General features: G+C 38.4%; 9 protein-coding genes, 2 long non-coding RNA genes and 1 other non-coding gene across 14 annotated transcripts; 6 read left to right on the top strand and 6 right to left on the bottom strand.

The window, feature by feature from the left end:
- Positions 1-26,002: 26,002 nt before the first annotated feature.
- LOC132128311 (Fc receptor-like protein 5) lies at positions 26,003-37,061 on the bottom strand. Its single transcript, XM_059540169.1, has 9 exons — positions 36,904-37,061; positions 36,339-36,653; positions 32,553-32,825; positions 31,241-31,522; positions 27,418-27,690; positions 27,038-27,310; positions 26,683-26,961; positions 26,238-26,501; positions 26,003-26,055 (listed from the first exon to the last, which is right to left on the bottom strand). The coding sequence occupies exons 1-9, from the start codon at positions 37,007-37,009 to the stop codon at positions 26,003-26,005; spliced, it is 2,118 nt and encodes a 705-aa protein (XP_059396152.1). The 5' UTR covers positions 37,010-37,061.
- Positions 37,062-38,919: 1,858 nt separating this feature from the next.
- On the bottom strand, positions 38,920-49,140 carry LOC132115750 (vang-like protein 2). Of its 3 annotated transcripts, none has more exons than XM_059524178.1 (8): positions 48,969-49,140; positions 44,422-44,676; positions 44,209-44,332; positions 42,996-43,603; positions 42,340-42,476; positions 42,107-42,242; positions 41,123-41,366; positions 38,920-40,224 (listed from the first exon to the last, which is right to left on the bottom strand). In XM_059524178.1, the coding sequence occupies exons 2-8, from the start codon at positions 44,490-44,492 to the stop codon at positions 39,961-39,963; spliced, it is 1,584 nt and encodes a 527-aa protein (XP_059380161.1). In that variant the 5' UTR covers positions 44,493-44,676; positions 48,969-49,140; the 3' UTR covers positions 38,920-39,960. The 3 variants fall into 3 exon arrangements, with proteins under 3 accessions (XP_059380161.1, XP_059380147.1, XP_059380154.1); XM_059524164.1 differs by lacking the exon at positions 48,969-49,140 and adding an exon at positions 48,726-48,858; XM_059524171.1 differs by lacking the exon at positions 48,969-49,140 and adding an exon at positions 48,508-48,671.
- A 6,367-nt stretch (positions 49,141-55,507) lies between these two features.
- On the bottom strand, positions 55,508-55,579 carry trnae-cuc (transfer RNA glutamic acid (anticodon CUC)). Its single transcript has one exon. It is a non-coding gene; the product is annotated as a tRNA-Glu (tRNA).
- Positions 55,580-56,223: 644 nt separating this feature from the next.
- myadma (myeloid associated differentiation marker a) lies at positions 56,224-60,241 on the top strand. The gene is made up of 2 exons (XM_059524120.1): positions 56,224-56,352; positions 58,797-60,241. Exon 2 carries the CDS (start codon positions 58,843-58,845, stop codon positions 59,725-59,727), a length of 885 nt encoding a protein of 294 aa, XP_059380103.1. The 5' UTR covers positions 56,224-56,352; positions 58,797-58,842; the 3' UTR covers positions 59,728-60,241.
- Positions 60,242-62,859: 2,618 nt separating this feature from the next.
- LOC132113542 (GTPase IMAP family member 7-like) lies at positions 62,860-65,031 on the top strand. Its single transcript, XM_059521355.1, has 2 exons — positions 62,860-62,908; positions 63,754-65,031. The coding sequence occupies exons 1-2, from the start codon at positions 62,902-62,904 to the stop codon at positions 64,947-64,949; spliced, it is 1,203 nt and encodes a 400-aa protein (XP_059377338.1). The 5' UTR covers positions 62,860-62,901; the 3' UTR covers positions 64,950-65,031.
- A 9,133-nt stretch (positions 65,032-74,164) lies between these two features.
- On the top strand, positions 74,165-78,691 carry LOC132113536 (GTPase IMAP family member 7-like). Its single transcript, XM_059521341.1, has 2 exons — positions 74,165-74,308; positions 77,309-78,691. The coding sequence occupies exons 1-2, from the start codon at positions 74,230-74,232 to the stop codon at positions 78,502-78,504; spliced, it is 1,275 nt and encodes a 424-aa protein (XP_059377324.1). The 5' UTR covers positions 74,165-74,229; the 3' UTR covers positions 78,505-78,691.
- Positions 78,692-79,305: 614 nt separating this feature from the next.
- Positions 79,306-79,941, top strand: LOC132113529 (uncharacterized). Its single transcript, XR_009425177.1, has 2 exons — positions 79,306-79,523; positions 79,669-79,941. It is a non-coding gene; the product is annotated as an uncharacterized LOC132113529 (long non-coding RNA).
- Positions 79,942-81,819: 1,878 nt separating this feature from the next.
- LOC132115827 (leukotriene B4 receptor 1-like) lies at positions 81,820-91,934 on the top strand. Its single transcript, XM_059524211.1, has 5 exons — positions 81,820-81,997; positions 87,010-87,567; positions 89,966-90,166; positions 90,238-90,281; positions 90,823-91,934. Exons 2-5 carry the CDS (start codon positions 87,019-87,021, stop codon positions 91,139-91,141), a joined length of 1,113 nt encoding a protein of 370 aa, XP_059380194.1. The 5' UTR covers positions 81,820-81,997; positions 87,010-87,018; the 3' UTR covers positions 91,142-91,934.
- Positions 91,935-95,358: 3,424 nt separating this feature from the next.
- LOC132115773 (leukotriene B4 receptor 1-like) lies at positions 95,359-107,790 on the top strand. The gene is made up of 4 exons (XM_059524185.1): positions 95,359-95,643; positions 96,674-97,227; positions 100,710-100,977; positions 106,819-107,790. Exons 2-4 carry the CDS (start codon positions 96,710-96,712, stop codon positions 107,188-107,190), a joined length of 1,158 nt encoding a protein of 385 aa, XP_059380168.1. The 5' UTR covers positions 95,359-95,643; positions 96,674-96,709; the 3' UTR covers positions 107,191-107,790.
- LOC132115836 (uncharacterized) lies at positions 101,337-106,545 on the bottom strand. The gene is made up of 3 exons (XR_009425571.1): positions 106,370-106,545; positions 105,311-105,458; positions 101,337-101,453 (listed from the first exon to the last, which is right to left on the bottom strand). It is a non-coding gene; the product is annotated as an uncharacterized LOC132115836 (long non-coding RNA).
- An 895-nt stretch (positions 107,791-108,685) lies between the features above and the next one.
- On the bottom strand, positions 108,686-110,550 carry LOC132113521 (C-type lectin lectoxin-Thr1-like). Its single transcript, XM_059521321.1, has 2 exons — positions 110,066-110,550; positions 108,686-109,083 (listed from the first exon to the last, which is right to left on the bottom strand). Exons 1-2 carry the CDS (start codon positions 110,310-110,312, stop codon positions 108,734-108,736), a joined length of 597 nt encoding a protein of 198 aa, XP_059377304.1. The 5' UTR covers positions 110,313-110,550; the 3' UTR covers positions 108,686-108,733.
- Positions 110,551-125,462: 14,912 nt separating this feature from the next.
- Positions 125,463-134,203, bottom strand: LOC132115683 (macrophage mannose receptor 1-like). The gene is made up of 5 exons (XM_059524099.1): positions 134,150-134,203; positions 133,958-133,996; positions 133,497-133,865; positions 126,698-127,045; positions 125,463-125,839 (listed from the first exon to the last, which is right to left on the bottom strand). The coding sequence occupies exons 2-5, from the start codon at positions 133,992-133,994 to the stop codon at positions 125,469-125,471; spliced, it is 1,125 nt and encodes a 374-aa protein (XP_059380082.1). The 5' UTR covers positions 133,995-133,996; positions 134,150-134,203; the 3' UTR covers positions 125,463-125,468.
- Between the last annotated feature and the right edge of the window lie 4,992 nt (positions 134,204-139,195).

The following is a 139,195-nucleotide window of genomic DNA, read 5'->3' as shown; positions in this document are numbered from 1 at the left end:
TTACTGCTGTGGTGTTGGGAAATGTCAACACTTGTTGAGGCTTTATTTTTCGTTAATTTAGCCACTGTATTGAATAAATACCTGGGGTTATGTTTGTTTTCTTCTAAAAGAGAAGAAAAGTAATCGGATCTAGCAGTTTTTAATGCTTTTCTGTAGGATATGTTACTTTCCCGCCAAGCAATACGAAATACCTCTAGTTTTGTTTTCCTCCAGCTGCGCTCCATTTTTCGGGCTGCTCTCTTTAGGGTGCGAGTATGCTCATTATACCATGGTGTCAAACTGTTTTCCTTAACCTTCCTTAAGCGTAAAGGAGCAACTTTATTTAAAGTGCTAGAAAAGAGAGAGTCCATAGTTTCTGTTACATCATCAAGTTGTTCTGAGGTTTTGGATATGCTAAGGAATTTGGATACATCAGGAAGATAACTTAAAAAGCAGTCTTTTGTGTTAGAAGTGATGGTTCTTCCATACTTGTAACAAGAAGTAGAATTTACAATTTTGGCTATATGAATTTTGCAAAGAACTAAATAATGATCTGAGATATCATCACTTGGCTGAATAATTTCAACACCATCAACATCAATTCCATGTGACAGTATTAAATCTAGAGTATGATTTCGACAATGAGTAGGTCCTGAAACGTGTTGTCTAACACCAATAGAGTTCAGAATGTCTATAAATGCTGATCCCAATGCATCGTTTTCATTATCAACATGGATATTAAAATCACCAACTATTAAAACTTTATCTGCAGCCAGAACTAACTCGGATGTAAAATCACCAAACTCTCTAATAAAGTCTGTATGGTGCCCTGGTGGCCTGTATACAGTAGCCAGTACAAACATAACAGGGGATTTATCATTAACATTTGTTTCTTTGGATAATGTTATATGAAGTACCATTACTTCAAACGGGTTATACTTGTAGCCTGCCCTCTGAGAAATCCTGAAAACGTTGTTATAAATTGAAGCAACACCTCCACCTTTGCCTTTTAGACGTGGCTCATGTTTATAACAGTAATCTTGGGGGGTGGACTCATTTAAAATAATGTAATCATCAGGTTTTAGCCAGGTTTCTGTCAAACAGAGTACATCTATATTATGATCAGTGATCATATTATTTACAAAAAGTGTTTTCGTAGAAAGGGATCTGATATTCAATAAGCCAAGCTTTATCATTTGTTTATCCATATTGCTTCTGTTTTTTATTTGTTGAACCTCAATTAAATTGTTAATCTTAACTTGGTTTGGACGTTTTTTGTATTTTCTAGTTCGGGGAACAGACACAGTCTCTATAGTGTGATATCTAGGTGAAAGAGTCTCTATGTGCTGAGAATTAACTGACCTCTGTGACGGGAGGCAGCTAGCAGACGGTCGGTTTAGCCAGTCTGTCTGCTTCCTGACCTGGGCCCCAGTTAGTCAAGTATAAACACTAAGACTATTTGCCATATTTCTAGAGAGAAGAGTGGCGCCACCCCAGGAGGGATGAAGACCATCTCTTTTAAACAGGTCAGGTCTGCCCCAAAAGCTTGTCCAATTGTCTATGAAACCTATGTTATTCTGTGGGCACCACTTAGACATCCAGCCATTGAGTGATGACAATCTGCTATGCATCTCGTCACCACGGTAAGCAGGGAGGGGACCAGAGCATATTACAGTGTCTGACACCGTGTTTGCAATATCACACACCTCTTTAATGTTATTTTTAGTGATCTCCGACTGGCGAAGTCGAACATCATTAGCGCCGGCATGAATAACAATCTTACTGTATTTACGTTTAGCATTAGCCAGCACTTTTAAATTTGCCAAGATGTCAGGCGCTCTGGCTCCTGGTAAACATTTGACTATGGTGGCTGTTGTCTCTATATTCACGTTCCGTACAATAGAATCACCAATAACTAGAGCACTTTCATCAGGTTTCTCAGTGGGTGCATCACTGAGTGGGGAGAACCTGTTTAATGTTTTGATCGGAACAGAAGAGCGGTGTTTTGACCCACGACTACGCTGCCTCACCGTCACCCAGTTGCCCTGCTGCTGGGGCTCTGTTTCCGGAACCGAACAATGTACAGGAATCCCTGAGCTAGACGCATCCAAAGCCGTATCTAGAGCCCTAACATTCTTACTGTCCTCATTTAAAGTTTGGATGCGTGTCTCTAATTCTGAAATCTTCTCTGTCAGCCTAACTATTTCCCTACATTTATCACATGTGAATCCCTCATCAGCGACAGAGATAGATAAACTGTACATGTGGCAAGAGGTGCAAGAAACAATGATAGGAGAAGCCATTACTCACCGTGCTTGATGAAAATTCTTACTGCGGTTGTTTGATGAACTTGTGAAAAACTGGAGCGAGGGAGAGGAGAAAAGAATACAGCGATAGGTTCGAATGAAAACGCTAATGACAAGCTAACGAGTGCTAACGCTTTGCAGGTGTACTGCACTCACGGAAATAAAATAAAAGTGAACGAACAAAGTTAATCTGATAAGATTGATCGATAATATCAGAAATATGGTGTGAATTAAGTTATATTTTACCACTTTAAAAAACAGAGAGTGATAGTAAGATGGTTAAAATAATTTATATTTATATATTCTATAAAGTTTGTTTTTGTTTTAATGAAAAGGAGGATTGTATGGAGATATTAAGGATCGTATTAATATTAAATAATAAATCTAAATATTAACGTAGGAACATTTAAAAAATATTACTTTAACAATTTAACTTTTGTTATTTTTTAAATCTTTTTTTTTTCTTCTTTTTAAATAAAAAAAACAAAATCTTTGTCAAAAACAAATTCTCCAGGTGGTGTCTAGTTATTTTAATCCAATTTTGTGCAAAAATTGCAGCAGTTCAGTCAAGAAAAAGAGGCTGATATTTTTTTTTTTTTTTTTGGACCACTATATGGATAATTCATTTTCAACAAAAGGGGCAGAAAGAATGAAAAGTGATCGAGAAACTTGTGTGTTTCACCGCTCTTCTCGAATGGGCGGACAATCAAGCAATACTTTAATAGTAAAATAAACACAAAACAGCGCGGCAGCCCCTCACGGACGACTGCGCACAAACTAAAACCAAACACAAAATAAATCCAGGCCTGGTCCTCTCTCGTCCTTCACTGTTGTCGCTCCTGTTTTATATCCTTCCAATCTCCTCCATGAGGCATGGGACCGGTGGGTCGAGCAGGTGTCGCTCATTTCCCAATCACTCCACTGGCCTCGCCCCATTCCCACGGATCTTGGCCCCGCCCCATTCATCACACTTACTAAGACAGAACTGCTGGTGGTTCCAGCTAACCCATCGTTTCATCACAACTTCTCTATACAGCTGGGTTTATTAGGAGTTGTGATGGAGCATCAGTTAAGCTTCACAGACGATATTGCTGCAACAACCCGGTCCTGCAGATTTGCCTTATACAACATTAGGAAGATTAGACCCTTCAGAGCAAGATCAGAGCAAGCCACCCAACTTCTTGTCCAAGCTCTTGTTCTCTCCAGACTGGACTATTGTAATGCTCTCCTGGCAGGCCTCCCTGCATCTACTATCAAGCCTCTGCAATTGAACCAGAATGCAGCAAGGGTTGTCTTCAATGAGCCAAAAAAAGCTTACATTACTCCTCTCCTCCTCAGGTTACACTGGCTACCAGTAGAAACTCGCATCAAATTCAAGGTACTGATGCTTGCCTACAAGACAACCACTGGCACGGCAATAACATACTTAAACTCACTAGTTCAATCTTCTGCACTCCAGAAGTTTGCGCACTGCAAGTGAACGACGCCTTGTGGTGCCATCCCAAAGAGTTTCAAAATCACTCTCACGGACCTTTTCCTGGACTTTTCCCAGCTGGTGGAATGACCATCATTTTCATTTTCAAAAAAACATCTAAAGACTCATCTTTTTCGCCAGCACTAAACCAACTAATACTAGCACTTAACTTATATTTTGTTTTCTATTATATTCTTAGACTAACTGAGACTTGTCATGGCACTTGTATACTGTTGTTGTTCTCTTGTTGGTCTGATTGCTTCTATTTTTCCCATTTGTAAGTTGCTTTGGATAAAGTGTCTGCTAAATTATTAAGTATAAATGTAATGTAAATCCACATATAACATATCATCACATTAATCTAAACAATAAAGAATACGATAAACAGTAAGATTCATATAGCCTCCTACACACAATCATTAATTTATCTTCATCTGAATACTGTTAATAACAGAAAAACTAGAGTAGAATTTACTGAAATACTCACAGATCATGAGAGGCAGTGCATTGGAGCCCATACTGACACATTAACAGACTGTTTTAACAGTGATGCGTCGCTAAATCTGCATTTCACAGTTCAAGAAGAGATGAGGGAGGAGACACAACTCTACACAGAGACACAAAACAGGAAGAAAAAGAGATCCATTCTAAGATAATTAGCTGCTCTTTTAGTGCATGTGTAACCCCTCTCTCGGGTCCTCACCACCACACCTTGCACATTCTCCGAGTGGGCCTCGAACCCCGGTCTCTAGTGCATCTCTTGAGATCATAGGAGTGAGGTTTGCCTGCACAGCACCTACTCGCAGGCCTCTAAAACACAAGCAAGTTGTTAAATCTGTTTTTGTACTTGAAAAGACTGTTTCACAGAGAATGTCTCCAGTAAATTGTTCTCACACTGCATTATTTTGTTGTTTGTTGCTGCACACATTACAGACAGACCGGTGAATAAAGTAAAACCATGAGGTGAATATTGTAGGTCTGTTAAGGTAAGTCCTGCTCTTATTTGAGTTATCCTCACGTCAACAATAGCAGCGGCCCGGTTAATGACAACTAATCTACTTTTAACACAATAATTGAGATAATGAACAAGTAATCTAATGTATCTGGTATTAAATTATGGCAATATCTACATATTTTGCTTCTATTTTTTAGTTTATTAAAACATGGTTCTTGCAATACTATCAGACAACCTGATCTGCAACCACTTTTCTGTCATTTTATTTACTTTTTACTCACATTCTGTAAGTATTATTACGTACATTATTGCACAGCACCATATTTCATATACAAAAACTTTGCAGCAACAATAGCCCAGAATCATAACCCAGTCTCATTGTTGCCATAAAAATATATGATGAAAGTAAACAAAGAGACTAAGTTGAAAGGGGTGGTTGATTAGGATTTCACTTTTTTAACTTTAGTTAGTGTGTAATGTTGCTAGTAGGGACTACAACGAGCTTCGTCCCGGGTTGGTGACATCACAAACCCTGAAATTTACATAAACCCCCCAGGAACACGCAACACAGGGTGCGAGGCCATGGTGCACTGCTTTAGAGAAGAGGAAGAGTTCTTGCTATGCCATCAAAACTAGGGGTACATAAAAAATGTATGTTAAGCCGCAATTTCGATATTAAAAATATTTTTATTATATTTTTAATAATTGATATTAAAAATAAATTGTATTTATATTTATAAAATAATTTTTTAATTGATGGGAGAATTTACCTTTTTGAAGTTTCGAATCAAGTGAACCAATTGACTCACAAAATGATTCACTGTTTCGAAGTGCTCGAAACATCACACGCTGGTGACGCCTGCTGGACCAAAGTGTGTAAATGCAACAAAAAAACTCAGGCTAAAACATGCATAAAAACTGATTTTAAAACCCCAATGCAAATGTTTCATTAAAAATATAAAACATTAAATGCCATAAAAAAGATAAAATAGCATTAAATATGAAGTATCTGTATAATATATGGCTTTTAAAATATTTTATTTTAATTTGCAGGGCTTGTTTTGTTTTATGTAGAGCTTGTATATATAGACCCAAAAGATATATTAACTACTTCTCATCCTTTTATTCTTGTTAAAAATGTCTACAAATTGATGAAACTGATCCAAGATCAGGTAAAATCCATAGACACTGGTTCAATGTTTCGCCGCTGGGAGGCGATCTCGATGAACTCAAGATTCACCGATTCACAGAGATCGTCCTCTATGGATAACCGAATGGCATCAATGTAAGAGAGGATCCAGGGCACCTTGTCTCCAAAAATTTGATTGATGAGGGTCATAAAAGCCATCTGTTCTGGACACCTGTTTGTACACCCCCCTCCCCTCCCTGTACACCCTCCAGTGACCTTAATATGAACTTATGAACCAAGGAGGAATTTCGGAGAGGGGAGAAGTTGTGGGAAGCTATGTGCTTTTTTTTTTTTTAAACTTTGAAAAGGGGGCGAAATCATGAAAATGGTGTAAGGGAAGATTTTATTAAGGTTTTAAATAAACAGTGTATTTCAAGAAACAGATTATAAACACATAGCAGCAATGGAAACAATGTAATGTTTGTTTTCGTAGTTGGAAAAGTGTAAAAAACGTTGTTAAAGTTGTTACAAATGAAATAAAACTAGGTTACCGGTTATTTATCTGATACAACCAAACGAGTCAAAACTATCAGATATGTTTTCGTTAAGCAATACGTGAAAAAATGTGAGAGCTTGTAGCATTACAATTTAAAAATGGTGTTTTGTTACCAGTTAGAAAATAATGAAAACTAGGTAATAGAGTTTTAGCATTTGTTTAGCATTAGCATTAACCTCCGACAGAGTTGTGAAGCGTCCGTAAAACAACCTCCCACCACCGCAGACACAGTTAGAATGAGGGTCGGGAATGCTCCGGAAAAAAAACCACGCCTCCAGCGCTAGAGAGGGCCGGGCAGGAGGCGTGATAGTAGCATTAAATAGATTTAAACGTTACATTAATTAAACTAAGTAGTTTTTAATAAATACACATCAGTCCTTAATTAGTGAAAACTTTATATCCGTTTAAACATATGGTCAATTTTTACTTTTTAAATGATGTAGGCCTATACGATTTTATTTACTTTTAGTCTTAAAAAAAATAAATAAATAAAAATAAAAAATAAAAAAAAACATCGTTGAAAAAGTGTTATTTGTTTTTAATGTATTAAGTTAATTACTCTAATCTACGACTAGTCTATATCTAGACTATTCCCGTCGATAGATCTTTTATTTTTGTCAAGCTTAATTTCTCAAGCTATGTCAATTAACACACACACACACAAACACACTTTCCTTCTGTCAAGCTTGTGTCGTGTTATCTAGTAAATAAACCAGACGTCATCTCAAGCATCGATACGTGACCGTGTCCGGCGTCTGTGTGATTCCTGGCGCGTGCATATCAGTTAGACATCAAGCGGTTGTAAAGACATCTAACAGGATATGAAATGCTTGTAACTGGCTTGTGAAACTAACTAATTTCAAAGGGTCTTTTATATATATATATATATATATATATAGGATTTTTATTTTAATTACATTTACTATTTTTATTCACAAGGTGATTTTTTTAAACACCGATGCAAACATTAATGTACACAGGTCATACGGACAAGCGCAGTCTACCGTGCTTTTTTCAAGCCTTAATACACATACACACACACACACAGATACAAATTTAAACATACAGAAAACATGAACATGTAATCAAACAAATACAAATGTACACTCAAACAGGAACACATACACAAAAAAAAACAAAGCGTAGTCTACCTTGCTTTTTTCAAGTCTCAATACACACACACACACACACACCCACACCCACACACACACACACACACACACACAACCACACACACACACACACACACACACACACATATACTTTCCTTCTCCCGCTCTTATGTCATGTTATCTAGTAAATAAACCAGACATATGTGGTTAAAAGTACCCCCATTTAACAATATAACAGGAAAGAAATATATCGTCTCAAGTTGTGCATCGAAACGTGACTGTGTCCGGCGTCTGGTGTTGTCATTTAACCGCCAAAACCATCCAGTCAACCATCCCAATGTTAGGATTAACAAGACAGAGGGTGTTTTATATATATAAACACCGATGCAAACATTAATGTACACAGGTCATACGGACAAGCGCAGTCTACCGTGGTTTTTTCAAGCCTTAATACACACACACACACAAACACACACAGATACAAATTTAAACATACAGAAAACATGAACATGTAATCAAACAAATACAAATGTACACTCAAACAGGTACACATACACAAAAAAAAAAAAAACACAAGCGTAGTCTACCTTGCTTTTTTCAACCCTCAACACACACACACACACACACACACACTTATGAGGTTTTTAACTTATTAAGACTTTGACTTATTGACTTTTGACTTATTAAGATCTTTGATTTCCAATGTGAGACGGAATAACTTTTAAACGCAAACGATACAAAATACTTTGTGGGGAGAAACGCTAAACAGATATCATCGCATTGATTTTGGAATTGTTAAAACCAATGCATTTCAAACAATCGAAGTTAATGCCGTATCTACTCCGTCGAGATGAAAGACCGTCTTTACGCAGCAGGATATAAGATAAAGGTCAGACGGTGTCTGACGTAGATCATGCCGGTAACAGATACATTCAGCCAAGTTGTAAAAATAATATACATAAATCAACGTGTATGGGTAGCCTATTAAAGATTTATGTTATTAGGGTCTGCTCTACTGAAGTTTATTATATTTTAGAGGTGTTCAAGAGACGCCCACAGGGTTATCCAACCTTTAAAAACTAAAAGTTGTGTCATGCTCATTACCTGCAAATTATCTTCAAGCCGTGCTACGTTACAAAACCAACAATAAACGAAAACAATGGCAGACAACTACCAGGGTGAGTTTTTATATATATAAATGATTTAAATATATTTTAAAGTGAATATTTGTTTAATGTCTCGCGGATGATCTCTAGGTTTTGAGAATCAGGTTTTCGATGAAGGTTTGGAACAGATCCTTGAAGAGTTATGTGAGTATTTTCCAATTTTATTTTATTAACTCAATGTCTAATAATCACATCAATAACTTTTGCTATCATTCTTACAGTTGATGAGGCCGTGTTGTTTGCCTGTGATGAACCCGAAGCTGTTAATAACGGTAAGCCTTTTTCTCAATAAGTTAAAATTAATGTTCACATAACATGATTAGACTACCAGATAAATAATAATAATGAGATATGTTTTTTTTTGTTTATTTTTTTTTGACAGACGAGCAAGCTGTTGGCGACAATCAAGCTGTGATAATTCCGCCAGAAAATGTTGCACAAAAGGTTGTGATAATTCCGCCAGAAAATGTTGTACAAGAGGTTGTGATTAGTACCGAATCACCGCGTGATCTAGGCCACGTCACGAATCCCGCCCCCGCCGATGCTCTGGCTTACGAAGGAGCTTCTCACAATCCCCCAGATTTCTCAAGCGTTCGCACTGAAGTTAGCATTACGTGTAGACTGCGCCACTCGGGGGGTCAGGGGGTAAAACGTTTGAGGGTACCGGAGCGGGAAACGGACGATATTCCAACCACCAGTCGTTTAAGAACTTCGGAGAATAACGGTATGTATTAAGGCAGAAAATTTGTTACTACGTTTTATGTTTTGCGTTTTATTCAACGAAATAATAATACAAGTTTTATCAACATTTACAGAGCAAGGATATGACGAAAGTGGACTAACAGCCTGGACCGATTCGATGGTGAACGCATGGGATCGGGCGTCTTTTAACGAATCGGCAAGCGAGGAGGAGACGGAAGACTTACCTCACGAAAATCCTCAAGAGCTGTTCCGTGAACGTGATTTAAATAGAAGGCTTGATTATGATATGCTTCGCCGTGTTAATCGATGGTTTGAGACACTTTTCGATTTGAGCGGTCAAGCATTGTCCTATCGGGGTGCAGAAGAGATCGTTGGTAATGCACAAAGTGATGTGGTGGCAATTTTAAGGAATATCATAGAGTGTCAACAACAGCTCAACGAATCATTACGTCATGCGGCTGAATTTTGGAGAAGTTGCCACGAACTGCTATATGGAGAATTTCAACAGTTTCAACAGCGTATGAGTGGGGTACCGGGAGAAATCCATCAGGTACAAGTGGAACAAAATCTATCTGTTAATGCTCTTACTCTGATCACAGAACGTTTAAATCTAATGCAAAGAATGTTATCAGATTTGTACCGGCGTGATCACCCTTGATATGTATTATATTGTTGTTTTTTATTATTATTTTTATTTTTTATTTTTTTTTGGCTTCGATTCGTTATTACCGCCACATATTTCTTGCATTATTGTTTGTTATTTCTTACATGTAGTATTGTTTTGTTCTTGGTAGTGAATTATCATTAGTTTCTTTCATTTATTAATATTGTTTGTTGTTGGCATTGATTTATACCTTAGCTATTGCATGTTATTGTCTCCATATTAGGTGTTGTTTTACTTACGGGGAAAAGGTGTTTTGAATTTATACCTGCTGTATGTTTCTGTTTTTCATCTGATTATATCGCATTGTGAATCGGTGTTGGTGTTTTCAGGAGTGTGCACGCTTGTCTTTAAATTTAAAAAAAGGTGTGTTTTTCGATTTAAAATAAATAAAAAATAATAATTCAAAATGAGTAGTAAAAGGTGTCACGATGATTTACATACCCGCACTTCAGAAGATGATCAGAGACCATTAAGACCCAGATATGATTTTCAAAACAATATACAACAGTTACATGAAATTATTAACAATCATTTACTGATGTTACCGCCTAATCCTCTTAACATGATAGATAGATTACACGAGATTATAGACGAACAACACGAATGGTTGGTTGCCGCTATAGACAACGATGATCAGGTCGGTGCAGGTCCTTCTAATAACGGTCCCTCAGGATATGATCCGACAGCTCCAGATATGGGTCTCAGTCGGTCTTACATAGACAGACTGGTGAGAGAAGGAGGTAGTGTGGGTGATTTTACGATTGTCCCAAGACCTCGATTTAATGGATTAGAAATTCGCAGAACTTTAAATTTTCGTGAAATAGCAACAGATGATTTTGCCGCTTATAATATATTTTTACATGATATTTTGAACGAAATTGTTACACTTTCCAGATTATTAGCTGGTGAGGGCGGGTTTTTTAACATCTCTCTGCAAGGTGCAAGTCTCCCCACAGATATTAATGCCGTTCTAACGCCTGATAACAATCACGACGTTAATGTATTTGTAGATCAAATCGAACGAACCGTTCAAAGCAATACGGATGTGGGTTTTGACACCGCTTTAGAGTTATGTGTCTCTGTAGCGCGAAACAAACAAGGTGGGGGTCATAGGAAGTTGGCAGACCTGCCACATAATCAGGTCATACAGAAAAATAGAATGCATTTGTTTGCCCCAAAAAATTTCACAGACAATATGTGTTTTAGCATGTGCATAGCTCACTTTCTAAATCCACAGTGTACCGACGCAGAATTGTTGACATTAGCCAGAAATATACATACCTATCTGGGTTACGATCCACAAGATAAAATTGCGTTGCATGATGTTTCTAAATTTGAAGCCTTTCTAGACCTGAAAATAGTTATCTTTCACAGATCTGATTCAGGTAAATTGGAAGTGTATAAAAATACGGATGAGCCGCATCACAAGACGTTGCATTTGTACCTGCATGAAGATCATTTTTATGGGATAAAAAATCTGAAAGGTTTCTTAGGTTACTCGTATGTTTGTGAGTTCTGCTATCAAGGGTTTAGGGATCGTGGTGTACATTATTGCAAATTTACATGTAACGTGTGCACGAACATGTCTTGCTACACGCATCCCAAGAAGCCGTTCCAGTGCGATGATTGTTTGAGATACTGTAGATCTGATTTCTGTTATGAAATGCATAAACAAGCACAAAGTGATGGTTCAAAGTCTCAGTGTGATAGCATAAAATACTGTGATAAATGTTACAGACAGTACAGAACAAAATGGGCCGGTGATAAGCTATTAACGCACAAATGTGCACCATCCAGATGTGCGCATTGCGCCGAAGTTCTCATGGGTGAAGACCGGCACTGTTGCTATATTCAACCAACCAAGCCTAGAGAACATAGCCAAGACTATATTTATTTTGACTTTGAGACGATGTATGAAGACGGGCGGCATAAGGCAAATTATGTTTGTGCATCAACGCAAGCTGGGGATGAATTTTCGGCGGAAGGGTTAGATTGTGTAGATCGCATGATCAAGCATTTCAGACGACCGAAATTTGAGGGTTACACATTTATCGCACACAATTCTTCGGGTTTCGACTCTTTTATACTGCTCGAGTATTTTACTAGTCAGGGACTAACTCCAAAAATCATACTCCAAGGTTGCAGACTTGTTTACATGTACGACCAAGCCTTTAAACAGAGATACATCGACAGCTGTAGCTTCTTGCCCATGAAATTGTCAAAAATGACCTCTGCTTTAAACCTAAACACCAGCGAAAAAGGATTCTTTCCACATCATTTTAATCGCTTGCAGAATGCAAACTATATCGGTCCGTATCCGTCAAAAGATTATTATGGATACCAGACAATGTCTGACGCTGAAAGTGTGAAATTTGATTCGTGGTACGAGGGCGTAGCAGGAGAGGTGTTTGACTTCAAAAAGCAATTAGCCTTGTACTGCAAGAATGATGTTGTATTGCTACGTGAAGGATGTATGAAATACCGAAAAGAGTTTATAGAATGTACAAACGTTGATCCTTTCGGATGTATAACATTAGCCGGATGTGCTATGAAAGTGTTCAAAACGCTTTTTTTAACCAAAGACACAATTGCCTTAACGCACAAAAATGCCTACATCAATCAGTACAAATCTTATTCAAATCCTTCCATACAATGGTTGGAATACATTAAAGCACACAGAAATGTCGATGTTCATCATGCTTTAAATTATGGCGAAGTCAAATTTGGACCGTATCATGTGGACGGCTATTATGAGGCTGATAATGGCGATAAAATAGCTTTGGAGTTTCTGGGATGTTTCTGGCACGGACATTGTTGTCGTTTTAATCCTAACGATTTGAATCCGGTGTCAAAAACACCTTTTGGCCTGCTCAGAAGACAATCTGACAATAAGCTGAAAGTTTTGCGTGATACCTATAATCTCAAAGTGCCCAAGATTTGGGAATGTCAGTGGGAGTCTGCTAAACAAAACGATCCCAGTGTCGTTGCATTTATGAGTAATCATAATGCACCAGCGAGACTGAATCCTAGAGAAGCACTCTACGGAGGTCGCACGAATGCACTCCGTTTGTACCACGAGACCGGTGAGGGCGAGCGCGTGTCATATCTGGATTTCACATCTCTATATCCATATGTACAGTCGTGTAAAACCTACCCTATTGGGCATCCTGAGATCATTTTAAAAGATTTTGAACCGGTCAAATCTTATTTCGGTCTCATTAAATGCAGTGTACTGCCCCCACGTAAACTACTGCATCCAATATTGCCTGTCAAATCCTCTCAGGGGAAACTACTATTTGCGCTGTGTCGCACCTGTGCTGAGGCACAGTATCAGGGTCAGTGTCACCACAGTGATGACGAAATGGTCATTTCAGGAGTTTGGACCTCTGTCGAGCTCTCCAGAGCTATTGATAAAGGTTATTCGGTAGTCAGAATTGAGGAAGTCTGGCATTTTCCACAGACATCAGACACTTTATTCAGCGGTTATGTTAAGACGTTTCTCAAATTCAAACAAGAGGCTTCAGGTTTTCCATCACACGTAGTGACAGATGCTGAAAAGGAGTCTTACGTCAGAGATTATTTTGAGAAGGAGGGAGTTCAGCTCGACCTTGACAAAATAGCACTCAACCCCGCACGTAGATCTATAAATAAATATTTATTGAATTCGCTTTGGGGTAGATTTGGACTTGGGTGTAATCAAGCTACAGCGGAGCTTTTAACAGACCCTGAAGATTTCGCCCGCTATATCTTTGGAAACGGACGGGTCATTAAACACTTCTCATTCGTGTCGGACACTGTGGCTTTAGTTCAATGGTGCTATGCCGATGAAGACCCCGCCCCCGCGAGTGATGTTAATGTGTTCATCGCAGCATTTACCACGGCTTACGGGCGTTTGGAGTTATATGATCTCATGGATCAGTTAGGGCCCCGTGTTTTTTACGTAGATACAGACAGCGTTATCTTTGTATCGAAAGATGGAGATTGGGTACCTAAAACAGGTGCATATCTTGGTGAATTGACGGATGAGCTTGATGATGGAGATTTCATAAGTACTTTTGCGTCAATGGGACCGAAAACATACGCGTTTAAAACCACAAAAAATCAAGTAACTCTTAAAGCTAAAGGGATCACGCTGCATTCTGCTAATGCGAAAATTGTAACTCTAGAAAGCATGATATGCCTGATACAGGGATATGTAACATCACGTGACACTAGCCATCTGCTCACGCGCACAGAGACCATTGGGCGGAATAAAAAGAAGTTCACTCTGCATAATAGAGCAGTCTTGAAAAGATTCAAAGTGTATATGACAAACGCGTGCTACTTCCTGATTACACCACACTTCCTTATGGGTACTAATGGTATTTCTAGCATACAAAATGTGTATGTTGAAGAGGATTTTGACTTTCGTTTCCAATATCCTTTCTCAGCCTTAGTCTCCGGGCCATCCGGAAGCGGAAAGACTGTTTTTGTAAAGAATTTATTGTGTAACGCACTCAAGTTGATCAATGTAAAAATTGACAGTATTGTATTTTTATACAGTTGTTGGCAGCCTTTGTACGATGAACTGTTGTCATTGTATGATATAAAATTTATTGAAGGTATTCCAAACTCTTTAACCGATGAAACTTTAATAAAGCCTAATGTCAATGTGTTGATTATCTGTGATGACCTGTGATGAGCTTTCACACAATATGTTCATCATATACCATTTTCTATCATACTGATAACACAGAATCTGTTTTTTCACGGTAAAACCAGTAGGACTATCGCTCTCAATACTCATCTTATTTTGTACAAGAGTCCGAGAGATTCGATGCAAATAATGACTTTAGGACGTCAGATTTACCCAGGAAATACAAAGTTCTTTATGGAGTGTTATAAGGATGCTACCAATCAACCTTACGGATTCCTTTTGATTGACTTTAAAGCTAAAACCCCAGAGCGTTTTCGTCTCAGATCAGAATTGTTTTCAGATCAACAGGTGGTGTATGTACAGAAAAGACTACGGTAAATACTGTTGTTGAAAATGAGTGATAGGCTCTGTAAAAACCTACCTCTTTTAAAACTATTATATAAGGCTTCACCGAGACAACGCCGTGTTATTTTACAGTCAGCGTCAGATCAGCTGATTCTATCCCTGTGTGAGATAGCTCTTAATGTACTTCACGGTAACATACCTCTAAACACCGACCAGTTCCGGAGGTTAAAAAAGAAAAAACAGGAGATCAAATACGCCGCTAGTAAAAAGGTTAACATCCAAAGAAAAAAGCGGTTGATTAATCAACGAGGCGGTTTTCTTGTACCTCTGTTAAGTGTGGCAATACCATTTATCACTAGTTTAATAACCTCCAGACAGCATTAGGAATGGAATATGCCGAAAAACTTTACCTAATCCCTCAGAATCAGATGAATAAATTAAGAACTGCCGGTGTTCGTGAGACAATTCAACAAACTGTGGAGAACGATTTAGATACAGCTATAAGAAACGTATTGCAGAGGAGTGATTTAGATTCGCATGGGAAGGCTAAACTTTATTCCAGCTTAAACGCATGGTTGAAACCCTTAAAAGGAAATCGCCTATCCCCATGAAAAAAGGGATTCGTAAAAAGCACGCCGCAAAGACTAAACCACGATCTACTGCCACTGATGGACAGTTGTTTAATTCACCCTCACTCGATACTACTGCCTGGTTATCTTTTTAATTTTTTTTGTGTAAATATGTTTTTGAAATAATTGTGTTGTGTTATGTATTAAGTTTTTGATGTTAATAAAAAAGATGGAGAAAGAGATTTGTCTATACATTGTCTTTATTTATACAGTACAACCATATTGTTAATACAATCAAGATTACATAGCATTTTATTTATTATTAAACATAAAATGATAACACAGTTCTAGGCTACTACAGACACCTTTTACAATTTTGTACACACTTAATACAATTAAATGTATCACAGAGAGAAGGTTTCAGTCTCTTTACAAATCGTGCAACCATATTATCATTTTTAATCAGATCATCATGATACATTTTAACAACATTTTCATAATCATAACCCTTTGACATGTGATACAGAAAAAACACACAATGTTGTCCGCAAGTGTCTGATGTGAAGTCTTGAACCTGTTTGTTAGAGTATTGTACACAGATAGAATTGTTTTTTAAAAAGGTTTGTACGGTCTTTGGAAAACGGGGGTCTTTTGGAGATCCTCCAAAGGTATCAAAAAAGCAGCTCACACCATCCTTGGTTATGTAAATTGCTAACCAATGCAACCCCGGTATTGTGGAGGGGTCCGAGTTAAAAATAAGCATAGACGGGGTATTCTTTACGGTCACTTTGGGTAGATAATCGCTGGGAAGCACTCCTAAAAAACTTGTATTGTGATCAATTTTATCCATAACAGACGTTAGTTGAACCGTATTCATTTTCCCTCCTCCTCAGTAATAATCCACTAACATCTGTCTTCGATTGGATATTTCAACAATTGAATCAAAAATCGCATATACGATAATGGTTATGGATTGTCTGAGAGGTTGTCTGAATCGTGCTTCTAGTCTAATATTTCCCGATTCAATGAGTGAAACATGATTCGAACAATCTTCATCAGGGGACAAATTAAAGGCATAGAGCGTGTAGCCGTTTAGAAAATCCTGACGATCTATTACAAGAGGTTGATTTTTAAGATGTCTTCCGGTAGCCGTCACGAGTTGATAAAAGTCCCTAACGGCTTATCCGCTTTCATATTCCGGTTGAAACGGTTTGGATGGAATTTGGACGCCGTCTTGATATAAAGCCAAAAACTCCAGGTTAAAATGTTTAAAAGCAAAGGGGTTTTTATCATACGCTCCTGAAAAGGCTGAATTTTCGGTCATTGCTAAAATTATTGATTTTGGTAGTGTACCGAGAAAAAGATTTTCTTGATTAGATACGCGAGAACCAGCTGGGATAGAAAAATTCTTCACACACACACGGTCTATGGGGTATTTAGCAGTAGTGCTTAGAAGCGCCTGAGCATGCCCCAAACGGACTCCTGGTGAAACAGTAACTTTTTTGACAAAAAGAGATGCTGACACAATATTGAGTTTATAACCAACAGCGTCATCTCGCATTAGGCAGAACTCATCTTTAGCTCTTGTCATCCTTATTTTTATATCTACACCATTCAACATTAATTTTTCTTGAAAGAAAATGTCGCTGTGAATGGGGGCTAGTAATTCTATCACATTACTAGCATTGGTAAATGCAGCTCTCTTCATTAACCCTGTATTTTCTCCAGTATTTTCAGTAGCATCCATGTGACCCGGTGTATCTTTGTAGAACAAACCGGCTGAAAAGACACTTTCGAGTGTATCTTTTCCAAAATTAATCAGAGCTTCAATCAAACATCTGTAGGGGTAGGTACTGGAACTCTGGGTATAGTTCTCACAGACATCCACCTGTGAGAATATACATGCTCCCGGATAGTTTATTAAACCAACAGGCAATCAGTCTGGTATATTAGAACCGTCGGGTCCGGTTATTTTGAGTCTAGTGTATAAAAGAGTGTTATTAAGATCCAAATAATCCTCTCCCGTGCCAGCGATAAAAAATTCTAATGGTGATGAATCGGTTATTGCGGATAGAGGCGGTATTTCGACGTAAGTATTTTTTTCAATGGACGTCTGTGTCATGGGTATCGTGAATAAATCTAACTCTGATTTAATACACTCCTCGGACATGCGATGGAATAGAGCCATGTTTAGAAAATAGTGTTCAGAAATCTTTTGGTACGGACGGTTTTCTTTACACGTTTAGTGCGGGGACGCCGGTTACGTTTTGGGGCCGCGCACTTGTTACTGCGACGTTTAGCTTTCTTCACACGGCCACTCCCCATACGTAGACGCTCACCCGGTGGTTTAAAAGAACCTCGTGACATCACCATTAACCCGTTGCCATTTTGTCCATTATTATTATTATTGTCGTTATACGATCTTGATAGAGCGCTGGTCACAACATCGCTAGCTATATTTCTAGCAGCAGTTTTTAGATGTGGTTTTACTATACTAAAACCTCTTTTCAACAGCGGTAGCGCCGTCCTAAAAAGAGATTTGAAGATGCCACCTATGCCTGCTCCGTACATAACAGGACCGCCCGCGTAACCTGGTAACCCGTTACCCGCCTGGTTCCGGTAGTATGTAACATATCGCTCGGGATCCATAGTTGCGTAATAGTTTGCTAAAACTAAAACTTATTTCACCGGTCTGAAGTGAAGTTTAGCCACAACTTTACCATACGTGAAACGCACGTGTTTGTTCTGATCGTCTTTAACCTCAATGCAGATATCTGTAATATTAGATTTATTCACAGGTACGTAATGCGGCTTGTCGAATCTAACACTGACGCTGTCATTAGATGTACCGTCTATATGTACAGTTCTCAGTAGCGGTACGTACGAATCACCTACTGCTTGATATTCGATCATATCACTGTATATGTACATGCTATAAAATGCACCTCTTATGTCAGCTTGATGCGGTGCGTATGTGACGAAAGGTGCGCCGTCAGAACTATTTTTGGTGTGTTGTTTTGCAGTTCCTAGAGACACACCAGACTTTAATCCTAGAATAATAGCCAACTTCCCATAAAATATCAAAGATGTGTTTGTCGGTGCTTTTAGAAATATCCTGTTTTTGATGTGATCGTAACCAAGTGAGACTTTCGGGGGAAGGTTGGCGTTGATTTCTCTAACCAGAAATAGTACATCTTCATAATAACCCGGTTTTAACGTATTGCACACTTTAGATACATTTTGTAGATTTTTTTCTTTAATGTAGATAATCACATCACTGTCCTCTTCGTAATGCGTCTCATCATATCCCAGTATATTAGGGTCGGTGTTAATAATAAAGGCGGCATCCTCCTCATTAAACGTATACCAGGAAATAGGATAATAAAACTCGATTAAACCGACTTCCCATTGACCTTTGAGGTTCATACTTCTTGCTAGTCTCGTTTTGTAATTTGAGATACGATTGTCAGGGTAAACATCCATAGATGCATTACAAGGCAGCGTGATATAAAAGCCGCCCTCACTCATGGTGTAGTTTTTCACAAATGCTACTTATGACACCTCCGGTTGTTACTTTAATGGATTCTGTATGTCCACTATCTCCTTTTCTGGTAACCATGAGGAAAACTTAGTAGGCCAGCCCAGCCACTTGACAAGACAAAGCATTTGGCGGCCGCTTTTTTTTCGATCTAAAATCTTTTCTATTTTAAACGATTTGTCTTGGTTCACAATGATTTTTTGTAATTCTTTTTCATAAAAGCAACCGTCGATAACATCACCGTCATAATCTTGTAGTCTGTACACTGGAGGGTTTCGTGGTATACGAGCGGCTATAGTGAAATATTCCTCGGTGTAATTCTGTTCACAACCCTTCGAAAATACACCTCTAACTTTTGAAACTCTAACTACATCCCCTATTTTATACTTGAAGACAGGTGTTCCTTTACGTAACTTTCCATACAGATTATTGAACACATCTGTCTCATTTTCTTTATTGACGTCCAACGGTCGCATTTGAATACTTTTGTGATAACTGGCGTTATATCCTTCTATAAGATCTTGTAAGATATTGTAGTAACGCTTTGAATTGATAGCCGTTAAAAACCGAGCCATTTTCGATTTAAAAGTGCGATTAAATCGCTCAACACAAGACGATTTTACATCACTTGCTGTAGTAAAATGATGTATGTTATACTTTTTCATCAGTTGTTGGAAATGTTTGTTGAAAAATTCTGTACCTTTATCGGTCTGTAATTTTTGAGGTATACGGTTTTCTTTGAGTATGGAGTCGAATGCTTTCGTAACCTCTACACCTGTGTTCAGCGGACGTACCCAAGCATACTTGCTAAAAACATCTATACATGTCAGTAAAAATTTGATACCGTCGTTTTCTTTCGAAAAAGCAGACATGTCAACAAGATCTGCTTGAAACTGTACATCTTTTCCGTACACTATCACTCTATTCCGTTTGTATTTGATAGGTGCTGTCTTGTGTAATGTAGAAGTGTCCTGAGATGCTAGCCAATCTGATATTTCTTTATCCTTCAGAGTTACCCCGTATTCCTGTAGTACACCGCGTTTTAATCGTTCTTTACCTCCCAAAGAACCAGGGTGCGCTGGGTTGTAGTACACTTTTTTCATTAATTCGGACATCTTACCACCACTAGTGTTTACACAAAACAATGACAGAGTTATTAGGGTCAAAAGCTTTTTATTAGCAATCGTTGCAGAAGACGCATACGAGTTCAATTTGATTGGTCATACATTATCTAATTATACATCATCTAGATATTGAAGGAATTTCACACACATTAAAACATTTTTCGCTATCATATGCTCAACTAGCATGTCAATAATTTTATATACGTCTATCGGATCATTTCTTGACAACAACATTACACACACATCGGTTACATAAGTACAAAGACATAAAATGTTACCTATTTTAAGACTTTCTTCACATTCAGGCATAAGTTCAAGAATATTTTTAACAGTCATGCGCGGGTTATACGTGTTTGTGAGGCAGTGAGTTGTCATAACACACCACTCCTCCGACATTCCCCTCACAAATAACATTTGTTTTTTTAATTTCATTAAACGTTTATTGTCCACATAACATTCACTCTCATCATCTATAATCTTATACAATAAAAAAGTTATTTCACTCTTAATTCTTTGTTTAAATATGAGTTTTCCCAGACAGTTTGTGCTGCAGAGGTTACCCATGTCCCCACGGTTAATCAGAAACAGCAGGTGTACTCTTCTTCCAGCTGTCAACAGTGTCGTAAATGGCCTGCTCGCAAGTTTCATCCACAAGTTTTGTCCGGAGTTCTGCCAGACCTTCCACTATGTACATCTCATCTCTGAGGTCACACAGAACACCATCGACAACCCCCTGAATTCTTTGCTGATGCGGTGTTAAACCAAACAGTTTCAAGGTTTGTGCCAGAATGAGTTTCAGATCAGGTTTACACAATTTATGCGAGAGTTGTTCAAAACATCCCAGAAAATAGTATGCAGGTGCCTCATAGAGACATGAATGTTGTGTTTGCGAAGGATGATTGACCTGACATCCGTAACAATCTTTCTTCAGCTGCTTGTCAACCAGATGTTCCAGAATTATGGCAACAACAGCTTTAATGATCTTATGTCCGATCACCCCGATGCAACCGTCGACGGTGTCCGAGACGTTTTCAGAATTTGCTGTGCCAGATGGACCAACGTGGGGAGGTGGTGGCGGGTTGTACTTTGCGAGGAAGGCGAGGTTATGGTATCTGAGCTCTGTACAGAATTTGTTTAGCCAGACGTCATTGTCCGTCGCTGACCACGGTGCGGATGCGTTGTCATCGCATACAAATTGTGGAGCTGGCGAGGTATTTTCTTGAGTCATGTTGGTGGTGGTGATGTCGCTCGAAGTCTATTTCCACAGAGGCCCCTGACGTGCGTATTTAATGATTATAGATGGTAGGCGGGGCCACATGAACCCCTCTCCGGCTGGCCACACACCATTCAGGGTGAAACAGCTTCACTTTTATGTTGTTGTATCTGTCAAACGCCTCGCACCACTTAAACATTTTGTCTATCTTTCCAAATATCTCCTCTAACGCAGGCACGTCTTTTCACTGAAACAAAAATTTAATCTTATAGTATTTAAGATGGTCCTCTTCAAATATTGGCCATGTGCGTTCAGGTAAATCCAGGAGACGGTCGCTGCAAAGAATATATATATAATCATCAGCATACTTGTTAATGTGATCTCCGAGCACTCTGTAACGCATTCCTGGAGTGATACCGTTCCATTCGCCTATGAATAGAGGATCGTCGCCTCCATCTTTTAGATCACGCCAGACATAATTGTAAAATAAACACCAATCTTTTACTGTGAAAAACAGATCAGGATCCTCGGCTGTGTCGTACGTGACCCTTTCATCGCTGTCCACGGTGCTCAGTCTGACCTCGCGGTTGCACTTGTCAAAATCGTAACTGCAAATACGATTACCGGATAGATGAAACTCACGCTTAACATTGTCCAAAGGTTCGTGGAGGAAATTGGCCAGACACGGCCCATGTTTTATCTTCCTCGGGGCCAGCATTAGCTGTTCCATAGCTAACTCAACACTCTTCTCAGGAGTTTTAGGTGATGATGTCGTGGCCATTGTTACAGAATAGCTCTCCAATTTTTCCAATTCACAAAACACCGTTCGTAATTTACAACTAGGTACGGATAAATTAGTTTCAACAAAAACCTCTTTTTATACATTTGTTACAGCCAAATTGATGCTTCTATCACGCCTCCTGCCCGGCCCTCTCTAGCGCTGGAGGCGTGGTTTTTTCCGGAGCATTCCCGTCCCTCATTCTAACTGTGTTTGCGGTGGTGGTAGGTTGTTTTACGGACGCTTCACAACTCTGTCGGAGGATCTTTTTTTTTTCTTTCGTCTAACAGTCTCGCTTTTTAAAATTGTAGTTAGTGGTAAAGTACTGCATAGATTTGACAAGTATCTTGTGCTGGGTTTTTAAAGACGGGGTCTGGTGTATTTTATTTTAGATCCGCGTAATGTCTACCATCTTTTTTCTTTTGTTTTAACTTTTCTCTAACCTCGTGACAAACGCCTACTTTCTTGGTTTGTATCGCTGCTTTACATTCATTTCTTTTTTTCAGTTTGAGGTAAGGTACAAATGCTAAAACTCTATTACCTAGTTTTCTTTATTTTCTAACTGGTAAAAAAACACCATTTTTAAATTGTAATGCTACAAGCTCTCACATCTTTTTCACGTATTGCTTAACGAAAACATATCTGATAGTTTTGACTCGTTTGGTTGTATCAGATAAATAACCGGTAACATAGTTTTATTTCATTTGTAACAACTTTAACAACGTTTTTACACTTTTCCAACTACGAAAACGAACATTACATTGTTTCCATTGCTGCTATGTGTTTATAATCTGTTTCTTGAAATACACTGTTTATTTAAAACCTTAATAAAATCTTCCCTTACACTATTTTCATGATTTCGCCCCTTTTCAAAGTTTAAAAAAAAAAAGCACATAGCTTCCCACAACCCCCCCCCCCCCCCCCCGAAATTCCTCCTTGGTTCATAAGTTCATATTAAGGTCACTGGAGGGTGTACAGGGAGGGGAGGGGGTGTACAAACAGGTGTCCAGAACAGATGGCTTTTATGACCCTCATCAATCAAATTTTTGGAGACAAGGTGCCCTGGATCCTCTCTAATGTAAGTAATTACATACTGGTTCAGGAGGTCTTGGAAAATCTCGTTGATGAATGACTGGAAGCTGGAGCATTAGCAAGACCATACGGCATGACCTGACACTCGTAGTGCCCCCTAGTGGTGAGTAAGGCAGTTTTCCATTTGTTGCCCTCTTTAATTCGGATCAGGCTACATGCAATCTGTAGGTCGAGTTTAGTGTATATGGTAGCATCAAGGCGTTGTTCTAGGGCTGAAGGAACCAGTGGGAGGGAATACCTGAACTTTACTTTGACATTATTCAAACCTCCATAATCTATACAAGGTCTCAGTCCTCCATCCTTTTTCTCCACAAAGAAGAATATTGTATTTCCTGATAATATCCTCATGAAAGAAGTTTAATGCTGCTTCAGAGTCAATCATTTCGGTTAATGAAACAGACATGTCTTCAGTTTTTGATGTAAGGGGAAGTTTGAAAGATTGGTTACTTGGTAGTGAGAAAATGTTCCGGCACATGGTTTTGAGCCTTGTGTGGGCATCCCTGGCAGCGATGGCCTGGTTCACCACAATAAAAACAGAGACGTAGTTGCCGTCGCCTTAACCTTTCACTCACAGAGAGCTTGGCAAAACCCACTTGCTTTGGTTCCTCACTGAACTTGGCGGTAAGTGTAGGTATGGCTTGGGTAACACTTGAGGTAACAGGCGGAATCTCTCTTATATGCTTTCTTCATTGCGTTTATCTCATCAGATTATCGATCTTGATCGTGAGCGTTACAAAGTCAGTAAACAGTAAACTTTCTCCTTTACAGAACCATATTCTGCCTGTAGGTCAATGTTGAGGCTTCTCTGGAACACAGCTTTAAGAGAAACATCATTCCATCCACTCTGAGCAGCGAGTGTACGAAACAAGATGGCGTACTCAGCGGCTGTTCTGTTGCTTTGAGACAATTGCAGAAGCTGGGTTGATATATCCTTGCCCCCTGCGGGATATTCAAAGACTTCTAGCAGTTGTTGAATGTAGCAGTCAAACGATCTTCAAAATCGCATATCAGTGTCCCAAACAGCCGCAGCCCAGTTGATCGCCTTTCCAGACAATAGTGATATCATGAAGGCACATTTCTTCTCATCAGAATTAAACTTTACTTCTTGGTTATCAAAGTAAATATTTACTTGTCAAACAAAGCCTCTACAATGATCAGCAGAACCAACCACTCCGGTGAGGGCTCCCTCTGCTGGCGTGGCGTTACAGTTACCAGACAAAAATTATAAGCATCTTGCACTGGATCTTAATTATCTGGTGATCTAACACTGGAGAAAAAAATGTATATGCTAGTGAGCCATTTGTTTTGCTTATGTAATATGTGTAGAGATAACAGTGCATATGTATCTCTAAAGTAACTGAATCAAGCACGTGTGTAAGCAGTTCACTCAGATTCATTTCTGAAGCAATGCAAGCGTCACTGTGTCTGCTGCTGTGAATCTCTTTTAGCCGTCTGTTGTCTTCACTGCACTCAGAGACCTTTAACAGATAAAACAGATACAAGATGATGCATTATGATGTGAATCATGAGCTCATTCTGTTGAAGATTTACAGTTTTAAGATCACAATAAACTGATCATCACAAATAACTGAATCACTTAAAGCAGATTTATAATGTAAAAGAATCAATGCATGCCCTGATCTGCATGAACGAGTGCAAAAAGACATTTTCAGCTACTGTAAGAATTATTTTACGATTTTAACAGAATTCTTACGTGTTTTATTCTTCTTCCTCAAAGGTTGAGCATAAGTTTCATCACCAGCATCAGCATCTGAAGAACACAAATGATAAATAACAACAAAATAATTACAATCAATCATAATTATTTTATTTTATTAGCAGGTTCTGTAAAATGTTGGATATATTATTATTTTAAACAGTTTCATATGATCTGTAACCTGCTGATGACAACATTTCAGATCATCTCTTTATTTAGCTCTGTGTTTGTCCTCAGATTTCATTTCAATCAGAATATTAGTAAGTCCAGCAGCTGTCATGAAAAACAAGAGGTTGGTTATCTGACTCTCTGATTATAAACCTGTTTTATTTCTGATCTAAATTCAGGAAAGCAGAACCAGTAAAAACAGACAGATGTAAATGTTGTGTGCTTCTGTGTTTCTAAACAAGTGAATTGTTTCTCTCAGTCTTTATGACTGTAAAGGGTTTATTTTTCTGAAAAAGATGATTCTTTCAGAGTTAAATGTGATGAATCATTGTGTTCAGATGCAGTTTGTTGTGTGTCTACCTTTGCCCTTGGTCTTCTTTCTGTCCTGTAAATCAATCTGTGCATAAACCAGATCACTGGGTCCTGCAGTATTCAAATCTGTATTAATATGAATAATAATGTATTAATCAGTATTAATATTAATACAGAACAGAGGATCAGTCAATCAGTCAAAGTGTTCAGAACAATGGCTCTAGATCACCTTAAAAAGTTTTGATGAAACTTGATTTAATGAATTATAATTGTTGATTTTGAATGATATGTGTTTAAATGAACAATTTGTATGAATACTAGAAGACTATGACTTTAAATGATTAGTTAGTGAGGCTGACCAGACTGTAGAGGAAAGTTTTCTGGTTGAGGTTCTGCAGATTGATTTGGGACTGATGTCTGGTTAATGTTACGCTGCTGATCTAGAATAGAAACAAAGAGCATTATGGTCACTCAAGAGTATCTGCAGTGATTACAGAACTCTCCAGAATCACATCACCATCTACACAACACAACACATACATGTATGGAGGACGATGATGATTATATAATATTCTACAGACATAGAAACAATAAATCAGGACTTGTTGTTAATTGATTTGGGGTGTCAGACAAATCTCTGCAGACTGGGTTTTAGTAGTTTTAGAAAATTATGATGTAAAGACTTGATCTAACTGGACTCACGGTGCACAGTGATGTTGAGAGGATGACGTTTCTCTCCAGATTCAGACTGACACCAGTAAACTCCAGAGTCAGATGTGCTGAGAGAGACGAGTCGACATGTAGATCCTGTTTGTTTTGAACAATCTTCTGTGTTTCTGTCTGTATATCTTCTCACTGTCCATCCAGCAGAGTTCCTCTGATCCTCACAGCTCAGAGAGAGAGAGTCAGACGAGAAGTGTTGACTTCTGCTGGGACGGACCACCAGAGAGACCGGCGACCCCTGACCTGAGAAGAAGAAAACCACTCAGAATCAACAGCATGTTGTGTATTTGATAGTGCTTTTGATCTGATCTAGACTGAGAAATAGAGGGAGTGTTTCTGGTGTTTTTGCACACCTTGTGCCAGAGACTGTGATGAAGCACAAATACAGATGAACAGAATCATAAATGCTGTGACACAGACTCACCAGTGATCCACAGTGTCTGTGTGTTACTGGTCTTTGTGTAATAGGCCGGCCGTCCTCTATCTGTTCTGCACGTATAAACTCCTGTGTGCTGTAGAGCAGCAGGACTGAGAGTGTAAGAGCCTCCAGCTTCTCTGCTGCTGTCTGACAGACGATCATCATCTCTGAACCAGCTGAACGTCCAGCCTGTAGAGGAGCCTGTAACCTCACAGATCAGAGTCACTGAGTCTCCTTCAGTCAGCCACGGCTGTGGAGACACTCGCACTGCTGCCTGAGCTTCAGCTGAACAAAACATGAGATGAGTTCTAGAGAGAGAAGCTGTTCACACTGATGATAATGAACACACACACAAACTCACCTGATACATTCAGTGTAACAGCATCACTGCCCTGAGAGCGTTGTGTTCCCATCTCTCCTCTACAGCTGTATTTACCGCTGTGAGAGTCTTTAACACTGCTGATGTTCAGCTCTTGTGTTGAAATTGAGTTATTTTGGTAGTTTGTTCCCTCTGTTTTCCATCTGAACGTCCACTCAGTGTCTCCTCCCCACTTTATATCACATCTAAGAGCGACTGTTTCTCCTCTGAACACTTGTTCATCAGGTCGAACCGTCACCACAGCTTTAGGACTCACTTCACAAACACAAATTATTGCATTAGTTTTAGACTCAAAGTTTCAGACGTTCTGCAGATATTGTCTGTGATCTGTATGTTGTGTCAGATACTATGTGCTCTCTCACCTGTAACATTTACCCACAGTGCATCACTGTATTGTGTGTAGTAGACTGGTTTCCCTCTTCCAGCTCTGCACCAGTACTGGCCTCCAGCAGACACTGAATCAATCTTCACTCTGTAGGAGTTTGTGTGTGTCTTTGTCTCAGAGTTCAGTGTGTGTTTGTACCAGTAAAAGTCCCATCCAGTGGCTGGATTCATGTGACAGATCAAAGTCACTGTGTTTCCTGTCAGTGCAGCTCCTGCAGGATCTGATGTGAGTTCAGGCTTTGGCTTCAGATCTGCAGGAGTACAAGAACACACTCAGATCCTGAAGAGTCAGAGTTCAGCTGTGTGAGACTAATCATTGAGTATGAGCCACATATAAGAGCTGAAGAACCTCAGACACTTTGATCTCTTGAGGTACAGACAATGCAAACACAGTGTATTAACATAGAGACATCTGTTTCCACATCTCACTGAGAGAAGATGCAGAAAAAACTCCTTTCTCACCTAAACATCTGTTCCTTTTCACCCATCCTTCACTTCACTCAGCTCTCTCAGGATGGTCATTAGCCATATATAATATTCTAGATGACTGCAAGTGATATTCAGAGTCATGTTTGGTATCATTTGAAATGTCTCGGTGTGACGGATACGATGGTCTCAATCTTACAAGACTCCCAGTGTAACAAGGAGTCAGAGGCGTTCGGATCCATGTGCAGCATTTATTAAACAGAATGGTCAGACAGGCAGAGATCAGGAATGGCGTCAGGTGTGTCAGGGATAACCAGAATCATAACCAGAAACAAGCAGAGATCGGGGCAGGCAGCAGAGAATCAGAGTCGAAATACACAGTCCAAAGGTCAAACACAGGAATAACAAACACAGGGAAAAACGCGTGTGTAAAGGAGGTGCAGGTGTGGCAAGGAGATTAGTTAATGAATGAGGTGCAGGTGTGGCAAGATGATAGTGATGCAGTAACTCATGGGAGATGTAGTTTGGGTGTGGTGCAACAGATGAGAGGTGCTAGTGTCCTAGTGATGATATGGTGACATCTGTTGGTTGATGGGTGGAATGGTCCTGAGTGGAGTGCCCTCTACTGAAGTTCATGGGGCACTCCAACTAATGATCGTGACACCCAGTGTCTTTCGAACAAATCACCATCTGCCCCTAAAAGGTGTCAACTCTCCATGTATTGGCCTTGATCAATGTACATTTTAATTGTTAGTTCATGTTTCTTTTGGAGGATGTTTGTCTTAGTCTGAGTCTTTAAGGACATGTTGAAAGAAGATGAGGGTGATTCTGTAGACAGATGAGTGTGGAGTTTGACTATACTCTCCATTCCAAGGTTATTATAGCTTTCAATTTTCACTTTCAGACCTCAGGCCAAAAAAAGACTTTATTTATTTATTGTGAGACAAACATCTAGAGAAACAAAAATTAACAAGATTGATTAAATGGTAAAAGTATACAAATATACTCCGAAATGAATCAGTCAAGCCTTTTTTCCTAAATAAATCCACAAATGTTGTGCTTAATGTCATATCTAATGATGTGTATTGAGATGTAAATATGAAAATAAATGTAGCCTAATTTGGTTATGATGGTTAGATGTATTTTTTTAACAATAATCATGAAATTGTCACTGCCGTGTCTTGTTCACGTTTCTGTGAACAACTGCGCATAAATCATAACTGGGACTAATGAAATTCAATAATAACGGCAATCACAGTTAACACAGTCGTGCCCCAAAATATTGGCACCCTAGGTAAAAATGTTCAAAGAAGGCTGTGAAAATTCATCTGCATTGTAAATCCTTTTTATTTTTTATTTAAAAATTTCACAAAAAATGTATCATTTTATTGGATAATAAGATTTTAAAACGGAAGGGAAATATAATTATCAAAATGAATGTTTTTCTCAAATACTCATTGGACACAATTATTGGCACCCCTAGAAATTCTTATGAGTAAAATATCTCTGTAAAGATTCACTTTATATATAAAGTATATTCCCATTCATATGCACAATTTTGAGCACTCCAGCATGATTATAAACATGAAACCATCCAGCTCTGGCTACCTGTTTCACACATATATAAAGAGGAGGGAAAACAAAACCCAAATTCCCTTAATCATCCATCACAATGAGAAAAACCAAAGAATATATTTCTGATGTGCAGCAAAAGATAATTTAGCTTCACAAAATATTGAAGTGGCTTTAAGAAAAAGAAAAGAGCTAGAGTTAGAGCAGTGAAAATTCCCATTTCCACCATCAGGGAATAATAAAGAATAATTTAATTAAGAATTTCCAACCTACAGAAAATGTTACAATGTTACAAAATGTTACAAAACTGCCTGGAAGAGCTTCAGCATATTCATTTATCAGACACGACTGGAACTTCATATGGGAATGGCTTCTATGATCAGATGAAACTAAAAAAAAAAATAGCTTTTTAGCAGCAAACACTCAAGATGGGTTTGGTGAACACAGAGATAAAAAGTACCCCATGTGTACAATGAAATATACTTCTGTAGTTTTGATGTTGTGGGCCTATATTTCTGCTGGAGGTCCTGGACATCTTGTTTAGACACATGGCATCATGGATTATATCAAATACCAACAGATAAAAAATCAGAAAGTGACTGACTCTGTTAGAAATCTTACAATGGACCATGTCTGAATCTTCCAACCGTACAATAATCCAAACACAATCCTAAAAAACAACACAGAAATGGATCACCAAGCTCAAAACCAATCACAAGATGCTAGACTAAAGTTTTATAATGTTTACAGAGAGGATGCGCGCTCAACTTTTTTCTGATAATTATCACGTTGCGCTGCATGTCTGTTTTTCTTTAAAACACCAACTAAATTTTGTTTTCCTTTACGAAAATAACCTGTATGTTTCTGAAAGTCTGGTATGTATCTTTTATTCTTAGATTTAAAATTTGATGTATTTATTTCATTTGATATCTCTGAATTGACTGTAATTGGGATAATACATATTTACCTGACTTTATTCGTATTTACTCTGAGATTATTGACCTCAAACCTATGCTCAGGTTAGTAACAGACAAAAATGATGTTTTATAGCTCCAACTAACACACTGGCATTAGTCATGTAAATATTGTAGGGGTCAGATAAGCATTTAATTAAAATTACATTTCTTTTCACACTGAAAAGACGGAGTACACAGGAAACCTTCAGCCACCACTGGATACCTTCATTGGGGCAAGCTTACATCTTTAAAGTGAAGGTGATGTGACATACAGCCAAGTATGGTGACCCATACTCAGAATTGGTGCTCTGCATTTAACCCATCCAAAGCGCACACACACACACAGCAGTGGGCAGCCATTTATGCCTTGCTCAAGGGTACTTCAGTCATAAGTATTGAGCACTGTTCATTCACCCCCCCCTCCTACAACTCCTGCCAGCACTGAACATCAAACCTGCAAACTTCTGGCAACTAGTCCGGCTCTCTAACCATTAGGCCACAGCTGCCCCTTATCTGAACACTCTGAATCTGTATCTGAACACTAACCTGATACAGTCAGTGTAACAGCAGCACTGATGTGTGATCTCTGAGTCTAGAAGCAGATAAAAATGGGCCAGAAGGCGCCTCCTAGCGGTCTAACCCTAACCCTAAACCTAACCCTAACCCTAACCCATAATCTGTGTCTCATATTGACGCTAGAGGGTGCCATATGCGTAGGATGTTGACGAAATGTCAAGAGGGTCAGTATATGACGCCTTGGGATGAGAATGCGTTAGAACTACAGTCTCTCAACTAGATATGTGATCATAATAGAGTGAGTTTATGAGCACAGTGATATTAAACTCACCCTTCACTGAGAGAGAAACAGCAGAGCTTGATTGAGATGAGACTGATCTTATCTGTCCTCTACACCAGTACTGACCCTGATCAGATATAATTACTCCTCTGATAGTGAGAGTGTCTCTGTTTACAGTGTAACGATCAGACGTCTGTAACATTACACCGTCTGTGTCTTTATACCACTCATATCTCCAGTTACTGTGAGACTCAATCACACACTTCAGATTGACTGTCTCTCCAGTGAATACAGGACTGTCTGGAGTCACAGTCAGTGTAGATCTGGGGGAATCTGGGAAGAAAGTCAGAAAACATAGTGACTCAAAACAGTTAATTATTATTATTATTATTATTATTATTATTTTAATAAATTTAATTGTATTGATTATTTTAATAATATTAGTTTAATATTTTACTATTATTATTATTATTAACATTATTAAGTCAGCTCATTCTCTGACTTCAAAAACTGAGAAAACTTAAAAGTTTAAGGGAACCTACTTCAGGAGATGTTTGTGTTTTCTTGACTTTTCGTTGTTTAAACTGAATACAGTTCGAGAAAACAAAAAAAATCTCCTGAAGCTGGTTGCCTTAAACTTTTACATTTTCTCAACTTTAGGTTTTTTACAGTGTATTGAACTCTGTTGCTCAAGTCCTTTCTTGTTCTGATTACAGTGAATATCATATGGGGCGCCGTTTGTAAAATAAAATGTGTAAGAAACACTGGTCAGATTTAACTACAAAACAAATACATCTGTGCAAGATTTACTAAAAATAAGCTTCATGCAATATTTTTATGACTTAAATTGTTTTAATAATTTAATTTTTACTATATGACTATATTACAATAAAGTATTGAAGGTAAATCTAAATTTTCTAACTAAATCTAAATCTTCATTTTAAACCTAAATGCAAATGTTAAGTCCAAATAATAAATGTTAATCTTATATCTAAATATTTATCTAAATATATATATATATATATATATATATATATATATATATATATATATATATATATATCTTCATTCTGACGACTTAATGATGTCTAATATTATTCTTAGATTGTACTCACAGTGTGTGAGATGGAGGCTAAGTGTTAGTTTAACAGAAACACTCTGACTCTGTCTGAGGGCTTCAGATCTGTGATATTTCTCAGTTCAAGTCTGAGGAGTAAACTAAAATATTTACTAGCCAATGGCGATTTAATTGCCAAGGTGTCCGTACAGAACAGATGCTGCTACAGAAGAGAACATGAGAAGTGTTGAGCCACAGATATTGATGTTAAATGATGATTAAACAGATGTGAATCTGATCACTCACCTGATAGAGTCAGTGTAACAGCAGCACTGATGTCTGATGATCTCTGTGAGTGTGTGTCTCCTCTACAGCTGTATTCACCACTGTGAGACACCTCAGCTGTGAAACTGATCTCTGCTGTCGTTGTTGTGTATTCATAGAAAAGGTATCCATCTTTAAACCAGCTGTAACTCCACTGAGTGTGTCCTGCTCCCTGTATGTCACATGTGAGAGTGACTGTCTCTCCTCTGAACACACGCTCATCTGGAGTCACCTTCAGCACAGCTTTTGGTCTCGCTGTATTAATACACATATGAGTAAATATTGATAAAAACAGCATCACAGTATCATGATCATTAATATAAACATATGAGAAAAAAAATGCATTAAATGTAAGATCTGCTTTGCTTGTAGATTGTATAAATTACATCGAAACTGTTAATACATATTTTGTAAAAAAAAAAAAAAAAAACTAAATAAAGCATTGATATCCAGACTTCATTTGTGTTATTTTGTATTCACATATCACACTTATGGATTGTGCAATATTTACATAATTTAAGAGCTTATCAAGCTTATCATGAGACGGATTGAATTGTTGATTGTTGCATAAAGTGATTTGTTTTTAATAATATGAAGCAGCAGGAAGAATACAGTGCTCTAAAAATAGTAAAAAATAGACTATCGCTAAAGTCTGTTTCTATTCTCATGATAGTCATGAATATCAGCTGTAACCATAGCAACAGTAAACTACAGTAAATATGAGTTAATAATAGTGTGTAATGATACACTCATGTCATGATTTTGTTTGAAACACGATTCTGATCTCACAATATGATACTCACATGATACTTCATACAAATATAATCACAATTTATTTTATTTTTATAATTACATTAATGGCTAATGATTTACAGTCAACAAAAAATAATGTTCAGTGAAATGTTAAATTTGGTGTAACATCAGGAATGGACTTGAACAGTATTTCTCTCTCATGCAGAGGACAATAAAGACGCCAGAACAGAAACATTCATAAATCTGCTCATAAAAATACAGATTTATATTAGAAACATGCTTTCACTCTGACTAGATACACATAAAAAGTTTAAATATTGTATTTTATTTAATTGATTAAAAATAAATTAATAAACATGGAAGCACAAATGTGCGACTTTCTGGGTTCATTACTTTGAAATAAATACAGACAAACCAAGTAACATTACAATGACCAGAAACATGTTTTGAGACCCATTTGAATGTCAATATTATAGTTACACTGCTGCAGAATGACCTTCTTATCTTATTTATCACTATATGTACATGAGCAGTTTTAGGATCTGTGTATATAAACAACAAATAGCTTTTGAAACACTGCGAAGCTTCGAGCGTGATTTCAGCGCGAGACTTCGTGACGTCACGACTGTTTCGAGATTTCAGTGTTTACCGCTGGGGGGCGATCTCTGTGAACCAGCGTCTATAGATCTGAACTGATCTCAGATCCGTTTCTTTTTTTGTGCAATCACAGAATGAGAAGTAGACAATAGTTTATCACTTTCCTCTATATAGAATCTGTCCATAAAACAAATAAAGCAAGCAAGAAAATTAATTTGAAATATTTTAAAAAACACATATCAAAACCAGGTTTGTGCTGCATTTACACACTTTTGACCAGCAGCCGTCACCAGAGTGTGGTGTTTCCAGACAGTGAATCGTTTTGTGAATCAATTGATTCGAAGCTTTGAAAAGCTTCGTTTCTCCCATCACTATAATTGGGTTAATTTAGAGTTAATGGAGTGAAACAATGAAAACGAGTGAACAGATTCAGACACTGAGTGTGTCGAAAGTGCTGCTGCTTCTGTGTAGTTGTGCCCAGCAGAGGTTGTACTTCCTTCATCTGAAGAAGTTCAGCTGCCACAGACACAGATGACACAGTTTACTCTGCTATTATTGAGTCTGTTCTGTGCTCTTCTGTAACTGTCTGGTTTGGGTCAGCCAGTAAATCATGTCATTAATTTCTGTCAATCATTCTACATCTTTAATTATTGCCTTTCTCAAGTATTATGTAAATACATAAGCATATTTCTTATTTATACAAAAGTGCACAAATCTGTACATAAATCTGCTGTTAAACGTATTTTTTTTCTTATTTCTAAAATAAAATCCTAACCTTTTCTTTAACTTTTGTCTCAGATAATTAATATGTGAATTGAAACAAAGTTTGTCATCAATTATGATGCCCAGGTACTTATACTCTAAGACTAAATCAATCTGTTTCCCTTGCAGAATTCAGACAATGACAGAACTATCTAAAGACTTTCTAGAATTTGATAACCACATAAATTTTGTTTTCTCAACATTTAAGGCCAACTTTAAAGTAAAAAGCCTTGCTTGAATAATATCAAATGATGAGTGTAAATCATCCAGAGCTTGTTGTTGTGTAGGAGCAGAACAATAGAAGATAGTGTCGTCTGCATAAAAGTGGAACCTTGCTTTTTCAATATTTACTTCTAAACTATTTATATATATAGTAAATAATAATGGCCCCAATACAGATCCTTGGGGGACTCCCGTACCCACTTCCATTAAGTCTGATTTCATACCTTCCACTTGCACACATTGGATTCTTCCCTTTAAATAAGCATTAAACCACGAGACTACATTATCTGATAGACCAACACTTCATATCTAACAGAATCTCATGGTCAACTGTATCAAATGCTTTGGTTAAATCAATAAAAAGACACGCACAGTGGTGTTTTTCATCTAGGGACCCTACAAGGTCATTTAAGACTTTTAAAACAGCCGTAATGGTGCTGTGTTTTTTACGAAATCCTGATTGGTTGATTGACAAAAGTTTATGAGTGTGTAAATACTGTGTCAATTGTTCAATGATACAACTTTCCAAAAGTTTTGACGAGATACATGGCTTCGAAATAGGTCTGTAGTTATCTAATAAAGTAGGGTCACCCCCTTTCAACAAAGGAACAACAAAAGCAGACTTCCAGATCTGTGGGATTTCCTTGGTTGATAAGGAAAGATTGAACAGATATGTTAATGGTGTGGCAATAATATTAGCCACTAATTTTAGTAACAATGGTTCAATAAAATCAGGACCTGATGATTTATTCACATCTAGGTCTTGCAATGCAGAACAGACATCAAAAGTAGTAATGTGACTAAAAACGAACTCCGTTGTCCAAAGATGCTGCTCTGCATTAAGAAATTCAGAAGATACGGTGTTATAATTATTAGTCTGAAACAATGACACAGATGCAGTAAAGTGTCTATTAAAACAATTGAGCATTTGTGATTTATCCACTGTTTTAATACTAATTTTTTGTTAAGCAATGGGGAAGACCTGAAACAGATCTATTACCAGTCAGAAACTTAATGTTTTTCCTGAACTTACTAGCATTTGCAGATTTTTTTGTTTTTTTGTCAAGAAAATACTCTGCTTTTGCCTTTCTAATCATAACTGTACATTTGTTACGAAGCTGTTTAAAATACAACCAATCAGGATTAAAGTTGGTTTGTCTGGCTCACGAGTAAGGTCAGACAATGCATTTGAGAACCATGGATTATCCCAACATTTAACTCTATATTTCTCAAAAGGTGCATACTTTTTAATAATCAGAATAAAACGGTCATTAAACATTTCCAAGCACTTTCAATATCTGGGATTAATGTAATTTTGTGTATGTATATGTTTGGTGTCTTAAGACTTTCTGCAGGACATTATATCAGTTACTCAATCTGGACCCACAGTCATCAAGCAGAAGTAGATTGTTGACTACACTGGAGACTGCTTACCTCGAACTGTGAGATGAACTTTAGATTGGCTCCGCGAGCCATCTGATTTGACCAAAGCCACGTTGTATGTCATGCTGTCCTCTACTGTCACATTGCGGATTGTTAAATCTCCCGTTTCATTGCTGAAGTCAAGTCGACCCTCATGTCTCCAAAACTTGTAAATAATCACTTCACCATCCTTTAGACCCGCAATGAATGTGGTGTTCTGATAAATGGACCACTGAACTCTGCTGAGGTTCCATGATCTGTCTGCTCCAGATTTCAGGACGACTGATTGGCCACTGTAACCAGTGATGTATTCCTCACTGCTGCGCACTGCGAACATAACAGAGATCCGGTGATACGGTGAACGAGCTTGCATCTGAGAGGAAATGTTTTGATGTTCCGCACATAAGGGAAACACCTTGTTTCCAACGAAGCAGAATATAGATTGACTTTCTTCATTTCTCACTCTGACAGGCAATTTCTTTCCTCAAAAATTCTTGAATAATCTCCTCCACAGAATCAAACTGTGTAACATTAACAAACAACTCTGCATGATAAGAGTGAATTCTGCTAAACTCACCTTGATGGATACACACGATACACAGCAGCACAACTCCACACAGACTCATCGCTCGTTGACTTGTCGGTGTCAGTCGACGTGGTTCTTGTCTTGTGATAGCTGACATTTCACGAGTGGAGGGAAGTTGAAGAACATGAGCAGATGTTTTGAGCAGATGTGGTGGTCACTACAGCCAAACTACGTCACTAACACAACCACACCCTCGCTCTGCACATTGTGTATCTCTGTTAAAACTATTATTATTATTATATTTTACAGTTGTATGTTATGGGAAACTTCTGTAGTAAGTTGTGTCTGTGTTTAAAGATGTTACAGTCTATAGTCTAAAGTAAAGTTCAAGGGACATCCCACGTTGGGACCCTGTCCAAACTGACTAATACTTTCCATTAGAACTAAAACCTAAAAGTCTTTGTGAGTTTCACTTCCTCTGATGGACTCCGTGTTGTGGTGGAAAATTAATCACTTACACACACAGGCACAGTAGGCTTTATAGGGTTAATACGTGTTGCTGGTTATATAGTGCACATTATCATAAAGACATAAAATGTTTTTCGTCGTTCTACTTAAATCTTTCTTCTTATGAAACCAAGACGATGCAATTAGACGAAAATCTTAAAATATTGCCGTAATGTCATAGCATTACATGTTTACATCCAGCCAAGTTCCCACCTCGCATGAATACTCGAAGAAATATGCAACTATATGTATCATCTGCTCATGTCATTGAGATAAAGAGAAACAGAACGAGAGAATAGAGAGAAACAGGGGGAAGAAAGGGAGGGCAGGAGTAAGAGAAGATAAAAACACTCAAACAATGATAGGAAACATCTGTGGAAGGAAGAGAGAAAAGAGAAAGGACGAAGAAGGGAGAGGGATTGCAGAGGGACAAACTCACAGAAATATCTGATAAGAGATCATGATATAATCTAACAATCAGAGCATGTTCTTATTTTACTGCAGTTGTTCAACAGTTTCATATAATTTAACAGTGTTAAGTTAAACTTTTATAAATCATTCAGTGGTTGCCTACTATTTAGAGATCAGTAGACATTTTTTTTTTTTTTTTTACTCAGTCCATGTAATAAATGCACATTTTCAAGCTTCATTTACTCTTCCTGCAAACCAGGCCATCATCCCAATGCTTGACTTTACTGATGTTGTCTACAGAACTGCTTCTAATTCTTTACTCCAGAAACCGTCATTGTTTCCCACAGTGCTATTCGCTTTATTACTAAAGCCCCATACAAAACCCATCACTGCACTCTTTACTCATAGTTGGATGGCCTTCAGATCACTTACAAGTCCACACTGGGCAGAACACCATCTTACCGAAGTACTTTATTAACCACATCAGTGCCTGTATTTAACCAGTGCTCCAGTTAATATATCTCTCTGTATCTCTCTACAGGAGCACGCATCTCTTTTGGCCGCTCTTCTTTTCAATTTTCTGCTGCAAATGATTGGAGAACTTTACAAAAGTCTCTCAAATTAGAATCTGTTTCGATCACTACTTTTAAAGTTTTAATCTCATATTTGCTGACGGACCACTGTACATGTTGATGCTCTCTGCGAACAAAGCCTTATGTATTCTCTGCACATATCCAACTGAATGGCTGTCATTGCATTTATTTGCACATCATCAATTTACCCATGTTACACTTAATGCATTAAAACTGTGTTTTTAAAAAGACCAAACTCATTTTTAATAAAGCAGTCGATTCACAGTCGAGCAGGTTATGGGAGGAAAATACTTCTCACATAATTAAATGCATTATATTCATATTCTGTGCTGATATCTGCTTATCTGTGAATGCTTTATTAATAATTTGTTTACTGAGTTCGGTCTTTTTAAAACACTGTTTTAATGCATTTTTATAAAGAATATACAAGTTATGCCAAGCTCTCAAATATTTCCTTGGATAGAAACGGTTTTTTAGTCTTCCACCTACAACATCCTGCTCTCAGACATTCAACTTCATATCTATTTCTATAAAGAGGAGCCAAACTCTGTCACAGTAGAGTTGATCATTTATTAAAAAATGTAAAATAAAATGCTGCAACATGTTTAGTTCTAAAATTATGAATCGCCAAAAAATGTCTTCGCACAATAACCAGAAACCTACAAATCTCTTTACAACAAACCATTTTTTTTAAAGGGAAAAGTTAAAAGATTAGCTTAACATCCATACAAAACTGATAAAAGTACAAACCTGCATCGCCTACATGCATCAGGCCTAAAAATGATAATTCATAACTACCTACATCATTTCAAATCCCTCTTTCACTGACGTACACGAGCGTATTAAAGAAGATTGAGTTATGTACAGAAGGTGAAGGGGGCAAACTACAATGAGTCAAAGCTAGGGTTAGAGACATGAGAAGGACTAGTTAATTCACTGTCCTTAAACCAGCTAGAGATCAGACTGAGATCTGTGTGTGTGTGTGTGTGTACGCCGAGGCACTGTTACCGCATTTGGCACACATTCATGTTTTTGCATTTCATGTAAAGATCACATTTGATTGGTCACGTATGACAGACGCACAAACCAAACGCTACAGATAAAAACATAAGTCATTGGTTTTGCTGGTGTGTTAAAACACAATGTAAACGAATGATATAAAAGGCCCCTCGATTCATTAAAGTGAAGAATAAAGTACTGCAAACGTGATACATACGACGTCTTAAAAACATTCACGACATACAGAGTTACAAACATGCTTCTCGTGTGCTTTTTCTGACAAATTAAAGCACTTGAACCCTCAGCTACAATCGCTTCTCAATGAATATTTCACGGGTTTTGAAGTGTGAATGTGTGTGTAGTGTTATCATGACACCTGGAACTTCTGGTAAATCATCTGTATCGTGCAGCACTGGTGTGTGAAAGTGTGTTTGATCGTGCCACGTGTTATATTCACAGCTGAAATGCAGAAGAGTTAGTCAGTCCAGACAGTCTCTAGATCAAAATAGTTCATGTAGTGTAAAGAAGTCATAAAAGTGATATCTAAAAGACAAAAAAGAGTGGTTGTGTCCTTGTAACGGAGTCTCTTGTGGTTCTCTCACACTGAGGTCTCTGACTGGAGCCGCATCACGAACTTGTGGCTCTTGGGGTCGATAAACTCCTCCCCCAGGGAGAGGAAGGGGAGGGGCGTCACCGTGACCACCAGAGCGAAGTCGAGGCGGCGGAGGGAGAACACCAGTCCCTGCCGCAGCGCTGAGGTCACGGGCTCCTCGCTCACCAGAGTCCACTGGCGCCCCCTGCTGCCGTTCTCTCGCTGGTACTGCATGGTGGGGCCCGGGGCCAGGTAACGCTCCAGAAACGCCTGAGCACAGACAGAGAGATTCAGCACATTAGGACCAGTCCTCATGCCTGTGTTCCTTTTGTCACATGCAGGCTTACTATCTACAAATACTGTAAACTGCATTTTAACAATTCTTGACATAATGTTTCACAACACAGGACCATTTACAATAAACTAGTGATGGACAAAGACGATTAAAAACACGCAAAAGCTAAATATGGCACTTTATTCATCGTCTAATCATAAAGACATGAAAATTATTAAATGTACTTGAAAGAAGGTCCCGAAAGTGTGTTTGTGATTTAAAATAATTATTAAAAAAATATATTTAAAAACACATTAATAGTATTATTTAAGTTAAATTGTTACCATAATAAAGTATTTAAAATGTTACAATAAAAAAAAAAAAAAAAAAGTCAAAATTTGTGTTTTAATGAAAAGGAGGATTGTTTTGATAATAAGTGAATTAAAATATTAACTTAAGAACATTAAAAACTTATTTTAACAATTTTACTTTTGATATATTTTTTAATAATTATATATATATATATATATATATATAAAAACTAAATCGGTCAATAACAATTTTAGACATGTCAATCAAATAAAACTAATTTCCAATGCAATGCCAAATAATATTGAACAATATTTCTGAATTAAGTCTAATACATTTGAGTCTCGTGACATCACTACATGCAGATTTAATTCTCCGGGTGGTGTCTAGTTATTTTAATCCAATTTTGTGCAAAAATTGCAGCAGTTCAGTCAAGAAAGTGAGGTTAAAAATCATGAAGATGTTAGTTCTTGTTCATTCTTGAACATTATAAAGTGTCAGATGATGCTGAGCACATTGCATTGTGGGATACAGCACACAGTAAGTGCAGGTGTAACAGGTGTCTGATGGGTGAGTTAGCGAGACCTTGGGCGTCATGTTGTGCGTGATGCAGAACTGCAGGTGTGTGATGATGCTCTCCATGCTGTGGTAGGGCTGCTGGCGCGTGGTGCGCAGGTACTTCTGCATGGCTCGAGCCATGGGGGCGAAGATGGCCTGGGCCGCCTCTCGAGGGTCCATCACCTCACGCGGATGTTTGGGTGACGCCGCCGCCTCGTCCTCCTGGAGCCTCTTGATGTGCGTGAAGGCCTCCTCTACTGCCACCACCAGCCTGGAGGAGAACACAGCTCTGAGCAAATCATCTGACACGATTAAAACTGACCACAAGAGTCAGAGACATCAGAGTCACATGACAATATCTGACCCTGCAGCACTTAACCATACACGAGGGGGGGTTTATAGAAATTGAGATTTATACATCATCGGAAAGCTGAATAAATAAGCTTTGTTTGTTAGGAGGACAATATTTGTCTGAGAATTTGAAAATCTGGAATCTGAGGGAGCAAAAATATCTAAATATTGAGAAAATATTCTTTAAAGTTGTCCAAATGAATTCTTAGTGATGCATATTACTAATCAAAAATTAAGTTTTGATATATTTACAGTAGGAAATTTACAAAATATCTTCATGGACATGATCTTTACTTAATATCCTAATTTAGCCGATTTTTGGCATAAAAGAAAAATCCATAATTTTGACTCATACAATGATTTTTTGGCTATTGCTAAAAATATACCCCAGTGACTTAAGACTGCTTTTGAGCTCCAGAGACACAGGTCACAGTTCACTCCAAAAAAAAAATACTAAAAGTTAAAGTGTAGTGTAAATAATAAATAAAAAGTGTAAATAATAAAAAAACTAAAATGCATGTTATATGTTCTGCATTGATTATTTTCAGAGACACTTTCCATCTAGATTCTGATTGATTCATTAGATTGTAGCAGTCATTTTTGACTTTTTTTAGTTCAGTGAGATTCCCCCAGATATTTGTGATTCTTCAGGACTCTGACCTGGCCTTGCGTTTCCGGACCCTGCGGTCCATCTCGGCCTCCTCGTAGTAATATTCGTTATGAGAGTTGTCCCGTCTGCGTGCGGCGGCGGCGATCATCGCTCGAGACTGACCCGTCGAGTTATTAGTGCTGCTCTCTGGAGAGACCAAACCAGTCAGAACATCAGCTCAATCTGTGAAGCAGAGACTTTGGAAAGACCATCATGGCTGTGAAATGGGAAAGATTTGGAGTACCTTCTCCCAGAGTGTACACCTTGAACCCAGACATCTTCTTGGACAGGATGGACTTGGGCAGGTTGAGTAAAGCAGGATTGTAGACCGGGAAATCAGTGTAGTAGTGATCCAGAACCCACACCGCTGCTCGCTGGATACTGAGATCACACACACACACACACACACACACACACTCTCAAATTACTTCATCTAGCACATTAGTTACTGATTTATTCCAGAGCTGCATGATTCACTGAAAAACTGAAATCACGGTATGGCTTTGTGCTATTATCAAATCACAAACACTGAGATTTCAGGAAATAAAACATACGTGCTAATTTTTAACATCGCATTTAACTGTGATTAACATAGTGTGCATTTATTTAGTTGATTCAAATCAATGATTCGTTCACAAAGCAGACATCACTCTGGATTGCAGGTGATAACATTCATTATCTTTTGCAGAACAATGATTATGCTTCATTAAACCTACATGCATTAATATTGTGTTCCCTGGTTTGTTTTGTTCCTCAGATACAGGCAGCCACATTATATGAATCACAGAGAACAAGGGTTTCAAGTACAACGGCACTGTTCTACTGAAGAAAAAGAAGGTCATCTAGGGTGATTACATGAACAGTAACGGTCTGTTTGAGTTCGTAATGAGCTGTGCTGACCTGAGGTGGCCCACGTTGTAGAAGCGGCTGGCTCCATCAGTGCTGCGCACCACTTTGAGGCAGAAGGCGGGTCTGAGGTGCCTGACCTCCAGCAGCACGAGCGCCAGATACTGGATGAACAGCAGCGCGTCCACCAGAGACACGGCGTATCCCACGATGCCCCTGTAGTCTCGCTCGCGGGGCTCCAGCACCCGCACGCCGTAGAAGAGCCAGTACGAGGCCACGAAGAGGAAGACCAGCGCCATCAGCAGGCAGCGGAAGACGTAAAAGCGCGGCAGCGTGGCACGGGGCGGCCGCAGGAACAGAGCCCAGGACGAGATGAGCAGCACCAGCAGCTTGAAGGCCAGCGAGACGTACAGGCCCTCGCACGGGGTCCCGCAGGGCTCCAGAGCGTCCCGCCACAGCAGCTGGGGCAGCAGCAGGAAGGCCAGGGGCGTCAGGAGCGCAAACACACCCAGAACACCGCTCAGGACCGGCCCCGCGAACCGACGGCACTCCAGCGGAGACGAGTCCTCCAGCTCCTTAGATGCCCGCGTCAGGTCCTCGTTAGACACGCTGTGCTCCGACGTCCCCGTCACCACCGTGGTGGTCTCGCCCCAGTTATCATCCTGACGGGACACAAAGAGAGAGACTGAGTATAAATAGAAAATAGAAACAGAAAAGTAAATAAATAAAAATGGCAAAGTCACACAAAACTTCTACAACTCAAAATATAAACAGATTAATAAATAAATAATACTGTAATCATATATTAATACTACTAAAATAACACCGGTTACATTTACGGTACTTTTATTGTAGTTGTCGTCCATTTGGTGCCAAACAGCTACTCATCACCATTCACCAAGTCATTTTATTCCAAAGAATAATGAAATTAAGTCTATTTTGGAGGGGGGGGGGGGGGGGGGGGTATATAAATGTTTTTGTTTGTTAACATAGCACCATTAAAGACAACATACTGACCAAAGTGCTGTTAAAAAAAGCGAAAACATAAGGAAAAGAGAACAGATAAACTTATCAAATATCTATGGCTGGTCTAAAGCCAAAGGACAATAACTACATTTTCTAACTTATTTTTGATGTGTCGTGATGATTCACTGTTAAAGGATTGTTCTGGTAATATGCATTATTCTCACCGGTGTTTCTGATTCCTGTAACACAGTAAATACTTCATTATTTCTGAACAGCACTGGTCCAGTAAGTGTGTACTGACCCGCTCATCTCCGCGCGTGCTCTCGGCGTCCAGCAGTGGCTCTCCGGGGGCCTGGATGGTCACAGACTTGTCTCCTCTGCTGCTGCTGTCTCTGCTCTTGGAGCGATGCCGGTCTCTGCGGTCCCTGAAACACACCAGGAGTCCCTCAGGTGAGCAGATCTCCAGAGACTCAGTAAACAGCAACGATCTGAGGTGAATGTGATGTGTTTGCACCTGTGTTTGCGAGAGCTGCGTGAATGTGAAGACTTGTAGGAGTAGCCCGAGTACTGCGACTCGTTGTCCATGTCTGGGGCCGGTGGGCGGGGTTTGTGGGCCCCAGCTCCGCCCCTGGAGCGCTCTGTGGCTCCGCCCAGCCGAGTCTTGCGCTCTGAGATGGATTTGGACGACAGAGACAAGGGAAGCTTCAGCAGTTCCACTTTACTCCTGAGAGAATCTATCTTGGAGGCTGACGGAGAGGAGAGGACAGACCTGTGACCCAAACAACAGGAAATTAACACTTTCAGGACATTAGCATCACATTTCAAGCCTGAAACACCCGGTTTAAGTTCTCGACTGTGTATTACATTAGGGCTATACGATATAACAGAAATGATCAAAATATCACAAATTGCAATATGCATATCACAACAGCTTACAATAATAATCTCAACACTTCAGATAAGTTACAAAAACTCCACTGTTTAGTAACCTGCAGGCAACGAAGAAAAACGGAAAAATAATCTAAAACACACTTAAATAATCTCCGTATTGGATATGATGTGATTTAGTTATGTTAAGAAACTAAGTGCGACTAACTGGTTTTCATTTCATTTGTAATTCAACTTTAAATAACTAGTAAACCGTTTCTAACATTATTTGTTGTATTCATTGCTATTTATGCTTCCTTTAAACTTTTGTAGTCTTTTTCTCAAATTCTTGCAAAGGATAAAATTAATTTCTCACTTCTCACAAACACAAGTCTCAGTTTTGAGGAGACTGTGTCTTACATGTCCTCATGTATTATATATTTTAGCGTTTATCAAGCTACACTGAAGGTTTTCGGTTTGCTTTACCTGTTTTAAAGCACAGAACTTTTGGCTAATCGCATGCAAACCGATGTGGGTCAACATAAACCCAATTTTTATACAGCCTTTCCAAAAAACACATCTATATGTTGAAACTTAGCATGCATATTCATGACCCTAACTGAAAAGTATTCACCAAATTTCAAGCAGAAACTAACATTTTAACCACTATTTCATGCAACTTAATCAAGTCTAGGTCAAATTCACGCCGACTCAGCAGGTTAACACGTTTTTCTTCAACACAACGCCTCCCTAATTCACACACACACATATTCAAACCCCAACACTTGACCTCTGTGTGAAAACACCGAGCTTCATTTGTGAAACAACGGCTGCGGAAGTTCAATCATTCTCACCTAAACGCTCTCATTCAATTAAATCACAACAATTCAGGCAATGCCGATTTGACACAGAAATTCGTTCTGCTCACGGGAATGAATGATGGCCATTGTGTCTAAACATCTCACAGGAATACACAAACACACACATTATTGGCATTCCTATTGGTTTTGAAATAACTTGGACTGCTGTTGTGATAAACAGGAACTAAAGCGGTTCTGTGACACTTAAAGATCATCAAAACAAACTTCAACTAATCTCAGCCGAGAGTCCTGCACAAGGAGCATCTCATTACACACACACACATTCCCCAACCATCACCCGTCATCTCCACGGCAACTGATCTGGGCTGTTACCATGGCAGTGAGTGTGTGACGGGTCGCCGCCTGACCTTTACACATCCACCATATATGATCATATAAACTCAAACCTGTCTGTTTTGGATTGGTTTCTTCACCATCGAGTCGAGTTGTTTTGCCTGTTTCTGAAGTAACGGCTCAATCTGATTATCTAAATAAGAGCCAGCACTCCAGCGTCTATTTTAGCTCTTAACACTCACATTTCTGTCTGCTAACAGGACTCATGTGAGACGGACACAGACAGACGTGTGTGTGTGGGCCGTCAGGAGTTGTTTACAGAGCTGATGGGACACCATTTGTCCCGGACAGATCCAGAACATGTGTCCCCCATCAGTCTGAGGAGGAACGGTCGTCTCCTCTCGTCCTTCAGAGCTCAGACACACTGGGAATCAAACAGAGCTGGAAACTGAATAACAGTCGTGTCACGCGGTCTAGACCAGATTTAAATAGACTTGGCGTTTATAATAAACACTGCTTAAGGAATGACACTGTATTATGTTTAAGTTATGGTTCAATTTTTCATTTACATTAAGTTAAATTTAAAGGGTTTTGTGGAGTGAGGGGAACTAAAACAACATTTCTAGTTGTTTCACAAAATCCCACTTAACTGTGCTTTTTTCTCTCCACAATGCAATTTTGACACACTGCAACTAAACGAATCATTCATTAAATCATTCAACTGAATTAGAATCCTTATAGTCACGTCGTTTAAGACTTAATTCGATCATTAAAGGTCGATCATTTAATGTTGTTTTAAATCCAGTCATTTCAATAGCAATCCTTCTGTGTGATCTGTGCTTCATCCATTGTCACAGTAGACTGATAATAGACAGGTATAATCTGACTAATGTGTCTGCTGTTTTAAACGAGACACCTGGGACGCAGCTGTCAACTCTTGTGTTCATGTGGGAAGCGCTCGTAAACACTTTAGATACAGGTGTGAGGAGCAAAACAACCCCAGACAAACATATGAATCAGTGCATGACCAACGACTAACAGGACGCACGATATAGAAAAGAAAGCAGCCATTGCTACAATATTATGCACAATATTTATCCGTTATGAATCTCTGCTCTTGCAAAACTGAATAAAATCTTAGCCCAACCACATGAGACATCATTAAAATCAGCAGACAGATCTTGATAAATAGCTCAAGGTCTCAAGACGTCCTTGATCCCAAACGAAGTGTTCGTATCCTACAAGACTGCATCTAAACAGATCAACAGGACACTGTGGTTTGTGTTTGGCGGCTGTGATTTATGAACCAACAACACACCGGTCCCAGGTGTGGATTAGGTCCACATATACAGTTACCCATTATTCCTGAGCTCATCTGACCTATTTAAACAACAGCTTTGTTGAACAAACCCACACACGTTCCAGACAAGTGTCAAAAGGCGCATTACAGGCATCAAATGAAGCCTACAAATCACAAACACTGCACTTTCGTTTATGAAGAATGGAAAATATACTGCGAATGTCCAATTGTTTATGAATGAGCTTCTATTAATTGTTTCAATACCGTGCTCGGGTTACAGTCTCCTAGGAGACGGCACAGGAGACAACTGAGCTCATCCGCTCTGCGCTGGCCTCAAAGCCTCGGACTGGCGGCGTCAATCACGCCGCGTGACATGCGCTACACCCCCGCCGTCACTGCCTACGAGAGTCCGGGGCTTTCGGGCCTTCATGCGACCACACTCGACGTGACACAGTAACCTAAATACAACGTAAAAGAACAAAACCATGAAACAAATGTGTCGATCTTTTCTACGTTCTGCAGGTAAATAATAATAATAATAAAAAAAAGTTTACAACAAAAAACAAAATATTAACTAGCGTAAGCATTTACTTACTGAGGTCTCGCTACGCTTTAAGAGAGCGCAATACAGAGATTGAACAGCCAAATCACTTTTAAAACGTGCATGCAATGAAAAACACGAGTTTGTTTTACAATTATGCTATCGAAGTGTGAAAACCACACACAAATGCATGCGATTCGTTAATTTTTCAAAGAAAAACAAACTAAATACTTCTCAAAAGTCACGTGTATTGATTGTGTGAATGTGTATATATATATATATATATATATATTGATTTCTTAAAATGCCGAATAACCATCACTAAGTGATTAATTATCATTAGCGATGCCCGACTGGCCAACGAATCATTCTATTAAACCAATTCAATCTGATAATTCAGACGAACCGATTCGCTCCACATTCGTAAATCGCTCGACTGCGAGCCAGGTGCTATGGTGGGATCATAAACACAAACTCGTGTTAAAATAGCACAGTTTAAAAAGTTAAATATAAGAAAATAAAAGAAGGGAAAAAAAACTAAAGTCAAAAAGCCAGACTTTTGGGAGTGAATTCGAACGATAACTCCGACGAAGCGATAACAAAAGTGAATCGATTCACTAAATGAATCATTAAGCTAAGTATCACTGTACTGAGACTCACCAAAATAAAAAGAAGATAAGATTACAATTCAAATTATTCATTTTGGTTGCAAAAGAAAAATAAAAAAAGATTCAATACCTAAACCGTATTGGGCTATAATCGGTCGTATCTTTTCTTCTACTCGTCTGAATTTAAGGATCTCTGAACACAAAGAAGAGTCCTGAAGAAGCTGTGAAACAAATCCGCTCCCACAAAAACGTGTAGTTTACACAAAACAATGAAAGCGGATCCTTGCGGTTCCTTTCTCGTGCATTTCAATGCAAAGCCCACGATATATTCACGAACAACTGTCTTACTTTAAACCGTGCAACACCAGCCTGAATATAACAGAGTCCCAGTAGAAACACATCCACATCAGAGATTAATGAGAGAATGCGTTAAAACGGAAGTATAATGATACTCTCTGCATCCCGCAGATGATACACGCAGCAGCTAACGTTACTTTCACTCGCCTCTTTCTTTGTAGCTCTCTCACCAGAACAATAATCCACGCGATAGAAACACGAAGGAAAAAATCCCTCTTTTCTTGGTAAACTCACAGTTTGCAGGTGAATAAATCCTCTTCTTGTAGTTTAATCGCTCTGGATGTGTGAAGGTGAAATGTTCCCTGCCCTGCGGGCTTTACTTTGCGTCCGTGTTTTTTCTTTTTTTCTTCAGAGAAACTCACATATTTCCGTCTCCATTCAAACCTGAGCTGATACACGCCCAGAATACACCCGACCTCCCCCACGATCCTGTTCCGCCCTCCATCTCTCTCTCTCTCTCTCTCTCTCTCTCTCTCTCTCTCTCTCTCTCACACACACACACACACACACACACACACACACAGTAAATGAGTCATGAGAACCATATTAACTAACTGAGATTACTTGAAAAAAAGAATAGGAATGACCTTGTTTTTGGATTATTTATCCGTCTCACTTTTACGTCATCAGCTATATTTACTTAGATGTGTTGGATTATTAGATGTATAGAACAGTGTATGTATGTGCATAATGGATTTATTTATGCATTTGAGATTTTAGAGATCTATGCATTTGATCTGATTTTTATTATTTTTTTGCTTGATTGTTTATATCAAGGTCATATGTAAACCATCCAAAATGGACAATATAATATAATCCGTACACCAAAAATAACTTGAAAATCAAGCAAATTCAGTGAAAGCTGCATTCCTGTGCTCAAGTTTCAACCAAATAATGCTCCTGAAAAAAAAAAAATAATTACACTATACATAGTTAGTGCAAACCACTATATTGACAATTTTCATGATTCAATGTGTTTTCAAGATCCAATTCCAAAGCAGCTTTTCGTTCGATATCAGAGATAAAGTTAATTGAATTTTAGAAGAAAATTATCTGGAAGATAATTATCTGGCCATCGGCAACTTTATTACACGAGTGAATGACAATAAAAATAAAAACAAACATTTACAGTAGTTTGCACGAGTATGGGTTTCTTCATTGTGCAATGTACAAATCATCAAACGCTGACGAGTATGAATGAACGATGAAGGAGTTAAAGCTAACGAGAGAAATCCCCTCTACATTTCTCCACCTGAGTTAACATTAGCTATCCATACAAGCCACCGCCGCCGAATTCAATCCGCGTTAAAAACACTCTGCAGTCACACAACAACTCACAAAAATAAATTATTAAAATACGAAATAAAAAAACAAAACAAACTTAAAAGGAGGTGGGCAGGTTAGGCATCCGAGTTAAACACTTAAAAAAACACTTGTGCTTCAAACGCAAAGTTGCGTAGTTTTTTCATATTATTAGAGTTTCCGATCCCTTAATCTGTGTTTCAAGCCCTGTTGAGCTACGAATGAACTTCCGCAAACGGCGAGCTACAAAAGTTCCCAGTATTAACATGTAATACAAATGTGTCAGCTTGCAGGTCACATGACATGATGTCAGAATCCATAGACACGCCCCTTTTCTGTTTCTGTACGACATATAAACAGGAGTCCAGTTGCGAACTGTGTGATAGTGTTAAACTGTGCGTAACAAATATTAATTTGATAAAGCACGAATCTTCAAAATAAATATTTCACCTTTGTTAGTTTTCCTTCCTTTATTTTTCTTACAGTTTTACAAATGAAATTAGAAAAAAGCTACGATTTTAATGAACGAACAATGATGTTTGTGAGACCTCCTTATTTCGTCCACAGGGGTCCCAGAGCAAAAGAACCTGAATTCGTTCTTAATTTCTTTAGGAGTTTGTAGTGATCAGCTTCAATGTCCTACAACATCAGGTCAGAAGAAACGCATTGAGATTACTGTATCTTACTGTATGCCAGGGTGAATTCACAGAAAATTTGTGCAGGTCACAAATGAGCCACGAAAAGAGAACAGAAAGGGAAAAAAATCAGCAACGACAGAACAATTGTAGAAAAACTTTAGATTATTATGATTATTATTATTATATATACACACACATCACATTTATTTGTTTATATTAAATCAGCATAAATGATAAGCCTTTACAACAAAATAATACTGTTGTGTATTAAGACTTTGGGGAAGTCGTGGCCTAATGGTTAGAGAGTCGGACTCCCAATCGAAAGGTTGTGAGTTCGAGTCCCGTGCCGGTAGGAATTGTGGGTGGGGGGAGTGCATGTACAGTTCTCTCTCCACCTTCAATACCAAGACTTAGGTGCCCTTGAGCAAGGCATTGAACCCCCAACTGCTCCCCGGGCGCTGCAGCATAAATGGCTGCCCACTGCTCCGGGTGTGTGCTCACAGTGTGTGTGTGTTCACTGCTCTGTGTGTGTGCATTTCGGATGGGTTAAATGCAGAGCACAAATTCTGAGTATGGGTCACCATACTTGGCTGAATGTCACTTCACTTCACTTCACTATTTTATAGCACATTTTTAATAATATATGCACAATATAAAAAACCTGCATCAGTGAACAGGTGAGAAGAAACACTGAGACGTTCATTTTATTTTTTAAATATTAATTCAGAAAAGGTGTGTACAGAAAATAGTGTTTAAATGTATTAATGCTGTACTTTTTAAATACATCTACAGTTTATTGCATTCTGCTTTGTGTGTGTGTGTGTGTTTATGAATTGATATGCTTTGTCAAAAAAATTTTAATGAAAAAAATAAATAAGTAAAAAAATAAAATAAAATAAAGAAGCTTTAATCTCTTAGTGCAAAACATTATATATAGTATAATATATTTTCTAATTTCTTTTAGCTTTTGGGACATGTGTGGACATGTCTGTACAGTAATGTGTATGTGTGTGTGTGTGTGTGTGTGTGTGTGTGTGTGTGTGGTGTGTGCGTGTGTTTTACTCTCAACTGCTGTAGTTTCCTCATCAGCTCCTCAATGGTGTTGATCTGGTCTGATCCATGTTTTTGATCACGTCGCTGGACGCTCGATTGTGATTTGACTCAGGGTCTCAGTCAGCGATTGGTCAGCTGGAGAGAGGCAGGGTGTCTCCTGCTCCTCTTCCTCGGTGATGAAGGAAGACGAGAGATGAGATCATGTTTTGAGTCTGAAGGATGCTGTGAGACACGTCTGAGTCTTAGCTCGTCTGTGAGAGCATATACATGTTTGTAAAAATACAAACATGTATATGAAAAACTGAAAAAAAAAAAGATTTAAAAAAGGTTTTAAATTAATTATAAATATTAGTTGAAAACTTCAAGAAAATTAGAATGATGTATATTACTTGGCCAGTTTACTTAAATAAATGCTATGTTTTAGTATTACAAATAAAATAACATAAAAAAATAAATAAAATAAACAATAAAAATTAATAAGATCTAAATATTAGATAAAAGCTTACAGTTAACGAAAATTAATAATGCTGACTCTACAAGTGTTTAAGTGCTAAAACTAAAATAATCAAAGCAAAAACTAAAAAAAAAACAGACTAATAGGAAACTAAATGACTAAAATGAAAATATAAAACAAATGAATATGGATAATTAAATTAAAAATAAAATATATGAATTAAAAATGAAAGCTGCAGCAATGTCAGTTACTTAGCAAACTGATACAGAAAAACATTTCTGATGCAACATCTCATGATTTTTTTTCATAATATATGTAATAGAATTTTAATACAATTAATGTATTACATATTATATGTATAAAAAACACATTAACTACCCTTTAAAAACATAACATTTATTAAAAACAAATACAAATTTGATTCTTTATAAAAATTCATGGTAGTTGTTTATAACATTTCTCCTCGTTCAGTCACGTTATTGATTACAGAAGGAAACGCACTGAACGATGAATCGCTGTTGTTCGCGACAGAACGAGAGATGCACTGCATCCAGATCATTCAGGACCGGTGTTACACCAGATTCTGTGACCATCGTATTCTGTGCCCCTAGTCGGCGCTGTTGTCACTGTTTGGATTGAACTCGATCACTCAGCAGAACTCAAACTGCGTACACGTGCATGGCGCGCGTGCACATCAAATAAGCGTACAGTCTGTGTTGAATTCAATGTGCAACCTATCCAGGAAAGAAGCTGGGTCTAATATGAACTGTACAGCTGATACATCAAATGATTTAGATTTATTATTTATTATTTTTTAAATACTTTTAAATGGATAAAAATCACAATTTTTATATGAAGAAATCCTCTGCTTATGTTTTAGCCTTAAGTGTTATGTAAGCTAATGTAGATACTCTTATGCTCGACTTATTAAACCAATTAAACATTTCATGAGAATTAACACAATCCTGTTGTTCGCAGAGTAGCCTATTTTTGCATTTTGTATGCAACGTAAATGTTTAACAATGTTGATGAAGCCGATGCTTTTCTCCTGTTTTTATAGGGGTCATCAGAATCTGTGACCCCATCGTTATACAGTATTTCACTACAAGTAAATTCCTGACTCAACAATCAAACCATTTCAGGTAAACTTATCTGTCTTTCCATGTACCTTTTTTGTAGCTTTTCCACAAATGTAAAATACATTTACATTCTATGTAGAATCTAAATACATACTCCACATATATGAATAAAACCAATGCTTTATTTTGCAGTATCAGGTTAACAGTATCTTTAACTAAACAAACAAGTAAACAGTAATAATGTAAAGGCAGGGGACTGACACGCTGCAGCTGTAGAGCTTCATGGACACATTGATATTTATCTGTTGCATGTTTCTCCTCTCATGGTCGTAGCAATAATGAACAAAAATGCAGCAGTCATCCTTGTCTGTTCCCATCTCATAAAACAATCGCCTACTTATGCATGCAGTCAACAAATTACCTTTTAATACTGATACAATAATAATAATAGTAACAACAGAAAAGGTAAAGAGATAAAAGCCAACAAAGTGTTGTGTGTAAAAGTATCTTGACTAGCTTTGAAACAACAATTTTAAAGGAACGGGATGCTAACACTCTCTCAGTCTTGTACGGATGTGACTTTAACAGATGTTAAACAGAGAGCAACTGCAAACAGAGAAGAGAGACACTACACAAAAAACACAAAAAAAGTCAGTTGTGAGATAAAAAGTGGCAATTATCTTGTTTTATTTTTATTTAGTGGCAGAAACAGGCTTACATCTATGTGAACACTTTACTATTATTTTATTTTTTTTGCAGAGCAACATTTATTTGAAGAAACATCTGAGCAATTTAATGCATCCTTGCTGAATAACTGTTTTTTGTCAAAAACAGAAAAACTCAGTGTATTTGTTCTGCACTAGTTCGATTCTCTCGCCCCAGACTGTCCTCTGCACAACCACACATCTTTGGACTAAACCCGTCCCTATGTAACAAACAGAGGAATCTTCAACAGAATTGTATTTGTGGTCATGTGAGTTTGAGGAGCGGTTTTCTTTCTTTTCTTTTTTTTCAAAATATAAAAATTGATAAAATTGCCTTTAAAGTTGACCAAATGAAGTACTTAACAATGCATATTGCTAATTCAAAAATATGTTTTGATATTTGTACGGTAGGAAATGTACAAAATATCTTCATGGAACATGATCTTAATTTATAATATCCTAATGAATTTTATTTTATTTATTTGTTTCTTTCAGAATTTTAAGAATTTTGACCCATACAATGTAGTTTTCATGTTCTGCATATGACTGGTGTTTTGCTCCAGGGTCACAAACATATGTCATTTATGTAATGTTGTTATAGTTAACTAAACCCATAAAATAAATGTTGAATGAACATAATATATATATACCGGACGAGGCTTTAGAAGCAGTGAGGCTTTCGCAACAAACTGCGTTGATGCTTCGAGGCTCTTGACACAGTGCTCTCCCTCGCCATCTGGTGCTCAATAAACATACATACTCCAACAACATTTAGATGCTTTGTTCATTGGGATGTCATGTAAGGTTTAATTGTCTATTTAATAAGCATATGTGTCGAAGCAAGGCTGCATGTGTGCGTGCATTGATAGTTTCCCAAATGTATTCTATTTTGCACAATATAATTAAAACAAAGAATATTTTCTTCACAAAAAAAAATAATGTTTAATACGCCAATAAATTTCATTTCGTATCTTCCTTACAAAAGAACACAAACATGCACATTTAAAAAACACAAATTCAATTATTGAGTTTACTATATTTAGCAATTATATATATGTTTTTTCTCGCTAATGTCAGCTGTTGACAACAGAGGACGGATTTTACAAGCAGCATTTTTTTTTGTGTGGTTAAGGAAGGACTTTTATCATTTTTGGAAACAGTTTGAGCCCGCAAGGTGCTTTAACAACGAAAACTGACAAAATAACAAAAATAACAAATATACAGTCTATACATTTATTTAATATATATAATATTTATTTATGTGCTTTTTGGTTACTCTTCTGGAATGTATATAATTGTACTATTTTTGTACATGGTTTAATACATTTTGTTAAAATATAAAAAAAAAAATAGCCTGTTTGATTTTTAGCATTTAAACATAGCCTATGTAGCCCATTTGGGTTGTGTGCTTGTAATTATCGCAATTTTAAAAATGACAACAAAACAATGATTCTACGTCACTCTAATGTAAACATTCAGTAACCCTTGATTCAGTAGATATAAATACATTAATTGTTGTAGTATTTACGGTAAAAAGCATTTGTTCCCTGACCGGGAATCGAACCCGGGCCGCGGCGGTGAGAGCGCCGAATCCTAACCACTAGACCACCAGGGAACGGTTATTTCTCGTGCCTCGTGAGTGATTATATAGATAGAGTGTCGTAAAACCGTGATTAAATTTATAACATCTATACAGTCTCTGGTTTATCACATGATTTGTCAGACTAGAGGCGATATCAAGATTAAAAAAAACCCCAGTAAAATCACAGACTAACGACTACGAAAATAATTAATCCCGTGCTTACCCTTTTTGGGTTAGCTACTCTTAATACCATTGTCCAATTAAAATGTTTTAATCATTATCATATTATTGATTTTTTTTTTGTTTGTTGTTTTTTTGTTTTTCCATACCCTTAATATGTTTAATTTAAATTATAAGCAGAGGTCAAACACAGTCACGCCTGGGTTTCGATCCTATTCATCACACACAGAGAACAGAAAATGCTACAGTTACAGTTAGCGGGTTCCACTAAATAAACAATGTTGCTTATTTTGAAATGTTCATATAGAAATTGTATATACAAAATAACATATGGTAAGAATAGCATTTATCTTTTTAATTTTTAAATTGCTCTTATTAAAATGGTTGAGACAATGTGGCATAATGGAATGCTAAATTCCAACATCTAATTTTAGACTCTATGGAGAGGTCAAATGGTAAGAGAAGGCAGTAATGTTACCTAATTTGGTAGGAAATGGGCGTGGAGGACTGAGTCCTGCTAAGGAAGAGCACATCTGGGCAGCGTTACAGGAGAGAGGAGAGGGTCTCGCTTCTCCTTTGTGATCAAAACTGGAATAAAGCGAAGAAGTCTGTACTGTACAAGGTATGTCTGTATCGTTGGTTTTCTAATTGTCTTTTGGGTTAGTTTGTGTTTGCACTGGCATTATTTTTTGGTAGGTATGACGCTTCAGCCTGAGGAATGCGCCTCATTTACATAAATACGCTTTTGAGAAAATACTCAAGTAACGTTAGCCTAGTTTATACATGCATTTAGTATACAGTGCGTACTTTGGGAACATTTTTAAGCGCATCCAAAAGTTCTAGAATTCTGTTAAATGTGTTCAGTTCAGTGTTTAGAATGTTTGCTTTTCAGTGTTTAGAATGTTTGGTTTTCGAGCCCCACGTTCACTATTACGTTCATCTCAACCTCATCCGACCCATAAAACACAACAGCCACACCCGCCACCACATCCGTTAGCTGATAGAAAGATGGAGGAAGTTCTTGCTGAGGTAACAGTTTAGATCTCTATGTAGGCTATGAAAAAATAATAATAAAGGCTATGAAAACAACAGAGAGGTAATATATACTTTAAGTCTGCCACAACGACTTAACAAACTCTTGTAGAGATGTTCTCGTTGCTTGCTGGCTCCGTTTGTGTGAACAATAAGTGGTGATGTGGAGGAAGTGACCCGTAGCTGAGTCACTTCTGCTGATATGGGGTTGTTAGATATGTGCTGTTACCTCATAGGTTTAAATGGTAGTCAGAAACTAGCTTAAATTGGGACATAATATGTAAATTTCAAACTCTACGTCTGAGTTCTTAAAGAAACAGTACACCCAAAAATGAAAAATCTGTCACGTCATTCCAAACCCAAACCCATCTTTACTCTAATTTAAAAAGGAGATCTTAGGCAGAATGACCTGTCCTTACATTTAAATAGCTTTTTGCTGTATTGTGAATCAGATTTGAGAGTTATGGTGGAGTGGAAAGCTACACAATTAACTCGCACAATACCACAGTATTTTATAGTAAATTCTATAGTGTTTTTAACCATATTATAATAAAGTGTATTGCACTGTATATTTAATATTATTTACAAAACGTTTGAATGCTACATCATACTGTAAAAAAATGCTAATTACTGTAGTATTTTTTTATGTACAATGAAATGTTGGTGCTTTAAGAGCAGGCTGGACTTTATAGCAGTGGTGTGGACCGTGCTGTTCTCAATGAATCAAAATGATTATTAAAAATCTATAGTTAAAGTTGTCATCTTAAGTGTGAATAACACATAATTCCTAACGTGTTCCAGAGAAGAAAGTTGGATGAGTTAGAAACAGTTTGAGTTTAAGTAAATATCGATACAAGTTTTCATTAATGTATAAACTGCTGCTTAAAAAGCAATCATTATGAACATTAAATCAGAGAAAAAGTCTGTTAGACACATTTCTTGTGTTGTTAACCTGAGCTACTTTAAAGGGATAGTTCATCCAAAATGTCATCATTTACTCACCTTCAACTTTGGAAGTCAATGGCCTAGCAACAATTGTTTGGTTACCAACATCTTTTGAAGAAAGAGATTCCTATATGCCTGGTACAACACAGGATGAGAAAATGATGCCACATTTTTGTTTTTGGGTGACCTGCTTCTTTAAAACCAGTCTAGGGAGTGAGTGCATATCTCTAACATTTTTTTTTTTTTGGATCAGTACATAATGGTTACCCAACCAAGGCATGAATGCAATGTAACTTAAGTCAATGCAGTACAGGAAACAGGCCACACAGTTCCTCCTAAAAGCGTTCAGTGTCCTAAACGGGCCACGTTCACAAAAACAGGACTAAAGTGCTTCTATTGAGCGTGTAGTCTTTGTAACTCGATCAGTGATTGAAGCGTGTCAGATTTCTCAGCCAATGGCATGCTTTGTTGATTCAGATGGTCGTTATTTTACTTTTCTTTTCATGTTAAGTATGAGACACGTGTTTCTTGTGTTTTTTCCCTGAGCTACATTAAAGGGATAGTTCACCAAAAATGTCATCATTTACTCACCTTTACTCAAGTTGTTTCAAGACAATGTTGGTAACCAAAACGTTGCTAGTAGCCATGACTTCCAAAAAATACCATGGAAGTCCATGGCCTACCAGCAACTATTAACATTCTTCAAAATATCTTCTTCTGAGACACATAGACTTGTTACATGTTTAATGCAACAGGGGTGAGTAAATGATGCCAAAATTCTCTTTAAAACCACTCTGGGAATGAGTGCTTATCTATCATATTTTGGGGATCAGTACTTGATGGTTATGCAACCCATGCATGAATGCAGTACAATGCACACTTTAGTAAAGCCAGTGCAGGAAACAGACCGCACTAAAGGTGTCAAACCTCATTAACAGGCATTCACACATCCAGGGCTGAAGTGCATCTCTTGAGCTTGTTGTCTTTGTAACATGATCATTGATTGGAGCACATTAAATCTCTCGCAAATGGCATGGTTTGTTGATACAGAAGGTCCAACTGCCTCTCTTTTTGTCCTTTGCAGAATCACCAGAAGGACACACATTGCACTCCTTTGACGTCCAGAAACTTCACCAATCATGCCTCTGGTGGTTTGGAAGACTTCCCGTCCCATGTGGGCGCGTTTGGCCGCTCTAGTGTTCACTTGTGTGGCGTTTAGCGTGGCGGCCCACGGAGGGGCAATCAACAACGGCATGTACGACTGGTGCATCTTCTGCTGGGCTTTCAGCTTCGCCGGGACCCTGCTGGTTTTGCTGGTGGAGGTCATGGGTCTCCAGGCTCGTGCCCCCTTGTCCTGGAAAAACTTCCCTATAACGTTTGCCTGCTACGCTACGCTTCTTTGCCTGTCTGCGTCAATCATCTTCCCGCTCTACTTCGTGAAGGGCGATGTGAGACGCGATGAGGCGCGAGACCTCCGAATCGTCTCCACGGTCTTCTCCTGCCTGGCCACCGTGGCATATTTCATCGAAGTGAGTTTGACGCGAGCGCAACCGGGCGAAGTCGCCGGGTACATGGCCACGGTTCCAGGCCTGCTTAAGGTTTGTGAGACCTTCGTGGCCTGCATCATATTCGTGTTCATCAGCAACCCCGTCTCTTATGATGGTCACTCGGCTCTGAAGTGGTGCATGGCTGTCTACTGCATCTGCTTCGTGATTTCGGCGGCCATCGTGATCATGTGCGTCGGTGAATGCACCGGGTTCCTTCCGTTCCCATTCGCACGCTTCCTTTCCGCCTATGCTCTGCTTTCGGTCATCATGTACCTCACTGCCACCATCATTTGGCCGATCTTCAAGTTTGACAGCCGTCATTCAGGGAACTCAAGGCGACCAAACCATTGCGGAAACAGTTACGATTTGTGTTGGTGGGATAAACTGGTGGCTGTGGCTGTTCTCACCGCTCTCAACTTCCTGATCTACCTGGCGGATCTGGTGTATTCTGCCCGATTGGTGTTTGTCACGGTGTGAGAGACCAAACGGTCATCTTTTCCCTGACACTGAGGATATCTTTGATTTTTAGCAGACTCTGCTTCAATGATTTTGAGCTTTTTTCCAAGTTTCTGGAGGAGGAGGAGCAAAATGTTCAGTGAATAATGGTGCGTTCAAGTTAGAAAGATTGCATTTATGAGTTTAACACACATGAAAGGCAACCAACAAGTAGTAATTATGAGTGGGAAACAGTATTATTTTGGTCTCGTTGATGTATAGCTAAACATTACATTAGAAATATTGCCTTGGCAGCTAGCTAAGTTTAGTCTAAGATTTGGTTAACACTATTCTTTAAGCAGGATGTTTTGAAGCCTTGAGTTTCCGACATGGGGAATGCAACAGATACAGTTTTCATGATAAATTTGTTGAAAAAAAAATCATTTATTTTTATTTGTACACTAAAACTAGTAAAGTTGCATGGACAAAATACAATAGTATTGTTCATTTATGATACAATATGTATCAATTTAGTTTACAATTGGGAATTGAGAAGCGGAAAAAAAAATGCACATTCTTTGTTCAACGTTTTATAGAAGTAGAGTTGTTTTTCATAGAAAAGGTACATCACCATCTTGCCAAGTGATTTGAATGCACCTGACACCATAATTACTATTCCCAGCTCATAAATACGAACTCCCCAGGAGGACTTGAATGCACCATTAATTGTATTATTATTGTGGTTAGTGCATTTTCTGATTCTGCCGCTGCTGCCTTATGATGGTGTATCGCATTCACATCGCTGTGTTGAACTACTGTACATCTTTATCCTGTTCTATGTGACTTGAAGTGTATGTTTTTCACATGTAAGTGTTATGGAAGGTGGACAGGGCCAAAAGTATTTAAACAGAACGTGTGAAATTTTTCTTTGGAATTTGAACGCGTTTGTCCGCATTTGTTAAGTTTGTTAATTTTGAATGTATTTCTTTTGCATGTGTAGACCCACACATTCTGGCCGTGTTATAATATCTGATGTTTGCACATGTGGATACGTGCATACCAGTGTACCATTACAACATCCTTCATAAAAAACTTGATGTCTGATGTTTGTATATCGTAGAGTGATATATATGCAAATATAGTCTCAAATACAGCAATTTCTTTGGATGTTTTGCAAGTTGTAGCATTAATGCGAACAAACAGTGCATGATGGCACAATGAAATTTCATGTGCTCCTCTTAAAGACTTTTGACCCTCTTTTGACTTCCATAAAGTGTAATCCTTGTCACGTTTCATGGCAGTACCATTTCAGCCAGGTTTGTGTTCATGTGTTATAATGAATTTGAACAATTCCAGAGCAAAGCATTTTTATATTATTTTTTATAATATTGTCAAATGTATCAAGAACAAATAAAGTTTCACTGTGAAATGTAAACAAGTTTTTATTCTAATTTACACTGTTTATTGGTTTTCATTGGTATATTTGTGAAAGTATATGTTTCAAGAAGCGTTTAGGAAACCACGAGTCTTTGGGTTCCGGGGGAAGTATGGTTGAAAAGCTGGAACTTAGAGGAATTGATGGAAGGACAGCACCAGGAGTGGAGCCTGCGGCTTAATTTGACTCAACACGGGAAACCTCACCCGCCCCGGACACGGAAAGGATTGATAGATTGATAGCTCTTTCTCGATTCTGTGGGTGGTGGTGCATGGCTGTTCTTAGTTGGTGGTAAGGCATTAATTATCAAAAAAAAAAAAAAAACTATTCCGTCTCCTACTTCTATATTGTCTTGCAGATCTTCTAGTAAAGTACATGAATATGACATGACTGTCCACAAGCTTCCATGATGAAATGTCACTAAAGGGTTTAATTGATAGAGTATTCATAAAAAAAAGAAATGTAATTCATGTTTAATATAAAGAGATCATCAACTTGTATTCATTGACTTCTATAGAGGTGTTCATTCAGACCTTAAATTTTCAAGCAAAGTCATGTCATCTTTAATGTGTTTTAGAAAATATATGCTTATTACGGAGCCCCGCACATGCCATGCAAGAAAAAATAAATAAATTGTGGGAACGAATTAGTAAATCGTGCACAAGATTAGCCTAATATTTTTTTCCTGCATGTCATGTGCGGGGTCCGTAGCTTTTCAACACTTTTAAGCGTAACAGAAAATGCCTCAGGTGTGATTTCTTTTTATTGAACACTTCACTGACACTTTTATCAAATCTTTACATATGAAGAAATAACTCTAACTAACCAGACTTGTTTATCTGAATGTATGATGTCTTTACATCAGATATCCTTATGTATCAACATATTGTGCATTTACATTTTCAGAATAGTTTGATGATTTCACTTCAAGTCGAAGCTTTGGTTGTGAAAAAGATGACAAATATATTCTTTTGAAGGTTATGACGGTTCCCTCTTTTGAAAGCTAGGTTTGTAGCTGTGTATTTTTCAATTTTATTGCATATTTTCTTGTGATCATCTGTAAGGAAGCTAGGCTAAATACAGAGATGTCAGTTGGGTGTGTTATTCATAAAGAGCAGCAGTATTTGCTCCACCCCGAAGCCTTGTTCGTTTAAAGGATCTCCAGAGAAACCAATGATGAATGTGTGACGTAAGAAACATCAAGATGGTTCATGGTAATTATCTTTCTAAACATGATAACATGAGATTCGGAAGGATTTTTTGAAGTAGCCTAACAATAGCAAATGTAGCCGTACTGAGCATGACAATATAACTCTTTTAGGGACTTCAGTCGTTGATCTTCAGTGCTAGAACACAGTAAAGGTAATGTGGATTATTTACACTTCAGCCTTTTCTATTGTGCTAATAATAGAGTTTGACTTTGTTTACTATCTGTTTATCTCTCAGGAAGACTTTCCTGTCTCTGATTCTGAAGGAATGTGCTGTTTAGAGAGATTGTGACGTAAAGTAGGAGGTGTGTGAAAGCGTACTGGTCACTCTGGTAATTCCTGTAGCTCATGTAGTGTCTATGACTCATTTAAGGGTGTTTCAAGCAGTAAAACTCTTCAAGTTGTTCACTGATACATAGCTATGGACTTTATATTACAGTGGCTTTTCATTAAATGATCAGATGATCAGAACCAGGAACCATGACTGGATGTGATTTGAGATAAAAGCAGCATCAATGCAACAATTTATAATACAATAATTTTGATTCATTACTGCACTTCAGTAGATGGAATATGGGAGGTAAGAGATAGCATTAATGAAATACCTTTCCTTATGATTATAAAATATGAGATGATATTTGACTCTGAACGATTCCTAGTGTTGCCATATTTAAGATGAAAAGCTGCTAGAGTTTTTGAACTTTAGAAGTTCAGATGATAATCATCTTAAAGGGGCAGTTCACCCCAAAATGAAAATGGTTATCATTTATTAAACCTCATTTTTGACTGAATTGTGATTGTTTTAAAAATACATGACTTTAATTTTTGCTGTTGAACATCAAGGTCTCAAATTGTTTTTAAATAGAATGAAAATCAGTGAAATCTTTGTTATTCAGAATAAAATAGCTTCAATCTGATGCCTTATACCCAAAGAGTGCAGTTATGCATAAGACTTCAGTCAGTAGACCTCACAGTTTATTATGACAATTATGGCCTTCTGTCATACGTCATATTTCAAACTTTTTATCATTGTCATCATTACTCATTTTATCATAATTTTAACATCTCACGAGTGACTTTTTATAATAGCCAACTTCAATTTCAATGTTTTATCTATAATTTTGACCTACTATGTCAAGTATGACTTTTTCATAATTTTGATATCACATAATGTAAATAATCATGACTTAGTATGTCAGTATTTCTATGGTATATTTATGACTTTTATGTCAAAATTATGGCATATGTCATAAGTTAATCTTTTTATCTCATAATCAAAAGCATGCTTTTTCTCAAGTGGCAGAAATTTACTTCCATATTATGGCTTTGTTTTCAAGAATTAATATAGATCCGTAGACCTTATTAAATAGGTAAGATCCTTTATTAACAACACATTTTTTTTTTCTTTTTAAAAAAAAAAAACAGCTTCTGACTCTCTGCCTGAGAAAAGGATTGTGCTTCTTGGGAAAACCGGAGATGGTAAGAGCAGCGCCGGGAATACGATTCTCAAACAACAAGTCTTCAAGAGCGAAGCTTCTCCTGAATCAGTGACGACTGAATGTGTCAGCGGAGACCGCAAGGTCCACGGCAAAAAGATCACCGTTATTGACACACCAGGACTCTTCGACACCGGTCTGGATGAGGAGGCCATCAAATCTGAGATCATTCGGTCTGTGATCGAAAGCTCTCCGGGTCCAGACATGTTCACCATCGTCCTGAAGGTGGGGAGATACACCGGACAAGAGATGGAGGTCGTGGATAAAATCGTGGAGTATTGTGGAGAAGACACCTTCAATCATTCAGTGGTTTTATTCACTTACGGAGAACAGTTGGAAGGTCAAACCATTGAGGAGTTTGTCAAGATGAGTCCGAAGCTACAGGAGCTGGTTGATAAATGTGGAGGCCGCTGTCACGTCATCGACAGCAAATACTGGAAAAAACGCCAAATGGGATACAGGAGCAACAGAGTCCAGGTGAAGAACCTGCTGGAGACCATCGAGCAGAAGCTGAAGGACAATCAGAACGCCTGCTACACCAATGAGCTGCTTCAGATAGTGGAGGAGGAGATTCAAGAGGAGTTGAAGAACATAAATGAAGACAATATGTCACCAGAAGAGAAGCGAGAAGAAGCGAAAAGGCTTGTGCACAAAAAACTTCTGGTAAAGTTGGCAGGAGTGACCACGGGAACACTAACCGGTGCGTTTCTGGGCATCGGGGTCGCTGTGGCCTCCGTCGTCACTTTACTGAAAGCTGCTAATGTTGCCGGAGTAATAAAAGCCGGAACCGTAGCCGGGGCCGCAGGAGCCACGGGGATAGCGGCTGGAGCAGTGGCAGTGAAGGCGGGGATCATCGCCGCGGGGGCCGGGGTCGGAGTGGCTGGTTCTGGTATTGCTATAGCTGTGGGTCTCGCTGTTGGAGTCGCGGCTCTCGCCGGAGCGATCGGGGGAGGAGTCACCGGATGCAAAGCCGCAGAAGAAACGGATTCGGTGTGTGACGCAATAAAGAATGCTGCGAAACTCAACTACGATAATGCCAAAGGTGCGGTGAAAAAGGCAAAAAAACATCAACACAAACTTTTAAAAAAGGAGACGAATGAATGTACTGATCAGGGAACAGACTAGTTTTTTTTTTCTTTTTTTTGTGATATATGTGTGATTAGCCTGTTTAACTCAAAGATGACATGAGTGTTTTCTAAATTATGCATGGGGGGTTATCTTAAGTTAACTCAACAACCAACAATTTAAAGGATTAGTTCACTTTCAAATAAAAATTTATTGAAAATTTCTCAACCCCATGTCATGCAAGATCAGAATCAGAATGAATCAGAATCAGAATGAGCTTTATTGCCAGGTATGTTCACACATACGAGGAATTTGTTTTCGTGACAGAGCTCCGCAGTGCAACATAACTGCGACAGAACAAAAAACACAATAAGGAATAAAAAATACAAAAAAATACAAATAGGTGGGTAAGGATTGACAATATACAAATTGACAATGTATGGCAGGTATATTAAAAAGAGCATTTATGTATGTACATGTATATTATGTGGAAAAATTGTAACTGTACGCTAAGTATGTGTGTTTGGATAAATAAGTGTATGTGTATATAAATATAAGTAGTATAGTGTGTTCCATGTATGTACATGTATATTATGTGCAAAAGATTTACGTGTACGCTAAGTATGTGTGTTGGATAAAAAGTGTAGTGTATATTAAATATAAATAGTGTAGTGTGTCCCACAGTTATTATCAGCTGTTCATAAGATGGATTGCCTGAGGGAAGAAACTGTTCCTGTGTCTGGTCGTTCTGGTGCTCAGTGCTCTGTAGCGTCGACCAGATGGCAACAGTTCAAAGAGGGAGTGTGCTGGATGTGAGGGGTCCAGAGTGATTTTAACAGCCCTTTTGCTCACTCTGGATAAGTACAGTTCTTGAATAGATGGGAGGGTTGTACCGATAATTCGCTCAGCAGTCCGGACTACCCTCTGTAGTCTTCTGAGGTCCGATTTAGAAGCTGAGCTGAACCAGACAGTTACTACAGAGGATGGATTCGATGATGGTGGAGTAGAACTGTTTCAGCAGATCCTGTGGCAGGTTAAACTTCCTCAGCTGGCGAAGGAAGTACAACCTCTGCTGGGCCTTTTTCACAATGGAGTCAATGTGAATGTCCCACTTCAGGTCCTGAGAGATAGTGGTGCCCAGGAACCTGAATGACTCCACTGCAGTCACAGTGCTGTTCATGATGGTGAGTGGGGGGAGTGCAGGGGGGTTTCTCCTGAAGTCCACGATCAGATGTTTACGTCGTTCTTTCTTCTATCGAGAAGAAATTAAGGTTTTTGATGAAACATTCCATGATTATTCTCCTAATACAATGTGTTCCAAATTATTATGCAAGTCACTTATCAATAGGATTTGGAAGATGGTGCTGCTGAGTTTGGATGCCGTCCAGGTCGCTCCACTTAGATTGTGTTTTTATTTACTTTTGTACTTTATTTTGCTCTCTCTTTTTACACATATATCATTTGCACTGATCACTTACGACAAAAGAACAATTTTAGACATTGGACACCATTTCACTAACCTGTTTCAGGACACTTTAACCTTCCACTCATCATGGCCATCTAAGATTTTCCAGAACGCTGAGATGAACAATGGCCACCTGAGTAAACACCCGAGGTGACGGATCAAGAAACACAGCGGGAAACGTGCTGGGATTTGCAACAGACTGAGAATAAGAGCTCACAGTCCTCCTCTGCCTAGCATCCTGCTCGCCAATGTCCAGTCTCTGGAGAATAAGATGGATGATCATAGAGCCAGGATAAGTTTCCAATGGGACATAAGAGACAGTAACATTCTTTGTTTGTCTGAAACTTGGCTCCCGCCCTCGGTCCCGCCCTCGGACACTGCTGTAAGACTTCTCTGTTTTATGGATGGACAGAACAGCCGAGGCCGGTAAATCCAAAGGTGGAGAAGCATGTTTCCTGATTAACAAGAATAGTGTGACCCCAGGAATATCTCCACTCTGTCACGCTCCTGCTCGCCTCATCTGGAACATCTATCCATTATTTGCCCCCCATTCTATCTGCCCTGGGAATTTCCTTCGACCATCGTTAGAGCTGTTTACCTCCCACCACAAGCTGACACCGGCTTGGCTTTGTCTAAGCTCCATGATGTGCTGAGCGGCTACATCAACAAACACCCTGACGCTTATCTCATCACGGGGGATTTTAACAAAGCCAACCTTATGCAGGTCTTGCTGAACTTATACCAACATGTATCCTGTTCAACCAGAGGACCGAATACACTGGATCATTGCTACACTCAGTTTAAGTATGCCTACAAAGCATGCTCACTACCAGCTTAAGGACATTCTCAAATTAGAAACCATGGGTGGACAGAGCAATCAGTGCAGAAGTAAACAAATGCACTGCTGCGTACAAGGCTGGTCTCTCGTCGGGGAACATGAGTGAGCACAAAACATTGTTCTATGCTCTCTGACACACAGTAAGAGCCACCACATACCGATACAAGAAGCGCATAGAGTCACATTTCCAGCTCAATGACTCCCAACGCATGTGGCAGGACTGGGGACCATCTGTGCTTTTGGAAAAAAATCCTCTGCAGAGGTGAGAGCAGATCCATCTTTGGCTGATGAGCAAAATACTTTCTACGGCTGCTTTGAATGAAACCGTGGCAAAGCAAGTCTGCCTATCAGCACGTCAGGAAACAGCAGTCAGAGCAGGGATAATCATGTGATCACCGTGTCTGAGGATGAGGTTTGGAGAGCTCTAAAGCAAGTGAAAGTCAGGAAAGGAGCAGTTCCTGAAGGGATTTCTGGCCGTGTTCTGAGGTCCTGCGCTGATCAGTTCGCTGGTTTGTTTACATCCCTTGCTACCTCAGTGGTTCCCCCCTTCTTCAAAAAAACCTGTCATCATCCCTGTTCCTAAGAACAATAAACCCTCTTGTTTGAATGACTATCATCCAGTTGCCTTCACTTCAATAGTCATGAAGGTCTTCGAGAGACTGGTTAAAAACTACATTTGCTCCTCCATCCCTGATACTCTGGACCCTCTTCAGTTTTATCGCCCCAACAGATCTACTGAAGATGCCATCTCTCACATCCTGTACTCTTCCCTCAAGCACATTGACAACAGCAATGGGAACTATGTGAGGCTACTATTCATCGACTATAGCTCAGCTTTCAATGCTATAGTCCCTATCAAGATAGCTTCTGAACTCATGGACCTCAGACTGAATTCTTCACTATGAAACTGGATTCAAGACTTCTTCACCGGCAGACATCAAGTGGTGAAAGTAGGCCATTTCACCTCTAACTCCATCACCCTGAACATAGGAATGACTGTGTGTCTTCACACAGCTCCACATCTATTATCAAATTTGCTGGTGATACTGTGGTTCTGGGCCTCATTTCCAACAACAGTGAAGCTGCATACTTGGATGAGGTAGAGAAACTCACATAATGGTGCAAGGACAATTGTCTCTCTATGAATGTTAGTAAAACTAAAGAGCTGATTGTGGACTTCAGGAAGAGACGGCAGCAGCCCTATACTCCTCTTATGATCAGCGGGACCCCTGTGGAGAGGGTGAGCAGCTTCAAGTACCTTGGTGTAAACATCTCCGAGGACCTGACTTGGACAACTCACATTCAAAGACTGTACCATCTGTGACTATTGAGAAAATTCAGCGTCTCGCCAGCAATCCTGAAAACTTTCTATTTAGGGGCCTTAGAAAGTGTATTGACTCAGTGAATCTCAGTGTGGTATGGGAACAGCTCCAGTCAAGACTGCAAAGCCCTACAGATAGTTGTGCGCTTAGCTGAGCGCATCTCAGGGTCTGCTTTACCCTCTCTGCAGACTACATCAATACTGCAAAAGCAGAGCTGTCAAAATCATTAAGGACACAAATCACCCTGGTAACTCTCTTTTCATTTTGCTGCCATATGGTAAGCGCTTCCGTAGCCTGGTGGGAAAACCAAGAGACTTAGAAGGAGCTTCTTCCCCCAGGCCATCAGGCTCCTAAACTCAAACTCAGTCTCTTAACCTCTTCATGACTTCACTTAATGATCAGTAAAATAGTGAATATACTGACATTGACACTTGCACACAGCAATTTCTATATTTTTTTATTTTTATTATTTACTTTTTACCAGTATTGCTGCTATATAAATACCCTGTACAACCTGTTTGCACATTCTCCTCTTGTACATTCCTGCTCATCTAAATATTTATTAAGTGTACAGTATACTGTCCTGCCCATTTTATTTTACAAGCTTCTTATTTTGTTCTTATTTTTTTATTTTACTTTTTCCATATCTTATTTTTTGTATAATTTTCTTGTGTTTATATTCTTTAATAATTGCACTGTCCATGGAGTGGACCTGACTTATATTTCACTGCTGGCCATATGCTCTCCATATAACCATGTATGTGACAAATAAAAATCTTGAATCTTGAATCTTCAGGTAACTGGTATCAATCTGAGGCACATTTGTTAAATAGTTTGTGTGATCATTTAACTCTGGAATGACATGATTGTTGCAAGATGCATGTGGATTAGTTGTTTAATTCTCACTATTATGTGTAGGCTAAATGCTGCCACGTTTTATATTATTTTTGTAAAGTGTTGGTTTTATTAGTTTTATTAGCAATTTAATTTGTTGCAAACATAATATTGAAGACTGCTATGTATTACTTACAAAATGCGGTGAAAAACATTAACCCATATGTTTAAAAGGTGACCATTTTAGTCATCTAAGATTAAGAGAAGACTATTATCTCTATTTTAATGCATATGATTTGTTTTTAATTCTCGCTGCTGAAGTATTTAAACAGAACACAAGGAATATTTTTGAGGAATTTAAACGCAAACTGTCACACTACTGTGCCAGAAGGAACACGGAGTCCAGAATAATCAAGAGAGTCTTTATTAATCCAACACAGGGGTAAATCCAACATGGAACACAGGAGAAAGACACATACTGACTTGTAGACACAACAAACAAAGACTGAAAGGACATGGGTTTGAAAGACAGGTAAACGAGGGACTAAGGAGACATATCTGGGAACCAATCAGACACACCTAGGAGCTAATCAATCAAAGAGAGATATAAACTGGGACACACAGAACATGGGGAATGGAACACATGCAGGGAAAACACAAAATTATGAGTCCAGGGCTGTGACACACTGTTTGTCCACATTTAAATGTTCATTTTGAATGTTTTTCTTTTGCATATGTAGAAACACACATTCTGGTCGTGTTATAATATCTGATGTTTGCATACTTATTTATCATTTTTTTTATTGATTTTCATTATTATAACAATTTCAGCCACACAAACATAAACAACAACATTTTTCTTAAATACACGTCACACTAAAACACATTACCTACAAACAACATACAATTGAAAAAAAAATTGGATTCAACGTAAAAAGAGATAAAAAGAGCCGCCCGACCCTATGAAACTTTCCAGAGGAGCCTCGGATAGTGTATTTAAGGTGTTCAAGTTTAAGATAAGACATCACCTCTACTACCCCATGTTTGTGAGATGGTGGCATTGCCTTTTTCCAAGTGTGAAGAATCAGGCGCCTAGCCAAAAATGCAATGATTTCCATTTTTGTTTGGCAATGATTTCTACCTGATAAGCTGAAAATGGGAGTCAAGGGATTAGGGTCCATGTGTTGGTCACACATAGATGAAAATGTTCTGAAGATGTCTATCCAAAAAAAATTCAATCTGGGGCATCCCCAAAACATATGTCTCAGGTCTGTTGGTTCCAAACCACATCTGGGGCAAGATGGGTCTGACCCCAGATACATCTTAGCCAGCTCCTAGACAGATGGAGCCTATGAAGGAATTGTAAAAGTCCATGTCTAATACATACAGAAGATGAGTGGACCAATTATATTGCATACTGCCAGGCTGTATCTGACATTTTTATTCCCAGTTCCTCCTCCCATTGCCTCCTTATGTGGTCTAGAGATGGGGAGGCAGTACTTTGAATAACCTCATATAGAATAGACATCATACCCCTTCAAATAGGGTCCATATTTAACAACTCCGCTATCCGACCCCCAATGTTTGCAGCATTTGCTTCACCCTGAAGCTTTGTTAGTTTACAGGATCTCCAGAGAAACCAATGATGAATGTGTGACGTAAGGATTTTTTGAAGTAGCCTAACAGTAGCAAATGTAGCCGTAGTGGACATGACAATATACCTCTTTTAAGGACTTCAGGCCTTCATCTTCAGTGCTAGAACAGGGTAAAGGCCTTTCTATTATGCTAATAATAGAGTTTGATCTGTATATCTCTCAAGAAGACTTTTGTGTCTCTGATTCTGAAGGAATGTGCTGTTTAGAGAGATTGTGACGTGAAGTAGGAGGCACGTGAAAGCATTCACATCTGATGGCCTTTATATTCAGTGACATATTTACATACATGAAAACAACTTAATTTATTCATTTTTTTTTCTTAAAATAGCCTTAAGGATTTTTTTTTCGCTTCAGAGCTGCACTGAGAGTCATGCTGCATTCACTTCATGAGCATTTAATCGTTTGATTTGAGTAAAACTAGCTTCACATCACATACACATAACTGTAAAGCTATTCACGTTAACGCATCAAAATAAAAGTCTGGTTTAATTTAAAGACAAGTATTTGCCAGAAATGTATTACTATTGTTCAGCAGAATGTACATAGCCTACTACTATTACTACTAAAATGACAACTAAAACTTATTTATAAGGAATAATAACATAACATTTACTCCATGTTTTATTTTTACTTGTAAATCCCCTTTGTTTACCGAAAAATAAAGTTTGCTTAATTTTCAATAATTAAAAGAAAACTAAATGAATGTTTTATGCCTTCATTTGATAACTAGAAACATGTAAATAAACAACAGAATTTCTGAGAAAAAAAATTCATAAGGTTATTTAAAAAAATAATTGAATAAATTAAGTTGTTTTATGCATTTGAATAATTAGATATGTTAAAACACAATTTGGTAACAATAAAACATATGGTGAAGAAAAAATAAAACATTTCATAGGGCCCTAAACATGTCTAATTTTTGTTAAACTTTTAATAAATTGATCTTATGATTGTCATATATGAGATGATATTTGACTTTGAACGATTACAGGAGTTGCCATATTTAAGATGAAAAGTTGCTAGAGTTTCTGAACTTTATAAGTTCAGACAATAATCATCTTAAAGGGGCAGTTCACCCCAAAATAAAAAATATCATATATTAAACCTCAATTTTGACTGAATTGTGATTGTTTCAAAAATACATTACTTTAATTTTGCTGTTGAAATTAGAAGTTTCAAATTGTTTTTAAATACAATGAAAATCAGTGTTGTTTGACCATCGTTCTTCAAAATAAAATGTCTTTGTTATTCAGAATAAAATAGCTTCAGTCTGATGCCTTGCATCCAAAGAGTGCAGTTATGCATAAGACTTCAGTCTGTAGACCACCAGGTGGTTGGAGGTTGTGTCTACATGATATATGTGTGTGTACTGTGTATAATTATTTTGTATATATAAATTATATATAAAAAATAATTATACAAATTATATAAATTATATATACAAAATAATTATACACAGTACACAAACATTTACTAACTCTCCCTGTCACAGTTGCCTCTGCTTAGCGAAGCTTTTCAAAGCTCAAACTCATCAAAACGTACCTGCGTTCATCAGGGGGGCAGGAACGTTTAAGTGGTCTGGCTGTCATCAGCATCAATGGGGACGTGGCTCAGAAACTTTCATATGATGACCTGATAGCTGATTTTGCAGCTAGGAAATGTAGGCCTCTGTAGGGCCTCTGACAACTGATGGTAGTGAAAATGTTTAATATAGTTCTATAGAATAGCAGAATGGTCTCTTTATAGAGATGTAGTGCCTCTGTTGAGTAATTTCTACTGTGCAGTTATGCATGGTTATTTGCAGTTTAAAATGTGCACTTTAAAATTCATACTTCATAATATTCATACACTTATACTGTTATTTGCACTAAACTTTTTTTGCACTTTTAACTTTCTGTGTTTACATTGTTCAGTTCCAATTATTCATTTGCAGCAGTTATTTTGGAAGTAAAGAGAACCTAACTAAGAAATTCTGAATGGTAGTTATTTCTTTGGTTGGTGGGTGGTTGGTTGGGGAGGGGGGGGGGGGGGGGGGGAAGGGGGGGGGGCACCGCCAAGCATTTGTGCTTAGGGCACCCAAATGGCTAGCCCCTGCCTCTCACCATGGGCAACTCCAGAGTGGTGAAGAGTCCATCCTCTCTCGAGGAGTGTGGTTCCAGAGCCCAAGCTGTGCGTAGAGGTGAGCCCGACTATCGCTAGTCGGAACCTCTCAACCTCACGCACAATCTCGGGCTCCTTCCCCGCCAGTGAGGTGACGTTCCACGTCCCTAGAGCTAGTTTCCGTGTCCAGGGATCGGGCTGTCGAGGCCCCCGCCTTCGACTGCCGCCCGATTCTCTAAGCACCAGCCCCTTACGGTCCCTCCTGTAGGTGGTGAGCCCACGGGAAATTCATGATGTATTCATGATGTCTTTACATCAAAAGTCATTATTTATCAAGATATTGTGCATTTACATTTTAAGAATTCAAGTCGAAGCTTTGGTTATGGAAAAGATGATTAATATTCTTTTGAAGGTTATGACGGTTCCCTCTTTTGAAAAATAGGTTTGTAGCAGTGTATTTTTCAATTTTATTGCATATTTTCTTGTGATCTGTAAGGAAGCTAGGCTAAATGCAGAGATGTCAGTTGGGTGTGTTATTCATAAAGAGCAGCAGCATTTGCTCCACCCCGAAGCCTTGTTCGTTTACAGGATCTCCAGAGAAACCAATGATGAATGTGTGACGTGAGAAACATCAAGATGGTTCATGGTAATTATCTTTCTAAATATAACAATATGAGATTCTGAAGGATTTTTTGAAGTAGCCTAACAATAGTAAATGTAGCCGTACTGAGCATGACAATATAACTCTTTTAAGGACTTCAGTCGTTGATCTTCAGTGCTAGAACACAGTAAAGGTAATGTGGATTATTTACACTTCAGCCTTTTCTATTGTGCTAATAATAGAGTTTGACTTTGTTTACTATCTGTTTATCTCTCAGGAAGACTTTCCTGTCTCTGATTCTGAAGGAATGTGCTGTTTAGAGAGATTGTGACGTAAAGTAGGAGGTGTGTGAAAGCGTACTGGTCACTCTGGTAATTCCTGTAGCTCATGTAGTGTCTATGACTCATTTAAGGGTGTTTCAAGCAGTAAAACTCTTCAAGTTGTTCAAAGATACACAGCTATGGACTTTATATTAGAGTGGCTTTTTATTAAATGATCATATAGAGAACCAGGAACCATGTCTGGATGCGATTTGAGATAAAAACATCATTAATACAACATAATTTTGATTCATTACTGCACTTCAGTAGATGGAATATGGGAGGTAAGAGATAGCATTAATGAAATATCTTTCCTTATGATTCTAAAATATGAGATGATATTTGACTCTGAACAATTCCTAGTGTTGCCATATTTAAGATGAAAAGCTTTTTTAGGTTTTTAAACTATAGAAGTTCAGATGATAGTCTTAAAGGGACAGTTCACCCCCAAATGAAAATGGTTATCATTCATTAAACTTATATTTGGACTGAATTGACCCTTCGCTAAGCCATGCCCGAAAACCGCCAAAGGCCAATTGTGGCTTAGCAACCGTAACTAGGCGCGGGAGGTATGGCAAGCTTTCTTTGGCGAGCTAAACATGCCAAAGCGTTGTGTGTATGGATTGTGCAAATCTGATACCCGGTATTCTAAAAGTTTGGATGAGGTGGTGGAATTTTTTCCCTTCCCAAAACCTTAAACCCAAGGGGAGAAATGCCAGGTGTGTATCAAACAGTGTGGGAGGTCCCATTCACAACTAAATGTGAGCTGTAGCCTGGCACGCTAAAAATATAAGTGGGAGAATGTTATTTTGTAATGTTAATAATAATATAATGTTATAATTATTCGATTAAAAAAATTCTAATTTCACTTACCCTGCTGTGCATGAATATCGCTGTTCCTCAATTTGTTTGTTTCCCATTTTAATGGTCAACGTATGAGGCCGCTGCTGCTTGTGCTGGGCCTATAACTTAGGCTTTTGCTTCAGTTTTCATGAAATTATTCTCTAATTGGTTAAATATTATATTGTGGATATTTTCCTTGAATACATACTGCATTCCCATTTGTCTTGCTCTCTCAGATATTTTACCTGTTCGCCAAAAATTACTAATAAACTCCTTGGGAATGCCTGACACTAGTGTATACAAACTGTAATAGACATGCCAGGTGCGAAAGCTTGACAGGCGTAGCAACAGTAACCAAGGAGGGTGGGGCTTAGTGAGAGGTCAATTGTGATTGTTTCAAAAATACATGACATTATTTTTGCTGTTGAACATAGATGTCTTAAATTGTTTTTAAATACAATGAAAATCAGTGTTGTTTGACCCTCGTTGTTCTTCCATCCATCCATTCACCTTCTTCTGCTTATCTTGGGTCAGGTTGCTGGGACAGCAGTCTAAGCAGAGATGTCCCTCTCCCTAGACACTTCCTCCAGCTCTTCTGGGGGGATACCGATGTGTTCCCAGGCCTGCCAAGAGACTTAGTCCCTCCAGCGTGTCCTCGGTCTTCCCTCGGGGCCTCCTCCTGGTGGGACGTGTCTGGAACACCTCCCCAGGAAGGCGTCCAGGAGGCATTCGGAACAGATGCCCGATCCACCTCAGCTGGCTCCTCTCGATGTGGAGGAGCAGCAGCTCTACTCTTAGCTCCTCCTGAGTGGCCAAGGTCCTCACCCTATCTCTAAGGGAGCGCCCAGCCACCCTATGGAGAAAGCTAATTTTGGCCCCTTATACCCAGTATCTTGTCCTTTTGGTCATGACCCACAGACATAAGTGAGAGTAGGAATATAGATCGACCGGTAAATCGAGAGCTTCGCCTTGCAGCTAAGCTCCTTCTTTACCATGACAGACAGGTACATCGACCACATCACTGCAGAAGCTTCACCTATTCGCCTGTCAATCTCCCACTCCATCCTTCCCTCACTCGTGAACAAGACCCGAAGATACTTGAGGGATACTCTTGGATACTCTTCCACTTGAGGGAGGAGCTCTCCACCAACCTGAAGGGGACAAGCCACCCTTTTCCGGCTGAGATCCATGGCCTCAGACTTGGAGGTGCTGATTCTCATCCCAGCAGATCTTACAGCCATATCTCAGAGTGGCCACATTGAAAATGGAGGTGGAGAACATGGTCCACTCGGACTCAATGTCTCCAGCCTTCCTCGGAATCTGGTCAAAGCTCTGCCGGAGGTGGGAGTTGAAAATCTCTCTTGACGGGGGCTCGGCCAAACTTTCCCTACAGACCCTCACAATACGTTTGAGTCCGCCGAGTCTGTTCAGCTTCCTCCACCGTCATCGGATCCAACTCACCACCAGGTGGTGATCAGTTGACAGCGCCGCTCCTCTCTTTACCTGAGAGATATGGCCGTAGGTCAGACGAAACAACCACAAAGTTGATCATTGACCTCAGGCCTAGGGTGTCCTGGTACCACATGCACTGATGGACATCCTAATGCTAAAACATGGTGTTTGTTATGGACATACTGTGACTTGCACAGAAGTCCAATAACAGAACATCACTCGGGTTCAGTTCAGTTCAGGGGGGGGGGGTGCATTCCTCCCAGTCACGCCCCTCCATGTGTCACTGTCGCTGCCCACGTAAGCATTGATGTCCCCCAGTTGAACGACAGAGTCCACCGGTCAGAGCACTTAGAGTTTATTATCAAACTGTAATTTGTTAACAATATCATATTCCTAAATAGTTTATGAGTGTCATGTAATTTTGACTTAAATTTGACTTTTTATGCCTTAATTTTAAATTTTTTGGCATCATTTGGATTTTTATGTCTGCAGTTTTTGCACTTTTATCTCATAATTATAACTCAATGTCATAAGCGTTTTTATTAGATATACATTTTTTATGTAATTATGGCCTTCTGTCATGCCATACTTTAAACTTTTTATCATTGTCATCATTCCTTATTGTATCATAATTGTAACATCTCACAAGTGACTTGTGTCACTTTTTATATTATTCAACTTCATTTTCAATGTTTTATGTATAATTTTGACCTACTATGTCAAGTATGAGTTTTTCATCATTTTGATATCACATAATTTAAATAATCATGACTTAGTATATCAATACTTTTATGTCATATTTATGACCTTTTATGGCAACATTATAACATGTCATAAGTTAATTATTTTATTTTAGCATTCTTTTTCTCAATTGGCTAAAATGGACTTCCATATTATGGCTACATTTTTTCAAGAATTAATATACATCTGTAGAGCTCATTAAAACAGTAAATTCCTTTATTAAAAACAGCATCTTTTTTTTCAAACAGCTTCTGACTCTCTGCCTGAGAAAAGGATTGTGCTTCTTGGGAAAACCGGAGATGGTAAGAGCAGCGCCGGGAATACGATTCTCAAACAACAAGTCTTCAAGAGCAAAGCTTCTCCTGAATCAGTGACGACTGAATGTGTCAGCGGAGACCGCAAGGTCCACGGCAAAAAGATCACCGTTATTGACACACCAGGACTCTTCGACACCGGTCTGGATGAGGAGGCCATCAAATCTGAGATCATTCGGTCTGTGATCGAAAGCTCTCCGGGTCCAGACATGTTCACCATCGTCCTGAAGGTGGGGAGATACACGGGACAAGAGATGGAGGTCGTGGATAAAATCGTGGAGTATTGTGGAGAAGACACCTTCAATCATTCAGTGGTTTTATTCACTCATGGAGAACAGCTGGAAGGTCAAACCATTGAGGAGTTTGTCAAGATGAGTCCGAAGCTACAGGAGCTGGTTGATAAATGTGGAGGCCGCTGTCACGTCATCGACAGCAAATACTGGAAAAAACGCCAAATGGGATACAGGAGCAACAGAGTCCAGGTGAAGAACCTGCTGGAGACCATCGAGCAGAAGCTGAAGGACAATCAGAACGCCTGCTACACCAACGAGCTGCTTCAGATAGTGGAGGAGGAGATTCAAGAGGAGTTGAAGAACATAAATGAAGACAATATGTCACCAGAAGAGAAGCGAGAAGAAGCGAAAAAGCTTGTGCACAAAAAACTTCTGGTTAAGCTGGCAGGAGTGACCACGGGAACACTAACCGGTGCGTTTCTGGGCATCGGGGTCGCTGTGGCCTCCGTCGTCACTTTACTGAAAGCTGCTAATGTTGCCGGAGTAATTAAAGCCGGAACCGTAGCCGGGGCCGCAGGAGCCACGGGGATAGCGGCTGGAGCAGTGGCAGTGAAGGCGGGGATCATCGCCGCGGGGGCCGGGGTCGGAGTGGCTGGGTCCGGTATCGCTGCAGCTGCGGGGGTCACTGTCGGAGTCGCGGCTCTCGCCGGAGCGATCGGGGGAGGAGTCACCGGATGCAAAGCCGCAGAAGAAACGGATTCGGTGTGTGACGCAATAAAGAATGCTGCGAAACTCAACTACGATAATGCCAAAGGTGCGGTGAAAAAGGCAAAGAAACATCAACACAAACTTTTTAAAAAAGAGACAAACGAATGTACTGATCCGGGAACAGACTAGTGTTTTTTTTTTTGTGATATATGTGTGATTAGTCTTTTTACTGCAAAGATGACATGAGTGTTGTCTAAATTATGCATGGGGGTTTATCTTAAATTAACTCAACAACTGACAATTTAAAGGTTTATTTCACTTTCAAATCAAATTTCCTGATAATTTGCCCCCCCCCCCCCCCCCCACCCACCCATATCATCCAAGATGTTTACGTCGTTCTTTCTTCTGTTGAAAAGAAATTAAGGTCCAGGATTATTCTCCTTATACACTGTGTTCCAAATTATTATGCAAGTCACATATCAATAGGATTTCTGTACAACAAAGAGTCAGATTTTTGTTTGTGCTGTTTTTCACATCATTTCAGGTAACTGCTATCAATCTCAGACTATATTATTTTTTAAACATGTTGGTTTTATTGGTTGCAATTTAATTGGTTGCAAACATAATATGGAACACTGTTATTTATTAATTACAAGATGCAGTCAAAAAAAAAAAAACTCCAATGCTTAAAAGGAGAACAGTTGTAGGTGACCCATTTTAATTATCTAAGATCTATATTTTAATGCATAGGATTTTTTTAAAAATTCTCTCTGCATTATATGAACATACAGCCATTATTTTATTATAATATATATTTTGTCAATAATAATAAAATATTCCTCATTCAGATCTCCTATGTGTGTGGGTCTCTTTTTATTCTTCTCACAAGAGTATATGGACTAATCTTGGCCTGCATGGCAACAGGTTAATCTCTCATTGCATTTTAGTACTTTTCCTATAAGCCTTTTAATTTCAGTGTACACTAAAGTCTTTGCCATATTTGATCTCATTATACATGAACACATATGTCACTGTCCAGGTTTGATGTATTTGATTATCATCATATGGTCATGTTGGGTGGCTCTCTGTCCAGCAGGTAGCGCCCTCGCAACGTGAATTATCATGCAGTTAAACTCCGTGATAAAACATTCCAGCAACGTTTGCCATGAAATTAGCTCCATTGTACAAACATCCGGAAGAAGATGCAGGTATGGTTCTCAATTTATTGTAAACATGTGGACCATGGGTAGATTGGCCAACTGGCAAGATTATTATTATTATTATTATTTTAGATAGGCTTGTTACGGCCCTTGTCCTGTCTTTGCTTGTTCTCTTGCTCCTCCTCAATTTCAGACTTGATTGCTGTCAGCGGAGAAGAATTGTTTAAATAGGAGATTCGCTGCTGGATTGCTCGCAATCTTCCTGCTCTGTTCCGGTGGCTAAAAGCTTGAACGCTGCTCGGTTGACCTGTTCAGGTCCATGCCTCGCTCGGGACGCCAGCATTCTTCACCAATGCACATTTGAGTTTAAGTTTATGTCTTCTGTTACACTCAACACTTGCACTCATACACATCATACATCCATGCATTTGCCCTACACTACTGATATTGACATTCACACACCCCATATTTGGGTTTTGTTGTTTAAACTTGTGTTGGATACACAATAAATTTATCTTTTGTATCGTTTGTTTGTGGCATGGTCTCTGAGTTAGCCATAACAAAGTGGGGGCTCGTCCGGGATTTATTTTACAGTCCAACAGTGCATTATTATTGGTGGATCGTGGACTCTTGAGCATTTGTAATATTTATGGCCCTTCTGACTTTTTATGTCCAGCTTTTTATGATGATATCTGTCCAGCAGATGGCGTGCATGCAGACAAGTCTGTAATGCCTTGAGAAAACTGACCAATGACTTTTCTAAAAACATCTACTGAGAAAATAAGTTAATAATTAAAAGGCCCAGGAACCATAGCGGTGCTTCCGGACACATAAGAATACTTTTTTGAAGAGGTTTGAATTGAATGCATGTTGATGGATGGAGATGCTGATGGAGGTGAAAGTTTCCTCACATGTGGGTTGTTTTTAAGGTGGACGTTTGAGAGGTGTTTCTGGATAAGTTAAGCTGTGTGTGTGTGTGTGTGTGTGTGTGTGTATCAGTTTATTACACTGCTATAGTTATTAGTCATTATGTCACTGATTGCTTGATTGCTTATACGTAGTTATTAGTCAGCCACTAATAAATTAAGAATGGACAAAAGTAGAAATCATGCCCGAACAAAAGGGATTTCCTTTGTAAAACCCAGTACAGTACAAATACATTGTGCAGGAAATAAAGCAGTGTATTTTCCATTTAGTTGCTTTAGGAATAACCCTTGAGTTAATTCCAGAACGAAGTGCACATTTGTTATCAGAATGCATGAAAATAGTTTCTCTAATTACCTGGAAGCATTATCCAGTGCCACTTTTCCAAGAGTGAAAGGATATAATTACAATAAGTGCAATACACTGTATAGGACAAATTTAAACGTCAAAAACATTTTACATTAATCATGTTCAATGTAAAATGTTTTTTAAAATACGGGATCAATTAAAACTGCACTCAGAATCACTTATATACCACAACACACGTCATTTCCCTGCCGAACCCTCATAAAGATGATTGAAACAAAACCTGCAGGAACCTGATCAGGACACTACCGCTGACTGGAAGGACTTACATTATAAGTGTCATAAAATACTTGCCAGAAAAGGAAGACCAACTGAGTTTCCATTAAAATCGCATTGAGATTATGAATGAAAACAGGAAAATAACCGTAAAGGTATTGCCATTCATTCGTTGAAACAAGTATTATACATTGTCCCAAACCACTAAGTCTCTGTTTAACACACCAGTCAAGGTTTCTGTCAGAATATATCTCCCCATTAAAGCCTATTGTTTAGAGGAATACGTTTTGTTGAGTGTATGATTCAAAGACTTCTTCGTAAATCTCATTGCCAATTGACCTTTCGTAACCCCCCCCCCCCCCCCCCCCCCCCAAAAAAAAGAAATGTGACCTCGGAATAAGAGAGAAACAGACTAATATTAGCGTAGATGCCATTCTTCTAATGATGTAGCAAGTACATCGGGTGTTATGGGAAGTGTTACCGGTTCTGTTTTAGCTAATTAATGCAGCTTAAAAATCCTTTAACGGATTTGGATAATAAAAGCATATTAATATGTTATGTGTAAGCCAGGTTAAAGAGATGGGTCTTTAATCTAGATTTAAACTGCAAGAGTTTTTGTGTGTGCTAACACACGTTTGTACAAGCATCTGTATGAGTGCAGGATGCTGATTCAGACATTACTAACAGGAGTGCAGGCTTGATCAAACAAAGGTGTGTGTGTGTGTGCTGTGTCTCTACTGGAGGTGTGTCATTTACAGCTGTGTATTTCGAAATCTGTTAAGATGATCAAATGATAAGATACTCCGCCTCTAAGAGAGAGAGAGAGATAACACGCCGTGAGGCTGCACAGAATGTAGAAAGAGCCACAGAAGTATCTTGACTGTAGAGAGGAAGGACAGACAGCAGCAGTGAGAGCACCAGGGAACTGAATTACATGTGGAGGAACTAAGAAAGAAAGAAAAGGGGACATCTAAACTTAGCTTTCACTCATAGCTGTAAGCCACTGGAAGTACAAGGTAAGACTCATTTCCTGTATTCTGATAATATCTGAGTCGATTTGAAGATCACTGTTAATTATTATCAGTGTGTTTACACCCATAGAGATATAAAAACATGCTTGTCATTAAGAAAGCTGGCAAAATGTCTTTAAATAAGCTATATTTTTATTCACTGAATATCTGTATAGCCTACCATATATGTTTTTATATGTACGATACAACATTTATACATTTATTCAGATCATTCAAGGTAAACTTTTTACCCATATGTGTTCTCAGGGAATCAAACTTATGACCATGATGTTGCAACACCTGAGCTACAATGATTTGTAGTAGTAGAATATGGTTTTAAGATAAAGTACAGATTATTATTTTATGTCTTTTTTTAAAAGTGGTGCTCAAGGAATGTTTAAGAAATTATGTATGATATGTTGGCTCACTATCATCTATAAAGAAATAAGGAAATAGGATGTCTTTAGGATGTCATCTTTCCAAGCTGCTGGTAGGACCACAAACCAGTGACCGCTTCTTAAAAATAAAGGCTCTTTAGTGGTATCAGTGATTCCATTACACCCATAAAACTCTGATCCAACAAACTTTAGTTTTAACCCAAGTGAAAACACCTGAACAAGCCAATCAAGATTTTCAGGATTACTAGAAATGTTCAGGCAGGTTTGGAGCTAAACACTGCAGGACAGTGAACCTCAAGGGCCAGAGAAACCTTAAAGAGATAGGTCTACTACACCCCATATTGAAAATTTAGTTATTAATCCAAACCCGTGAAAGCTTTGTTTGTCTTTTGAACACAATTTAAAATATTTTGGATAAAAACCAGGAGGACTGTCCAAAAGATTGCCAAGTAAATAACAGTGTCAGGTGTCAACTGCAGTAAATACATCTTTGCTCCTAACATGCTGCAGTAAAACACTGTAAACTTGTTCCATGATATGTCATTAAAAAGCAATGCGGCGCTTTGTAGAAACGGTAATAATGGTGTGTAATTAGTTAAACATAATAAAAGGGATAGAAAAAGTACTTGCAAATAATGTGAATCTTATACATGGCAACATGCATGTATGCAAAACATGGTACTGTGTTGGACATGAGACACATAACCTACAATTACCATGGTACATAAATATGGTAATTATGATATGACTTTGACTGCACCGTGTTAGTTGTATTTATTTACCACACTCCCACATTACACAGCATGTGCTATATTTGGAGTGTAGACAGCAATCAGGGCTGTTTTTAAGTAAGATCACTATCAACAATCCAGGAAAAGTGAGTCTGGGCATCCCCGCATGTCAGCGCACATCTTTGCACATACATTTTTTGTCCATGCATGTCAGTAGAATATTGTCATCTGTGTAAAGCTTGTTAAGACTCGCTGCCTGTGTTTCAGGCCAGTGCTGTACAACACATCATCAGCTTAATGAACTGTTGAGTAACATTAACCTTTCGAGGTGGTCACGAGGAAACGAGGATAATGCACTGGATTTATTCTTGTAAAAGCCAGAATTGAACATGATTTTACACAAAGCCACAAGTGCGTATGTTTGTTGTCTGTGATTCAGAAACAGGTGTGTGTCGCTGTACGCAGGTGTAGTCAAGCGCTCATTACTCTACTGTGTTCCCACCGAGGGCGTGTTGGTCTTTGTTAGTGAGTGTGAGTGGATTTTCACGTCTGTTTGAGGTGTATGTCTCAGACTGTGTCGAGTCTCCCAGACGTGTGCTAGACAAACACTGAACAGAGTCCACACACTGGCCACATTGAAATGGGAATGAATGAACTTCACTTCAGCAAATCTCGTTATCGTTCTGCCTTTCTTCCGTCTGATCCTGGTTTTGTATGAGTTAGGTTTTGCTAGAATTAGGAAAGAATTGTGAAAGATCTCTGGAGTGCATTTATTGGGGCAGTGTTCATGTCTGGTCTCGCTATCAGGAAGCAGAGTTTATGTGGAAAAACTTGTTACAAAATTCCAACTTCTGCACCGTTTTCCATAGAACTGAATGTAAATATATGACTTATTGTATACGGTCACAGAATAGTGTTGCAACAAATAGTGATGCAATTTTCTGACTTTTTTCTCCAACAAATTAAAGTTGTTTTGAAATACGACCAACCTAAAAAAAATGTGTTTTATGTAATTATTTATTAATCACATTTACTTTCTAATTGTTATGTTTTATAGGCAAAATGCACTTTGTGTGTCACGATTGGCTCTTGCACTGAAATTTGCAAATCATTTCTGATTTGTTAAACTGATAGCATTTCAGGCCTCTTGAAATGAAAAGTGTCTTATTCGCCCTAATGTTGTTTGACTGACTTCCCTCTGAGGAACACAATGGAAATCCATTATCTTGATTCAAACTGTGGTTTCTCACACAACAAAAGCTGCTTTCAGGTTCCAGAAAAGCCCTAAACTACCATAAACAAGGGGTTTTCAATTCTGGCCAGACAGGCGTAGCTCAGTTCATAGAGATCTGAGTTAATTAGCTGAATCTGAAGAAGGTGAGTCAAATAATGAAGCCCTACAGAAGATACAATTCTATATGTGATCTGAAGGCTACAGCAACATGACTAGTTTTGAACAATTTACCTTTTGTGTTTGACATTAGAAAGTCTTACTGATTTGAGTAAATGATGACGCCTTTAAATTCAGGCTGAACTGTCACTTTGATGATTGAAATCAGTATACTCTTAACCCTGACCTCCTACTGTTGTATCCGACCACAAAAAGAGTTGCAACATTAATGGCTAGGCTAGACAACACATCAGTGACTGAAGATTAAATCTAAGCAGCTATGTGACAAACAGCTTATGTAAAGGTCAGGAGGAAATAAGGTCTGCTTGCACAACCATCATTTCTAAGACTCATGGCAGCAGGCCCCAAAACCAGGTTCTGCAGATTTACAGCTATCAGCCCATGGTTTTGTGCTCCAGATTGACGTTTGAAGTGGGTACTGAAGCAGGAAAACACTGATTGATGGAAATGCCTGATGTGGTCTGGTGAAGAGATAAACGCTTAGTCTTGTGAATGCCATCTGTCGATAGTTTTGCATCTTTAAACACACCTTTAAACCTTCTGACCTGCAGACTTCAGTTCAGTTTTGATTAAATAGAGCCCATATGTGTCAAATCAAGTCTAATAACTGTTTATTAATGCTATTTAATGGAAGATTTAAAGTGCGTATTGGAAAAGCATCACGGTGTGCATATTGCACAGGACTGTGTTTCCCAAAAAGCATCGTAGGCCTAAATTAATCCTAGCTTTATTTGTGACAAAGATTTTACGATAAATTTTGGCTTACATGGCATTTGGGAAACACAGCCCATAACTCCTTTTTATTTCCTAACTTTGAGGACCTTACTATTACTAAAGATGTTGCGTAAATTTTTTATTTAGTTCTTTAAATTTCTTTCTTTCTTCTACTGAGTTTACAATGGTGTCACATTTTGGCCACCAAATCATTCCCATAACTCCTTTTTTTGTGTTATTTCACAACTTTGATGACTGAACTATTACTAATTCTGATTTATTATTCAGTAAGCACTCTGAAAACTATATCTCACCAAACATTTGCTTGCCTTTGAACAACTGACAAAAACAATACCAGACATTAGGAGAAACTATTACACAACACCAACTAATATTAAGTGGATAAAATGATGTGCTTGAAAGCTAACTAGTCATTTGTATCGTGTTACATCCTTGTTAGAAGGCGGCTGATAACATGCAGGTTTACCTTCTAGTAAAAACCCCTAGCTTAAATGATCACAAATAATTTCCTGTATGAACTTCCTGCAGTGATAGACATGCAAGGTTTGAGGTCAGAAGTGGGTCTTCATACAAACACTGGCACAAACTCTTCACATATTCATTCAGCGTTTTCTAGACTTTCACTTTCTGTGTTCTTTTCTTTCCTCTCCCCGAGGACCTCTAATGGAAACAGTGTTGTGGTCATCTGTTTTCTTTCTCGGTGTACCACATTGGTGTCTTTTAAATGGATGATTTGCAGTCATATTGAATTGTGGAGATCTGGTATGAGAAGATAACGATAATGTTATGCAGTCTCCTCTTATCACTTGAGCAAATCTTTGTGTTTGTAATGCATCAGGGAGCATGTCAGTGTCCGCCGTGTGCTAATGCCTTCACTAATGTACAGTAAGTGGCTCTGGGAACATGATTTTTCAGCTGAAATGTGCTGAGGCTACTACTCTCTGACCTGTGCTTCTGTCTGAAGACCACAAATGTCATTTACAGTGGCTTCCACCCTCTTTATGAGCATCTAATATCGAAAATATATACAAAATGCAAACAAATGTGTTTGCTCTTGATATACATCCACAGATGTTCAGCTACCATTGTGGTTTATCAATAGCCTATTAAATGTTATATTAGGGCGGGTTATTAGAATATCCTGGATGGGTCATATGCAGCAAGAACATACCGTTTATTTTCTCCATAAGATTGAGATTTCTTACTTCTGTATAAACCTCTCAAGACAGACCAAACATGAACTCTGAAGCTCTTTTATGTTAAACTGCTTTAAATTACTTATTTTTACCACATCAATCCACACGCCATGTACCATAATGAGAAAAGCACAAACAACTTTAAACAAAAAGTTTATTAAAAATAAAAACCCTGAAATAAGAACATTACATAAGTATTCATACCCTTACCTAAATATTTAGCTGAAGCACCATTACAACCAAGGATGCATTTGGAAATGATTTGCCATTCTTCTCCTCCTCTCTTCACCTCTCAAGCTCTGTCAGGTTGCACATTTTCAGGTTTCCTCCAGATATATTTGACTGAGTTCAAACTCAAAAAATAAAAGAAACTTGACTTGGTGAGCAGAAGATAATTCCTTTAAAAATATACAAAAATATAATAATTATTTCAACCATTTGACCAGTAATGTAGTGCAATGCTGATGCCACAACCATATGCAAACGGTGTTTAAAACAAGCTAGACAGTCACTGCAACTGACAAAACATTCTCTTTTTTACTCTTAGATTGCCAAGATGGATCCAGTAAACTCTAGCATGAATAATGGAAACGAGACGATCTTGAGCAACACCAGTGGAGCGGTCACTGGCACGTTGATCCTTGGCCTCGTGTTCCTCCTCGGCGTGCCCGGGAACGTCTTCATCATCTGGAGCATCTTGGCCCGAGCGCGGCGTCGCTCCATCACCATCCTCCTGATCCTGAACCTCGCCTTCGCCGATGGCTTCCTCATGTTGCTGACGCCTTTCTTCATGGTTTATTTGTTTCAGCGCAGTTGGATCTTCGGCTTAGTGCTGTGCAAAGTCCTGTTCTACCTCTGCTGTGCCAACATGTACGCTTCCATATTTCTGATCATGCTGATGAGTCTCCACAGGCTGGTGGCAATAGTGTGGCCGAAGAGTGTTGGCGTGCTGACGGACCGCAGGATGCTCACGCAGCTGCTGACAGGACTCTGGGTGCTCGCTTTGGGACTCTCTGTGCCCGTTTTGGTTTTCAGGAACATCAAGGAGCTTAACAAAGAGCCTCAGAGTCTTCTGTGCGACTGCTTTCATCCACAACCACGATATGTGAGTCTACTCTACACCATTATTTCAGATCAAAAAATTATTACATGCACATCCAAGAAAAACAAAGCACAAAGCTTCATGAGACTGAAAATTACACACATAATGCACAAATCCTCAGGCCATGCAAGATGTAGAGGAGTTTGTTTCTTAAATTTTTTGGGGAAATGCATCATTCCATCATATGCTTCAATGGATTCCAAACAGCTGATAAAAGCATCATACTAATTCACAACAAGTAATCCACACCACTCCACAATGCTTCCTCCAGTGACAAATACCATTTACTCTCACATCAGAATGTTTTGGCTTGTGAACATCGCTTGATCTTTGCATATTTATCTCCTGATTCATATGAGATGACTTTTTCACTGGATGGAGTAATGTTATAAATTTGTGTTTTAGTCAGATGCAGTTTTGAAAAATAAAATAAATAATCTTAATAATCGTTGCAACCTGATATTGCAGTGAGTTTGGATTTGATTTGCACAACATGACAGTTTGAATGTGCAAAATACTGTTTTGGTGTCACCTAGAAGTCAATTAAGCCTCAAGCATAATTTGATCATTGTGAGTATGAATCAGTCCTTGTTGAAGCATCTTTGGCTGATTCTGTTCTGGGAATGTTTAAACAGGTTTGTACATCTAGACTGTAAAGTTTGGAAGTGCGTTGGTTCAGGAATGTGTGCTGCAGGGTGGCGTGTCCATCAAAACACAGGGGATCCAGTACTCAATCCATGATCATTATTCATCAACAGAGGCATATGAACCAAACCAGAGTTGTATGGTTTCTATAAACAAGAACCAGAGAACAAATCTTAAATATAATTGACAACATGGGAATTCAAACAATAAGTTACACAACATATAATCCAATAAACTCAACATTAAACAGTTTAACAATCAAGTAGGATCACTGATACATATGAATGATAAATCACATGAAACTTAGACAAACATAACCTCAAGAATTAACATTATATAAAACAATACCAAAGAAATGAACTTACAAATTCAGGAACACAACAACTCTACAAAAAAACTCTCTTTGAGGAGAAAGAAAGGAACATCAGCTGCATGTAGTGCAGAGAGATACAGAGGAGACAAATTGTTGAATAAAGTTGTTATTTTTGTTTTCTTCACTTACAAACAGTGTTCTCATCACTTCATAACATTACGGTTGAATCACTGATGGCAGATGGACTATTCTGATGTACTTCATACTTTTCTGGACCTTGACGGTATATTTTATTTGTCAGTCTATGGGACAGTCACAAGCCTCCCAGTTTTCATCTAAAATATCTTAAATTGTGTTCCAAAGAGGAATGAATGACCTGGGCGTAACTGATTAATGACTACATTTTCATTTTAGGGTAGAGTATCCATTTAAGATCAAATGAACGTTACCTACAAAATAACAGTCTGAGGCAGATTTTTAAATAGACAGATCGTAGATTTAATTTATGAATTTAGGTTTCATTTATTTTGTTGCCGGTACACAGACACAAATTAATGACTCTAACAATGACCATTATTTTATATTCAATAAAATAAAACAAATAATCAGTTGCAGAACCAGATGTGAAACCCTGACTGATTGTTAGTGAACACAACTCTTGTTATTCATTTTTATGACCACTTCATGGCCACAACGTAAACAGTTTTTAAAAAGCATTGAGTAATTAACTTTTTTCAGATAAATTTGACCTACTGTATAGGTAAGCCCCTCCCTTCGAATGCAGGTGAACCAATGGCAGTCAGGTATCAGTTGCGATACATGAACAGTATTGATCCTACATGTTGTCATCCGCGAGGCTTCTTCCATTTTCATTGTGATCTGTAAACCCTCTCTTCCAAATTAATTGAGTTACCTACAATATTTTTCAAAATCTTTTATATTTAATTCCCACTTGGGTGGTGGTCCTTCCATGTCCAAAATGGTTCAAGAACACCTTGGGAGGACTGGCTCCACCCATGGCTGACTATGTCATGTAACCACATCAGAATGTGGTCTGACCAGGTTTGGAAATTCTCCTTGGAAAGCTCTGTCAGTTTGGAAGGGAATTATTGGTGAACGGCAGTAACTGGGCCCTTCTGAGTTGTTCAGGTTCTGATTTTTATATTATTCTCATGTTAATTTGGCAGTTTGAACCTGCCTGTCTGTAAAGAGCTTCTCCACATCATGACATTATCATGCTGCATGAGGTTCCTGCCACAAATATTGATTTGTGCCAAAAACATTTGGCAGAGAACTAAATTTTTCTTGTTTGAAATATGTCCAACAAACCTTCTGACAGACATATTTTCTACAACAAGATCAAGAGCAAAATATCTACAGATATCTGTTTGTTAATTTCCCATTATGGCTCTGTTATTTCATGACAGTGTTGTTGATCTGCAGGAGGTGATGCAGTATGGTATGGAAACATTACTGGGCTTCTTGTTGCCATATGGCGTGATCATAGGCAGTTACGTGTGCATCCTGCGCAGAATACGCAAGACGCGCTTTCGCAGACGCATCCGGAGCGAGAAACTGATCCTGGTGATCATTATCACCTTCGGACTCTTCTGGCTGCCGTACCACATCATTAACATGGTGCAGGTATGTGTCTGTCCATCAAACACTCCATTTCTCAAATGTGAAAACAATCTAATCGTGTTTTCCTCTCACAGGTGGCTGCCGCTTTACATCCAGAAGGTTCTCCCGCAAAAGAAAAGTGAGCAACTTAAAACACTCACACCAGGATCTCAGCAACCTATGGCTCTCATGCATTAAGTGCAATCAACTTTAAAGGGGTCATATGAAGTTGCTAAAAATAAGTATACATTTGGGCGATGTTACGGAAATCTTCCCACACAGTGACGTGGATTTGTGGGGTCGTGTTAGAATGAGGTGTTTTGGGAAGGGGTGGATGAGTCTTAACTTTCAGAAAGAATATATCTTTAGGTTTGAGATTTTAATTTTTGTGGTTTTACGGATCTTATATAGGCTACGCACAAACAGCTTGTTACACTCTAAAGATAAAGGAAAACATGAAATTGCATCGTATGACCCTTTAAAGTAGCTAATATTTAAGTAAAATTAACTCATTTCATTTAGTAACTTTGACTAGGAAAGCAATGCTTCAAAATGGCAAACCGTAAAGTATCTATAACAAGAAAATATTGTCATTAGGCTATACATTCCAGAAACCCAAAGCAAACTTATAGGTTTTTAAACTGCTTTTATAACATCTCACATTGTCTTTCCTTCGACAGCCTAAAACACATCAGGGCGAAGCTGCGAGCACTCACCTCTACCGTGGCTTTCGTCAGCAGCTGCATAAACCCTGTCCTCTACACCTTCGCTGGGAAGTCGTTCATCCGGCGGGAGGGCCTGGCGTTCATGGCACGGCTGTTCGATGGAACGGCGCTGGAAACGACGCGGAGGACCCGGCGCAGCAACCAAAACAGCCGCGATCGAGAGAAAGAGACCGATGAAGGAGAAAGTCTCAAAGACAAAGACTCTGATTCCACCACCACCCCCACTAACGCAAACTCCGTTAATAAAGTTGTGCCACAGAAAAACGGTAAGTGAGCATCTGGCTGCGGCTTGTTAAGGGGAACTCAATCTACAGTGAGAGCGTCAGGCTGTGCGTTGTTCCGGTGTTGCACGGTGGGTAAATCAGGACAGCTTGTGCTTTTCTAACAGATGGAGGTCAATCCAAGTTTATATCATAAAATACAAACTTTACCAATTGTGTACCCAAAAACAAAAGAAAATTAAATGCTCAGTGCCAAACCATCACCAGACCGAGAACTGAGATGGCCACACAAGTTTTACACATTAAATAATGGGCTAAACAAGGAACAGGATCTAACTTTTAAAAACATGACAAAGAAAGTCCACAAATCCGACCTGGGATACTCCATGTGTTTTCCAGTAGAGGGCACCAAGCAACTGAGAGACAGATGAACCGTTCAGATCATGCCTGAGTAAGACCACCTGCATGGAGGGGTCCAACGATTCAAGACTGAGAGGGTAAACGTTGGGTTGACACTGAAAATCAAGAGAGAACCTAGTATCCAAGTCCTGTTTTCTTTTCAAATGAATTTCAATGACTTTTCCATGACATTTCCAGCAGTGCATGGTCAACGTTTAAGGATTTTGTTACAAGATTTGACAGGTTGCACTCAAATAGATACTTTACAACTGTATTATATATATATATATATATAAAATACATTGAAATTTCCTTGACATTTTGAGTGAACCCATATGACATTAAAGGAAGGCGAATAAGGCTGTGAGACTTTTTTGGTCATTGCAACAATGAATGAGGTAAATCAAAGTTTAAGGATTTATGTGTTTACTTATGTTTGAACTAATATCATTTTTTTTTAATAATAAACATACTATATTATCAGTCATATTAAATGTAATGATTTTGTGTTAAAGGTACAGTTCACACAAAAATGAAAATCACCCCATGATTTACTCACCACAAGCATGGGCGTCAGTTTGGTTTGAAATGTGGTGGGGACAGAGACGCATTCAGAAGTGCATTTTCAGAAGTGCTGGGTACAATGATGCATTTTTTTTTCTCTTTCGCGCAGGTCATGTTTTGAAAGACGTCCTGTATCTTATTAATGTAAATAAATAAAAATGTATACAAAAATGTGATGTCCGACTCGTTTTATGAAGAAGAAAGCCGTACAAAGCATTAGACATATGATATATGACCCACTAATCTGCTTCATATCATCATATAAGTACCATGTTGACAATATGACATGGCCATGACGTGGTTTAATGTACCTAAACAATGATTACCAAATTTCTCTTTCATGTTGCTTTGTTATAACCACTGAAAACGGGGAAAAAAATCTAACCCAAAATCGGGCCTCGCTCTACATTATCCCGCTTATTATATGGCTACCCACCAAATAAATCAATAATTTGACACAAAATATTGATTTAAAAAAATAGTTTATTGATTTAAACACGATTGTATTGCTTCCGCTAAAGAAAATAGTTCCGTCTCTACGATTAGAATCCTGCCGCGTCCATAGCAACGCTCTGTTTTTCATGGCAACGGTGTTATTATCAAGAAATAACAGACTTCATTCTACAGTGGAATTCAACCAAGCCATGTAATAATTTGATTTAATTCCCAGTACAATTTACCATATCTACACAAAACACAACTTAAGCACTACAAATTTTATCAAGATTGAAAAAGCAAAAATACGTGTAGCACAGATGAACACTATTGACTATCACACCATGATCTGACTGCTCTTAATTCACAACAACATGCATCCATCCAATCTACATCAGGCATTTTGACTAAAACTTGATCCATTCCTCATCATCATCATCATCATCATCACAACTATTTCAGAATTCAGCAATAGATTAAAGCAATAATTAAACAAGATACTGACTACTCAACAATCATCTCCCCCAATACTTGCTGTATGAACGCAAACCGTAACTAGCTAATTAAGTTGATGGCTAAGGAAGTCTAACGTAACATTAATTGCAAGAGAAGAATTAAAACAGCCGATCCCTTGTGTGCAAATGCACAAGACCTAGCCATAATACCAGCAAATCTTAATAAACATAAGTTATCGCGTCTTACCTTTGTGTCAATGGTCTGCAGACCCATGCTGTGTGTACAAAAACGTCCATTTGTTCTACATGTTATCACTTTGATATGTTATAGTCCATGGCACTAGGATGCAACCTTGTGATATTGTATGAAGGCTAAATGACTTGCTCGTCTATGATACATTCGCCAGAAATTCTGGCCAATCCCAGCAAAGACTAGGTAGCCTCGTTCCCGCTCGTTTACTGTCCATTCCAAACTGTCAACTCATTTGAAAAACAATCTTTAAAAAAAAGAAGCGCGATAGTCATATAGAGAAAATAATAACAGCATTATGTCAAAAAGAAGTGGACAGGACATCAGAGCTTTTTTTAAAGCCAAGCAGACATGCACAGTAAGTGCCGGTATCTTATCGGCTAAATGAATAACCCATTCTGTCACTCTTTTTGACAAACAATGTTATTAGCTAGCTAGCTAGCAGTTACGCACGTCAGCTGAGCTGCACCTGCCTCAGTGACACGATGACTCCCCCTCCCCCAACCTAGAACGTATCCCAATGTTACAGTTGTTGCAGTTTTAATGAACAGAAAAGCGTGTAGCCAGCGCAGCAGCAGAACGGCTAAATTGAACTCGAGGTTTTCAAAAAAAAAAAAAAAAGTGGTGGGTACAAAATGACTCATGACGTCCCCCCCGAAATCGACGCCTATGACCACAAGGTGTGTAGGATTTTCTACTTTCAGATGAATGCCATCTGAGTTATCTTAAAAATGGCATGGCCCTTCAAGCTGTATAATGGCAGTGAATAGTGATCAACATTTTAAGCAAAATAAATCCATTCATCATGAAATACACCTATATCATCCTACTATGCAGGAACTAGAGATTATGATTAAATATGGATAGTATTATTACACAAACATGTCGGTCCCACTCTTTAAGCCTTTATTAGGTCTTTATTAACTCCCGAGCTGTGTGGAGTACTTTTTATGATGGATGGAAGCACTTTATTTTGCTTCAAAATCACAATCACAAAACCACAAAACACAATTCACTGCCATAATAAAGCTTCGAAGAGCCAGGACTTTTTAATATAACTCAAATGTTTTCATCAGAAAGATGAAAGTCATTTATGAATGTCTTTAAGGTGAGAAAATCTAGGGGTAATTTTCATCTTTGTATGAACTAACCCTTTAAATGTGAAGATTTACGATGCATGTCTCCCATGTGTGCTCACGTTTGAGTTTTGGGATTACAGGGAGCTTTGGAGATCAAATAAAAAAATAAAGCACTTCGATTATGATCAGTTGAACTTGTGTAAATACCAGTCCTGTGGCTTTAATATACAGTATGTCATTCAGTGTTTGTGAACTGATCAGCTGTTTAATAATGTTCAGATTGTACATAAAGTGTAATGATAAATTATGGTAACAGATGTAAATTCTGAAAATGAGGAAATGAAACAATGACTCTCAATAAATCGATTATTTTACATCACAGTAATCTGTAGAAAATCATCCGTTTATTTTAATCATTCTCAATTATTTTAATGTTAATTAAACCAGAGTTGTCCAATTCATCGCTTCAGTTTTAGTTTCTGTAAAGTGATCATTTAGTGGTCAGTTGCTGACCATAAAAAGTGCACACTTGGGTGACTTTTTGATCAAATTTCCATGTTGACATATTGTTAAGGCCGGTTAAGGGCATATTTTTAAGTAATATAGGCTACGAAAGGAACTAGAAGTTTGACGTGACCTAAGCAGTTAATAATGATGCAACATCTCACTAAAGAGAATGAGGTTTGCACAAGCAGCATTGTGTTTCTCTGAGACCGTACTGAATGATATGCCCATTGCGAAAATTAACCAACCACTAACCATAGTTTAACCATGGTATTTGTGGTAAAACTGTGGTAACTGTGGAGGTAATCAATTCATTCAGATCAGAGGATAGTCTTCAGGGCGGCAAGATTAGGCAAAAGTGCCCCGGCTGGATCTGGATGTTGCGTGTGAACGGCCCATCCTGGTTACAACAGTCCAGGAGCTGGAAACGGTCACACTACCCTATTATGACAACAATGCGGTGCATTTGGAAATCGAAGTATTACACACACATATTATCAGTATTATCACGGGACACGGCTTCAAATTAATTCAGTTAAGAGAGAAAGAGTTAAAGAGTTAGAGCACAAAAGAGGAGGACAAGATGCAACAGAAAGAAAAGATACCAAAACAAATGAACCAAGTCACATTATTTCTTTTTCCTTTCTTTTTTTTTTGTGCATGTTAAGTGTTCTTTGCTCTTTCCTGTCTGAGGCAATTGGTTGTTTCTAAAGTACTGCGTGAGAAGAGGAAGCGATGACGTTAAATAGCACCACTATTTAAAAGATGTTAATGATAAGGACACTTCTGAGACGCTGAGACAAAACTGATTCTATAGGCTATATTTGCGCTAAGGAGCTCGTCTGCGGACAAGATTACAAGCAATTGAGGTAAGGCTTTTGAAGTGCATTCATATTCAGGTCTGTGTGTGTGTGTGTGTGTGTGTGTGTGCACATTTGTGAGTGTGTCTAGCTTTAAATCTACACAAGGGGGTCCACAATACAAAATAAAGTATTTTGGTCATGTTTTATTGAGAGTAAATTGGACTTGGTGACATTTTTATCTAAACATCAGATATATAATGTCAGTTTTATGTCAGTTGGGCTTGAAATGTTTTTAAGGACTTTACAACAGTTAACATTGCTGGAAGAGCAAAGGATCTTATCTGTCATAAATGTGTAAAAACATGGTTAACACCCCTATCAGCAGGAAACGCTTCATAGAATATAGATGACTAGAAGCAAAACTGATGTAAAAAGACAATACATGACCTTAACCTATAATAATAACTTTAACTAAAATCATTGCCTATTTACAAAAGTTCAAGTGGGTAGGCCACCATAAGAATCTTTTTTTTTTTTTTTAAATGCAAGAACTGCAACAATAAATATATTTTGAACAGGAAACAATGTGTGTGTAACAGCTTGGGGTGTGCTAAAAAAAAACAGTGCCTCTTCAGGGTTTCATGCCACACATGTCACATTAATATGTTCTGTTAAATTAGAGAAGTTAAAATTTGAACAAACAGACGGATGCAGTGTGTCATTGTGCTAGGTTTTCCTGAAAGCAAGAGAAAGCGTCAACTGAGCGATGTCGAAAGGTTCAAAAGTTTCCATAACTTTTCAATAATATTTCCAGTAATTCATGATTAATGCTTATGATTTTTTTAGTTTGTTTTGTATAATGATTTGACAGATAAACTCAAATGTGAATGTTCTGTGGCATATAAATATAAAAATCCCAGTCATATAGTGTATTTTTTTTTACAACAAACCAAAAGGGGAACTGAGCTTTGTGTTGGGCAATGTTACTACTGCTAACACAGCAAAACTAATAACAACTAGATAGATAGATAGATAGATAGATCTGTATAAGGCAAAAAGGAAAGTGATCTTGTGTTTTTTTACTTTATCTCTACAGCATATACGAGAAACATCACTGTTAACTCCGAACCAAATGGCCACTCCTGTTCCTGCAAATTCCTCAGCCCTATCTGGACCAGCTCGGTCCTCCATCTCACCCGCCTTGCCTTCCACAGCATCCCTGCCCCTGTCCCATCAGATCGGGATCTCTATCCTGGTCATTGCCTTCGTGTTTGGGTTCCCGGGGAACCTGTTTGTGGTGTGGTCGGTTCTGTGTCGAGTACGTCGCCGCTCTGTCACCTGTCTGCTGATCCTGAATCTGGCCGTGGCGGATGCGCTGGTTCTCCTGAGCGCTCCGCTGTTCATCCGCTTCCTGGTCAATCGACTACACTGGGAGTTTGGGGCCACCCTGTGTAAGACGGTCCATTACCTGTGCTGTGTCAACATGTACGCTTCCATCTACCTGATCTGTCTGATGAGCATGGACCGCTGGCTGGCCGTCACAAAGCCGTTTCTGTCTCAGAGGTTGAGGACCAAGAAAAGGATCCTGTCCATCATGTTGGGCATCTGGGTGATTGCTTTTCTGATGGCTTTGCCCATGCCGTTCTATCGGTACGTTCAAGTGTCACACTGAAACACAAATCACACTTTCATCAAGCAGTTACATCAGTAACAACCTATGCCTTTAACGTCATTACATCTGAAAGACAAATATACTTTTCTCTACACTACATTTCTATTGAGGTCCTCAGAGTAGGCAGTTGCCATAATGTAGCAGCTTTAAAAATCAGTGGGTGAATTTTTTTCTTCTTTATACAGCATTTTCACTGTCCACTCAAAGTGTGGATGTGTGCACACACTGTCAGAGCTGTGGGAGATCACATCATGAAAGTGAAAGTCATGACATTTGTCAAGTATGGTTATGGTTGGTGCTCTGCATTTAACTCATTCAAGTGCACACACACACATGAACACACACCCAGAGCAGTGGGCAGCTATAGATCCAGCACCCGGTGAGCAACTCGGGGTTCAGTGCCTTGCTCAAGGGCACTTCATCCACGGGTATTGAGGGTGGAAGAGAGCGCTGTTCATTAACTCCTCTCCACCTACAACTCCTGCCAGCACCGGGACTCAACCTTCTGGTAACTAGTCCAGCTCTCTAACCATTAGGCCACAGCTGCCCCACATAATTTTAAAACGAAGTGACTTACAGCCAAGTATGGTGACCCATACTCAGAATTCATGCTCTGCATTTAACCCATCCGAAATGCACACACAGCAGTGAACACACATCAGAAGCAGTTGGGGGTTCGGTGCCTTGCTCAAGGGACCTCAGTCGTTGTATTGCCAGCCCAAGACTAAAACCCACAACCTTAGAGTTAGGAGTCAAACACTATAACCACTAGACCATGATTTCCCACTGATATATTTCCTTCTTTCTTTACTGCAAGACATTTGCTTGGTCTAGATGCTCTTAAATCGGCACTAAAAATGTGTATCCCGTATCACACATGCAACTTTAATAAGCCAACATAAAACTGGTTATTGCGTTTACATGCGAAATCGGCATAAGAGGCACAGTTTTACCACAAATACCATGGTTAAATTATGGTTAGTGGTTGGTTAATTTTCGCAATGGGCATATCATTCAGTACGGTCTCAGAGAAACACAATGCTGCTTGTGCAAACCTCATTCTCTTTAGTGAGATGTTGCATCATTATTAACTGCTTAGGTCACGTCAAACTTCTAGTTCCTTTCGTAGCCTATATTACTTAAAAATATGTCCTTAACCGGCCTTAACAATATGTCAACATGGGAATTTGATCAAAAAGTCACCCAAGTGTGCACTTTTTATGGTCAGCAACTGACCACTAAATGATCACTTTACAGAAACTAAAACTGAAGCGATGAATTGGACAACTGCTCTTGAATGTGTGGCTAAGGGTGTTCATTTTTACACAATTGATTTATTCTTTGTTAACTCACACATTTCACTTCTAGAAGTTTTTAACATTCTAAAAGCTCTTTTTTCCAAATATACTACAAGCTAGTCAGTGTATCCAGTAGGGCATAATGTATTTTTAAGCTGCTTCTGAGTCGGAATGCTTTCATTCAACAATAATAAAACAGTCAATCGACTTAAAAAGTATATTTCCTTACATAAGTATGCTACTATTAAAAGAAAGTACTTCTGTGCTTTTACTTAAAGTGCCCCCATTATGGATTTTTGAAAATTACCTTTCATGCAGTGTGTAACACAGCTCTAAGTGAATGAAAACATCCTGCACAGTTTTAAATCTGAAAGTGCACCGTGTACAAAGTTGTTGTCTCTCAAAAGAAAGAATTGACTCTAAATCATTTAAACGAGTCGTTTAAAAATAATCCCAAGCGTTTCATGTTGACATCAGCATGAAACATTAGCATATTGCCTGCCCACTTGTTGCGCCTCCAAACCTGGGTAAATTTGACGATCAGTAGATTTTCGCATTGGTCTGAACGAAAATGTAAATTCATTCTTTGCCACTACGTGCAGCTTTTGGAGCAGTAAAAATAGCTGTTTCACAAAGCTGCACTGCGATTTTTTTATTATTAATAAATCAGGTTATTTCCCTGAAGTGACATCAGATTATAATAATTTGCATATCTGATTCCATACATTTGTCAGTTGTGAAATTAAACTTGCAACATATTAGGAAACGTACAGCTCATATCCTCTCATGCAGTTGTGAATGCAGCATTGAGAGTGAACTACTACTTCTGCTGCACAAGACGAGCACACATTAGTATCATTTTCTGAGTAATGAATAAGTTTGTTTTTGTGATATATTTCCTTCTTTCTTTACTGCAAGACATTTGCTTGGTCTAGATGCTCTTAAATCGGCACTAAAAATGTGTATCCCGTATCACACATGCACACTTTAATAAGCCAACATAAAACTGGTTATTGCGTTCACATGCGAAATTGGTGTAAGAGTCAAAAAACTACCTGTTGTGACAAGTTTATGTTTACACCGTTTATGATCTTACTCCAATAAAAGAAAATGAGTTATCACATTTACATGACCAAGAGTGTTTTTCGGCTCATTAAGCATAATCGGCTTAAGAATGTGAATGTAAACGCGCTCATTTAGCACTCATTTTTAATGTAAAAATAAAGACAATGAAAGTGTTTTTTTTTTTCTTGCATACATGTCAACCTGATATTGGGGACTCCCAAAATTAAAACAAATGGCCTAAGGTCTTTGCCTTATTGGTGTTCCCTTAAAAAATATGACCATGGATTTGTTAAAGTAAAAATGTGGTAACAATGTTTTTCTTTTTTTCATATTGATGTTTACATTTGTATAGTCTGGCGTAGGCAGACCGTCATGGTGAAATGATAGCTTTCATTGGCCAAGGCCCACTCAAGAGACTGTTTGACTGACATGTCAAACAACCAATCACAGTTCGTTTTTGTTCATCATCACTTTTCAAGGCATGGAAATGTCGCATTTGTAAAACAAAGTTTTACTACAAATACAAAGGTTAAACTTAGGTTAGTGTTGCAAAACCATGGTTAATTTGTGGTTACCATGGTTAAAGTATAGTAACCATGTTTTATTTGTAATAAAACCATGTTTAGTTTTAAGGGTTGTGGGATAAATGATGCCGTACACGTACACATGGTCATTTTAATTAGTTAATTTTATGTAAAAATAATGCCTCAGAAAAATCTTGCTCAAATCTCAATTCAATTCATAACGCGTAATTGTAACCTACCCCTTAAAAAAAATCATGTTTGCCTTGTTAAACTTTCAGATAATTTACTATTTTAAATCATTTTTATATAAAAAAAAATATAATTTCCAAATTGCATTGACTGCTCTACAATATGTTTCAGAAGTCTGGGACACAGAATTGGACACATGCTTATTTGATTTGAGAATAACAGATAAAAATGTTACTTAGAAATTTAGAAATGAATAAAAAAGTAATCAGTTACACTACACTACTGTATCAAAAACTGGGACCAGCACAATTAGTTTTATAAATCTTCTTTATGTCCTTCTTTTTATCTGACATTGTGTTTTTCACATCTTCTTTGCACCTACAGTACTGTGACGCAATTCCATCGAAGGTTGCATGTGTGTATGCCGTACCATTGGGAGAGCGACTATCATGAGATCTTTCAGTACCTTTTTGAGACTATCGTGGGTTTCCTGCTGCCCTTCACCTTCATCCTGTTCTGCTACATCTCAGTGATCTGTCGGCTGCGTAGTGCAATGTTCCAGCGCAAAGGAAGAGGAAACGCCCTCATCCTCCTCATCATCGTTGCATTTGCCGTCTTTTGGCTGCCGTATCACCTCATCAACATCCTACAGGTGAGTCAGACCTCGCAATATGTGATCCTGGCTGTGAAAACCCAGCTAAAGCCTTTTTTTTTTGTGATTTACCATTTTTTACTTAAAATCACTTCATAAGGTAAAGAATGTTCTGTGCAAATGCAACGTTGATATCTTTATTACTGACTAAGTAATACCATGTCAAAGACTGAAATCATCAAATCACCATGCTTTTCATCAAATTTTGATGCTTGCTATCTCATAATTAGATTTTGAGACTTTAGACTGGATTTCACAGAGAGGGTCACATATATGATACCCTGAATATTTTACTGCTGTCACATGACCATGATTAACATGGCATGGGAAAATGTTCAAACCAGGATTCTGTTGCGCTTTATACTGCACCTTAAATGTAACCCTGCTCTGAGCAGGTTTTGAACCAGTGTTTCATGGGAGGCAGGAGCTCTAGCAAGGATGCTAAAGACCGAAGCCTCTATTCTGCCTCTTGAGAGCTCCTTCACTGTAAAACCCGACAAGTTAACTTAACTCAAACCGTTTGAGTAAACAGATTGCCTTGATTTAAACCATGTAAGTTTTAAAACTTTGCATTCAATTAATTAAGTGATTAACTAAGTGCTGATTGAGCATTAGTGATGAACAGCTGCTGTTAACAAACAGAATCACAGTAGAAAAGAGAAACACAAGAACTACTACAACTGACTTCAGACACAGCCTTAGATGAAATCAACTGAAATAAAATACATGAAATCTCTCAAGATCTGATTAAACAACCCCACAAACAGCATCACCAGCTCCACTTATTAATAACCAGACTGACTTTATTTCTGTCAGACGTCTACAGAAGATCTTATTGAGAATGAACTAAGGTTTAGATGTTGATTTATTGTTTCATTTGAAGTAACCATGTTAGAGATCAGTGTTTGCTTTAGTTGTGCTCTTGACCCTTTACTTCTGTCTTAGTCTTTTCTCTGGCTGTTATAACCGTGTGTTTCTAAAACACATTTGTTGTAACCAGTGTTGGGGAGTAACTAGTTACATGTAACGGCGTTACGTAATTTAATTACAAAATTATTGTAACTGTAATTAGTTACAGTTACTAAGAAAAATGAGTAATTAAATTACAGTTACTTATGAATTTTTTTTTACGATTACAAAGGGGATTACATTTGAATATTAACACACATCCACATACAGATTTAACTGATTTCTTTCCCAAATTGCACTGACTATTCTGAGACATACCGCCCTAATAATTTCCGGGATGCGGAAACACAAGTCTAGTTTGTAGAATCCAGTCATAAAAACGGAATGACTAACGCGGACGGAACATGACACATTTTGGATGACTAAATCAAAAGTAGGTCAGTACACTTGAATCAAAACATGACATGGACTAGTGTCTGTGAATATAAAGCCCCAAAAATGCAATATATGACTCCTGCACGTTCTGCGTGTCTGTGGAAATCAGGCGCGGACTGGACACCGGGAGAACCAGGACAATTCCCGGTGGCCTGGCAGCCGATTTTGCCCCACTATTTAATATCATTAAAGTATAATTGCCTGCCGAATGCACTAAAGCGATCATTTGTGAATCCGCCATTTGATAATTAAATCTCCTGCTCTCCGCGCCTCCTCCAAACAGTTTGGATCAGACTCAGAGTAATCAATGCGAGAGAGAGAGAGAGAGAGAGAGAGAGAGAGAGGGAGAGAGAGAGAGAGAGAGCGAGAGAGAGAGAATAGAGTGGACTGTGGAAGCGCACAGCTGGAGCAGAGAAGCAGAACTCCTGTTCAGGGTTTCAGGTCAGTTTCATCTGTAAAGATGCTTTTTTTTGTCTTTTTTTTTTATTTAATCAAGCAGCAGCACGTTGCTCATCAGTCATCACTCAAAATACTATATAAAGGACATCATTATTATCTGTTGTGATGTTACAGTAGTAATTTAGCTGAAAAAAAAAATCAGATTTTAATAAAAAAAAAATTTATAGGTTCAGGGGGAGCTACGACAGACAACAACACAACCCTTAGGAAAATTAACATTTTAATATTTAACTATAAATCCAGAGAAAATGGTTACTATTGTTTAACTGTGATAACCAAAAATGTAAAATTATTTTACAAATGTATTTATTTAAAAATAAATACAAATCCATTTGCAAAAAAAACAAAAAAAAAAAACAAGGTTATTTTACTTTTATATAGGCTAATAAAAGCATGGTAATTTTTTGTAAGGGAAAAACATGACTCGTGTACAGTATTAGGATTTTTCTATAAAGATATTGTAGTATTGTAGAGTATTGTATTGTAGAGTATAGTTTTGTTCAATCTTGAGTATTAAAGTCATGAAAGAGATGGATAACGGCAAAATAAAGAGACTGAAGAGAAAAATGGAAGTGAAGGTGCAGTTCAGGAGAGAACTTTTAATTATTTAGCATGTCCCCAAATTAAAGATTTAAACATTTTTTATGTCAGGTCCATACAAAAAAATAGTTTTGTCCATGAATTTGTTTGTATGAGTTTGAATTTTCCAGTCTGAATTTTTTTCCCAGTCTGCCCTTCTTGTAAATTAATGGCAAAGACATGGTTTCATTTACTACACATAGTCCTACTGAAGCTCGCAGTGTTTTTTAACCTCTGCCATCTCAATATAGGAGTACACGAGCACATAAACATAATTTCTAGAACTGCTCTGTGTCACTTCATGTGCATTTTACTTATTTTGAGAAAACTATCATCATATACAGAGACAGCAGTTTCAAAAAAACACCAATGTTTCAGGAGTTTATTACACAGAATACGTCACATGCTTATTAGATAACTGTATTTAAGTTGATGTATATGCTTTTATTTATTATTCTTTAATTTTCACAAATTTAGAAAAGTAATCAAAAAGTACTCAAAAGTAATTAGTTACATTACTTTAATAAAGTAATTGAAAAAGTTACACTACTATTACATTTTAAACAGGGTAACTTGTAATCTGTAACCTATCACATTTCCAAAGTAACAAAAGTAACCTTCCCAACACTGGTTGTAACTCAATAGCCCAGAAGAAATGCCATCAGGTGTTAACCTGTACCTACAGTAGGTGTAGGTTGTTATACTTTATATTGGTGATGATAATCATCAATTATTGAACTGTATGGAGTCTAATCTCTGATGAAATCGGTGTTGTGTAATTTGGTTGATTATAGTAAAAGTGATGCTAAGAGCCAGTGGTTCTGTGATTATCAGATAATACAAAGACTTTCCAAACAGTTTGGACTTCTATGGTGTCAATTAGTCACACACAGACATCAATAATCAGCATATGAACCTCAACAATGGTGACCATAAAAAAAAAAATGCTGCAGAGCATGCTGGGAGCCATGGATGAGTTTTGTAATACAATAGTACCCAGCATGCATTGCAGCATGTTTTTTTCATCACCATTGTAGAGGTTCATATTCTGATTATTGATGTCTGTGTTTGACCAATTACTGGCATAGAAGAAAAATGTATGTGTACAAAATGTTTAGAAAGTCACTTTTATATTAACTGATTATCACAGAACCACTGGCTCTTAGTGTCATTTTTACTAGGTCCACTTCTACTAAATACACTACACCTACTTCATCAAAGATTAGACTCCATACGGATCAATAATTGTGAATAATAATGAATAATTATCATCACAAATATAAAGTATAATAACCTACACCTAGGTACAGGTTAACACCTGATGGCATTTCTTCTGGGCTTTTGAATTACAACAAATGTGTTTTAGAAACACACGGTTATAACAGCCAGAGAAAAGACTAAGACAGAAGTAAAGGGTCAAGAGCCCAACTAAAGCAAACACTGATCTCTAACATTGTTACTTCAAATGAAACAATAAATCAACATCTAAACCTTAGTTCATTCTCAATAAGATCTTCTGTAGACGTCTGACAGAAATAAAGTCAGTCTGGTTATTAATAAGTGGAGCTGGTGATGCTGTTTGTGGGGTTGTTTAATCAGATCTTGAGAGATTTCATGAATTTTATTTCAGTTGATTTTATCTAAGACTGTGTCTGAAGTCAGTTGTAGTAGTTCTTGTGTTTCTCTTTTCTTCAGTGATTCTGTTTGTTAACAGCAGCTGTTCATCACTAATTAACAATCAGCACTTAGTTAATCACTTAATTACTTAATTGCAATGTATATCTTCTTTCAGTGAACTCAACTGAATTAAGTTCAGAGTACTCATAACGTTTAGTTTTTTCAACTTAAATGGTTTAAGGCAATCAGTTTCCTCAAACGGTTTGAGTTAACATAACTTAAGGATATCTGTTTACTCAAACCGTTTGAGTTAAGTTTACTTGTCGGGTTTTACAGTGTATTAGCTGGCCTCCAGTGCTAAACTAAACCTTACTTCCACCAGGGTCATGGCACCAACGTAACTATATTCATAAAATTATCATGAAACAACGCTTCAGATTTATTATAGCTATGAGCGCATTAAGGAAGTGTTGCATCAATTTCTGGATTCAGCCTTGTGAATTATATTCCTTGTTGTTCATTCTTGATTTGAAATGCTTCCAAACAATTGGATTTAATTGATATTTTGGCTCAATTTGATATTTATTAATATTTCTCAAATATTTATTACTTGATGATTGTCTTGAAAGATCAGTTAAAGTGGTTTATTAAAAGGTTAGCCTAGTAAAAAGGTCATATAGCTGTTTAAATTAAAATGCATTTATTTCATACTAAATATAATTCAAATATATTACCATACAATATTTACTGACATATCACTTGAGACTGACAAAAAATTACAATTAAACTTTATTTGAAGCACACAGTGCACATTTATTAATATTAATCCTAAAATGTGTTTTAATGTCAATGTTGATGGGGACTGTTCTTTGAAAAATATCTGCCTTTAAAGCCAAGATATTTAAAGTGTTCCTGAAATATACTTGCAAAAGTTCCACTTCAGTCCCACTTATCTTTAGTTGCACTACTTCCACACAATAAAAGTGCATAAAAAAAAATGTGTTGTTGCAATTTAGCAGACTTTAAGTTTACCACTTTAGTATACCAAAAGTGCAATTGCAGGGCATTTTTATTAAGTGCATAAAATGTAAATGTATTAAAAGAATACTTAGCATGAGCTAAATTAAATAAATAAACGGGGCTTGCGCGATAGATCCTATTTACACTAAGTGATTTATTTATTTGACATTTTTGGAGATAGATGCTATTTACACTTAGTTTGTTAAAAAAGGATATTCTGCTTATTACTTATTGCAAATAGTGGCAATCATATGCACCTGTATTGCAAGCATTGTAATACATTATACTTTTTTTTTTTTTTTTTTTTTTTTACATTTTTACTAAAATTCAAATTGTTTAATAGATGGCACCTAACTGTCACAAAAGACCAGACCTACCCAATACTCTATTTTTTACACTTTTTTATTATTTCCTTATTTTTTATTAAAAAATGTATGCTTTTCTGATGTGATCTGAAATTTGACGGGAGAAAAAAAGTTAGCCAAAAGGCAGGTTCGGGTTGATTGCATCTAAAAGAGTATGACTCACACTTTATCATCCATGCCACTGAAACTGATGAGTGATGATTGTCTTTTGTAATCTTGACTCGCCCAATCACACGTTGGTGGGTGAAGTTGTATTTACCAACAAGGCAACCTATTTGCACTTAATGTAAATTAGTTAGTATTCCCAACAGTTAAACAGTTACCCACAGAAGAAAAAACAAGGGCTGCTGCAGCACTTCCCGTGCCTATGAAGTATGTTCAGTAAAGTCAGTTTTCTCACATTTTATGTCAGCCCACAAAAGTGCCTTTTCTCTTTCTTGCTGATCTGTTCTCACAGGTGATTGGTGTGATCCAGGGCGTCTCCTCTTCTGTTTTAAAAGCAGCGAAAGTGGCCCGTCCCAATGTGACGGCGTTCGCCTTCATGAGCAGCAGTGTGAACCCCGTCCTGTATGTGTTTGCTGGCAGCTCTCACATCCGTCAGGCTGGTCTGGGCTTCATGGCCAAACTCTTTGAAGGAACCAACTCTGAGTCGGCCTCCACCCGCAGCAGTCGTGGCTCTAATGCAGAGAGCTCTGTTTTCACCAAGCTGTCCGTCAAACTGAGTCGTAAAGGGGACTGGGCGAGAGACGAGACCCCTGGTGGTGAAGACGAGACCATGGCAGACGTACAGAACAGAAATGAGATGAAGACTCTGACCACCCTGCATTAAAGTCCTCATATCTATTCTCCATTTATAATGCTAGAAAATGTTGCTGGACTCCCAGTATCCCAACTGAAATATCATCATCTTCTGCTGCTGCTGTTTCAGAATAAATGTCTTATTTTCTCAGTCTAAAGACTTGATTGGAATGTGAGAATTAAAACATTGTCACATTTTGTTTTAGAAGATTTTCTTTGTGAAAAATTCTCATTTCGTTTTGTTTCATACTCCTGCTGTTTACTGTCTGTTTTTGTTAGCTTGTTTCTAAAATATGAATATGTTTGCATGTGAACACATCCTCGTTCATTTGCTTATGTCTACATGACATTTAGCCGTTCAGGCTGGACTGTATTTACATCTCTGACGTGAAATAGAAGGACAGTGAGTGATCAAGTCATATTCCATTACATACAAGTCTTGTTTGTTACTCTGTAGTTCGTTAGTTTTTCTCCTAAAAACAAACAATGAATAAAAATAGCCAATACACATATATATATATAAAAGTATGTCAATGTAATATCATGGGAATCAAATTGTAAACATTTGCAATAATAAATGTAGATAATGAATGTTTAATTGTGCTTTTTAATCAGCTCCATTTTAATAAACCCAAGTAACAATAACAGGGAAGTTAAACTATGCCTGAATTTTTTTTTAATTGAAAAATAAATAGCATTTAAAACCATTTTTGCTCTATGATGTGATTGAATGATAATTCAAAATAGATAAATAAGATTATATTGCTGGTTTTACGTGAGTTTATCTGCTGCTGTTGTTGACATTTATGTTTTACTTTTACTTTTATGTTTAGCACAAACGTATTGTAAATATTTTACACCGAACCTTCCCTGCTTAAAGAATAAACAATATTCAAATTAGCTAAACCACATAGTAACTAGTATAAGAGAAAAAGAAGTATCCACACCAACAGAGATCCTTGAAACACAAATAAGAAACTATAAATCCTGAATTATCTCATAATAAAATAGAAAGAAAACATATATACCTAATAATGGGTATATGAGTATATGTATATGTGAGGTTTTTTTTTTTAAGAAATGTTGAAAGAGTTTCTAAAAGCGAAATATGAGGTTCTTAATATTAAGCAAACAAACCCACAGGAATCACATTGATACATCAACAGAAATTCACCCACCTGCAAAAAACAGGCCCTCATAAGAACAGTTCATTCAATTTACAGTGCAGCCAATAATAGTTATTGTTTTAAACTGTTTAAACTATATTAAGAAACATCCGAGCAAAATATTTCTGCCTTTAACCTCCAGGTGTGCCTGCCTGCTGAGTTAGAAAATATTATATGTACAAGTATTGCTTTACAAAGTGATTAATGAAGTTAAAGCAACACACACTATTTTATATCTCACGTGAAAGTTCTGTGTTTCCTTTCACTCTTTGTAAGTTGTGCAGATGAAGTTGAGTTTGTGAGTCTCAGGAAGGCTGATCCAGCGCTGATCTCCTCCAGACTGATCTGCTTAGAGTTAACTTTAAGAGATCTGGAGGTGATGATGGAGTGTGTGTGTTTAGTGAAGATCTACTCACCTTCATAACACACAAAAGGATATTGATTGATGCAAGAGACGTCAAACCATTTTCTCTGAGCATTAACAGCTGCACAGTTTTCATTTCCTCCATTATTATCAGGTTCAGCAGTGTCCCAGTCTCTGAATGAAGAGTCACTCTGATCTGACCACTGCCATGAGTCTCTGAACAGACCGACCCAGATCCGTGATCCTGATAAATATCTGTCACTAATGAACTGCTGAACCTGTTGATTCTCGTTCTGGTTCCTCACACTGAGCAGATCAATGTGATTCTGTCTGCAGTAACTCTGAGCATCTCTCCAACTCTTCAGCTGATTGACCAAGACAAGTTCTGTGATTGCTTTAAGAAAAACAGATGAAAACAGATTCATCAATCAGTTTGTTCATTATTCTTAAGATGCTTCAAGGTTATCATCAGAAACACATCATTTAAAGACTGATTTTGTGTTGAGATCCTGAAAGCTGAATGTATCGCACAGCTCACAGTGTTCAGGTGGTTTATCACATACTCTGAAGCCAGTGATCACAAATTTGTATGTTTTAAAACATCAAAAATACTAATTTCTGACAATAAAAATCTCCAAAACAAAATATTGTTATATGGGTAAAAGTGAATACAATAAAATTACATTGACGAGACAAGAACTGAAAAAGAGTTTTGTTCGTAAACATCAAGAAGAGGCAGAATTCCATTCAGTAATGTCCAAAACGGATGACCGGAGATGCTATGAGTGTCCCTACATGTTCATTTAAACCATTAAAATTATATTGTTTTATATTTTTCAAAATATAAAACCATTATTTATATATATATATAAGGTTGCAAAATATTTAACACAGTTTAAATAATATTTGAATAAAGGGTTATGTTGATTTCCTATGCCAGACATCCCGGTTGACCCCTGCTATATGCCTATTACATTTATCAATTAAATAATTAAATGTATAAAGAAATTATGAATTATTCTCTCTCTCTCTCCAGGCCAACATTAGTTTGTCTCTACAGAAACTGACTTCTGGTGGTTTATATGTACAGTATGACCACATTAAAATGTAGAAGTGATTAGTATTGTGTCAGAACGGTGTACAGCAGTGGCCAACATCTGTTCTGGAGAGTCACAGTCCTGCAGAGTTTCACTCCAACCCTAATCAAACACACCAGAACCAGCAAATCAAGTTCTTCAGGATCAGCTGATAATCACAAGCTGAAGCAGGTTGGATAGAAACTTCACAGGGCAGTGGACCTCCAGGAGCAGGGTCAAAAACTCTATGCTTCTTTTTATACATTAATGTTTGTTGCCATTGTAGGGAGATGCACTTACTGTTATTGGAGGAATTGCAAATAAAAGTTAGGGACATGCTACATATCACATCATGCCATTGTCCATTTGACATAATAACACATTCTTCATCACCAAGATTTGGTTGTCCAGGAGCCCAGTTCAGATAGAGCACAGGTTCACCTGAAGACCAGTGCCATTCATCACGACCCGTCTTCTGAAGCCCAATCCAGATATTCTGAACACTTCCATCATTCACACTCTTCTTCAGCTCGTTCGTGTCGTTCATGTTGTCAGCGGTGGCCAGATCTGTGTATTTCTCTCTGCAGTATCTCTGAGCTTCAGTCCAGGTCTTGTTCTCATTTATAAAGTGATACTGATGCTGAACACATTCAGATACGGAGCAGAGAACTGTGAAAGAGAGACGCTGCTTTAATGCTTTTCATAACAGGATCAAACCTAATGAAACTAGAAATCATGAATGAAACCACAAACACACTCACCAATGAGAAGAAGAATGAAATACAGAGTCTGGTCCATTTCTGAGGAAGAAAACTACGTGAAAAACACCAAATGCATTAAATATTGAAATCTAGGAATAAAACGAGAACATGTAATTATAAAAAAAGCAGCATTTAATATTTTTAATCTAACAAGTCTAATTCTATTTAAGAAAAAATTCTGAGTTATTCTTACTTTAGAGGTCATGTGTTTCTGTCCTGAGTCTGATGTTTCTGTCTGCAGCTTTAAAAAGATGATTATTATATCTGCTCTCGTCACTCATTTAGCATTACATTATTTGTTTACTTCTCTAAAAAACCCTATTTCATGTTTTACTTCCTCTATATTTGTGTATTTGCCCACTTCTTTTCCCTAATTTGCATACTGACATCTGTGACAGTCAGTCACAGTTCTTCACATCTCAGTCTATACGAATATAAATAAGAAACACCATTAGTTAGTAAATGCTTAGGAGTCTATATAAAGGGAATGATTGTGGTGGAGAGTTTGGTCAAACTATGGCAGCGATACAGTGAGTAGTTGTGCTAATTAAATAGTTGTGCTTAGGTAAAAACTGTTAGCCTGAATGCAATGTAAGTCGGATAAAAGCGTCTGCTAAAGGCATAAATTTAATTGAATTTAATTTAAATCAATGATTTGATTTTGATTGAAGTGCTGTCTGCAGAGCCATTTAGTACATATCATATCTGTACACCTTTCACAAGGCACAAAGTGATGGAGGAGCATCAGTGCTTTCATGCCATTGGCAGAATCCCATGAGTAATAGGCCTTGTTGACTGGACACATATCCATATTGCAAACCCATCAGCACTCGACCAGGCCTTCATTTTGATTATTTTCATAAGATCTCATGACTCCAGATGAATCAACTCTTTCTGAAGTGCTTCTTTTATAATGAACACTGCTTTTTTCACAGATGATGCAGTGAAGCACCCCTGCAGAGTGAGTAATCAATTCTTGAGACATTGATCAGTCTTGGGAAAAGTTACTTTTAAAAGTAATGCATTACAATATTGCATTACTCCATCAAAAAAGTAACTAATTACATTACCTAGTTACTTTTTATGGAAAGTAATATGTTACATTACTTTTGCATTACTATTTAAATCTGGACAGGACTTGCTTGTTTGTTTTTCAAATAAAGAAGTTATAATTTTGGCAAATATAAAAGCCTTTTTACACCAATAGTGAAATGAATACGTCTCATGTTGAAGGATTTGCATCTCTACAATAGAATGCAGATGTTACGGATCACTCGGAGACAGAGGAGTAACAGATGAAAGATGGTATTTATTGAATTGACACAAGCAGAGGAGCGGGAAGTGAGGAGTCGATGGGTGTTGGGATCCGTGCCGGGAAGGAAGGGGCCACACACACGCACCGTGGGGTTTTGGAGGATCTTGGAGGCAATCCTTGGAGAGAAGATGGAAGAAGGGTCTTCGGAGCTTATCCTTGGAGAGAAGGTAAAGAGGAGTCGTTGTTGTCCCTTTTTACAGATCATCTCTGCATTTATGTTAAATTTAAGTTTATTGTCTATCACAGTGCCCAGATATTTGTACTGCTCTACCACCTCTATGCTGATTCCTTTTATATAGGTGGGTGGAGGAGAACCAGATTGTTTTCTCCTAAAATCTATGAGCATATCCTTGGTTTTAGAGGTGTTAAGATGGAGAAAAGACCTGTCACACCAATTTACAAACTCATCGACCACTGGCCCATGCTGAGATTCATGTTTCTGCAGTAAACTGACAATAACTGTATCATCCGCATATTTCAGGATGTGTCTATTTCTATACTGACTCCTACAATCGTTAGTGTAGAGGATGTATAGTAAAGGTGAAAGTACACAACCCTGCGGGGAGCCAGTGGAAGAGACACGCCTTCCAGAGAGACAACCATTCACCTGAACTCGCTGTGTTCTGTTAGTTAAAAAGTCCATAATCCAGCACACAAGATTACTCTCAATGTTAAATTCTGATAATAATTTACTGGCTTAAACATGTGGCTGGATAGTATTAAAAGCAGAAGAAAAATCCAAAAACAAGAGCCTGGCATGTGTACCAGGACCCTCTAAATGTCTATACAGGAGATCTAAAAGTGTAATCTGGGCATCCTCTACCCCTCTGCTAGCCCTATATGCAAATTGCATGGGGTCCAGGGCCCCACCCACCCTGAACAGCAGAAGCCGCTTTACAATCCTTTCAAATGACTTCATGACCAGTGAGGTCAATGCCACTGGTCTGAAGTCATTTAGTGTGCTCACAGAGTTGCCCTTTGCCACTGGAACTATGATAGACTCCTTCCAAGCCATTGGGACCCTTCCCTGTTCCCAGGACATCTCAAAGATGTCGGCAAACACCCCACAGAGCTGCTCTGAACAGCACTTCAACAATCTCCCAGTAATTCCATCCGGTCCTGGACTCTTATTTACTTTAATTCTCTTAAATACAGACCTAACCTCCTCTTTTGTAATTGAGAAAGGAATAGATTTTACCTGAGCCTGTTCCTCGGTTAATTTCTTTAGTTTGTCTGAAAAGTCATGAATATCAAAACGTGAAAAAAAGGTGATCAATGCTTCAGATAACTCACTATCATTTGTCAATTGGACTGATTTTTTTTGTGTTTTTTGCAACCCTATCATTCTTTTCACCCCATCCCATGCTACCTTCAGGTTGTTACTGCCCAGTCTTTCCTCTATCTTATTTTTATATTGCAATTTAGCCTTCTTGATTTCTGCTCGGACCTCCTTCGTTGCCTCCCTTATTTCATGCTCATCCCCGTTATGAAAAGCACTATGCTTTTTCATTAATACTTGTTTCAATGAGCTAGTGACCCATGGCTTATTATTTGCATACACTTTTACATGTTTTTTTGGAATAATAGAATCCACACAAAAATAAATATAGCAACATACAGTATCAACAAGCTCATCGATATCCGAAGCAGAGTCAATGAAAACAGACCAATCAGTGCAGTCAAAACAACCTTGTAATTTCAGAACAGACTCTTCGTCCCAGATCTCAATCTCTCTAGTTTTAACTTCCCCCCTTTTGAGTATAGGTCTGTACACCGGGATGAGATTAATAGTACAGTGATCTGAAGATCCTATGGGAGCCAGAGGAGAGACCTTATAAGCCTCCTTAATTGAACCATAGCAATTGTCCAAAGTCTTATTTTTTCTACTTGGACATGTGACATATTGATAAAAATTGAGGGATTTACTCAGTTTGCAATTATTAAAATCCCCCATAAGCAGACATGGGGCATCCGGGAAAAGAGATTGAAGTCTTTGAGTCACTTTACGAATAATATCGGCAGCAGTTTGTGTGTTTGCTTTGGGGTGAATATATATTACAGTCACAAATATCTGGGGAAATTCTCTCGGGATATAGAACGGGCGAACGGAGATGGAAAGCAGTTCGATGTCAGGAGTGCATATCTTTTCCCTGACGGTGATGTTGCTACACCACCGCTGGTTTATATATACACACACTCCACCACGCTGAGATTTCCCCGTGACTTCAGAGTCTCTATCCATCCTAATAGGCGCCCCAAAGCCGCTGATCGATAAGTCCATGTCGATGTCTTTAGACGACAGCCACGTCTCACTGAAGGCCATAATACAGGCGTTCCTGTATTCCTGTAGATAGTTCGAATTTGCTTGTAGCTCATCAATCTTATTTCTGAGTGACTGAGCATTTGCAAATATTATTGAAGGGAGCGGAATACGTCGTATTTTTTGTTGTTTTAACCGGAGTCGTACGCCACCTCTCTTTCCTCGCTTCCTCTTTTTACGAGAGTTTTTGCAACCATTTCCAGGAGACCTGCGCCTAGAGATCTCAGCTAGAATGTTCTGTGGAGGGAAGAACAGAAGGATGGTGAGGTTTCAGGAGTGAGACATGGAAAGTGGGGTGAATCCGGTACTCGGGAGGAAGTTGCAGTTTGTAGGTGACCGGATTGATCTGCGGAGTGATTTTGAACGGGCCAATGAATCTAGGACTAAGCTTGCGGCAGGGTAGACGCAGGCGGATGTCCCGGGTAGACAGCCATACCTTCTGACCGGGTTGGTACTGGGGGGGCCTCGGAGAGGGCGCCGGAGATGAAGTTGCCGGCTGACCCAGAATCGAGGAGGACGGAAACTGGAAGAGACAGATCAGCCGCAGTAAGTGTCACAACAGTGGTGAGTGGTTTCATTTGATATCGTGAAGGAAGGATGGCACTCACCATGGGACGAGGAGGACGAACGGGGCACCCAGCTATGGAATGCCCCGGGGCTGCACATTACAGAGAGATTCTGGGCCAGCCGTCTTTGACGCTCCGCCATAGTGAGGCGGTAGGAGTCCACGAGCATGGGCTCGCTGGCTGGTTCTGGGGAGCTGACGTTCTCTGGTCGGCAGAGCGGAGAGGAGGAATGCGCCTGGCCCTGGTGCTCTTCTAAGCACGACTGCATACGAGTGGCGAAGCGGATGGACAGTTGGATGAATCGCTCGAGGCCGATGGTATCCTCGTATGCAGCGAGATGCAACCGCACTCTGGGCTCCAATCCTTGGCGATAGGTAGTGAGAAGGGCCTGTTCGTTCCACCCACTAGAGGCCGTGTTCTGTTAATCTCTGAGCGCTTATATCTTCCTGAGGAGCAGTAAGTTCTCTTTCACGCTTTTAAAAACATTAATAAATATACTTCGATAATTCAAGCACGTCCCATGTTGCAAATGTCACGTTACATGATTTCACTGATTTGCACAGGAAATTTGCCTTTTATAGAGGAACGAAAGTGCAGCGCTGCAAAAGGGGGAGGAATGGGGCACAATAATAGTTTTATCTCGATTATTGGATATTCATAATCGTTGGAGGCCAAAATCAAAATCAAATAGTTTTTTTTATTATAAATTGCACAGCCCTAAACTGTAGCAGTACTCCGGGAATCACTATACTGTATGTGGATGATCTCATTGCAAGCTTGCCGGATGTGGATGAAGCTTGTTTTATTACAGCACAAGCAAAAGCTATATTATCTGCTGCAGGAATGGACCTGCGGAAATGGACGGCCAACTCCTCAGGTTGAGAGTACAGCAGATTCAGAGACACTCAGCATTGCATTGAAAGTGTTGGGATTGATATGGAGGCAAGACCACGATGACTTTGTGTTTGACTTGCACAAGGTGCTAGATGTTTTGAAGAGAAAAGAGAGTACTAAGCGTGCTTCGGATTTCATCACATATCTTTGATCCAATAGGTTTTATAACACCCTATAAGGTCTCAAGTGGGATGAGGAACTGCCTCCAGATTTAGCCCACAAATGGAGGAAGTGGTGTGATGAGCTGCCACAGTTGACACAGTTGACACAATGATTTGGCCACACCTAGATGGTATCAAATCGTGACAAATCAGCAAGGCGAGACTGTCAGACTCCATGTTTTTTTTTGCGATGTGATTGAAAGAGCTTACTGTACAGTTGGATATCTGCAAGGCAAGACAGAGACTGCAGAAATGATCTCAGCTCTGGTATCCTCAAAGTCCAGAGTTGCGCCTCTGAAGAAAATGACGCTGCCTCGACTGGAGTTGATGGGAGCCTTGATAGGTGCCAGACTAGGCCATAATCTATTAACGGCTTTTAAGATTGGAGAAAACCAGCTCAGCATTTGGACAGACTCAATGATAGTCTTGAGTTGGATCCACAGTTCAGCACAGAAATGGAAGCCCTTTGTGGCAAACCGAGTAACTGAGATTCAAAGCCTCACTAAATCAGAGTTGTGGTCCAGACCGTTCTCATCCCAAGGCGTCATATACTGACCCTTTTGACATTTCGTCAACATCCTACGCACATGGCACCCTCTAGCGTCAATATTAGAAGCAGATAAAAATGGGCCAGAAGGCGCCTCCTAGCGGTCTAACCCTAACCCTAACCTTAACCCTAACCTTAACCCATAATCTGTGTCTCATATTGACGCAAGAGGGTGCCATATGCGTAGGATGTTGACGAAATGTCAAGAGGGTCAGTATATGATGCCTTGGGATGAGAATGCGTTATGTGGTCACACTGTGACGGAAGTCACAATCCAGCAAACCTTCCTTTAAGAGGACAATCTGTTGACAGTTTGATTGATAATCCGTTGTGGTGGAATGGACCTGATTTTCTCCTGTCAATGAATCCAGTGGTCTCAGCTAATGTTAATTTTTCAGTGGAAGAGGTAAAGGTAGAGCTCAGATCTAAATTTGAAGTTGCAATGCAGTTAATCGGCACAGACAAAGGTGAGCTTCTGTTTGATCTAAGCAAATACAGCAAACTCAGTACTTTTCTCAGAGTAACAACTTGGATACAGAGATTCCTCAACAATAGACGCTCAAGTGTAAAGAAACATGGAGAGCTTTCAGCTGAAGAGTTAGTGACAGCTGAAGTGTATTGGATCAGAATGAATCAGCAAGAGACATTTGGAAGAGAGATGAATTTGCTCAGGGAAGGACAGTGTGTACATAAAGACTCAAAGATCAAAGAACTTAAACCATTCCTTGATGAGCAAGGCCTGATTAGTGTGGGAGGAAGACTCCAGCAATGATCTCACCTTTAGAGAGCAGCACCCATGGATATTATCTGATAAACACAGGTATCAGAAGGGTTTGCACTCTCGTACAAGAGATACACTTATGCAAGTCAGAGACAGATTTTGGATTTAAAAGGGTAGACCGCTTGTTAAGCAGATAGTCGGAAGGTGTTCGTCTGCAAGATGTTTTTAAAGCCAAGCCAGCGTGGCAGGCTACTGCCCCTTTACCGAGGGATAGAGTCATTGAATCTCCTCCTTTTGAAACTACTGGTGTGAATTTTGCTGGGCTGCTCATGGTAAAGACCAGTAATGGTACGAGTAAAGCATACATAGCACTTTTCACTTGCGCTGTCACTAGGGCCATTCATTTGGAACTAGTCTTAGTCAAAGCACAGGGAACTTCCTTTTAGTGCTAAAGTGGTTCATAGCCAGGAGGGGACTTTGTAAAGTCATATACTCAGATAATGCGAAGACCTTTGACCAAACAAGCAGATCGAGATCTGAAGGAGCTATGGAAGTCAATCAAAGAGCCTGAGCTCAGAATTTTCTTTGCTGAAAGGGGGATAATATGGAAGTACATAGCCGAGAAAGCAGCTTGGTGGGGCGATTTCTGGTAACATCTTGTAAGGTCAACAAAGTCATGCCTTTAGAGGATCTTGGGCAGGCATGTACTGGCCATCGGGACTACCGGGAGATTCCCGGTGGGCCGCAGTCTGGTTGGGCCGGTGCGTTATGTATTTTGTTTATTATTATTAGTCGCAAATATATTCGTAAGTATATTGTTGTATAGTCCAATTCCGGCCTTATGTGTCTCTCTCATGGAGCCGCATGATGCTGCGAGCTGCTAGACGTGATGTGACGTGTTCACTGCTCATTGGCCAATCAGAATCAAGTTCTAGCCTTGAAAAGCGGCCGCATTACAACTGCAATGAAATTCAATATGTTAAATAATAAAATATCTAAGCGTAAAGGAGGAGCCGAAAGTTGAGAGAGAGAAAACGACAAGCACTTGAAGCAGATGCCACCAAATGTGTCAAGATAAATAAATAATTTGCTGGAAAGCAAAAGACTGAAGATGTCATCAGGGCGGGACTTGACTGCTGAGGTGAGACAGAAATTTAATGATAGACGTAGGCTACTGCATTGTTTTGTTACAAAAAGTTAGGATATTCCAGCTGCCACCACTCACTGATCTATATAAATGACATTTAAAATTCTCAGCTCTCAGGTTCTGTCCATTTTATTACAAAATTCAGACAATACCGTTTTGGCGTTAGAAAATGTGACGTGACAGATCGCTTTAGCGCCTCAGTTCAAGTAAACCGATCATCTGTTACTTTCTGTTTGAAGATATAGTACAACTTTCCGAAATGTATATATGCCTCATAAATAATATCGGCCAATCAGTCATCAGTCAAAACAGCAAGAGAACAATTATGTCACAGAACGTTACATTTACCTCAAGAAAGCCATTGAAAAACCATAGCAGGTTAGTTGAGAAAATAGCCATAAGAAAGGAGTATTTTGCTAAATATGTGCAATATAGTACATATTATATTTTCACCTGTCATTAAATAATTCTTATTATAATGAAAACTGCATTATATTTAATTTTAACTAGTTATTTTTAACCTTTAATAATACCAGCTGATGCTCTATGTCTCTGTATGTTTACAGCATTTATGTGAGATATATTTTTTCAATTTGTAATCAATTGAGAAAAAAATCCCTTAAAGTGCCTGGCAGAAGCCTTATACCCACCGTCGGTCTGTGTCATTAATGTGAACAAAAGACAGAGAGAAATAACTCACTGCTCTTGAATAACAGCTTTAACAAGGATATGTATGTATGTATGTATATGTATATGTATATGTATATGTATATGTATATGTGTGTGTGTTAAGTGAAGTATTTTACATTTGATTATGCAATATCTGTACCTGAAAACAGTGCTATTTATGATAATTTTTTCTTATTTTATTGCTGACTGTTCACTTGTCTTCATTAATGTTTGAACTTAATAGTTAGTGTTTATTGTGGTATTGAATTTGAAATTGTGAAATGAGATTGCAGCTTATTTACAAAGAAAACAATAGCAATTTTATTTTTATTTATGTATTTATTTTTGGCACAGCAAGTACAGTTTTGAGCTCTGCATTTGAATATATAAGCCAGTCTACTTCAAGGATTTTTAAAGGCCTTTGATTACGTTAAGAAAAATTAATTATAAATCACTACACAACATTCTTTGTCTTAATTACTCTTTTATTTTATTATAGATCAGTGGTCTTTATAAATCACGTTTACTGTAGATCAGTGGTCTTAATACAAGCCTACTATAAGCAGGTCAGAGGTAATTTGTGTAAATTAATATAAAAAAACAATTGTTATGTTGCAGCACATTAAATAGTTACAGCAGAAATCGTGTACCCTAAGCATTAATTTTTCTATTAGAATAATAAGAAGCACATAAATTGAGACCTTTAGATATTTAAAATAAAGCATGATAAAATCATTTGCATTTTCTTTGTTTATTATTTTAATAGTTTTTTCTTGGTTTTGATAGTAATACATTCTGATCAGTAATTTTACATGCAGATTAATGTATGTATAGACATGTAGTGTGTGTGTGTGTGTGTGCGCACATGTTTACATGCATAGTGGGCCGGTCTGGGTGAAGTCCAGGGCTGATTTTTGGTCCCAGTCCAAGCCCTGATCTTGGGTAAAGTCTCATTGAATTTTGAAGAGTTAACCACCATCTTAACTGAAGCAGGGGCTGTGTTAAACTCAAGACCCCTCACTTATGTTCACGATGAATTGAATGAACCTCAGCCACTGACACCTGCTAATTTTCTGGTCGGTAACCTACTTACATCTTTACCACCAAAACCCATGGCATGTAACACTCAGCCAGCTGCTCAGAGTCGAGAAACCTTGACAAAGAGATTACAGTCAGAGCCTGCTAAATGAAATTTCGACTTATTGGTGCAGGGACCACTTAATGAATTTAAGATCCGCTCACCAATGTGTAAACACCAAAGCCGAGGAACTGAATGTGGGAGATGTCATCCTCATAGGAGAGGAGAGATGGATTAATACACGCATGTTACTTGACTTGACTTGGCGCCGGTACAGGATGGCTGCCTCCGTGACGTGCTCTGCATATGTTTTTGTCTTTTTGTTAGTTTGTCCTGTCTTTAGTTATATTCCTGCAATCAGTTTCACCAGGGATGAACTGCTGAACATTCGGCAGAACGCACCACAAGATGTTTTTCCGGATTTCAATTATTCAGACGTTTTACTGAATATTGTTATCGGAGGAGCAGCGGCACTGATCAAATGCTTCAGGACGCCCAGGCGGGGAAAGCGAGCGGGAGCGCTCGTCAGACTCAGGAAGCGCGGATTTCGAACGCTGTTGCCTAGCATCCATCTGGCAAATCTACGCTCTCTACCCAACAAAACGGATGAACTCCTTCTGCTTTCTCGGACAAATAAGGATTTCACACACTCTGCTGATCTGTGATTCACGGAAACCTGGCTGAATGACGCCATACCGGACAGCGCGCTCCATCTGCCGGACTTTCAGCTGTTTAGAGCGGATCGCAACGCAGAATCAACGGGGAAATCGCGCAGCGCCGGGACATGCTTTTACATCAATGAACGGTGGTGTACAGATGTAATTGTGTTAAAGAAGATGTGCTGTCCTGATCTAGAAATGCAGTTTGTCAACTGCAAGCCGTTCTATTCGCCGCGGGAGTTTCACTCGCTCATTCTGGTTAGTGTTTACATCCCTCCGCAAGCGCAAGTAAGTCTGGCTTTACAGAAACTCGCTGAGCACATCACAGAGATAGAACAACAACACCCGGACTCTGTTTTAATCATTCTCGGGGACTTTAATAAAACCAATCTCTCCCGTGAACTGCCAAAATACAGACAGCATGTTACATGTCCCACCAGAGACAGTAATATATTGGATCACTGTTACACCACAATAAAGGATGCATATCACTCTGTTCCACGAGCAGCTTTGGGACGTTCTGATCACTTTCTGGTTCATCTTATACCGACCTACAGGCAGAAACTAAAATCAGCTAAACCTGTATTAAGGACCGTAAAAAGATGGACTAATGAAGCAGAGCAGGATTTACAATCTTGTTTTGACCTCACTGATTGGAGTGTTTTTGAAGCTGCTGCCACCGATCTGGACGAACTCACAGAGACCGGGATATGTGTATTCCTACCAAGACTCAACTAAATTACAACAATGACAAACCGTGGTTCACTGCAAAACTCAGACAGCTCCGTCAGGCCAAAGAAGATGCTTACAGGAAGGGGGACAATGTCTTGTATAAACAGGCTAAATACACACTGGAAAAGGAGATCAGAGTGGCAAAGAGGAATTATTCTACTCAGTTCACTTCGAACGACTCAGCATCAGTGTGGAAAAGTCTAAAGAAGATCACCAATTACAAGACACCACCCCCCAGCACTGTGGAGAATCAACGACTGGCAGACGATCTGAACGAGTTTTACTGCAGGTTTGAAAGAACACCCATCACCTGCCCTGAACACCTCTCCACACAACCGTTCACACCAATAACAACTCCTGCAACCAACCCTGAATGCCTCTCCAAACAACCGTTCACACCATTAACAGCTCCTGCAACCCATCCTGATCACCTCCCCAATCAAGCACTCTCACCATTCACACCTCCTGCATCCCCCCTCTCCCCCACACCTGCAATATAGATCAGCGAGGATGCGGTGCGCCAGGTCTTCCGGAAGCAGAAAAGGAAAAAAGCACCAGGCCCAGATTGTGTTACACCAGCCTGTCTGAAATCCTGTGCTGACCAGCTGGCCCCCATCTTCACAAAGATCTTCAACAGATCGCTGGAGCTGTACGAAGTCCCTTCATGCTTCAAACGCTCCACCATCATCCCCATCCCAAAGAAATCCAAAATTACAGGACTAAATGACTACAGGCCAGTGGCTCTAACGTCTGTAGTCATGAAGTCATTTGAAAAACTGGTGCTGGCCCACCTGAAGGACATCACTGGACCCTTGCTAGATCCTCTTCAGTTTGCCTACAGAGCAAACAGGTCTGTGGACGATGCAGTAAACATTGGTCTGCATTATGTTCTGCAACACCTAGACCAGGGATCAGCAACTTTTTCGGCATGACGTGCCATTTTTTATTTTTATGGTTAACCACTGTGCCAACACAGCCCCCCCCCCCCCCCCCACACCCCGATATAATTCTGTATTTAAACGGTACATACAGAATTTTTTATTATACGATAAAAAAAAACGTTTTTTTAACGTTTAATCAACGTTAATGCACTGCTTTAATTGATGAACGTGCACACACAGACACACACACAACACACACCACTCGCACACAGAGATCTGAGATCATGCTGTGCAAAAAGTAGCATTCAGAAGCTCATAAACCTATGAGTGTTGTCACGCTACTTTTATTAATCGATACTGAATTGCTAGATTATATTTCTCAACAACAAAGGGGCAAAATCGCTTCATTGTCTGCAGAGAGAGACAATTTACCCCCCCCCCCCCCCCCCCACACACTTTCTTTCTCTCAAAATGGCCATATTTCAGAACATTTTTCATCACTGGATATAGCTTTAGGTCATTTAACATTTCTATGGTAAAACGTATTATTCAAAGTTGACTAATGTTAATTGATTTGCAGCTTCATCTTACCTCACTCTCTTTAACGTTAAACTGACGCTTCGTGCTCTGCTTCTGTGAACAGTAAACCCCGCCTACTTTGATCTGATTGGCCATCTCAGTCATTTTGACATTGACGAGTGCTGTTAGACGAGGCTTTGATCTGAAGCACCTAGTATGTGTAGTGTTTGCACGTGCATCCATGCAAGTTAATTCTCACACTTTAATAGTATTTGTAGCTCCTAACAGGCTGTGTGACTATGAGAAGTTATTACATCAAACTGTACGTCATTATACAGTTTTCCTTATTGCTTGCGTGCCAGCGATTATCCCTCTGCGTGCCACTGTTGGCACGCTTGCCGTAGGTTGCCAACCCCTGACCTAGACAGACCGGGGACCTATGTGAGGATCCTGTTTGTGGACTTCAGCTCGGCTTTTAATACGATCATGCCAAACCTCCTCCTGCCCAAACTAACTCAGCTCTCCGTGCCCACCTCCGTCTGTCAGTGGATCAACAGCTTCCTGACAGACAGGCAGCAGCTAGTGAGGCTGGGAAAATACACATTCAGCACCCGTACAATCAGCACCGGAGCTCCCCAGGGCTGTGTTCTCTCCCCACTGCTCTTCTCCCTGTACACTAATGACTGCACATCTAAGGACCCCTCTGTCAAGCTCCTGAAGTTTGCAGATGACACCACACTCATCGGCCTCATTCAGGACGGTGACGAGTCTGCTTACAGACAGGAGGTTAAAGAGCTGGCTGTCTGGTGCACTCTCAACAACCTGGAGCTTAACACGCTCAAAACAGTGGAGATGACTGTTGACTTCAGGAGAAACCCCCCTGCACTCCCCGCACTCACCATCATGAACAGCACTGTGACTGCAGTGGAGTCATTCAAGTTGGACATTCACATTGACTCCATTGTGAAAAAGGCCCAGCAGAGGTTGTACTTCCTTCGCCAGCTGAGGAAGTTTAACCTGCCACAGGATCTGCTGAAACAGTTCTACTCCACCATCATCGAATCCATCCTCTGCACTTCAGTAACTGTCTGGTTCAGCTCAGCTTCTAAATCTGACCTCAGAAGACTACAGAGGGTAGTCCGGACTGCTGAGCGAATTATCGGTACAACCCTCCCATCTATTCAAGAACTGTACTTATCCAGAGTGAGCAAAAGGGCTGTTAAAATCACTCTGGACCCCTCACATCCAGCACACTCCCTCTTTGAACTGTTGCCATCTGGTCGACGCTACAGAGCACTGAGCACCAGAACGACCAGACACAGGAACAGTTTCTTCCCTCAGGCAATCCATCTTATGAACAGCTGATACACACTGAACACACTGAACACACTACACTTTATATTTATATACACATACACTTAATTTATCTAACACACATACTTAGTATACACTTAAATTTTGCACATAATATACATGTACATACATAACTGCATTTTTGTAATATACCTGCCTACAATTGTCAATTTGTATATTGACATTCCTTGTCTACTTATTTGTATTTTTTGTATTTTTATATTCTTTTATTATGTGTTTTATGTTCTGTCGCTGTCATTCTGTTGTACTGCGGAGCTTCTGTCACGAAAACAAATTCCTCGTATGTGTAAACATACCTGGCAATAAAGCTCATTCTGATTCTGATTCTGATTCTGTTTCTGTTACTTGCGCACTTCACCTCGAATGGTGTTGAGCAGACCAGTACAGTTACTGTATTCTTTGGAAATTAATGAGTAGTGATGAACTATGGTCCATCGGGGTGGGGGGAATGTTGCAATTTATGAGTTGTTAATTATAACACAGTTTTGCTATGCTTTCAACGTGATTTGTTTGTCATTAAAATTTCTTGTTTCAGTTACGTTTCCTCAAGCTGAGATGATGCCTCTATTTCACAAAGCTTTGATCCCGAGTTCATGGAGCAAAACACAAGATATTGTAAGAGTTAAAAATTAAACAGTTTTACTTTTGTGTTAGAAGTGCCCCATGTTGTTATGAGGACTTTTATTCTGATGGGGAGCAAGGCTGAAAAAGAGAGGAGAGGTAGTATGTCAATAGAGAATAAAGCACTCAAGCAAGCATTACAAAATTGTATACCCTACCTTCACCTCTTCATTTCTAAGAATAAACCTGAATTCATTCTGCTGAGACACACAGACAATCTCAGTCAAAAAGTATTTTCTAAAGTTACTTCATATTTATAATACATAAAATCTTTAAGCATAAGAGAGAAGCAGCCACATCATGATACAAAAATTCTCAAAACATAAAAAATATATAATTTTACTCATATTATACTCTTCCGTCGCATTCATTAATTTAATTTAACTTTGATAATAGCACATTTTCTCATAAAACTTATAGAAAACAGTACCAAGATTTATCTTATTATATAAATATGATACCCTTATTGACCCCTCACAAAATTAAACTGACAGACAGAAATTCTGCCGTTACTGAATAACATAAAAACACCACCTACAGGAATCACACTGGTTCATCCACCTGGAGAAATACAGACCATCTACACTTCACAGCACAATAAAATGTTAATGAAAGATTGCATGAACTATTCATCTAACATAATCTGTAGAAGAAAAAAAAAACGTACACATGTATTTAACCTTAACAACTGGAAACAGGAAAATAATGGAAATAAACATTCAGGCATTCACATGTTCTTTACTCTTCATAAGTTGTGCAGATGAAGTTGAGTTTGTGAGTCTCAGGAAGGCTGATCCAGCGCTGATCTCCTCCAGACTGAACTGCTCCAGATCTCACTGTGTGTTCACAGTCCTCCTCTGATGTGCCGTTCCCTGGAGCCCAGTTCTTATAGCAGACGGTATCTCCACTCACCCAGTACCAGATGCCCAAAATGTGAGAGTAACGTAAACCCAACCACACTTCCGCAGTAGACGCCAGTTTAACCACGTTCATCACACGACGCTGCATCTCTTCTGAATGAACCGAGACCAGATCCACATGATTCTGTCTGCAGTATCTCAGAGCTTCAGGCCACGTCACATTCTCTCGGATCACAATCAGTTCAGGATCTGCAGATAAAACCAGCACAAGCAGAAACTAGAGAGAGACTGATCAAAAACAACATGCAGAACAAACACTGGGGATGAATTTGTCATGTCAGACATGTAGAGTGAACTTTAAGAGATCTGGAGGTGATGATGGTGTCAGGATACTGCCCTGCCATCAACAGTGTCTGACCTATCTTTGTTTAATTCAGTCTTGTTATACTCTTTATTCAGTATATTGCATCTTGTTTAGTTCTCTCTTGTTTTTCTAGTTTTTGTTTGTTTCCGTCTGTAGCCTATAGTCTAGTTCCAGTCTTTGTGGTTTAGTTTTTATTTTAGTTCTCAATTTTTTTTTTCAGTTTTCAGCAAGGTTGCTGTCTTTTTTTATTTTTGTTTGTAGTTCTAGTTATTCCTAGTTGCTTCCAATCATTATTCTATTGTTTTCATTTTAGGTCCAGTCTTTTTTTCTAGTATTTTATTATTTGTTTTTCTTTTAAGTTTTTTCTCCCTAGGCATTGGTTTGCTCTTGATCTGTCTATCTCTAGTCTCTCCTGTTGTATTGTCTGTATTGGTCCTCTCTGGTCGCTGGTTCTTCTGACCTGACAGACATTTTGGTGCTTCAAGAGTTCCCATCAACAGGTTCAAGCCTGTGGTTCCTTGAGCTGTTACCAGGTCTCCTTTTGCCACAGAGTCTGAAGCTACCTCTATCCGACCAGCCTGTTCTCCTGTCGTGTGTCTGCCCTATTGTGTGGACTGTCTTCCTGCCTCATCGGTTTGTGTTCTCACTCTTGTTTATAAACTGTTCTCCCTGTTAATTCTTCATCTGGGTCCTCCCTTGCCAAACCATGACCGATGGAGTGTGTGTTGTGAAGATCTACTCACCTTCATAACACACAAAAGGATATTGATTGGTGCAAGAGATGTCATTCCATTTCCCCTGAGCATTCAGTTTGACAGCTGTACAGTTTTCATTTCCTCCATTATTATTAGGTTCAGCAGTGTCCCAGTCTCTGAATGAAGAGTCACTCTGATCTGACCACTGCCATGAGTCTCTGAACAGACCGATCCAGATTCGTGATCCTGATAAATATCTGTCACTAATGAACTGCTGAACCTGTTGATTCTCGTTCTGGTTCCTCACACTGACCAGATCAATGTGATTCTGTCTGCAGTAACTCTGAGCATCTCTCCAACTCTTCAGCTGATTGACTAAGACAAGTTCTGTGTTTGCTTTAAGAAAAACAGATGAAAACAGATTCATCAATCAGTTTGTTCATTATTCTTAAGATGCTTCAAGGTTATCATCAGAAACACATCATTTAGAGACTGATTTTGTGTTGAGATCCTGAAAGCTGAATGTATCGCACAGCTCACAGTGTTCAGGTGGTTTATCACAGACTCTGAAGCTAGTGATCACAAATTTGTATTTGTTTTGAAACATCTACTTCAAAAATATTAATTTCTGACAATAAAAATCTCCAAAACAAAATATTGTAATATGGGTAAAAGTGAACACAATGAAATTACATTGACGAAACAAGAACTGAACCCAAATTTTGTTCGTTAACATCAAGAAGAGGCAGAATTCCATTCAGTAATGTCCAAAACTGATGACCGGAGATGCTATTAGTTATTAATGACCCTACATGTTTGATTAAACAATTAAAATAAACTCTTTTGGAGTCAAGCAAAATGTTACCAGGCCCACTCATCGTTTTAATCATACACTAGATCTAATTATATCGCATGGAATCGATCTTACTGCTATAGATATCGTACCTCAATGTGATGATGTTACAGACCATTTCCTTGTATCGTGCATGCTGCGTATAACTGATATTAACTATATGTCTCAGCATTACCGTCTGGGCAGAACTATTGTTCCAGTCACCAAAGACAGATTCGCAAATAACCTGCCTGATCTATCTCAACTGCTATTTGTACCCATAAAATACACATGAATTAGACGAAATGACTGACAACATGGGCACTATTTTCTCCAATACATTAGAAGCTGTTGCCCCCATCAAATTGAAAAAGGTTAGAGAAAAACGTACTGTGCCATGGTATAACAGTAATACTCACTCTCTCAAGAAAGTAACTCGTAGTCTTGAACGCAAATGGAGAAAAACTAACTTGGAAGTTTTTAGAATTGCATGGAAAAACAGTATGTCCAGCTATAGACAGGCTCTAAAAACTGCTAGGGCAGAGCATATCCACAAACTCATTGAAAATAACCAAACATTCCAAGGTTTTTATTTAGCACAGTGGCTAAATTAACAAATTACCAGACGCCACCTGATTCAAATATTCCACCTACGTTAAATAGTAATGACTTTATGAATTTCTTCACTGATAAAATAGATAACATTAGAAATACAATAGCGAATGTAGATTCTAAAGCATCTAACACTTCAGTTTCATCCATCGCACCCAAAGATAAACTGCAGTGCTTTACAACTATAGGACAGGAAGAGCTAAATAAACTTATCACTGTATCTAAACCAACAACATGTTTATTAGATCCTGTACCCACTAAATTACTGAAAGAGTTGCTACCTGTAGTCGAAGAACTGCTTTTTATTAACTCATCGTTATCTTTAGGTCACGTCCCAAAACCATTCAAGCTGGTGGTTATTAAGCCTCTTATTAAAAAAACAAAACTAGATCCTAGTGAACTGGCAAATTATAGGCCTATTTCAAATCTTCCATTTATGTCTAAAATTTTAGAAAAAGTTGTGTCTGCTCAATTGAGCACCTTCCTGCACAAAAATGATCTGTATGAAGAATTTCAGTCAGGTTTTAGGCCCCACCATAGCACAGAAACTGCACTTGTTAAAATTACAAATGACCTGCTTCTTGCGTCAGATCAAGGCTGCATCTCATTTCTAGTCTTACTTGATCTTAGTGCTGCGTTCGACACCATAGATCATGACATACTCATAGATCGATTACAAAACTATACAGGTATTCAAGGGCAGGCTCTAAGATGGTTTAGATCCTACCTGTCCGATCGCTACCATTTTGTTTACTTAAATGGGGTGTCATCTCATTTATCATCAGTAAAATATGGAGTGCCACAAGGATCCGTCCTAGGTCCCCTTCTATTCTCAATATACATGCCCCTTGGTAATATTATTAGAAAATACGGAATAAGCTTCCACTGTTATGCTGATGATACTCAGCTATATATCTCAATGAGACCAGATGAAACCTCTAAATTTTTTAAGCTAACAGAGTGTGTTAAAAATGTAAAAGATTGGATGACAAATAATTTTCTCCAATTAAATTCGGATAAGACAGAGATATTAATTATTGGACCAAAAAACACCACACAGAATCTTGTAGATTACAATCTGCAACTAGACGGATGTACTGTTACTTCCTCTACAGTCAAAAATCTGGGTGTTATATTAGACAGCAAATTGTTTTTTGAAAATCATATTTCCCATGATACAAAAACTGCATTCTTCCATCTTAGAAACATTGCCAAGCTACGAAACATGTTATCTGTTTCTGATGCAGAAAAGCTAGTTCATGCATTCATGACCTCTAGACTGGACTATTGTAATGCACTTCTAGGTGGTTGTCCTGCTTCGTCAATAAACAAGCTATTGTTCCCACTCGGTTTTTTCTTGAGGTCTTTGATGTTGTTGGACCAAGTATTTTAGCTATAATAAATAAGTCACTTCTTACAGCAACCATTCCAAGATATTTTAAACATGCAATTGTTAAACCACTGCTTAAAAAATCTAATCTCGACCCGGCCGTCTTATCAAGTTATAGACCGATCTCAAATTTGGCTTTCATTTCTAAAGCCTTAGAAAAGGTTATTTTAGTACAATTACAGAGCTTCTTAGAATCAAACAATATATTTGAAAAATTTCAATCTGGTTTCAGGAAGCATCATAGTACGGAGTCTGCACTTTTAAAAGTTTTAAATGATATTTTATTAACTGTAGACTCAGGGGACTCAATGATACTTCTACTTTTAGATTTAAGCGCTGCTTTCGATACCGTCGACCACAAAATTCTTATATCGCGCCTAGAAAAATATGTGGGTATTCAAGGAGCTCCATTTTGGCTCCTGTTTTTTTCTCATTATATATGCTTCCTTTGTGGTCTATTTTTACCAAGCACAAGCTGTCATTTCATTTGTATGCTGATGACACCCAAATTTATTTGCCCCTGAAGCACAACGACAAAACAGCTTTGAGATCCTTAGCTGCATGTCTGGCTGATATTAAGTCTTGGCTTTCTTCAATTTTTTTGCACCTTAATGAGAGCAAAACAGAGGTTATGGTTTTTGAGCCTTCAGGCACCTTTAATTATGATTTGGGAGACTTAGTTTGCTATGAAAGACCCTCTACAAAAAATCTGGGTGTCATTTTTGAATCCTCACTCAAATTTGACAAACAGATAAACTCTGTAGTTAGATCTTGTTTTTTCCAACTACGATTGTTATCTAAAACCAAGAGTTTTTTAACCTTTCCTGAGTTTGAGAGAGTGATCCATGCATTTGTGTCATCTCGGCTGGATTATTGTAATTCTCTCTATGTTGGAATTAGTCAATCTAATATAAATCGACTTCAGATGGTTCAGAACGCAGCTGCCAGACTTTTGACTGGTACTCGCAAGTTCGAACATATTACCCCTGTACTGCGCTCCTTGCACTGGTTGCCGGTCCACTACAGAATTGATTTTAAAATTTTACTTTTTGTTTTTAAAGCTTTGAATGGTTCAGCCCCTACTTATCTTTGTGACCTTGTGAACCCAAAAACCTCTGTTAGATCTCTGAGATCCTCTGAACAAAAATTACTGATGGTCCCTAGATCTAGATTAAAGCTGCAAGGTGACCGGGCTTTTTCTGTTGTTGGGCCAAAGTTGTGGAACAGTCTCCCGGTCTCCCTCAGATCAGTTTCATCAGAAGCTGAATTTAAATCTAAGCTAAAAACATACCTTTTTTCTCAGGCATATAACTGTTCCTAGACTTTTTAAACCATTTATCAGTGTTCTGATTTACTCATTCTCTTTTTTTTTTTGTTTTTTTTTTTTGCATTATTTTTTGTCTTTATTATATTTATGTATGTATGTATGTATGTATGTGTTATGCATGTTTTTTTGTATAGGTGTGTAGTGTGTGTATATACGCATGTATGTATATTTGTGCATGTGTACATGTGTATGTGTATATATGCATATGTGTATACCACTTATTTTATACCTTTTTTAGTATGAAATTGTACAGCACAGTGGTCAACTATAGTTGTTTTTACTGTGCTTTATAAATAAACTTTGATTTGATTTGAAGCTACAGGTCGTCCAAAATGCAGCAGCTAGAGTCCTTACCAGGTCAAAAAAAATATAATCATATTACCCCTATTTTACAGTCTCTGCACTGGCTACCTATTAAGTTCCGTATCAGTTACAAATTATCATTACTTACCTATAAGGCCCTAAATGGTTTAGCTCCTGCGTACCTAACTAGCCTTCTACCACGCTACAATCCATCACGCACCCTAAGGTCACAAAACGCTGGACTTTTGGTAGTTCCTAGGATAGCAAAGTCCACTAAAGGAGGTAGAGCTTTTTCACATTTGGCTCCCAAACTCTGGAATAGCCTTCCTGATAATGTTCGGGGTTCAGACACACTCTCTCTGTTTAAACCTAGATTAAAAAGTGACGTGACATTCGTGAAAGTGAAAGTGAAAACGCATCTCTTTCGCCAAGCATTTGAACAATTTATCTTAAATTGTGAGTGTAGTTGTATCTGATCAAATGTGCATTCTTATTCTTTAGCTTGGGTTAAACTAATTTTACTTTGTTGGAACAGCAGCTATGCTAATGATGTCTCTATTTGTTTCTATGTTTTGCCACAGGATTTACACAAGCTCCAGTCTGGATCCAGAACACCTGAGAAGAGATGATGCTGACCCTCAGAGGACCCCAGATGATGCTAACCCTGAATCAACATCAGAGCTAACAAATATTGCTACAAGTGTGACTGCATCATATAATAATTATTAATTATTAATAATATTCATAATGTTCATCATCCGGCTGACTTCGTTCTGTAAAGTTGCTTTGTTACGATTTGTATTGTAAAAAGCGCTATACATATAAACTTGAATTGAAATTATATAATTATTTTATATTTTTCAAAATATAAAACGATATATATATTGTGACGACACCTGCTCTTGATTCTGTGAATTGCGGTTGGCACCTGAGACCATTAATTACCTAAATTGCCAGTCTACTGGAAACACCTGTGTTCGTGCCTTGGATGCTGTTTAAGAGATCACAAATTGACTGGGGAGGGTCAGTCTTTGGTTTTGGACTCTTTGGTTTTGAACTCTTTGGTTTTGAACTCTTTGGTTTTGGACTCTTTGGTTTTGGACTCTTTGGTTTTGGACTCTTTGGTTTTGAACTCTTTGGTTTTGAACTCTTTGGTTTTGAACTCTTTGGTTTTGGACTCTTTGGTTTTGAACTCTTTGGTTTTGAACTCTTTGGTTTTGGACTCTTTGGTTTTGAACTCTTTGGTTTTGAACTCTTTGGTTTTGGACTCTTTGGTTTTGGACTCTTTGGTTTTGGACTCTTTGGTTTTGGACTCTTTGGTTTTGAACTCTTTGGTTTTGGACTCTTTGGTTTTGAACTCTTTGGTTTTGAACTCTTTGGTTGTGTTGTATTCTGTTTTCCTTTTTTTATTTTCACTTCAACACTACATTACACTTCACACCTGCATCTTGCTTTACACACTGACCTTACTGATGAATACAGAAATTCTGTTATTTTCTTTAATTTGTTTCATTCTATAATATAGTGTTGTCTCATTTTGTAAGTAAATAAATATTACTTTGAGCTTATAATTTGGGTTTTTCGTGTGTCCCTTGTTTTGTTGCTTCCCTTGAGCCAAGGGTCGTAACTATATATATATATATATATATATATATATATATATATATATATATATATATATATACTGTATGTGTGTGTGTTATAAAATATTTAACACAGTTTTAATAATACTTGAATAAAGGGTTATGTTGATTTCCTACACCAGACATCCCCATGACCCCTACTATATGCTACTAAATGTATAAATTAAATAATTATTAATTATAAATTCGTTTACAAAAATTATGAATTATGATTAAGAAACACTTGCCAAAATAATTGTTTGACATTTTTGAATTCATCATATATAAATATTGCTGAAAAATAAATACAAATAAAGTTATGCTCTAATCATAGATTTTCACATTTCTCCCAAGTGACAAAAAAATCCATATTTGTTCAATGAAATTCTCTCTCTCTCGCTCTCTCTCTCTCTCTCTCCAGGCCAACATTAGTTTGTCTCTACAGAAACTGACTTCTGGTGGTTTATATGTACAGTATGACCACATTAAAATGTAGAAGTGATTAGTATTGTGTCAGAACGGTGTACAGCAGTGGCCAACATCTGTTCTGGAGAGTCACAGTCCTGCAGAGTTTCACTCCAACCCTAATCAAACACACCAGAACCAGCAAATCAAGTTCTTCAGGATCAGCTGATAATCACAAGCTGAAGCAGGTTGGATAGAAACTTCACAGGGCAGTGGACCTCCAGGAGCAGGGTCAAAAACTCTATGCTTCTTTTTATACATTAATGTTTGTTGCCATTGTAGGGAGATGCACTTACTGTTATTGGAGGAATTGCAAATGCAGCTTAGGGACACATTACATCCCATAGCATACCATTTTCCATTTGACATAATAACACATTCTTCATCACCAAGATTTGGTTGTTCAGGTCCCCAGTTCAGATAGAGCACAGGTTCACCTGAAGACCAGTGCCATTCATCACGACCCGTCTTCTGAAGCCCAATCCAGATATTCTGAACACTTCCATCATTCACACTCTTCTTCAGCTCGTTCGTGTCGTTCATGTTGTCAGCGGTGGCCAGATCTGTGTATTTCTCTCTGCAGTATCTCTGAGCTTCAGTCCAGGTCTTGTTCTCATTTATAAAGTGATACTGACGCTGAACACATTCAGATACGGAGCAGAGAACTGTGAAAGAGAGACGCTGCTTTAATGCTTTTCATAACAGGATCAAACCTAATGAAACTAGAGATCATGAATAAAACCACAAACACACTCACCAATGAGAAGAAGAATGAAATACAGAGTCTGGTCCATTTCTGAGGAAGAAATGCATTAAAAACTCAAATACACTCATTTTCATCTTAGAGTAAAACATCTTAGCGGCATAAAAGGATTCACACCAAATCAGATAATATTAACCTCTCAAAATCTAATTCTAGTTAAAGAATGAACTTATGAGTTATTCTTACTTTAGAGGTTGTGTTTCTGTCCTGAGTCTGATGTTTCTGTCCTCAGCTTCAAACAGATGATTATTATATCTGCTCTCGTCACTCATTCAGCTTCACATTATTTGTTTACTAGTCTATAAACCCTGTTTCATATTCACTTCCTCTATATTTGTGTATATCTCTTTCCATTAATTTCCATACTTATATCTGACTTACGTCAGTCGGTATCAGTCAATATGAAAATGAATGTTATTTAACAGAATTACATACTTATAAACATTATTTAATTATAATTTTAACGCTTAAAACCTCAGTTTGAGGCATGATTGTGTGAGATGATCGAATACTTGTGATTATTGTGAGAAGAGTTTTAGAAATAATAATAAAAAAGACAAGATGAAGAGGAAAGAGAGATTCTTCCCCTTCTTGTATTGGTTGAGCCTTTGCTGGTGAAGATGAGACACAGCAGACATGAGCAACAGAGACCAGCCTCCATTAATCTGCTCATATTGTGTATTTATTACCCTGAGTTCCATTTATAATGTTAGAAAAGACTCTCATCATCCAGAATAAAATACCATCATATGTTTCTGTTTCAGAAAGAAATGTGTCTGATGTTCTCGGTCTAGATACTCAATCTAGATACTAGACTGTGATTGAATGGAATCCAAAGATTGAAACATTGTTACATTTTTTGATTTCATCTCTTTGTGAAAATTCTAATAGTTTTGTTTCCTACTCCTGCCGTTTATTGTATTATTTTTTGTTTTGTTTATGAAACATGAATATGTTTGCATGTAAACACATCCTCATTCATTTGTTTATGTCCACAGCACATTCACAGGATGGACAGTATTTACATCTCTGACGTGAAACAGAAGCATGAACAATGAGTGTATTATTTTAGTCACATTTGATTGCATGTCAGTGCATGTCAAATTTCCAGTTGTTTGCCTTAGTTTAATGGTTTACATGTATTTAAAATTAATAATAATAATTTTATATAAATTTATACTTTGACTGGAATACAACCCCTGCTTTACCCTAAACCTATAACTTCTGAACAATACAAAATATGGCAGGAAAATAAAAATACAGTCGCAGGTATTTGCAAAAACTGACGTAAATAAAACCGTTGAGACTATTTCCATGAAAAATTACAGCTCAACATATATGCAATGATGGCAATATTACTACACAATATATAGTACCAAAGTTAGTCATGATAATAAAATTCCCAGTGCCTTTCACATCGGCATGTTGATGCCAATATTTTTTATCTAAACTAATGGAGAAACTGCACATCAAAAAATGACCTAAAGGTGTACCCTGTGTGTCAGAAAGTGACGCCAAGGGGTCCTGACGAAGCGTCAATATGGGACGAGCTGGGAGTGAGAATGTTTTTTGAAGCATGAGGGAACCACAGACAGACAGAGGGAGAGGTTGAAAATGTCTGTGAAAACACCGGCTAGTTGGACTGTGCATGCTCTGAGCACAAGGCCTAGGATGCCATCGGGTCCCGCAGCCTTACGGATATTTACCCGTCGGAAGGATCGGGTTACATCCACGACAGAGACAGAGAGTGTTCTCACATCTTCTGCAGCAGCTGCAGGAACGCTCTCTGTGTGGGCGGGGCTGTGAGCCTCGAAATGATGTTTTTATTAACAAGATTCGGGAGGAGCTTGTCAGATACTTAGCCTAATCGACACAGGTGGGCCATAATAAAGTAATCAATCCCATAGTATAAATATCGCTGACTTACCTCTTTCCATTGACAGTTTATCAGCATGCTGGTTCGCTTCGTCTGTCACCTTATCACAGACCCGGATTTTCCTACCCACGAAGAGAGCTATACCGGGGATTTATCTGCTGCTTTTGCCGGACCAGTGATCATTCCTACCCAGCCAAACACGGCCGTTGAGCACCATTAAGCATCATCGCGACAGCTGCTCTCCTCGCCAAGCCACACGTCGTGGCCAATAGACCGTGCAAGCTCCGAGCTCGACACAACGATCGTGCCACCCGAGACAGAGCTCTCCTCGAGCACTTGATTGCAGCAGCAGGCTTCTAACCAGCCTGGGCCGCACCCCAGTTCTCACCGCAGCAAGCCTCTATATAGTAGGCGAAAAACAGTATGCGAAGCAAGTAGTATGTCCGAATTCTTAGTATTCGAAAAACAGTAGGCGAGATGTACCCGGATGGCCTATTACTTCCGCCCGAATTCCGTAGTATGCGTAGGATGGACACTACTCTATCCCATGAGGCCACGGGAGAGGACTCGTCATACTCATATTCGATAATAACGGAAAATCGTGACGCCGCTGTTTTGAAGTGTAAGTACCTTATGGATAAACGCTGTTCATTGTGGTTAAAGTGTACTTGTTTAACCAAATCCAAGTAAACGACTGACTTGTTAAAGTTTTACACATTGTAAACTGATGAGACTATTTTGTAAATTGAGTTAAAAAATGTTTAATAATCATTATCGATCAGAGGCTGTGCCTCAACTTGTTAAGGCTGCTTTCTACAGACAGCTCGTTAAGTAATTTAATGATATAAAGTTACAAAATTTAAGTAATTGAAACGAGTTAATTTACATTTTACTAGTGTTGATATTTTGATAAAAAAATTGTTGGATAACTTACATGGCAAACTATTGTTAATAAGTGCCTCAGTTTCATCATAAATCATCAGTAATGTGAAAATCCTGTTCTGGTGTTACAGAGACTGATAAACACACTTGTTCTCATTCACTGATGAAACCCTACTCACTGGAAACCATAATTCAGTAAGTATATCAATTAAAATTAATCTTAACTACACACACTCTTGTAATTATGTCTTGTACTCTTATGTATTTATGTTAGGATCCTGACTGATTTATGCTTTTTTTTTAATTATAATATTAATTTCCAGGTATTTCCAGTTGCTATTTTGTCAGTTGTAAAGTGCTTAATAGCAAGTAACTTTTGAAGCAGTTGTGTGCACACTGATTTTGTAGCAGTTTCCAGTTGTTTTAAACCAGCAACATCTTAACATCTGAAGAATGTTGTCTTGAGAATGGGTGCCACACTTTAGAGAAATACCAATACACCAGGTCACATTTAAAATTATTCTCTTTATTTATTTGTTTATTTATTTTTCATTTCTGCATGGATAAGAGCACAAAGCTTCAGACAAAACCACATTAACATTTTCATTAAGTAATATAATAGAGCTTAAAGCAACACCAAAAGGGAATTTCTTAAGACGTTTCTATAATAATGTCAGGAAAATAAACTTCAGCAGCTTCAGTTCAGTAACTGTATGTGTACAAGATGAGGACTTTGCATTTGGGTATCAAAAATGAGTGAAAAACATTGGAAATCTAAAATTTACCCCAGGGATAAAGTAATACATATTGTAAAATTAAACTTGTTGTAAATATGTTGGTATGATATGTTATGTGATATGTTACTAGACTTTAAAATAACTGTAATATGAATTGCCGGAGTGTAATATATTTATGTGTACATATAAATACACACACGTTTAAATTTTAAATATTTACATGTGTATTTATACATATTTATGTGATTTATAGTGTATATATATTTATATGTATATTTCTTAAATGACTAATATATGTATATCTTGATTTGACAGTCTTAAAATTACCTTTATAACTTACAGAAGCTTAAACCATAGCAATATGAGAACATGAACTGATTTGCAGAGTCTTAACCTGTTCAATTGTCCTACAGGTACAAATTCCATTCATAATACCCACATTCATATTATATTGAACGTACTTTTCTAACGGTCGAGTAGTACGTTCAAATTCAAATGTAGTACGCAGTATGCGATTTCGGACGCAGCCCAGGTTCGCGGCTAAAGTTTGTTAAACGGCGTCATGACGCAGTTCCGCCTTCTTCTTCTACTAGTGTTTCATGGCGGTTTTGGGAAACCAGCGTAAAGGTGTATTACCGCCACCTGCTGATCTGGAGTGTGGCGTGCGCATAGATTTGGAAGACAGACACAAACGTAGTTCCGTCGGATGACGATGCCACTTTTAACCACCAGGCGCGGAGTTTGCGGGGGGGCAGGGGGAGCATTGCCCCCCCCCCCTGGTGGCTGAAACGGGAAAGTAACTGAAGTAGTTCAGCCCAGTGACACGAGATGGGCATGCAAGTGGAGATGCGTGAAATCAGTGAAGTCACTACTCTGCGATTATGGAGTGTTTGAGAGAAATTAGTGAAGAGGGAGAGAAGTGGTCATGTGTAGAGAATTGTGTGACTGTTCATTTTTCCCTCTTAAAATGTTTTATATGTTTCATGAAGTAGGCTACAACAAAATGCGAAATAACTTGTTTTTAATCACTCTCATTGCCACAGTGTGTTTCAAAAGTGGAGAGTATTGTGTGACTGTTCATTTTTCCCTCTCAAAATGTTTTAAATGTTTCATGAATTACAACAAAATGCGAAATAACTTGTTTTTTAATCACTCTCATTGCCACAGTGTGTTTTGAAAAAAGGAAAGAAAAATGTTAAAAATCGTTTCGTTTTGGTTGAAGATAATATTTTAACAGTGCAAAAGTGGTCCACATTTCATTGATTAATTGTGTTCAAACGAAGATGCGATGCGAAGTCAAGTGGCTGCTTATGCGAAGTAGCCTACCTGTTTACAAATATGATTGTATTGTTGTAGTGTTTTTTCTTGGGTTAAAAATAAATATGTGTTTATTTAGCATGTTTGTTTTGTCCATATGTGCTAGTGCTGAGTTCCCCAATTGATAGGCCATGCAAGTCCCAGCTGCTACAATGATTTTTTTTTTTGCCCCCCCTGGCTCGAATGTCAAACTCCGCCTATGTTAACCACGAAGCCAAGGCATTATTTCCAGAGTCTTCATCCGCACTGAAATGTCCAAGACATTAAATTTTCCTTACCGCGCATGTTTAAACCTCACTGAAATGATACATAAGTTTCATGATGGGTAAAAAAAAAAAAACATTCGATGCACTGTAAGTCGCTTTGGATAAAAGCGTCTGCTAAATGCATAAATTTAATTATACAATTTTAATTTCCATG

This window comes from Carassius carassius, chromosome 3, assembly GCF_963082965.1.
Source record: "Carassius carassius chromosome 3, fCarCar2.1, whole genome shotgun sequence".
Lineage (NCBI taxonomy): Eukaryota > Metazoa > Chordata > Actinopteri > Cypriniformes > Cyprinidae > Carassius > Carassius carassius.
The sequence above is the reverse complement of the archived record's forward strand: the minus strand, read 5'-3'. Positions and strand labels throughout refer to the sequence as shown.

What these genes read in the sequence shown, in the direction of transcription:
- LOC132113536 (XM_059521341.1), top strand. Translation starts at nt 74,230, where the DNA reads ATGCGATTTGAGATAAAAACATCATTAATACAACATAATTTTGATTCA. An exon ending in CAGTAGATGGAATATGGGAG is followed by an intron (nt 74,309 to 77,308) that starts GTAAGAGATAGC and finishes TTTTTCAAACAG; the next exon opens with CTTCTGACTCTCTGCCTGAG.
- LOC132115750 (XM_059524164.1), bottom strand. Translation starts at nt 48,784, where the DNA reads ATGTGGATGTGTTTCTACTGGGACTCTGTTATATTCAGGCTGGTGTTG. An exon ending in CTGGTGTTGCACGGTTTAAA is followed by an intron (nt 44,677 to 48,725) that starts GTAAGACAGTTG and finishes TTTGGGTCACAG; the next exon opens with GTCTGTCCTCTCCTCTCCGT. An exon ending in GCACGCGCGGAGATGAGCGG is followed by an intron (nt 43,604 to 44,208) that starts GTCAGTACACAC and finishes GTGTCCCGTCAG; the next exon opens with GATGATAACTGGGGCGAGAC.
- LOC132128311 (XM_059540169.1), bottom strand. Translation starts at nt 37,009, where the DNA reads ATGTCAGCTATCACAAGACAAGAACCACGTCGACTGACACCGACAAGT. An exon ending in TATCGTGTGTATCCATCAAG is followed by an intron (nt 36,654 to 36,903) that starts GTGAGTTTAGCA and finishes TTATGTTCGCAG; the next exon opens with TGCGCAGCAGTGAGGAATAC. An exon ending in AGTTCATCTCACAGTTCGAG is followed by an intron (nt 32,826 to 36,338) that starts GTAAGCAGTCTC and finishes GTATTAATACAG; the next exon opens with CGAGACCAAAAGCTGTGCTG.
- LOC132113521 (XM_059521321.1), bottom strand. Translation starts at nt 110,312, where the DNA reads ATGAACGACACGAACGAGCTGAAGAAGAGTGTGAATGATGGAAGTGTT. An exon ending in TTGCAATTCCTCCAATAACA is followed by an intron (nt 109,084 to 110,065) that starts GTAAGTGCATCT and finishes TTTTTCTTAAAG; the next exon opens with CAATCACAGAACTTGTCTTG.
- LOC132115773 (XM_059524185.1), top strand. Translation starts at nt 96,710, where the DNA reads ATGGCCACTCCTGTTCCTGCAAATTCCTCAGCCCTATCTGGACCAGCT. An exon ending in TTGCCCATGCCGTTCTATCG is followed by an intron (nt 97,228 to 100,709) that starts GTACGTTCAAGT and finishes TTGCACCTACAG; the next exon opens with TACTGTGACGCAATTCCATC. An exon ending in ACCTCATCAACATCCTACAG is followed by an intron (nt 100,978 to 106,818) that starts GTGAGTCAGACC and finishes CTGTTCTCACAG; the next exon opens with GTGATTGGTGTGATCCAGGG.
- LOC132115827 (XM_059524211.1), top strand. Translation starts at nt 87,019, where the DNA reads ATGGATCCAGTAAACTCTAGCATGAATAATGGAAACGAGACGATCTTG. An exon ending in TTCATCCACAACCACGATAT is followed by an intron (nt 87,568 to 89,965) that starts GTGAGTCTACTC and finishes GTTGATCTGCAG; the next exon opens with GAGGTGATGCAGTATGGTAT. An exon ending in GGTTCTCCCGCAAAAGAAAA is followed by an intron (nt 90,282 to 90,822) that starts GTGAGCAACTTA and finishes TTCCTTCGACAG; the next exon opens with CCTAAAACACATCAGGGCGA.
- LOC132115683 (XM_059524099.1), bottom strand. Translation starts at nt 133,994, where the DNA reads ATGGACCAGACTCTGTATTTCATTCTTCTTCTCATTG. An exon ending in TTTCATTCTTCTTCTCATTG is followed by an intron (nt 133,866 to 133,957) that starts GTGAGTGTGTTT and finishes TCTCTTTCACAG; the next exon opens with TTCTCTGCTCCGTATCTGAA. An exon ending in TCCTTTTGTGTGTTATGAAG is followed by an intron (nt 125,840 to 126,697) that starts GTGAGTAGATCT and finishes TTTTATCTGCAG; the next exon opens with ATCCTGAACTGATTGTGATC.
- myadma (XM_059524120.1), top strand. Translation starts at nt 58,843, where the DNA reads ATGCCTCTGGTGGTTTGGAAGACTTCCCGTCCCATGTGGGCGCGTTTG.